The sequence below is a fragment of the Phascolarctos cinereus genome, unplaced genomic scaffold (genome assembly GCF_003287225.1).
Source record: "Phascolarctos cinereus isolate Bilbo 61053 unplaced genomic scaffold, phaCin_HiC Scaffold_5;HRSCAF=322, whole genome shotgun sequence".
In the NCBI taxonomy this organism is placed as follows: Eukaryota; Metazoa; Chordata; class Mammalia; order Diprotodontia; family Phascolarctidae; genus Phascolarctos; species Phascolarctos cinereus.
This window is the reverse complement of record NW_027555958.1, coordinates 124,709,067-124,823,785: the sequence shown is the minus strand read 5'-3', so window position 1 is coordinate 124,823,785 and position 114,719 is coordinate 124,709,067. Positions and strand designations below refer to the sequence as shown.

Here is a 114,719-nt window from a genome sequence, read left to right as displayed (position 1 = left end):
AACAGCAGCGGGCCGTCTGCCTCCCACCCGTTCCAGTTTGCCTACAAAGTCACACAGAAGAGTCCCAAGCTCGTTCTCCTGTTCCCTTATAAACAGCATCCATCCATCCTCCTCCTTCTCCTCCTCTCGCACTATTTTGGGGCCACATGATCTCATGCCCTCTGCAGACCACACGCTGCAAAATCCAGGCAATACTAAGGTACTGAGCAGGGCGATTCCTGCAAGTCTTCAGATGGTGCCCGGGGTGGGGTGAGGGGAAAGAAAGGCTTTGGGGGAAGTTAAAGAGACATACACGTAAAACACCCAAAATAACCCCAACAGCCAGAATGCCCGAAATCAGACAGGAAGCCAAATAATCCGGGGCGTTGGGCCGCTCTCCCCCTCACATTTTACATTACTGGCTAGGGGAAAAGAGCCAAGGGTCTGGAAGGAGGCTGGCTGAAGGAGGGGGCGGAGTCCTAGGGGCCAGGCCGCCCTCAGTGGCTCTTATTAAAGCAAGGCAGCCGGCAGAGGAGCCGGAGAAGCGGAAAGCCTGAGCCAACCATGGAGAGGGACGGCTGCAGCGGGAGTCACCGGGGCACCAAGGAGAGCCGCGCGGGAACCGGCAAGGAGCAGGGCTACGGGGACGCTGCCGGGGATCCGCAGGCGGCTGTGAACATGCTGGCTCCCCTGGACTTGGGGGATGAGCAGCAGCCAGAAAAAGGCGCGCGGGCGCACAAAGCCAAGGATCCCAACACGTACAAAGTGCTATCGCTGGTGAGTGAGGTCCTTCGGACCGTCCGGGACCGCCCCAGTGGCCCGCCCCAGGACTCTCGGGAGCAGGTGCCGCCTGTTCTCCGCCTCTGCCCGGAGCCAGTGCCGGGCCCGCAGTACTTGCTGGAAAGGGCGCTACTCTAGCCCTGCCCAGAGCGTGTGATCTGACCACCTGGCTCCGGGGCAGACTGTGGGCAGGCAGGGAGGCAGGCAGATAGATTGACAGACTGACTGACAGACTGACAAGACAGAAAGACTATTGGACTGACAGACTGACAAGAGAAGCAGACAGGCAAACTGACAAACTGACTTGAGATTGACAGACAGACTGACAAACTGACAAGACAGACATACTGGCTGACATACTGACAAGACAGGCAGACAGGCAAACTGATAGACAAACTGACCGACAGACAAACTGACTGAAGGACAGACTGACAGCCTGGAAAGGTACCAGCAACAAGAGTGGCTGTCTCACTACAATTGGAGTGCTGGAAATGTGGAGAGTTACTGTAATTATTATCATCACCACGTTAATAATTACACAGAATAATCACATCATGTGTCACCACTATTAAAATGTGATTCTAACAATTTTAATAATATCCTTTAAAAAACTGGACCTGTGATTTCTTTACTGTAGGGAGCTCTAGGTGAGGAAACTTCTAACCAGGTGGAGCAATTACTTTTCAGTTTAGTGTTAAGAGTTTCCCGGGTCACTGAGAAGTTGTGGGTCACACTGCCTGGATGGCAGGGTGGGAGAGGTGGGCAAGTGAGAGAGAGGTGAGACTTACACCTAGATCTTGGTTATACCAAAGCCAGTACTCTATCCCACTATGCTGACTTTCAGATAAGTGGAAATACATCATACTTTCATATAAGCATAATATATTGTGCAGTGTATCAATATATTGATGTCGATCTATTTTTTTTGAAAAGCTCAACTCTGTTTCAATAAGTGTAATGACTGTTCACCACTATTCTCTTAATGAATTTGAGGTATTCTTTGTGACTTGTATAGCTTTTTTTTTTTAAGAAGTTGAGTTATGAAGACTTTAAACAAAATGATTAAAAAGAACACCACCACCTTGGAGTTAAATCTTCAATAAGCCTAGAAAGGCTGAAGTTTTCTATAGAGTTAGCAAAACAGGGAAGGTATTTGATAGGTTTAGTACTGAGTAAGTTTATGGCCTTTCTTTTGTTTTTATATCCTTTGGGTAAAGAAAGGTGCAGAGATAAAAGGTCACTGGAGTTTTGGCCTGTTTGGACCAGGCCAAAACTTAAGATAAGTTGGCTTACTTTAAGCTTATCTTGGTTTAAGATAAGATTAAAGTAGGCTTTTGAAAAGGTAATCATGAATTTCAAAAAATTGTTTTGTCATCTTATTGGTTACTGTTTAGGAATTTCCATTTTCATTCAATATGCAAGTCAATATTCACGCATTATAGGATGTTATACTGATTATTTTTATAACTTCTGTAGTATGTTCCCTTATTAGTTGTTCAAGAGTTGTGTCTGACTTCTTTTTTTTCCGGTTAGGCAATGGGGCTAAGTGATTTGCCCAAAGTCACACAGGCCTGTGTCTGAGGCCGGATTTGAACTCAGGTCCTCCTGAATCCAGGGCCAATGCTCTATCCACTGCACCAGCTAGCTGCCCCTGTGTCTGACTTTTTGTGACCCCATTTGGGGTTTCCTTGGCAAAGATACTGGGGTGGTTTGCCATTTCCTTCTACAGCTCATTTAACAGATGAGGAAACTGGCAAACAAGGTTAAGTGACTTGCCCAGGGTCACAAAGCCAGTAAGTATCTGAGTCCAGATCTGAACTCAGGTCTTCCTGACTTTAGGACTGGAGCTCAATCCATTGCATCACTTAGCTTTTCTTGCGCTTACTTAATTCTAGGCTATGTTATTTTTCATTTTTCATTTTTTTTTAATCAAAGCTACTTTCCTTCTGCTCATGCTACATAATAAATGCAGTAGGGAAGAATCTTGGTATAGATAAAAGAACACTGTCTCTGGAGTCAGAGAACTTCAGTTTCAGTCTTGCCTCTGAAGCTTCCTACCTGTTTGGCTTTGGAAAAGTCACTCAACTTCAATGGGCTTCAGTTACCTCATCTGTAAAACTTGTGTTTATTGTCCTGTAAGGTTCCTTCTAGCTCTGAGCTATGGTCTTAGGAGAGTTACAGCCCAAAGCACTATGTCAGGTCTTGTTAAAAGAGAGGAATCAGAGAAAGCTTTAAGGAGGCAGTGACAACTCAGGCTTTAAAAGATGGATAAATACTGCATATCCCTGGAGAAGAAGGGAAGGGAAGGGAAGACAATGCAGATGCAAGGAACAATGTAAAGTAAGGCTTTGAAACATGAGAACCCAGTGAGTGGGGAAAGAAAAGTAGTACTCCAGTTTGGTTAGAGTACAGAGTGCGTGCAAGGGAGTGTTATGAAGACAGAGAGAGAGATGGTAAAATGTTGGGAAAGGATGTCATGTGAGGATGGATTGAAGAAATTATTAACATTTATCCTGTAAGTTACTAGAGGTCACGGACTGGTTTGTTTTGGGTTGTCTTTGTATTTCCAGTGCCTTATACAAAGTAGGCGCTTAATAACTGCTAGTTTTATTGGACTGGGAGTGGGGTGGGAAGGAACTTCAGGCTGAAAAGGAATTTGACTTAATTCACATGGCCTGAAAGGGCAGAAATAGTGCCAGTGGGTGAAAGAGGCAGATTTAGAGTTAATATAAGAGGGGAAAGTCCTACAAACACCTTCCAGACAAGAGTTATCCAAAAATTCTATGGTCTGCCTCTGACCATACTTCCTGAGCCCCTACCCTGCAACAGAGGCTGGACGACCACTTGTTGGTGATGTCATTGAGGGAATTATTGGTGGTGTACAAATTGGACTAGATAGTCTCCAATGCCCTTTCTAACTCTGAATTTGTGAGATAAGTTTGGGAAAATAAGGTGGCACCGTATTGTGGAGGATATTAAATGTCAGGCAGTGGAGTTTGAACTTTCTTTGGTGGACGACAGGGAGCTGCTGAAGATTTCTGAGCAAAGGAGTAAGACAATTCTTAGGTACAGGCATAAGGAAGATTATTCTAATAGGGATATGCAGTTATGAAGTGGGAGATGGGACTCTCCATTGTAGTATTTCAGGGGTGGTAGCAGGGAAGGTCTCTATTAGGTTGGAGTCAACGGGACTAGTGAGGAGGGAAGTGGGATGGATGTGAGCAATAATGAGGAGGTGGAATTGACAGGACCTGATAATAGAATAGATTTGAGGAGTGAGGAAAATGGAAGCATCAAAGATAATTCCAACCTTCTGAACATAGGAAATAAGGTGAATGGATTTGCTATAAACAGAAATAATGAAGTCAGAAGAAGTAAGTTTTATGTGGGGGAAGTTACTGAAACTAATTTTGAACATGTTGAAATTGAGGTATTGATATGACCTCAGGGTGGAGAGCTATTATAGGTTGTTAAAATAAGATATGATGCTCAGAAGTGAGGTCAGGATCAGAGATAAAGTTTTGGTAGTTATTTGCTTAAAGGGGAGTGGTTGAAGGCATGGGTGAAAGGGAGAGTATATAGAGAGAAGAAAAGAGGACCTAGGACAAACAAACCTTCCTGGGACAGTCATAATCAAGGTGTTTGGGAAGAGAATGAGGAGCCAGCAAAGGAGACAGAAGGGTTCTTAGAGAGTTAAAGAAACTGAAAGGAGAGAGAGAGAAAAAAAGGATTTACCTAAGGCCTTTATGTTTAGGAAATATTCATGTTGTTAAGCACATAATAAAAAGAAAGGTTTTTTTTTTGGCTAGGCAATGGGGTTAAGTGACTTGCCCAGGGTCACACAGCAAGTGTTATGTGTTTGAGGTCGGATTTGAACTCAGGTCCTCCTGAATCCAGGGCCGGTGCTCTATCCATTGCGCCACCTAGCTGCCCCTGAAAGTATTTTTTAAAAGCTTTGGAAAGGTCAGGAATGATGACAACTGAAAAATGACCATTGGATTTAATACTTAGGAAATCACTTTAGAGATGTAGGGTGGTACAGACCTGATTATAAGGGGTTGAAGTAGTGATGAAGAAAAGGCATCAGGTATAAGACAACTTGAAAAAAATAACATTGGAGAAGGAAGAGAATGGTAGCTTATTGGGGTAGAAAGTAAGTGGATGGTGGAGGTTTTTTTTTTCTCCCATAACTGGGGATACCTGAGCAAGGAGATGATGGCAAGGGAGAGATAGAGGATGAGTGTTGAGCAAGATTCTGGAGGAGGTGGAAGACAATAGGATTAGGGAGTTAGGGAAGGGTATTAGGCTATGCTTTAGTGAGTGGGAATATCCTCCTGTGAGAAAAAGCAGGGAAGAAAGAAGGTGATGATGTTGAGAAAGTTTGAGAGGTAGAGGAGGTAACACAAAGGAATTCACATGAGACAGCTTCAGATAGACCGCTTGCTATAAAAGTAGGTAGGGAGGGGGTTAGGGTAGCCAGTACAAAGAAAAAGAAATTGGAATAGTTGCTTAGGGGAATGACACAAGAACTGTCATAGTGGTGAGGGCCTGCTGAGGCTCTGTACCATGAGTTTAGTATCATGAAGGTATTAAATTTCTTATGCTTTACTCACCGTTTGATATATTCAGTTTTGTAAAACTTGCCTAAAATGCCCACTCACTTATAGATTAAGCAAGCAGGAGCCAACTTCAGCTTGTAGGGTGGTGAGTATTTTCAGAGACTTATATACTTTGAATCATGCTTGGAAAAATTACCATTCAGTGCTATTAGTGATGTGCTATAGTGATGCTACTGTGCCATAGCTATAAGAACCTCCAGAGCAGGGGTTCTTAACTTTTTTTCATGTCATGGACCCTTTTGGTAGTCTAGTGAAACCTATGGATCCCTTCTTAGAATAATGTCATTAGATACATCAAATAAAACACGTAGGATTACAGAAGAAACCAAAAGTTAGTGAAAACAAAGATGTAATTTTTCCCATTCAAGTTCTTGAATCACCCCGAAATTTGCCCATGAATCCAGGTTAAGGACCCTTGCTCTAAATATACCTTTAGAAATACTCACATGTTCAGCAGATGATCTTGACTGAGGGAGCCCATGTAGCGTGGTAGAAAAAGAATTGTACATGGAGTCAAAAAACCTGAGTTCAAATCCTACCTCTGCCACCTACTCTATGACATTGGTAAATCATGTTACCTCTTTTGGATCTCTCATTGGTAAAATGAGCAGATTCAGGTCAACTAAACCTCTATTAAGTGCCTACTAAAGTCACAGAGATGTCCCTGGTGGGCACGAACAGGCTACAGTACATTTTAAATGAGGAATTGGACAGAGGAAGTCTGTTGTCTAAAGATTGTCATCAGAGAAACATATGACTGAGGGAAAAGAAAAGATTGGCTTATTATATAATGAGATAGATGGATAGTTGAAGGACGGCTCCATTGGCATCCTGGAAATATCAAGAATTCAAAACCAGATTTATAGGAAGGTATGGATGAGTTTGAGAGGATGAGAATGACATAGACGGTTTATGATAAGCATTGTTGACAGGAATAACCATATTGATGAAATCACAGATCCACTAAGGTATAGAAGATATATAGTATAGGTATATAGGTCTATTCAAGGCCCTGAATTAAGTGATGGTGGGAATACAAAAACAAAACTCACGTGGTCCCTTCCTTCAAGGTGCTTATATAGTCTACTATTGGTAGAGTTGGATATGAAATGTACACAAGTAGGCATAATACAATACAGAAAGTTATAGGGCAAAAAAGAAATCTAGGCAAAGTTTTCTTGGGATGCTTAGAGAGGGAAAGAAAAGTTTCAGTTGGGAAGAGTGAGCACCTGACCCTTGAAAGAAGATGAAGATTCTAATAATTCTAGAAGGCAGAGATCTTAGGAACTGAGTTGGCAAGTACCTTCAAGGCCAATCAAGTCTAAGAATTCCTTCCATAACATCTCCAACAAGTGTTCATCCAGCTTTTGCTTATAAGCCTGTTGACACACGCATTGCCAGAGCTGGCTTTGTGTTTTTAGGAGGCTCTAAAGGGAAGTGTGAGAGAGAAGAGGTACTGCCTACCAAACCAAATTTTTTACAAAGCCATTGTGCTGACCTCATTGTTGTATGCCTGTGAAACCTGGACAGTATACCAGCAACATGTCATGAAACTGAAATGGTTCCATTTGAATTCTTAGGAAGATTCTGAAGATCATCTGGCAAGATAAGGTACTGAACACTGAGGTCCTTTCTTAAGTGTTGAAATTCTATTGCAGAAAGTACAACTCTGTTGGACTGGCCATGTTGTTCAAATGCCAAATGTATGTTTGCATCAAACATAAAACTATTTTACAAAGAACTCATACAAGACGAGCACTCACATGGAGGTCAGAAGAAATGATAAAAGGACACTCTTAAGGTCTTTCTGAAGAACTTTGGAATCAATTGTGAGACATGGGAAACATGGGCAAAGGGTGCACAGCATGACATGCCTACAACAAAGAAGGTGCTGTGCTCTATGAGCCAAGAGAATTATAGTAGCTCAAAAAAACCACGAGATGCACAAATTTATAGACATCTCTACTCCAAATGTTCATGTGGACTATTTGTGCCCAACCTGAGGTAGAGCCTTCCCAACTCATATTGGTCTGATCAGCCACAATCGGACACACTGTATCTTGACTCCAACATAATGATATAATTTTGGTCTTCTTTGAGAATGGAGGACAACAACTATAAACCTGTAGTGAAGAGGAATCTGCTACCATGGCAGCCTATTCTACTCTGGAATAGCCTGGGCAGTTAGACTGTTTTGGCTTCTATCAAGCCTAAATCTGCCTTTCTGCTGCTTCTTCACATTGCTTTTAGTTCTGTCTTCTGAGGCTAAGCATGAGTCCTCTTTCATGTCATAGTTTTCCAAAAAGACAACTATCAGTCCTCTTCTTCCTCCCTCCCACCTCAATGGAAAAAAAAAACAAAATCCTCATAAATAAATATGCATAATTAAAAAATAATTACCAAATTGTTTACATCTGAAAATGAATGTCTTTTTTTCACACCTTGAGATTATAACCTCTCTGTCAGGAGAGTAGCATGCTTTATTATTGCTTTTTTCAAAATATGATTGGTCATTGCATGAATCAAACTTTTTTAGTTTTTTAAATTTTTTTTCTTTAGAATGTTATTATTGTATATATTATTCTCCAGATTTTTCTCACTTCACTCTGCATCAGTCAATTAAGAAACTTACCCAATTTCACCAAAATGTCGCTTTTCTGTATTTCTTTTAGTGTAGTAATATTCATGTACAGTAGTTTGTTTAGTTATTCCCCCAAATCATTTGATTTAGCAATCAAGAGATAAGCCGTTCATCTGTGAAACTGAAGAGGAAAATAGGCTGATACATTGAGTAGAAGGCAAGACCAAGTGAAAATGTTGTATTTTATACTTAATGAAGACCTGATCATGTTTTTTAGGTAGAGAAGGATCCGATGGATAGAGAGATTGAAGATGATGCATGACTAACACGAAAGGTTCCCAAAAGACACAGGATGGGGGTCAGTTTGAGGGCAAAAATAAAGAGGTTACCACCATTTCTATTATGAGTAGCACAAAAGAGGATGAGTACAGGTTTGAGGTATAGGATAGGAAGATAGGCTCATGACAATGGCCTTAATACCCTTTCAGGTCTTCTTCAGTTCTAAAATCCTGTAATCTTAAAATGTTATACCTATAGATTTTAAACAAATTCTGTTAAATTGAGTTTTCTTGTGTAGTGGAGAAAATATTAGAATGAGAGGTGGAAGATTCATGTTCATCTCTATCACTTACTATCTGTGTCACCTTTGGCAATTTATTTTACCTTTCTAGACTTCAGTTTCTTCATCAAAAAAGTTCAGGGATTAGAACAGGTATCACGTGGGTCTTTTCTATCTCTGACATTTTGTGGTTTTGATTTGGAAAGTACATTTAATTATCTATTTTACAAAGAGGAGAACGAGGCCATCAGATTGTAACTTCAGGGCTGTAAGAACATTTTGAAGTCTTCCAGTCCCCTCTTTTCATTTTAAAGATGAAATTGAGGCCCAGCATTACATAGGTAGTAGATAGCAGGGCTGGGTTCAAACCCAGGTCCTCTGCCCCCAGATCTTGTGTACCTTGCCAAAGCCAGGCCCTCTGTAGGTGCACTTGACCCTATGCCCATTTCTCCCGCAGATGGCTTCCACGATCATCTCTACTGTCTTCAAACATCAGTAACTCAGTACCTGTTGATGCCTTCCTTGTCGCCTACAAACATACCCCAATCTTCCCCACACTTCAAAAATCTGCACTAGGTCCTTCCGTGTCCACCAGCTATCATGCTCTATCTCTCCCACCTGAAAAAGCCATCTTCAGTCAGTACCTGCATTTCTTCTCCTTTCATTCTTTTCTAAACCTTCTGTAAATTGACTTGGGACCTTATCATTCAACTGAAACTTTTCTTTTCAAACTTACCAATAATCTCTTGTCAAATCTAAGGGCTTTTTCTCAATTCTCATCCTTCTTAACCTCTCTGCAATGTTTAGCAATGTTCACCACTTTTTCCTCCTAGGTATTCTCTCTATGGGTTTTTATGACCCTGCTTTTTCTTGCTTCATCTCCTATCTGTCTGGCCATTCTTTCTCAGTCTCCTTTCTTGGATGTCATTCTCACTAATTGTAGTTGTACCACATAGTTCAGTCCTAAGTTATCTTTTCTTTATAATCTCTCACTTGGTGATCTTATCATCTTCCATGGATTCAATTTTCATCTCTTCCAGATGGTTACCTGATCTGTTCAGCCTTAGTCTTCTTAGCTCCATTCCACATCACCAGCTATCTATTGGGTGCTTTGCACTGGATGTCCCATAGGTGTCTCAAATTCAAAATGTCCAAAGCATAACTCATTATCATTCCTATTCAAACTTATCCCTCTTTTGAACTTGCTTGTTACCATTGAATACAGTGCTCTTTCTCCTAATTTCTGTCTGGTAGAATTTCTAGCTTCCTTTAAGACTCAGCTTAAGAATGACCTTTCTGGGATCCTTCCCCTTCCCCATCTGAATGTAACTTCCTTAACGACAGGGACTATTTTTGCTTGTGTATCTCCAGTGTTCATGCTTTGTTGACCAAATGAGTGAATAAAAAAGATAATATGTAAATTATTTGCTTCATTAAATTATTTAACTTGATATTATATTAAAATCACAACAATTAAATTTATTAGTTATTGCATGGTGGCCAGTATACAGATTCTATAAATTCATGATTTAAATGTATATCACTATGGTTAATATATTCTAGGTAAATTTTAAGCAAGAAAAGCATGTATAATGCCACACACACATTTCTTACTTTTTTTATTATTACGATTTCTTTGATTGACACACAGCATTCAGTAATCCAGAATAGAGTCAAAACATTTTGGTTATTCAGCAGAAGGAGTCTATAAAATAAGGAACAGTATCAAGGAAGGCTGAAGGGCAGTGCCAGAAAATGAAAAGTTGTATCTGCAAGGTTGGTTAAGGAAGGCCTATGAAGTGAATATGCTGAAAGCAGGCCAACAAATGGGTTGTCAAGGATGGGGCATGCAAAAAACTTGGCTTGCTGAGGGCTTCTGATCTTACAATGGTCTTTTGTCTGCATCTGCCCACACATCTCCATGTGGACTTCTGGGTCTAGTGCTTTTGGCCACACGTCAATATACCATGTATAGGCTGGCTCTAACATGTAAGTAAACCATTTGAATTTTCTGCCATACCACAAGGCCTCTAAGAATGAAAGATTGCTTCTACTGGCCAACCTTTTAGTTTCCCTGGAGACCTCAAGGTACTTAACTAATGCATCTATTTGGTAATCCACCTCTATTTAGATGAGACAATAAGTTTCATAGTGGATAGAGTGCTAGACTTGGAGTAAGAAAGATCTGAGTTGTCTTAGATCCTTATCAGCTGTATGCCATGGGCAAGTCACTTAACATCTCTCAGCCTCAGTTTCTTCATCTGTAAAATGGGGGTGATAATAGTGCTTTCTTCACAGGGGGACTGTGTGGGTTATTCTAGAAACAATTAGGTAGGGAAGAATTTGGAAACTGTGTACTCTTAAGTTAATAGAGTTGGATAAGGAGATTCAAGAGCAAGATAAGTCGGGGTGGCAAGGAAAAAAGAACAATAGAGAGGTCGGTCAAGCCTCACCCAGATGTTTCAAGGTGAAAGGAAGTGAGGATTGTGAGGATCAAGGGCCTAACCATGGCACTGTGTGTAGCTTTCCCAGATCAATTATCTTCTTTTTATCTCCCATGTCAAACCAAGTTAGCAAGCATTTGTTAAGGCCAGGGCTGTGATTCTTTTTTTTTTTAATTTATTGGTCAAGAACAAATACATAGTAATTCTTAATAAGTGAAGAATCCTTAGAGGGTGACTTTTTTATATTTGCTTTGAATTTATTTTCATTCTGAACAAGGACCAAATAAAATGAGCATTTCCTTATACATAATAGAAGAGAAAAGCGCATGAAATACATGAAGCTGCAAATTATTATCTATAGCTTGCTTTTCCTTTAAAATATAACAAATTCAACATGTTACTTTCAAAACTGCTATTTTTCTATGATTCTTTTTGTCCTTTTGTTCTCTTCTGTGCATTAAAAATGCTTCAATAACGCTTTTTTCTTTTTGTTTTATTTTTTGGGGGATACAATATCCCTAAATTTCTAATTCTTTGCCACCACTAAAATAGCCGCTATAAATATTTTTGTACATGTGAGTCTTTTATTTCTTTCTCTGATCTCTTTGGGGCATAGGCCTAAGAGTGGTATTTCTGGGTAAAAGAATATGCATAGTTTAGTAACTTTTTTGGGCATAGTTCAGATTACTTTACAGGGTGGCTTGACCATAATGTGAAACAATGCTCCCTTTATCCTGGAGCCCCTCAAACAACTGTTATTTTTCTTTTTTAAAATTTTGATCATCTTTGCCAATCTGATGGGTGTGATGTGGACCTCAGAGTTTCATCATGTGTACTTCTGTAATTCTTTGTAATTTGGAGCATTTTTTTTCATAAGATTGTAGATAACTTATATTTCTTCCTTTAAAAACTGCCTATTTATATCCTTTGATTATATCTTTTGGGCACTGGTCTTATTCTTACAAATTTAAATCAATTCCTTATATATCATGGATATAAGTCCTTTATCAGGGAAACTTGCTACAAATATCTCCTCCTCCCCCCTCCCCCAGTTAACTGTTTTTCCACTTCTAATCTTAACTGCATTGGTTTTGTTTTCACAAAATCTTCCAAAATTTTACATAATAAAAATTATCCCATTTTATATTCTGTAACTCTATCTTTTCCTTGTTTGATCATGACCTTTTCCCCTATCTTTTGCCTCTTTCCAGTGAAAGGGTATTTTTATTCCTTGTGGAGTCTGACACTAACAACAGGTTCAGTATCTATATTTTTGTATGAGGTTTACAAAAGCACTTTTCTCACATCAGGCCTATGAGAAAATACTCTGCAAATATTTTTTCTTAATCACCATTTTACAGATGAGAAAACTGAGGCCCCAGAGAGGTTTGTGACTTGTTTATGGTCAACATTAGATATTGGTAATGAGTGTCAGAGAATGGAATGGATTAAGGTCCTTTCACTTCAGACCCAGTGATCTTTACCTACCTTTATCATTCACCAGCCCTACTCTAGGTCCAAACCTCCTGTTCAGATTTTTGTAATCTCAAAGATTCTAAAATCTTTCCCTTGCTTAAAAACATCTTAGTGACTCTCAATTATCTACATAGTAAACTCCAAAGATCTTGGCATTTAAAGCGCTCTGGAGTCCAATCCCAGCCTCTTTTTCCAACTTTTGTTTCCCACCATTCTAATAGTCAATCATGTCAGGCCCTTCTCATTAGCCTAAATATACTTAATTCATGTTGTTTCTTTGACCTAGAATGCTTTGGCTTTTCTTTTCTACTGTTCTAATCTCTCTCTCTATTCCTTTCCTTCTTTCTCTCTCCCTCTTTATTTCTCTCCCTCTTTCCCCCCCCTCTCTCCCTCTCTCTCTATTCCTCTCCCTCTTTCCTTCCCTCTCTCTCCCTCTCTATTCCTCTCCCTCTTTCCCTCTCTCTCTCTCCCTCTCTCTCTCTATTCCTCCCTCTTTCCCTCTCTCTCTTTCTCCCTCTCTCTCTATTCCTCTCCCTCTTTCCCTCCCTTCCTCTATCTCTCTCTCCCTTTCTCCCCCACCTCTCTCTCTCTCTCTCTCTCTCTCTCTCTCTCTCTCTCTCTCTCTCTCTCTCTTTCTATTCCTCTCCCTTTTTTCTCTCTCTGCCTGGATCTTATTTTCTATTCTCTTTATATTTCTTTCTTTAACTCAGGAGTGTTCTGGAGTCAACTCTTACAGACTCATGAGAACCTCCTGTTAAATTTTCAGTGTGAGCCTTTATGCATCAGAAACGGGCAAATGCTACAATTTAGGGCTTGACATTATCATTATTATTGTCTAGACTTAAGAAAGCAATGAAGAAAAGTTAATGAATGATGCTGATCAAACTTAAAAATGGGTAGCCTTTTTTCCCCCCAGGGAGTTAGTTGTTAAACATTTACCAGCATACCCCTGCTATGACTTCTCTAACCATCAATGTTTAAAACTTTATATAGCCAGGCAAGCCTATTGCCTTTGCCACTTAATTAAATGGTAACATAACCATTTCACACCTGTTTGCCTCCTATTTCCTATTGAAATTGAAGCTCCCTGAGGGCAGGGACCTTGCCTTAGAAGGTATTTGTACTCCCTTTTGTGGCTGGCTAGCATTGTTGTTTTGCATATAACATAGAAGATGCTCCATAAATAATGAATCAAACTAACAATAAAATGTTTTGTTAAATTCAACAGCAAATTTTCAAAGACTTTTTCTATAGCAGATTTCTAGATTCCTTATCCAAATGTGTTTACTGATTTAGTCATGGGTTTAGGACTATACGTAGTCAAATATGTTTACATTTCTTTCTTTTCTCCCTGAACTTACTGCTGTATTTCATTAAGAAGTGAATGTCTAGAGAGGGCAGCTAGGTGGCGCAGTGGATAGAGCTTTGGCCTCGGAATCAGGAGGACCTGAGTTCAAATGCTGTCTCAGACATATGACACTTACCAGCTGTGTGACCCCGAGCAAGTCACTTAACCCCAATTGCCTTGAAAAAAAAAACCGAACAAACCAGAAAAGAAACGACAGTCTACATTTTCTGTACATGTCTATAGCTGTGAATGAATTTCCTTTGGGCTCTTACCAGAGTAAGAAAATATGTTTGTGAATACCTTCCCATTTAAGCCCTACTCATGCCCCACCACCTGTTGCATAAAAATTTCTTTCACTTGTGTTTTTATTGGCTGTTTCCACAGTGCATACTTCTTGATTAAATTCAAGGTGACATACTGACTGTGTTTTAAAAGGTGAATTTAGAAAAAAGTGAGTTGGAATCAATCACCCAAATTGACTGAACGCAATGTTCTTTCCACCTATTGCTTTTCTGTTTCGATTTAGAGTTGGACAGGAATGAGGAATTTTTTTTTTAAAGTAAAAAACAAAGCAGCAGTTGAAACAAGAACAGCCATGTAGAAGCAAACTTTTGGAGACCTGTAATTCTTTTTAATCCAGTTTCTGCTTTCCTTCCTTCTTCTGAGAGTGGAATGGGGATGGGCAGCCCTGAGTTAGAAGTAATATACTACCTTTTCCTCTTCTCTCACCTCTTTTATGGGTCTAAATAAGCCTTTAACTATTGCTTAGACAGTTACATTAACACTAGAAGGCCCAAGTGTGTCAGTTGACCCCCAAAATTACTATATATATATATATATGTATATGTATAAATAATATTCTTAAATTGTAGACCTTCTAAGACTTTTGGGCAATGGTAGAATCACATTCCATGAAAGAGTGATAATAATTTAACAGTTAGCAAGTCTCAATTTGAGAATTTTGAGAGAGGTGCTAATGGGTCAGGAAGGACACCAGTACAGTGGAGAGAGCATTGGCTTTGGAGTCAGAGGACCTAGGTTCAAGTCCTTTTTCTGTCCCTACTGTGATTTTGGACAAATCACTGAACATCTTTGCATCTCAGTTTCCTCATTTGGAAGACCAAAAGATCCTTCCCACTCAAAAAATCTATGATTATTCTTCAAATAAAGTGCAAAGAGACCTTATAGTTATCACTTGTCCTTAACCTGATCCTTTGTTTTATAAACTTTTAGCACATCAAACTGGTGTTTAAATTTCCAGCTATCTACCCGATATGTAAGAGGATAAACATATTACTGTTAACCTTTTAATATCATGTGACATGCTAAAATGGCAATAAATGATGATTGAAGACAATGAGAACAGAGGAATTTACTGCTATTTTGATGTTCATTTTCTATTTGAAGACTTGTAGTAAAGACACTAATGAAGTTGGTTAATCAGCAAGCATTTAAGTGCCTACTATGTGTTAGGTTCTGGGATTAGAAAGACAAAATGAAACAGCCTTTGAAGTTAAGGAACTAGTTTATGTCAGATAGATAATGTGTATATGTAAGAAAAAGGCTTAAGTCTGTGTTATGGTGGTAATTCTCTTAGAGCTAAATAAACTCTTTCTTGGTGACTCCTATGAACTCGATTTACTCAAACCTCTTTGATTTAGGTAATTGATTGTTTATTCTCTTCCCTGTTTGAGATTAGAGGATCTTCTTTGCAGTTATTAGGAAAGAGCCTTGGAAGCTGGAATTACTATTCAAAGTATACCTTTGTTCTATAGCATCTGACTGTAAAACAGAAGATTGCTAAGTATGACCATTGCCATGATTTGAGATAACCAGTTAAGACTTGAAGTGATTTGCTCAATCTGGCAGAAGTACTAAGATTATGTACAGTGTTTCCTGTTGGATTGCTTGATACCAATTGATGCATCAAAATAAGTTTGAGGATAAGTTGGTGGCTCTGTCTCCTGTCTTAGAGAAATCCCTTCCCTTAATGTCCCCTGGGGACCCAGGAAAAATATCAAATATAGGGGATTGAGGGGATTGTCAGATATGTCATAATTTAGGTATGGGTTTGACTAAATGACCCCTGAGATCCCTATGAGCTATCAAATTTGCTAATTTTCCCCTGGCTGCCTTGTGAAATTTGAGGCTCTAGAGCTCACAGATACGTTCATCAGATGTGCTAAATGCCACAAGTTTCATTTATATCCTTTTCTTTGTAATAACCATGTGCATTTGATTTGGGGGTAAGTTAGGTCATGGAGGCAATAGTGATGATGGTGGAAAAGCGGAGTCGGGGTGAGAATAATGGGGTGTGTAGGTCTTGTCTAATAAGTACTAGGCTAATGGTGGAGAAGAATAATCCCTTTGTGAATAAAGATCATGATTTAATTGTTCCTGGGTTTTTTGGACTAAAAAATTTAGAAGGAAAGAGCATAATACAGGGAGTTAGGAGACCTGGCTTTTCCTGGCTGTGTGGCCTTGGGCAAAGACTCAGCTTCCTTGACCTCATTTTCATCTGAATATTTGCACCAGATGAAAATATTGACTCTCTCTCTAAGGTATCATTTTAAAAGATTAAACATAATCACATACTAACAAATTATTTTAATTAAAAACTGCATTTCATTTCAAATTTTCTTAAGCTATACATTTAATTTTATGTTTATTTTTATTGTTTATTTTTCTTAAGTTCTTTCTTAATTTCCACTGTCAGCTCACCTGGGAGGGAAAAACAAACAATAAATATAGGATTTTCCCAAGCTAGTTCCTCAGATGGTTAGCATATCTGGAACATTCATTGGAAAGCAAAGGAGCCATTATAGTGCCAGTCAGTTGGATGTCAAATATGTCAGGAAATCTTCCCTAGCCTAATGAGTGAGGTTTGGAAAAGAACCTGATAGCATCATCTGAACAACAGATTCTTCCAACTAAAACTACAAAGTGCTTTATTCAAAAAGTTTTCAAAACTGTAATTTCAATTACCCAACCACTATTACCACAACTCATCCTCATCCAAGGGCATTGTGTTCCTTCTTCCCTGTATCCAAAACAAACAACAATGTGAATGATATTTTGGTCTGCTATTGCAAATGTAGATTACTATATTATTAGGACATTTTTGAAAGCTTGGCCTTTCCCATTTCCCATTTTTCCCAATTCCCACTTTCATTGGCAGGTCAAGTCCCCAGAGGGCCTAGCCTACTACTCCCTACCCCCCCCCCCCAAGTTCTAGGAGTAAGCCTTGATTACTGCAATATCCTGCTGGTGGGTCTGCCTGCCTCAAATCTCTTCCCACTCCAATCCATTCTTCATTCAGCTACTAAAATGATTTTCTTAAAACACTAAGTATGATTCTGTCAACTCGTGAGCCTGCCCCCCCCCCATAAACTCCAATCTCTTCCTATTGCTTCCAGGAGCAAATACAAAATGCGCTGTTATTCAAAGCCCTTCCTAACCAACCTGGTGTTCTCCTACCTTTCCAGCCTTTTTCTTTCTTCTTCGCCTTGTCCTCCTCCTCCTTCTCCTCCTTCTTCTCCTTCTTCTTCTTTGTACTCTTCCTTCCATCTAGTGACACTGGTCTCCTGGCTGTTTCATGAATAAGATGCTCCATTTCTTGGCTCCTGGAATTCTTTCTATTCCTGAAATGTTCTCCTTCCTCCATTCCAACTACTAACCTCCCTGGCTTCCTTCAGTCCCAAGTAAAATCCCACCTGCTACAAGAAGCCTTCCTCAACCCCTCTTAATTCCAGTTCTTAGTACACAGTAAGTAAATGTTTTTTGAATTAAATTGAAAAATTGAATCCAAAGAGGTTGGCGTGTGGTTTCCTTTTCATGGTGCATGAGTCCCTGTCAGTATGCTTTCCCCCCAGGATTATCAGTTGATATTAATTAGTCAGATGTACTTAATTAGCTTCTAGATAAAGGTATTAATAAGATAGCATATGGCAAGAACTTATGGTATAAAACAACCCCTCCCTCCAAAGTCTGTGATATATAGTATCTCAGGTACATACAAAGTCCAGGGGAAAGTGGGCTTAAGCTCTAAAAAACACAAGTGGCAAGTGGGTGTTTGCAACTCCTGAAAGTCCTTTTCTCATTTCTTGGAGTGTTCATGAAATTCTGGTAGAACTTTCTGCTGGGCTTTTGCAGAGTCTTGAAGTTGCTGATTCCCAATGTGTCTGGTTTGTTTTTGGCTCCCAATGCAAAAGATGCTGATGGAAAAAGTATCAGTCTTATGGGGCAGCTAGGTGGCACAGTGGATAGAGCACCAGCCGTGGATTCAAAAGGACCTTAGTTCAAATGCGGCCATAACACTTACTAGCTGTGTGACCCTGGGCATGTCACTTAACCCCCTTGCCTAGCCCCCCCAAAAAAAAAACATTCTCAATCTTTTTAGCCCTCCAAAATTTACAATGTCCTCCTCTGGGCAAGGGTTTGGGAGAAGAGACCAAGGCTCTGCTTGACCCCTTCTTCTTTCCTCCCCACTCTCCAAAGTGATTCTTCTTAAGAGCTTGGCTGAAATTCTTCTCTTGGAATTGATCACTGGAATTGATGCAGGGTTTTGAACTGGTCTGATATGTTATACAACACAATCCAAAAGTATTTCCTTTGTAGTATAATACCATTTAATCTGATGGCTTTCAAGGACCTCTCATAATTACTATTATGCTTTTGATTAGTGCTGTCTAAGCCTCATTCATACCTAATTTATAGTTTGACTCAGTTGAGGTGTTCTTGCCTGAAAAAGTAATTAATATTAAGTGGGGGTGGGATTGATCCATTCAATGGACATCTATCCTTATACTTAAGAAAATATTAATTCTTTTTGAACTGAACTCAATGGTATAGAAAGCAGCCAGTGAGGAACTTCCTCTTTCAAAGCAAATCAGTACCTTCTCTGCAACTCACTTTTTCTTTTTCTTTCTTTCTTTCTTTCTTTCTTTCTTTCTTTCTTTCTTTCTTTCTTTCTTTCTTTCTTTCTTTCTTTCTTTCTTTCTTTCTTTCTTTCTTTCTTTCTTTCTTTCTTTCTTTCTTTCTTTCTTTCTTTCTTTCTTTCTTTCTTTCTTTCTTTCTTTCTTTCTTTCTTTCTTTCTTTCTTCTCTTCTCTCTCTCTCTCTCTCTCTCTCTCTCTTCTTTCTCTCTCTCTCTCCTTCTTTCCTTCCCTCTTTCCTTCTCTTTCTTCTTTCCCTTCCCTCTGTCCACATAGGGTATCATACCCTTTCGTGGGGGTGGTCTGCTCAAAGGAATATAAATTTTGATTGCTTAAACCTCAAAAAATACCTGTGGTTTATGGGCTATGAGGCCATTCTCTGCCTTCTCATTCTCATCTAGCTTTAATCACTGAATGAATGTTACCTCAGTCAAACTGAGACCTCTTAAAGACCTACCTTAAAAAGGCCAAAGTCTCTGCTTCCAGGGCCATCTCCTGTCGTCCTGATCTCTAGCTCACTATTGGGCCCAGATGGCTCTAGAGAAGAAAGGGAGGCTGGCAACTTTGCAAAGACCTCCCTCAATTAAATCCAATTCACTTGCAAGTCATGGAATCACCTCCCTGATGGCTGGTCCTCTTGAAGAGGAAGGACAAGCAACAGCAAACAAATAACAAACAAACCTCTGCAACTTACATTACTATTAGAGAGTAGTTTAAGTCACTGAGAGTTTAAATCACTAGGATCACACAACCAGTTTGTGTCAGAAATGGGATTTAGATCTAGGCTTTCCTGGCTCAGAGGCCAGCTCTTTATCCAGTGTGCAACACTGCTTCTCTTTTTATCAGTTTTAATCTGAGTGATGGCAAAATGAAGACTTAGGGGTCCTAGTTGACATAACCAAACAAGCAAATAAACAAGAAATGTATTTGACCTTTATAAAGTGTTTAAACACTTTATATTCACTTTAAACACTTTATGTTTTAGCCTTATGATAACTCTATGGGGGTAGGTACTTTAGGTAATATTATGCCCATTTTAAACATGAATTAGCTGAGGCTCAGAAAAGTTGTGATGTGCCTAGGACCACATAGAAAGAGGCAGATTGAACTCAGGTCTTCGTGGATTCAAGTCCAGAATTCCATACATTACAGTTGTATTTGAACTTAGAATCTCATTCTATGTTCTGATCACAGAACTAGTTCACTTTCTTTCCTTCATTTTTTTTTTAATTGGTAAAGTACTTCCATGGAAGGAAGGTAGTTATATTAGAGATTTGAATTCTACCGAGTCTGCCCCCAAATTCCAAATTCTAATAACATAAATGCGGTTTTCGGAAAGTCACTCAACCTTTTTATGCCTGTTTCTACCCTCATTTCCAGAATATGGAAAATATTTGCCAGCTGCTTAAGCATAGCATTCCTGACAAAATCTGTAGTCATTTAGAGGAAACACACTCCCTGAAGTGATGACTTACTCTTAACAAATACATATTCTCATCCTTGCAAAAATGTGATTTATTGAGATTGGAAAGTCAAGGATAAATGTTAATCTTTTGTGTTGAGTTGTTTTCAATTGTATTTCTCTGTTATCTCTTAAAAGTCATCACTTTCATTTTAATGTTTTTGAATGATAGTATATCACTATTCATACACTTAATACCAAATCTTCTATATTTACTGAATTGCCATAGGGACATTAAGGGTAGAGTGGTGAGGATAATATTCATTGGAGCCAACAAGACCTAAGTTCTAGTCTTTCCTCTGACACATCCTGGCTGTGTGACCCTGGACATAACCCCTTAACCTCTTTAGTGCTCTCTAAATGTAGTTTCAAAGAAAGTGCTAACCTTTATAGGTAGAGGGAGTGTGGGAATTCTATGAGAATTCCTTCCATCAAAAAAATCACAGATCTAGTCCCTAACTTTTCTTTACTAATATCTTCATGTTTAGGTCCTTGGGAGTCACAAATAAGTGGGAATAGAATTTCAGTTATCTGGTTACTGTTTCTTATTTTTGCCCATTGTGGCATGAATGATATCTGTCTATCAAGGACAGGGGCAAAACCACTAGAACTTTTCTTAGAATTTACTTGTCTCTTTTATAATTCTGGCCCTATCAGGATAGACATTTCTTTTTCACTAAACAAAATACCTCAAAGTGATTTTAGTGTACTTTAGCATATCATCCACACATAATTAAAACTCATGAGCAAAAAATAAATTTAATTTATTGTATTATCTGGTTTCTTCCTCCAGCTAGTTCCTCTTGAAGGAAAAGTTTTTAAATTATAAGTATGATGAAATCTAATACCATGAATAACATTTGTTAATTTTTAGCTGTCAATATTTGTGTGACTAACAATATTTCTTTCCGAACACCTTATAACACAATTTAAAATCCTAATCGGAATAGTTTGAGCACATGTAGAGCCAGCACACTGAGCAAATGCTTATATATACTATTTTGTGTAGAACCTAAATGCCAGAGGAAAGAGTTTGAATTTTGGTTCTTTGGCAACAGGGAGTCATTGTAGAGTTATGAGGTCCAGGTCTGTGAAAGGAAGATAAGAGTGTGAAGGCTGGTTTGAAGAAAGAAGTGAATGAAGGTAGGAAGATCTATTAAACAATTTCAGTAGTTCAGACAGTAGTGATGCTTAGCACAGTGCCTAGCACAGAATAGACATTTAATAAATGTTTATTGACTGATTAAAGTAGTTTTAGTAGGATGGCCACATAGGAACTCTATTTAGAGAGTTGATATAGTTCCAAAGTGATCATCTGACACTTTGATGATTTCTCCCCCATCTTCTCCTTCCCCTACCAATAGTTGCAGCAGGTAATACAGTGGGTAGAGCACTGTATTTGGAGTAGAAACACTTGCGTTCAAATCCTGTCTCAGATACTAGCTAGATTTCTGACGCTGGGCAGATTAACTTCTCTTAGCATCAAATTCTTTGTCTATAAAATGGGGATAATAATAGAACCTACCTCACAGAGTTGTGAGGATCAAATAAGATAATATATGTAAAGAGCTTTGTAGACTATAAAGGGTTTTACAAATGATGACTATTTTTATTGTCCCTTATTTCATGTAATCTATAACATTATATTAGGTTTACCATTAATATTAGGTTTTCTTTAAATATTAGTTTTATATGGGTACTTTTCTTTAGATTAGGTGAAATACTAGAAATGAAAAAGAAAATAATATTATAAATTAGAGTACACAGTAACAGTAATATTGTACGATGATCAACTGTGAATGACTTAGTTATTCTCAGAAATACAAAGATACAAGATAATTCCAAAGGACTCATGATGAAAAATGTTATCCACCTCTAGAGAAAGAGCTGGTGGAATCTGAATGCAGATCAAAGCATACTATTTTTTACTTTCTTTTTTTTCCATGTTTTTTCTTTTCTTTTTGGTCTGTGTTTTCTTTCATAATATGACTTATTTGGAAATATGTTTTGCATGACTGCACATGTATAACCTATATAAAATTGCTTGCTTTCTTAAGGGGGGGGGATAGGAGGGAGAGAGAGAAATTTTGGAACTCAATTAAAAAAATGAATATTAAAATTGTTTCTACATGTAATTGGAAACATATTAATAAACGTATTAGAGTACAGACATTTATTTGTAATACCTATGGTGTGTATTTTGTAGATAGCCCTACTTAGTATTGAACTTTGTCCTTTGTAATGCTTGCAAATTTTTCAACATTAATTTACTTTTTCTGCAAATTTACTGAGATCTAACCTTTATGGTGATTGTTTATACTATAATTTTGTTAGTGTAAGTACTTGTTCCACCAATGCAGGTTTCAACCCCCTCTGTGACTTACAGGATAATCTCTTAGAGGTGCTGGTGAAGAAATATTGAGTCAACTCTGGTGAACTTAGTGTGGCTGGTTATTGGACAGCAGACAGACTGCTCCTCCCTAGGCTTGTACTTGAAATCTTTCCAGATTAGCAGGGCATGTCATCATTCCTTTCGTTCCACTGACCTAACGTTCTATAACCTAGGCCCAGGGTTACCTTTGTGGCAAAAGGAATTGTTATATATAGAAGGATTAGTGTGATTGTGACTACTTCCATGGATTCATGTGACCTTTAGGAAAAGAGGTCAAGTGATACACAACATGGGAATTTATCCAGGTAAAGGGGTAGGTTAACTTTTCTTAAGTCTTACCTTTTCCCATGGCCTCTTTCCCACTCTTATCATTTGGCACAGGACATTAGCACTAAACTCACTAGCATAATTTCTTAATTTATTTGCAGATGTCTGCTAGAGGTAATAATATCATGAACGAAATTTGAATTCTCAGGTTACAAATAGTGATTTTCATCATACCAACTATAAGGATAATTGGACTGAGATTGACTTTTCCCTGACCTTTGTCTCTTAGAATCCTGAGTTTGCTTCAAAGTTCAATTCCAGCACCATTTTCTATATGAACATTTTGATGACCTCCCTAGATGGTGGTACTCTTGCCCCCAAATAATTTCTTATCCATTTTCTATCTATCTAAGTATGTCACATCCTCTTTTGTATTTATTTCCAGAATCTAGCATAATGTCTGGCACATAATAAGTGCTTTTAAAATATTTGTTACTGGATTGATTCATACTCTCTATTTAATCATGTCACAGGAGATAACATGGTACAACGAAGACCTGTATTCTTGTCTCTGGTGTGTACACGCACATGTGTGTGCACATGTACATACATACACACATACATACAATCCTTAGGGTATTTAGAAAAAGAAAGAAATTAATTTGATCCAGATCTACAATAATTTTATTTAGTAGGTACTTAGGAGGGGGAGAGCATTCTAGGCTGAAATGAAAACAATTGCAAGCTGGTGAAGGTTGGAAACTACAGGGCATATTTGGGAAACAGCTAGTTGCTTTCTGTGTGTGAAGCTCAGGATAAATGTATTGATTGAAGCAAACTGGAAATTTGTTTCTGGCCAGAACATAGAAGGTCTAAAATGCCAAACTTAGAAGTATGTGACTTTCACAGTTTACAAGTCTATTTTAGCATCATTAACAAGAAATAAGTGATGAGGTAAGCTTTACTTGATATAGTATCGTAATATTTTGGGGACCAAGAACTTTGGATTTTCTACAAAGTAATTGCAGACAAATTCTAATTTTTTATTTTTGTTCTACTAATTCTTTAGAAATGAATGAACACTTAAGAGACCATTTAGACAAATAGACAGGAAGTTCCAAATAAATTTTTTTTAGTGCTTAGCACAGTGCCTCCTATAGAGTAGGTGATAATTAAATGTTTGCTTGATTAAAGTAGAGGAAAAAGGACAATGATGTTGATTTTGATGGTATCATTTGAGTTTGATGCAATCCAAGACAAAATATTATTCTTATTAGCTTAATTTCAATTAGAATGTCAAGTTATTTATATTATATATTACCTATGAGATTTATTTGATTGTTTTTAAATAGGTGAGTCTTTGACTTTGCTGAGCAGACTTTTCTGAAAGGAAACCAAAACACAATCAAATTCATAGCCTTGTGAAAATTAGACTTAAATTTTCAACTAAGACAATGTCAAACAACAATTGAAACAGTTTGAAACCTGGAGAGAGTTTTCAATCCCCAAATTTGTGAACATGTGTCTAAAAGTTCTTGGTTCTTTTTTGGGGTGGGGGTGGGGAGGAACTTGAGACCACCAATCCTTAACTAGCATAGTCCAAGGATGAAAGAAATAATATATAATTTTTGGCCTCTTCTCAAAGACTTTCCATATTGGTAGACAATGCTGGCCAAGGTTTTAACTCCCTAATGCCCCCAGTAACAAATGTTTTTGTTGTTGTTCAGTTATTTCAGTTATGTCCAACTCTCAATAACTCCACTTGGGATTTTCTTGGCAAAGATACTGGAGTAGTTTGCCATTTCCTTCTCCAGTAACAAATGTAGTAGTAATAATAATAGTTACAACAATAGCTAACATTTGTATAGTACTTTAGATCTGGAAAGCACTTTTTTTTTCTTTTACAAATATCTCATTTTACCCTCATGACAATTCTAGGAGGTAAGGGCTATTATTATCCCCACTTTACAAATATGGACACTGAGATATGGAGTGGCTTGCTCAAGGTAACCCAGCTACTAAGAGTCTAAAGCCAAACTCAGGTCTTCCTGACTCTATGACCTACACTCTCTCTACGGCAGTACCTTGCTGCCTCTTTTGATATTTAAAACCTGTCACAACCTGGCCCCTACCTTTCCAATGAAGTGACACCACATGTCACTTCATTTGCTCAATGGTTCAGTAAACTAGGCCACTTATTGTTTCTCATGTATGAGATTACATCTCCTGTCTTTGTGTCTCTGCACTGGGTGTTTCCTATGCTTGAAATATATTCCCTTGTCATTTCTACATTGAAATAATCAGATTGATTCTGTATCTTTTAAAATTGATCCTATTTATAATTCATTGATTTTGTGCTGTAACTGTTTAAGTCATGATTCTTTGACTCTGAACTTAATTCAGATGTTTAGTTGGCCTGTAATGTTAAGTTTAGAAATCCAATTCTCTTATTAACCACTGTTCTATTCTTGTCAGGGAAATCTGTTACACTTGAAGGGTGCAGGTGGACACCAGGGAGTCTGGTCTAATATCTTTATACCACTAAGCTGTTATTCAAGGATGTCTGGTTTGTTATCCAAAGAGTTTGTTTCCTATCTTGGTCCTTGCAGATGCAATTGGACTCAAACAATGAGTATTTCTTAGTCACAGGAGAGAAGGAAGGAGTTGTTAGCCCTCATTCCCAATTTCTATCCAAACATTTTTTTCTTCCATCTGTGATGCTAGTTTTCCTATTTTCTGTACTTCCCTAAACTATAAAAGAGAGCCATCCCCCTCATTTGGGATTTTAGCTTTGCTGGGGAAGCAGAAATTCTTTTTATTGGTAAATTTATACTTTACTAAATTGATCATGCTTGGTACTTTGTGCCTCAATCTATCTTAATTGTAACTGTTACAGCTTGGCAACCATGAAGGGACTGGGGTTGGTAGCTTGTCCTTGGAATAACCTCCTACTGCCCCCGCCCCCCCCCCCACCAAGCACTTAGGTGACATTTTCACCAGGGGGGATTTCTCCACAAAGGCTTACATCAGAGATCTGGCTCTCCACCTAGTCCAAGACTTTCCAAGCCAAGATAAGCTCTTATACTTTTAGGAAAGCTTCATCTGTGTTAGTCTTGGTGTCCTGTCTGTGTTTAAGTGTGACTGATTGGTAATGATTGGTAGCAGAAAATCCATGAAATTCTCTTAAGGTACAGGTCCCTTAAAAAAATTTTCTTTTCTTCAAAGAAAACTCCTAGCACAAGCTGAAGAATGATCAAAAGACGTGTATCAGTGGTGGCCCTTTAAGGAAGTCATGAAATAAGTCCCAGGCTACTTATTGCCATTAGCAGGAGAGAGAGGTTGTCCTGAGCCTCTCACTATAATTGGAAAGTAGGAAGAGTGACGCTTCCCATTGAAAAGGGGCTAGGGAAGCACCATGTTACAAATAATCATTATCCGTCAATGGCACAGTGGGCCATCACAAATCCATAGTTGGCAAGTGACTGATAAACTAACAGTGTATTCTTCCAAGCCAAAAAGGGGTAACTAAAAATAGAGCTGAAGGGCAGAGCCAAGATGGCTGCGTGAAAGCAGTGACTTGCTTGAGCTCTCCCCCAAACCCCTCCAAATACCCATAAAAAAATGTCTGTAAAGCAGCAGAACCCACAAAAAAACAGAGTAAAACAAATTTCCAGCCCAAGACACCCTGGATGGTTGATCAGAAAGGCATGTTGTGCGGGGCGGGTAGAAGAGCGCAGTTTGGCATGGGCACGCAGACCGCAGTGAACCTGGAGCAGGCCTCAGAGCAATGAATCACCGGCAGCTGTGGCGGTTTCCAGATTCCTCAGTCCAGGAACGCCAAAGACAACTTAGAAGGTCAGTGGGGACAAGTCTGTTTTTTTTTGGTGAGAGAAGAGCTAGGTCAGAGCCAGTTCCAGAACCCAGAGCGTAGGTGCTGGGGCCGTGGCTGTGTCCTGAGCGTCCAACCCACAGACTAAGGGGGAATCAAGTGGCTGATAGAGGGGGACTGCAGGGATCTGTTTGCTGGTGCTAAGGCAGGAATCTCTTGCTTTGCCTGTGCTTGGATCTGGGTGGCAGTCCTGGGGTGAGGAGGAGAGCTGGAACGGTGGAGCTTGTAGTGGCAGTGGAAAGGAAAGGCTCCTCACAGTTCCAAGAGAGAAAAGACTGCTTGTGGCCGGTCACTCAAAGACCAGAGCACAGGCCAGGAAAAGAGTAAACACCTTGACCCTTATCATACCACCTTGGAAGAACTGAAAATTTACAGGTCCCTACAAGTATCTCTGAAAACAGCTATACAAACCCCCGAAGCTTGGGACAGTACTTTCTCCACATTGGAAGCAGACTTTTATAAACTTAACAAAGAGTTTAAAACTCAAGTAGTAGGCTGGGATCATGAGCAAACCTCGCAAAAAGAGTCAGACTATACTATCTTACTTTGGTGACAAAGAAGATCAAAACGTACAACCAGAAGAAGACAACGAAGTCAAAGCCCCCACGTCCAAAGCCTCCAAGAAAAATATGAATCTGTCCCAGGCCCTGGAAGAGCTCAAAAGGGATTTTGAGAAGCAAGCAAGGAAAGTAGAGGAAAAACTGGGAAGAGAAATGAAAGTGATGCAAGAAAATCATGAAAAACAAGTCAACAGCTTGCTAAAGGAGACCCAAAAAAATACTGAAGAAAATAACACCTTACAAAATAGCCTAACCCAAATGGCAAAAGAGGTCCAAAAAGCCAATGAGGAGAAGAATGCCCTAAAAAGCAAAATTGGCCAAATGGAAAAGGAAGTCCAAAAGATTACTGAAGAAAATACTTCCTTAAAAATTAGAATAGAGCAATTGGAAGATAGCGACTTTATGAGAAATCACGACACAGTAGAACAAATCCAAAAGAATGAAAAATTAGAAAACAATGTGAAATATCTCATTGGAAAAACAACTGACCTGGAGAGAGAATTTAAAAATTATTGGACTATCTGAAAGCCATGATCAAAAAAAGAGCCTAGATATCATCTTTCAAGAAATTATCAAGGAAAACTGCCCTGATATTTTAGAACCAGAGGGCAAAATAGAAATTGAAAGAATCTGCTGATCTTCCCCTGAAAGAGATCCCCAAAGGAAAACTCCTAGGCATATTGTAGCCAAATTCCAGAGTTCCCAGGTCAAGGAGAAAATATTGCAAGCAGCCAGAAAGAAACAATTCAAGTATGGTGGAAACACAATCAGGATAACACAAGATTTAGCAGCTTCTACAGTAAGGGACTGCAGGGCATGGGATATAATATTCTGGAGGGCAAAGGAGATAGGATTACAACCAAGAATCACCTACCCAGCAAAACTGAGTATAATCTCTTCAGGGGAAAAAATTGTCATTTAGTGAAATAGAGGACTTTCAGGCATTCTTGATGAAAAGACCAGAGCTGAATATAAAATTTGACTTTCAAATACAAAACTCAAGTGGAACGTGAAGAGGTAAACAGGAAAGAGAAATAATAAGAGACTTATTAAGGCTGAACTGTTTACATTCCTGCATGGAAGGATGATATTTATAACTCCTGAGACCTTTGTCAGTATTTGGGTAGTTGAAGGAAAAAATTATATGTATGTATATATAGATAGATATTTAGATAGAGGGCACAGGGTGAGTTGAAGATGAAGGGGTGATATCTGGAGAATAAAATTAAGGGGTGAGAGAGGATTATACTAGGAGAAGGAGAAAGGGAGAGGTAGAATGGGGTACATTATCTTGCACAAAACAGCTATGAAAAGTGTCTTACAGTGGAGGGGAAATGGGAAGGTGAGAGAAAATGAGGGAATCTTGTTCTCATAGGATTTGGCTTAAGGAGGGAATAACATACACACTCAATTGGGTATGGAAATCTGTCTTACCCTACAAGAAAATAGGGGAGGAAGGGGACAAGAGAGCAGGGGGATGATAGAGAGAAGGGCAGATTGGGAAAGGGGTAATCAGAAGGAAGTACTTCTGAGCAGGGACAGGGTCAAAACAAAGAATAAATGGGGGGGCAGGATAGGATTAAGGGAAATAGAGTTAGTTTTTCACAACATATCTACTATGGAAGTGTTTTGCATAACTGCACATGTATGGCCTGTATTGACTTGCTTGCCTTTTCAATGAGGGTGTGTGGGGTGGGAGGAAGGGAGAAAATTTGGAACCCAAAGTTTTAAAAACACATGTTTAAAAAAATAGTTTCCACATGCAACTGGGAAATAAGAAATACAGGATATGAGGTACAGAAATCTATCCTGCCCTACAGGAAAATAGCAGGGGAAGGGGATAAGAGAAGGAGGGGGAGAGATAGAAGGGAGGGAAGACTTAGGGGAAGGGGTATTCAGAATGCATGCCAGCTTGGGGTGGGGGAGGGGCAAGATGGGGTAAAAATATGGAATTCAAAATCTTGTGGAAGTAAATGTTGAAAACTAAAAATAAATTAAACATATAAAAAAATAGAGCTGAAAAAAATTAGGTTGAATGGTAAAGGAAGTCTCTCTAGTCATCACCTGGGAACACCCTTACCCAAATTAGTCTAAGATATATCAGAACCTCTAAGGGTTTTGTATTTGACCTGAGAAGGTTCTTTTTACCTGTGCACACTTTTTTTTTCTTAAAGAATCTTTGTCACTGATGCCTATTGTCTTGTGGAGACAATCTCTCTTTTCACTGAGGTTGGTTTTAGCAAATTGTACAAAGGGCGTTTACTTGCAAATACTTCTCTGTGTCTTATAAACTAATTTTTTCCTGGCAAAAAGAATGTGAACTTTCTGAGGAGTTTGCTAAGTCTTCAGAAAGACAGTTATCCTTTCTCTCTATATTTCTAAGCTCTGGCCAAGTTTTGGGAGTAGAGAGAGAAAGACAGATAAGAGAAAATGGAATCTTTTACCTCAGACTGTATAATGTTATTCTCTTTTGTGTGTGTGTGTGTGTGTGTGTGTGTGTGAGTGAATTGGGGTTAAGTGACTTGCCCAGGGTCACACAGCTAGTGAATATCATGTGTCTGAAGCCAGGTTTGAACTCCTGACTCCAGGGCCTGTGCTCTATCCACTGTGCCACCTAGCTGCCCCCAGACTGTATAATGTTATGACGATGTAATTTAATCAGAAACTTAGTTTGTGACTAAAGCATAAGTTCTCTACTGTGAATTTCTAAATTGTGGCTCAGACATTTTTATAAATACTGAAATATTCTAGTGAGTTTAGGGTTAACATTCTTCAGAATTTGTATAAGGAAATAAAGAGATTAATTGTGAATGCTACAAAGACCTTTCATGATTCTTCCCCTGTAAAGTGACAGATTTGTTGTTTTAGTGTAGGGAAGGTAATTTCACTGATTAGAGAAAAGGGAATCAAAGCTAGTTTAAAAGTCAAAACAGTGAAATTCCAAAGCAAAGAGGAAAAAAATAGGTTGTAGGTGGCAGTTTGAATAGCTGTGGCACTTAACTTAATTGTTAAGTCTTTCCTGGTTCATGAAAAAGAGGAAGTTTGTGTTAATCAGGGAAAAAGTAAAAAGTAAAATAAATTTTATTATAATGGTGTATCTAACTAGACACATGGGAGTTTTATAAATTAAAGTTAAGTTCAAATCAATTTATAAAGAAATTTTCAAATTGGTGTATGTCTTGCCATTAGAAATTTTGCTATAAAATATATTATACACACTGATTTACTATAAAATATATTATATACTGGATATTACTTAGGGTAGATTTTGAATAGCTTGTCAAGAAGAAAATGAGACCTGACCCATTTTAATAAATTATATAGAAGTATTAGGTGGATTTAGGGGTAGATTCCCTCAAATCATGTGATGCAGAAATTATTAATTCTGCTTTTGCTAATCAAGCCCTGCTAAGAATTGTAGGGATATATCTATATTTTCTGCCCTAAATGGAGTGAGAAGGGTATAGATGTGTTTAGAAGCATTGCCATAGCTATATAGGAGAGAAAGGACAAAGGAAGGGAAAATGTGAATCAACATCTCCACCTTGTTTTCTAGAAGGGTTATGACCCTGAGAGCTACTCAACATCACATAACTATCTGTTAAAGAAGAGGAAGTCAGTTGGTGCTAAATTTCAAGGCAAGTTTACAATTTGAATTTTAAGAACTGTCTTGTTTCTTGCCCAAGAAAAGAGAACCTCATTTAAGGAAGCAACTTGAATATATGTGAAATTTAATTAGGAAAAATGCTTTGTGTTACTTCTGTAAATAATATAACAGAACTTAATTGTTTGAGTAAATTAGAAATCAGTCACCAAAAAGTACTTAATAAGAAGTATATGAGAAATACTATGTGGTTATTCTTTATGACATGGACATTACAGTAATATATTTGCAACATGGACTTATTGGAAAATACTATACTAAAATTCACCCTTGAAAGATCACTAGATGACTATATTTGAGTTATTATGTAAAGAATATAAAATCCTCATGGTCCCTAAAAAGGGGGATGAGAATACAAAAGTTCCACTTTAAACCTTTGGTAGTAGACTGCCTGGAAGTAGAGAGCCTTATAATGTGAAGTACTGTGAATACATGGTTCCTGGGAAATTTAAGATTTTGATTTTGTGATTGCAAATCTAGATTTGATGTAGCAAAGGTTTGTCCTGAAACTAAATCATAATGTGGTTTGGCATTAAGGCAAAATGCTGAAAGAGTATGGATTGAAGAAAATGTAAGTTAGAAATCTGGTCTCTGTAAATTTGTTGGCAATGTGATTTTAGGTAAGTAACCTCATCTTTGTTTAACTTAGTTTACTGCTCTTGTAAAGGGTAAAAAAATAGTAGTTACCTCCCAGCATTGTTGAGAGAATTACATGATTGAAGCTGTTAACATAAGATTTGGCTTTTGGTAGGCACTGTCTAGATACATGTTAATTTTTATTATTTTTTAATTGAATGCAATTGCTTCATACTGGATAACTCTGTACTGAGTTTTAGATGTGATTAGTGTACTATGCCAAAGGTGATAAAAAGAATGGTTTTCTATGTAAGATAACTTAGAAATGCATTCTACTGAGTTGATGTTGTCTGATAAGTAATAGGTTTAGTGTCATGTTTTAAATTCATGATATTGTAGGGAGCCAAGATAGTAAAGTAAAAGTAGTGACTTGCTTGAGCTCTCCCCCAAACTCCTCCAAATACCTATAAAAAATGGCTCCAAATAAATTCTAGAGCAGCAGATGCCACAAAAAGACAGAGTCAAACAAATTTCTAGCCCAAGACAGCCTGGATGGCTGATTAGAAAGGTCTATCATGCTGGGCTGGGAGAGAAACACAGGTCAGTGTGGGCGTGCAAGCAAAACAGTTCTCAGCAACCTGGAACAGGCCTCAGAGGATTGAATCACTGGCAGCTGTGGCAGTTTCCAGACTTCTCAACCTACAAATGCCAAAAACAACTTAAAAGGTAATAGGAAAAGTCTGTGACCACAGTGAGAGAGAGGCTCAGTCCCAGTCCCAGTCCCCCATGCAGCTGGGGCAACAGCTGCTTCTGGAGCTTCCATCCCACAGATTGAGAGGGAACTGAGTGGCTGATCAGAGGGGGATTGCATGGATCTCTTTACTGGTGCTGAGGCAGGAATCTCTTGCTTTACCTGTGCTTAGATATGGGTCACAGTTCTGGGTGGCGAGGAGGGTCCTGGGGCGAGGAGATGTGCTGGCACAGTGCAGAAGGAATTCTCCTTACAGTTCCAAGGCAGAAAAGAGTGCTTGTGATCACTCATAGATGAGAGCACAGGCCAGGAAAGGAGTAAACACCTCACCCTTGATCATAGTACCTTGGAAGAACTGGAAATTTACAGGTCCCTAGAAGTATCTCTGAAAACAGGTGCACAAAACCCCCAAAGCTTGGGGCAGTACATTCTCCACACTGGAAGCAGACCCTTACCTTAACAAAGAGTTTAAAACTCAAGTAATTGGCTGGGAACATGAGCAAACCATGAAAAAAAAAGAGTCAGACCATAGAATCTTTCTTTGGTGCCAAAGAAGATCAAAACAGAAAACCAGAAGAAGGCAACAAAGTCAAAGCTCCTATGTCCAAAGCCTCCATGAAAAATATGAATCAGTTCCAGGTTATGGAAGAGCTCAAAAAGGGTTTTGAGAAGCAAGTAAGAGAAGTAGAGGAAAAACTGGGAAGAGAAATGAGATTGATGCAAGAAAATTATGAAAAACAAGTCAACAGTTTGCTAAAGGAGACTCAAAAGTATTGAAGAAAATAACACCTTACAAAATGGCCTAACCCAAATGGCAAAAGAAGTCCAAAAAACCAATGAGGAAAAGAATGCTTTAAAAAGCAGAATTGGCCGAATGGAAAAGGAAGTCCAAAAGCTCACTGAAGAAAATACTTCCTTAAAGATTAGAATGGAGCAAATGAAAGCTGGTGAGTTTATGAGAAATTAAGACATTGTAAAACAAAACCAAAAGAATGAAAAAATAGAAGACAATGTGAAATATCGCATTGGAAAAATAACTAACCTGGAAAATAGATCCAGGACAGAGAATTTTAAAATTATTGGACCATCTGAAAGCTATGATCAAAAGAGTCTAGACATCATCTTTCAAGAAATTATCAAAGAAAACTGCCCTGATATTCTAGAACCAGAGGGTAAAAAAGAAATTGAAAGACTCCACCAATCACCTCCTGAAAGAGATTGCCAAAGGAAAACTCCTAGGAATATTGTAGCCAAATTCCAGAGTTTGAGGTGAAGGAGAAAATATTGAAGCAGCCAGAAAGAAATAATTCAAGTATTGTGGAAACACAATCAGGATAACACAAGATTTAGCAGTTTCTACACTAAAGGACCTGAGGGCTTGGAATATGATATTCCGGAGGTCAAAGGAGATAGGATTACAACCAAGAATCACCTATCCAGCAAAAGCTGAGTATAATCTTTCAAGGGAAAAATGGACATTGAGTGAAATAGAGGACTTTCAAGCATTCCTGTTGAAAAGACCAGAGTTGAATAGAAAATTTGATTTTCAGATATGCGACTCAAGGGAAGCATGAAGAGATAAACATGAAAGAGAAATCATAAGGGATTTGTTAAGGTTGAACTGTTTACATTCCTGCATGGAAAGATGATATTTGTAACTCTTGAGGTCTTTGTCAGTAGTAGGGTAGTCAAAGGGAAAAAAATTATATGTATCTTATTCTCATAGGATTTGGCTTAAGGAGGGAATAACATACACACTCAGCTGGGTATGAAAAGCTATTTTATCTTACTGGAAAATAGGGAGGAAGGGGATAAGAGAGTGGCGGGGATGATAGAAGGGAGAGCAGACTTGGGGAGGAGGTAATCAGAAGCAAACACTTCTGAGGAGGGACAGGGTCAAAAGAGAGAATAGAATAAATGGGGGTGGGGATAGGATGAAGGGAAATGTTAGTTTTCCACAGCATGACTACTATGGAAGTGTTTTGCATGACTACACAAGTATAACCTGTATCGAGTTGCTTGCCTTCTCAATGAGGGTGGGTGGGGAGGGAGGAAGGGAGAAAATTTGTAATCCAAAGTTTTAAAAACAAATGTCAAAAAATTGTTTTTAAATGCACCTGGGAAATAAGATATGCAGGCAATGGGGAATAGAACTCTATCCTGCCCCACAGGAAAATAAAAGAGGAAAGGGACAAGAGAAGTGGGGGAAGCAGAAGGAAGGGCAGATTAGGGGAAAGGGTATTCAGAATGCATGCTGTCTGGGTTGGGAAAGGGATGAGATGGGGAGAAAATTTGGAACTCAAAATCTTGTGGATGTAAATGTTGAAAACTAAAATAAAATTGTACTCTCAGAGCAAAAAAAACCTATGATATTGTGAATGTTAATGTATTTCTAAATTTTCTTGTATTATAAATTCCGGAAAACCATTGTATAAGAAATGCTATTAGAAGGATGATAAAATTGTGTAATTGGAGAATTTAACTCCTTTTAATTTGGATTGTCGTTGTTCAGTCATTTCAGTTGTGTCCAACTATTTGTGACCCCGTTTGGAGTTTTCTTGGTAAAGATACTGTAGTGGTTTGTCATTTCCTTCAGCTTATTTTACAGATGAGGACACTGAAACAAATAGGGTTAAGTAACTTGCCTAGGCTCATGCAGGTAGTAAGTATCTGAGGCCAGATTTGAACTCAGGTCTTCTCTGACTCCAGGCCTGGAGTGCCTCTTACCAGATATTATGAAATATTAATTAGAGGTTATTAGAAGCTATTGTGAAATATTTAATTGGGCATATTTTAAAAGAGGAAGAGAAATAATTACTTGTCTGGGAAAAGAAAGAAGAAAATAATATCGAGTAATTTTTTTGGGGGGGAAGTCTTAGTAACTTTTTTTTATTGTTAACTAACTTATTGCAACAACATGAGAGTAGTAATAACTACCTCTAGCACTAAGTTATGAGTAGTAAAACTTTGCTATTTGAGTTGAAATTTTGTGGGATTGTAATCTGATATCATTTTGAGTTTTGAACTCAGGTATAATTGTCTGAATTATCGTGGTCAGTAATCCACTTTTGAAGGGAAATGCCTCTAGGTGCTCAAAGGGATAGCGATCTGAGAATTACTGCATGTGAATGTCTGGGCTTGGGAAAAGTTGAGGGTATGACCTCATGAGGAGATTAAAGATCCTTTGGACTTGGTTTCCCCATTGTGTTATTTCCTTTCTGAACAGGAATGTTTCCCATGGGATTAATCCTGAGCCTGGCTATGATACCCTCTGGATAAGGTGGAACTTTGCTAAATGGTTGTCTGTGCCAAATAATAAAAACAACTCCTACCTGAAATCAAATGGAATTAAGAATACTTTATTCTATTCTACCTATGTTGTCAGTCTGTGCTCTTAGGCTTAAGCTTGGAGGACCAGTTTTGATGTTCTTACAGTCATATCCCTGCTTCTTCCTTTCATAGTAAATTTATCTAATCAGCAGGTAAAACTGTAATTTTTAAATATCATGATTTGTGTTGTTGCAATATACCAGCAACTCTCAGTTAATTATAATAGGATACAATTATGAAAGGTCTTACTATTTTTATTCTGCATTTGTAGTCGGTTCCATATCTATATAATTAAGTTAATGAGTTCTTGGGCTTGTAATCTACCTGTTAATAGTTTTATATTAATACATAAGATTAGATCCCTAAAATGTCTCATTCTTTTGGATGTTATTGGGGATGAAATCCTCTTAAGGAGGGAATTAAGCTTAGATAAAGGTTTTTTGTATTTTAAATTTGTTAAAATTAAATGGAGTAGTAAACTTTCAGAAAGCAATAAGATTAGAATGTTCTCTCAAAGAACTAGTATATGTAAATGTATGTAATTGGCTTACAAATGTTTCTTATGTGATAAGTTTAAAAATTGGATTAAGATTTTATATGATAATTGTGAAGAGGGTCAATTATTTTCCTATTTGAAGTATCTATGTGATAATTTTAAGAAAGAAGGACCTATTTTATAAATCAGATCTTCATAAATTTCTTTTTAAGATTCTTCCTTCAGCCTGTTGTTGGCAGTGTTTATATCAGGCACAGGATTTAGGCAAAGAAAGAAAGAGCAAGTGGCATGTAAAAACTTAAATTCTCTGGTTTCATATGAACTCATCCTAATTTGATGTTCTTCTTATAGCTCTATTGTTAATAAGATCAGAACCACAAGGCTTGAACTAGTTTTCAACTTATGAACTAGTTATTGGAAAACCAAATTTAGGAGGTTGAACTAAATTGTATTGAGTCTTATAACTGACAGATTTTTTAGCAGAATTAGAATCTCTGTAAGTAACTTGGAACCAGAGAAATAAATCTATTGAAGAGGAGCCCCTTTTAGGCCTTACCTGAAAATGAGGCCTATTCTCAAACATCCAAGAGGAAATGTATCCAGGGACCAGAATACTACGTGGAATGTCTGGGATCCAAGATGAAATATGATTAAATGGACATTGGGAATAAATTATTAGGTTATAAAGAGACTTGATGTTAATTAATATTGATGATCATTATTGTATCACTTTGGCTTTTTTGTTTCACAGTATCTATGTTTGCTGAGGTTTTTTTGTTGTTGTTGTTTACTTTGGTGACATGTAAATCTCCCCTCTAAAATTAGTCCATGGCTTTAGATATTTAGATATTACCATGACTTGTGCTATGATTAATCAAATTTTTTTTTGGTTAGGCAATTAGGGTTAAGTGACTTGCTCAGGGTCACATAGCTAGTAAGTGTCAAGTGTTTGGTCTGAGGCAGATTTGAACTCAGGTCCTCCTGACTTCAGGGCTGGTGCTCTATTCTGATTAATCAATTTTGTTGTTCTCATATTGACTGGTCAGTAGAAATTGTGACAAGCCTACATAAGAGCTAATAAGTTATAGCAGAAATGTAACTACCTCCTTCAGTATTCCTGGTGGAATCCCTTCTCTTGGTTCACTTCGCTGCAGGGAAATGACCAGTTACCTACCTTTGGTAATGGACACTTATTGCCCTCTACTTTACAATTCTTTTTAGACTTTGCATTAGTTTCTATGTTTAAGCATATTCTAAAGTTGCTTCAGAAAAACTGATGTTAGTATGTACTATTCATAATGACTGTTAAAAATTTTTCTAGAATTAGCCTATAGATAAGTAATCTATAAAAGGCGTGCAAAGGGGGAAATTGAAGTAATCAGATTGATTGTGTCTTTTTAATTGATCCTATTTACTGTTAATTGATTTTTGTATTGTAACTTAGTCTTTAATGAATTAAATTTAGAAATGCAGTTCTCTCGTTAATCACTGTTCTATTCTTGTGTCAAGGAAATCTGTTATTCCCAAAGGATGTAGATGAACACCAGGGAGTCTGATCTAGTATCTTTATATCACCAAGCTATCCTTCAAGGATGTCTGGTTTGCTATCCAAAGAAGTGTGGTTTGCTATCTCTGTCCTTGCAGATGGCAGTTGGACTCAAAGCAGTAAACATTTCTTAGTTAACAGGAAAGAAAGAAGGAATTGTTGCTAGCCCTCATTCTCAATTTCCATCCAATCATATTTTCTTCTGTCTATGATGCTAGCCTTCCTATTTTCTGTATTTCCCAAAACTATAAAAGAGAGCTGTTCCCTTCATTTGTGGTCTTACCTTTGCTGGGGGAAGCTTAGATCCTACTTATTGGTAAATTTATGCTTTACTAAATTGATCATGCTTGATACTTTGTGATTCAGTTTACCTTAATTTCAATTGTTACAGTATCTCAGATTTCCTATCTTCCTTCAAAACTCAATTCAAGCCCTATGTGAAGCCTTTCCTGATCTCCTCAAGCTACAGTTACCTTATATATATTTGGTATATATCCATATATGTGTATGTTGTACTCTTCTCCTCACAGAATGTCAGCTACTTGAGGTCAGGGACTGATTCACCTTTGTGTTTACATTCCCATTATTTGACATTTAGTAGATCCTTAATAAATGCTTATTGCCTAATTGATTGGTATAGCTTTGAAGATACTGTGCCATACTACATGCATGCATGCTTTGATATGGGTTATTGGAATAAGATTTTAGTGCAGAAAACTTCAGATAAGTTATCATATCTTTTTGATTGCTTTAAGGGGATAATAGATAAAATGAAATCAGTAATAGTAACAATAGCTATCACATATGTATTGCTTTACGTTTTCCAATACACTAAACAAATGCTATTTCATTTGATTTTCATAGCAACTCTGAGAAGGTAGGCCCTATTATTATCCCAATTTTACAGATGGTTATCATTTTAGAAGTCTTGTTATTTCAGTTATTCTTAAAGTTTTATTGATGTATTTAGTTTTTCGTTTTACAAATCATTTGTTTACTAACACACTGCTCTCCTCTTAAAACAAAAGCAAAATGGATCAGCAAAATAATTACATCTGACAGCATATTTTTCATTATACCACTATGTTTTGCTTTACCCTCTCAAATTAAAGGAGAGAAATATATTTCGTAATCTACTATTTGATACTAAGACTGGTCATTGTAGTCAATATGAATCAGACTGCCTTTTTAGTGTTATTTTTCTTCATATTATTGTAGGTATTGAGTATATTTTTCTCCTGATACTGCTTACTTTAGTTTGCATCAGTTTGTAAAAATCTTCCCATCTTTCTCTGAATCCTTCTCATTCCCTGATTTTTATAATGTAGTAACATTCTATTATATTAATATACCTTACCTTGCTCAGGATTCTCTAACTGATGAGTGCCCACTTTATCTGCTGCCACAAAAAGTGTTGCTAAGAACTTTTTGGTACATATTAGAGGTTTTTTTTGACCTTCCAGGGGAATATGCTCAGTCTTGGAAACACGGTCAGAGTGTATGAACAGTTGAAAGACTTTTCTTAAATCTTTCCAGATTGTTTCAAGAGTGGGTTGGACCATTTACAGACCTATCAACAGACTATTTACAGGTCCGTTAACAGTGTGAGAGTGATGTGTCTTCTTCCAGACTCTGTAACACAGACTACAAAATCTCAGAGTTTATCTGTAATCGTTTCGATTCCTTTGTTCATTAAAAAGAGGGTACAGAATCATAGAAATCTAGGACACGTCCATATTTGCATTTTAAAACATTGGTATTGAGGATAAATAGTTGTTGAGTCATAGAATATTAGAGCTGGAGAAACCTTAGCTATATCTAGTCCAACCCCCTTATTTTATGGATAAAAATTCAAGTACAGAAATGCTGTTTACTTTTTTTCTTACAACACATTGTCTCTGTAGCCATTTGACTTTTGTTTTTTTTTTCACCCCCTAAAATACTTAAGCTACACTAAATCTGAGAACATGAATAAGACTCTAATCCCTAGAGTAATGGTAAGATAAAGGCTAATTGTTGCAAAGTGACATTTCTGGGAGATAAAAATATAGCATTCTATTAGACATAAAGGATGTAAGTATTTATGTAAGTTTTTGGCCATAATCCCATTGTCATTCCTTTCCTCAAATTTCCTGTAATATCTTTATTCTGGGAAGTTTTGTGAATTTGAATAATACATTTATTTGAGTAATATAATATAGACAGGATAATTTGATCAAGTAATATTGAGGTATAGCGGTAGAAAAGAGGTCATACAACTTTAAAGTTGGAAGGAATCTTGGTGATTCTTTAGTTAAGTTGGGGCTGAAACTAGGGAGAGGTAACTAGGATTTTTGTCCAGAGCACCAAAATAAAAAGCAAAAATTTGTTTACATGCCAATGTTTAACAACTGGAAATCACTAGATTGATGAGTTCCCCCTTTCCCCTCAAAGGAATTTGTCTTAATTATTGTTGAATTTACATTATGAAATATGAAGTTGATTTGAGGTGCATTTTATTCATCCTATCCTGATACAAAATTTATAGTTAGAGCTCCAAATTTAATTTCCTTATTTTAGTGAGAAAATGGGGCCCTGAAAGGAATAGCAAGTTGTCCATGATAAATAACATAGATAGTAGCAGAGATTGAACTAGGATTCAGGTTTCATGGCTTTAAGTTTAGTACTCTATCACATTATTACAATGCATTGTTTTGTCTTACTTTGTTTTTTTTTAAGGATCTAAGAGAATCAAATGGATACATAATATCCATCAAGTAACATTTATTAAGTGACTACTACCGTTGTCAAATGCTAGGGATAGATAAAAAAAAAAGCAGTCTCTTCTCCGAAATCCATAAATCTATAATGCCTTCAAAAACCTTAATTTAATTGGGGTGCTAGTCATGCTATCTCCAATTTCCCTTCAATATAGTAAATTGATTTTGGTTGGTTGTTAATTACTTGCAAGCTTATTAGTGTAACCTACCTCATGTGGTGAGGGATGTTTAGGTCATATAAGAGAGACAACATGGCCACTTTTGGTGACAGGAAGACTTGAATCAAGTTCTACCTCTGACAGATTCTAGCTATAGAACCCTGGATAAGGCCAATTAATCTCTTAGACACATGGGCTACTCTTTGAGAATACAAATTGCAGAACAGCTACTGATAAGAGTTAATAGAGGAAATTTCCTTATTCCTCAATGAATGCAACCAATGAAAACCCAGGACTGGTTGAATAAATAAATGAAAATATTTTAAATTTAAATTTTAAATTTTAAATTTTAAAAAAATGAAAATATTGTTTTGGAAAAATATAATAGACTTTTCTTTTTAAACAGGTGCTGTCTGTCTGCATGCTAACAACAATTCTTGGGTGTATATTTGGATTGAAACCAAGCTGTTCCAGAGAAGGTAACCATAATAGTATATAAAAATATCATGTAGTTGTATGGTTATATTGATTGATATTTTTCCAATACAGATGTTTATAGAATCCTTGCAATTAATTTATCCTTATTTCTGGATCCTGTCTTATACTTTCTTCACCATATAATAATAGCCATATCTGTACTTTCATGATTTTATTTTTTTATGCCAACCTTTTTTTTCTGGTCAACATTTGATCCTAAAATGGGGAGCAGAAAAATTATTTATGTGAGAACTATGGCTGACAGAGGTGCCAACAGCAACGTTCTTTGAGATCCTAGCCTTCCATTAATCCAATGGTCTCCCAGAATTATTGTTTCAGAACAAAATTTCTCCTAGGAGTATCATGATGGCTAGTCTGTGTATCCTGTGGATGTACTTATTGGGGTTTGATGACTTCTGCTGTCATAGAACCTTCTTTGAGCCTGCATAATACATTGAAAAGTTCGATGGGCTTGAGATGGAACAATTTGGATTGTTTTCCTGGATCTACCACTTGTTAGCAATATGACTTTGGGCAGGTCACTTAATTGTTCTGTGCCTCAGTTTGTTTCCTACAAGATGAGAATGATATTTTCATTACCAACCTCTATGGCATTGTGAGGATCCTATTTGATGATGCATGTGCATCACTATGTAAAGAGTAAACATTATATAAATATAAACCATGATTATTTCTGGAGACTTCTAGCATCCTGGCATTGCAAACAGCTTCAGTCTTAAAGTATAGTTTTATGTTATTGTTTTTGTTAAAGCTTTTTACTATTGTGAAACCCTCTCTGAGGCTACTCTCCTCAGCTTCCACTCACATTGTCAGGTTGGATTCTGAGGGGTGACTGTTACCTCTCAGGTTCTGGAGATAATTCTGTGAGGCTACCCTTTTAATGCATGCCCAATCTGTTCTGCTTCCCATGAACAATTAGCAGCACACTCAGTAAGCTCTCATCAAAGTCCTTTAATCAAAGGGCTTAGCAAGCACAGTTGGTACAAAAGCTTCCCTTCAAAAGCCTGGGATGCAATGTCCCACAAATATACATAGCATCCTTGGGAAGAGAGTGCTCAAATTGCAATAGTAATAGGCTTATTACTATTCAATAATAATAAAATTATTACTATTAGAGTAGCAATAGAGATCACTGTGGCAAAAGAGTAACTCACAATTCCTCATACTAGAAATCCTTTTTACCTTCATAAAGTTCTTACATTGTTCACTATAGATATGTCATTTGTGCTGATGGACCAACAGCTAGTTTGATTTTTAGGCTCTACGCCTTTCTTGAGCTCCTATCCAGCACTTCTTTTTACCATGAGAGGTCACATTCTTTGAAGTGATGTCTTGGGCAACTGACTATCTCTTATACACATGCCTTCTATGTGCATCACTGCTCCTGGCTAAATGTGTTGTCTTCTACTAATCTAGTTTCTCCAGTGACATGGTCAGTGGGGTACAGGGAAGAGAATGACATCTTCTCTTCAGCATTCACTCTCCCACTCTCTGCTGCCCTCTGGTACAGTTACAGGGATCTGTCTCCCTAAAGAGCTCCTAAGCCTGGAATTTTCTACCACTGGACTGGCCAACTCTTGAACTGACTTGCTGTTTTTATACCTAGTCTGAGAGGTAGAACTGATTTTCTGAAAAGGTCATAATGGTCTCTGTCTATAATAGATATAATGGATAAAGATCCATAGCCAAAGCCCTATAATTCTCTCACATTAATTAAGGACTTTTTCATACATTGTTGTGAGGTTGTTGGAATATTCCTTAACACCTAGTTTGCAGTTTGTAATTATATCTTAGATTTTCTGTGATTATATTAGTTAAGGTGAGGAAAGTCGGCCCCTACCCCTCATCTCATGTTTCTTTAAAGTTAGGAGGGACAGAATTCACAGTGGGAAAGTTACATAAGTAATTATGTATACATAGAACTCCAATATTTGAGTAAATTATAATGTTCACCTTTCAGCTTAGACAAATAATTTAGATCATTTTTTCTCCGGAATAATAGATGGTTTTCGTAAGAGTCTTTAGAAATTTGAACAGTGGGACAACTGATTAGGCAACTATTTCTCTCTTGCTAAATTTTTCCATTATTGTAGGATTTAGAATAGTGTCTAGATGTTCTTTGAGAGTCTGTTAATCTCAAGAGGAATCTCTTTTTGTGTTTGCTTTAGGAATTTCTTCAGATTAGATGTTACATTAGCATTTACGATTTTATTTTTTAGCAAATGAGGAACAGGTATGCAGTTTTTGAATGGAAAATTCACATTGATTTCAGTATCAATTATAAAAAACAATGATATTTTTGAACATTACTTATAATACAAATCTCTTCTAAAGATACTTGATTAATGATAGACTCATTATTTGATAATTATAACTAACTTATCAAATTTATAACTAATCCTGAGTCAAGAAAGTTTCTGGTCTTAGAAAACAGAAGTCATTCACACTGTACTTTTTTTGTGTGTGTATGGTCTTCCTGCCTCCAGACCAGGCACTCTATGAATTGTATCACCTAGCTACCCTTAATTGCCCTATATCCCAAAGCTAATAGAGTGAAAATATACTGCCAATCACTTGGGAATTTAAGAGAGAAATGTGAGCACAAGTTATTTGATTATTCACCTTTATGGTGCTAACATTTTCTCTTTCACTTGAACTGGTATAGCACTTCAAATTATAGCACTGAGCAAAGTACCTAGCATATCAAGGAATTTAATAAATGCTAGTTGATTGACTTAAAATTTTTTCAAAACTTTTCTATGTTTAGGTTTTTTTTTTTTAAGCCTTATATTAACCATGTTAAAGAGGCAGGACCAGAATTATACCCACTTGGGCCTGCTTAAATCTATGAAACATGTGGCCCTAGGACAAATTCTTCCTTTCCTGGCCCTTGTCCAAATGTTGCAGTCTCCACAATCTCATGCAAGCTAGGACAGACCATACAGCTATCAGAACCTTTCCCCAGCACTGCTTTATTTAGAACTCTTGTTCTATTTTCTTCCTGATTTTGTAAGTCTGAATCTTAATAGGCATTTATGAAGACTTTGTTACTGTAAATTTTCCTTCCTTTTCGTTAGAAAGAAGTTCTAATATAACCTTGTAAAGATGATTGCATTATAGAATCAAATATAATTTTGTTTATGGTATGGCATATTAAGATACCATGGTTACTAATACTATGGATGTAATTTAAACTAAGATTTGAGCCTTCTCTTTCTCAGTGACTTCATGGTTTGGGTTGAAAAGTTGATGTCCAGTTTGTAGTTATATATTTCCTAGCAGCAACTAACTCTTTGTTTAATATTTCAGTCAAAAGTTGCAAAGGTCGCTGTTTTGAGAGGACATTTGGGAACTGTCGCTGTGATGTTGCCTGTGTTGAACTTGGAAACTGCTGTCTAGATTACCAGGAAACGTGTATAGAACCAGGTATAAAATATATCGGGAAATGGAAAGGGAGTAGAAACCAGGAGAAGGAATAAAAAAAATTGTGTATAAAAAGATACGTCACCATAGATCTTTATTAGAGAATTTGTTCCTGCAAAAGACAAATGATGAAATACCTCCCACAGCTTGACAGAGACTCAATAGACTTGAGACACAGGATGAGATATAGATTCTCAGACATGGCCAATGTGTTGATTTGTTTTCCTGGAATATACATACAATCTAGGTTCCAATTAATGTGAAGAATGAATCCCTTGAAGTACTCACATTATTTGAATTCATACCACATATTTCCACTGGTCTAGAACCAATTACTATACTTTACATAATTATAACTTTTGAATGGTGCAAATTTAAATATGTGTAACTCCTTCAGAGGATTTATTATTCAAGCTAATAGGAATTCTAACTATATTTATTATAAGGGAAGGCTTCAGCTTAGGGAGGAGCTGGTAGAAAGTAATGGGTTAGTAAGTACAGACAGATGTGCAAAAAAATCAGAATCAGTAGAAATTTGATTAAATAAGATTTAAATAAAAATTAAGAAATGCACAGAAGAAACAAGTATAAAAAAGAACATGAAGTAGCTTTGCTACTAGAATTAAATTATATATGTATCTACATTTGTATACACATATAAGATACTTCTTTTTTTTTTTGTTTTTGTTTTTGTTCTGTTGGGCAATGGGGTTAAGTGATTTTGCCCAGGATCACACAGCTAGTAAGTGTTATGTGTCTGAGGCCGGATTTGAACTCAGGTTCTCCTGAATCCAGGGCCAGTGCTCTATCTACTGCGCCACCTAGCTGCCCCCAACATACTTCTTTAAAAACAAACTACATAACAAAAGTTCATTTCCTTATATATTCCTCTTTTTTCTTATTTTTGTATATTGTAATTTTTTTTTGATGACTAGGTTTACAATAAAAAATAAGTTCAAATAAAAAGATGCAAGGCATGATCACATGCTGTATATGACCAAGGCAGGAGCTTAACTTTTTTTTTAAATCTAAGAAGCATGTGTAGACATAGCTTTAGGCTACATAGGTCACTTTTTCATAGGAAATATATTTTGTTTTTTAATTCCCAAGTTATTTAGATATAAAAAAATCACTTTTAAAACATTTATGCTCCAATACTATTTTTGCATTAGTGACATGATAGAAATATGAATGTGTTTATTTTTAGTGCATGTCAAATAAATTTCTTCCTCTGAACTTTTCATTTGAGCTTGGTTCTTAGGGGATATCTGATGCATTAATCCTTTAGTTATCCTCTTTCTAGTCATTATAGAGTTATTAAAGGCTTATTAAAGCATGAAGCCTTGGGTACCTGTCTAATCTTAATCTTTGATCAAAAGTGGTGTTAGTTACATACTTTGCAGATTCATACTTTAATCATTCAGTGGCTCCATAATTGCATTGACATGGGTATTCCCTCCAACTGAGCAGATCACAAGCTATGCACATTCTCACATTCAATATTTTATGGATACCAGTATAAGAGATTGTCTCTCTACCAGCTGTTATAACATTGTATGAGCAGTTTACCTCCTTTTCCAGTCATACATATTCCTGCAGATGTCTTTTATGCCAATTATTTTATGCATGTTATTAATAATGGGCTGGAGCCTGCTTAGACCCAGCATGTAGCTAGAATACTAGTGAATAGAATACTGGACCGGAAGTCAGGAAGACTTGAGTTCAAATGTAGCACAGATATTTCCTAGTTGTTTGATCCTGGGCAAGTCACTTAACCTTTGTTTCTTTCATTTTCCTCATCTGTAAAATGAGAAAAGTAGTAGCACCTACCTCTTAGAGTTGTTTTGAGGATTAAATGAGATAATATTTGCAAAAGGCTTTGCAAACTTCAAAACACTAGATAAGTGTGATGATGATGATGATGATGATGATGATTATGTGGCATCTCTCCACTCACAACTGGGTCACTGAGAATTGTGATTTTTCTGAGATTGTGATGTACCATGATTTGTACTTAGAGAGCATCACTAGGATAATGTGACTTAGATGAGCTATGAAATTTCACAGATCAATCTTTTAAAAAAAACCCAAAACAAGTAAATGGCCTTTTATGAGTATATTATTTCACAACACTCAATAAGATGCATATGAAAATTCAGGTGTTCTGGGGCTAGGCAAAGGGGGAGGCATAGTGCCTACATCTTTGTGTCATTAAGGCAAAGGAGAATTGGTGCTGTGATTTCTTTTTTCATTATAATAGGGGAAGATGTCTTAGTTTTTAAAATGTGAAATTGGGGAGTTATTGTTTTAAACTAGCTGTAGTTGCATATTTTCAGTTTGTTATCTTGATACTCATTTCCTTGAGAGCTATGTGGTTGTATGCAGGTAAGAACAGAGCTTATACTAAATCTTAACCTTAAAGTCTATACAGTCAGTGGAAGTCAGACCTGAGAAATCAGCATTTGACCTCCAGAGAGGTGTTTATGTTGGTGACAGCATGGTATCTAAATCAGAAAACATTTTATTTAACTTTTTTTTCTTTTGGTTCAGAGCATATATGGACTTGCAGCAAATTCAGGTGTGGTGAGAAAAGACTACCAAAAAGTCACTGCTCTTGTACAGATGACTGCAAGGACAAGGGTGACTGCTGCATTAACTATGACTCTGTTTGCCAAGGTAAGAGTTCTTGACTTGATTTTGCTTCTGTAATATGCTAAAATCTTTGCAGTTGTTTCCTGGACTTTGGCTCATGCTTCATATTTAGACCTTGGGAGGAAGGTGGAGAGAGCTCTTATGTCAATCATGGTTGAGGGGAGGAGGAGAGAATCGTGCCTACATCACAAGCATAGATAATGACAATGAGGAAAGGCCCTAGAACAGGATTTAAGAGACTTTGATTCTAAGTATGTGTCTGCCACTTATGATTGACTCTGTGGTCTTGAGCAAGTTATATAACTGTTCTCTGCCTTAATTGCCCAATTTGTAAAATAGAGATAAAGGGACAGAATATAGTTTGGTAAAAAGAATGCTCTCTGGATGTAGAGGCCCTGGGATACAATCCAACCTGTGTCACTTCCTCTGAGTGACGTTAGGTAGGTCAGGTAAATTTCTGGACCTCCGTTTCCTCATCTATAAAAGAATCTTAGTTTCTCCCTCTCAAAAATGAATTCTATATCTGCCAGTACTGATTGATCCATCATGGAGTTGCTAGGAGAATCAAATGAAACAGTGGATAGGAAAGCAGTAAACCAATATTAACAGGTTTTTAAAAGTATGTCTTCACTATGGTAGATGCAGAAGGAGGTAAAAATTGTATGCCATGAACCACAGTTCCTTGAAATCCTATGAAGCCTGACTGTATGAGTATGAGAGTGAATTGACTAAGACTTAAGATTTTTTTTTCCTAATGATGTGGGGATTTAGATGTTCTATAAGCTCTAGCTGGAAAGTCCAAAAACTGGAAAGTGGAAGAAATGCAATAGCTAAATTTTATCAAAACAAAACCAAACCAGAAAGCATTTATGAAGTGCCTACTATGTGCCAGGCCCTTTACTAAGTACTTTACAAATATTATCTCATTTGATCCTCACAATAACCTTGGGAGGTAGATGCTATCATTATCTCCATTTTACATGTGAGGAAGCTGAGGCAGATATATCCAGCAAGCATGTGTCATCATAGGTAAAAGAATCCTATGTTAGACTACTCTCTCAAACATTTTCCCATTTTTCTCGATGTTCAATTAAATGTTACTAGAGGTGTAGGTTTTAAAAAATTTTTCCTTTTGATGATGTGCCGGCATCATAATTCTTGATAATCTTATGTTTGTCCAAATAAATTTTTATTTCTTTAAAAATCTTCTTTTTAGGTGAGAAAAGTTGGGTAGAAGAAAAATGTGAAGACATTCTTGAGCCTCAGTGTCCAACAGGGTAAGATGATGAGTGACAATCCATTTCCACCCCCCGCTTTAAAAAAAATCCCTTCACCATATTTAAGAGAGATCTTCCATTCTCTCCTTCCCCATCCTCAATGGTGTACAGTGGGATGGTAAATAGCTATCCCAGAAATCTTGTGTAATATTTTATTTTACACCAGAGTGTACTGGCGTATTTCATATAGCATGGTTATATTGAATCAGCTACTTCTTAGATCTTTAGTTTTTTCATGTTTGGACTTTAAACTGTTTTTCCCTCCTAGTCTCACACTATCCCCTTCCTTTTACTCTGTTTTTGCCAAACTGAATTACTTTCAGAACTCACATTTTCCTATCATTTCCATGCCTCTGTTACATGCATCAGTCATCTAAATGCACTCTCTGATTCAGCCAAACTAACATTCCTAATTTTTCTCATGACTTTTTCACTCCCATCTCCATGTTTTTGCTCAGTCTTTTCCCCATTCTTGGAATGCTCTCCTTCCTTACCTACCCCTCTTAGAATTCATCGTCTCTAAAATTCAGCTCAAAACGAACTCCTAGATAACCCAAAATGTTAGTGCCTCACCCCATTCCCCAATTTAGCTTTTATTTATTTTGCACATACATATTTATGTGCGTACATATTCATTTCTCCAGTAAGATAAGCACCTTGATGTTAAGGATTTGGCTTTTTGTCTTTGTAGTCGCAAAGCCTAGCACAGGTGTTGGAGCATAATGAAGGCTTAATAAATACTTGTTGATTGAATGACCTCCCTCCCTCTCCACCTGTAGAAATCTGACTTTATTCATTAGGATTCTACTTATTCTGCCTTTTGCATGGAACTCCTTCACATTAGCTGGAAGCAATCTCTTTCTTTTCTGAATTCTTGTAGCACTTTGTTTCTCATATATACATTTATTTTTAAAAATAATACTTGTGTGTATATGTGTGCTATGATTGTAAGTTTCTTAAGGGAGAAATAATGCTATATTCACCTCTGTATCTCCTTTAGTATCTAGCACAGTGTATAATTAATAAATGTTTGAATTAAATTTAGATAAAAAACAATTACAATTTTATTTCATAATTTGAAGAAATACATTTGCTACTTTGGTATAAATTAAGAAGGGAGAGTGGATATTTGTGGATGTTGTACAAAATTAAGAAGTGAGAGTGGATATTGTACAAAAAAGACTGTTTCTTTTAAAAGCCCTGTATCATTTATAGGGTTATTCTTATGAAAATTGTCCGGACTATGAAATGTAGTTGGATACACACTGAGCTGGTACATTAGTACGTAGAGTCTGAGTGGATGTGGTACCTGGAGAATAAGCTAGTTCCATTAACTAGAAGACTGACAATAAGGTGGATTTCTTTGGGAAACTTTGCTGTGTTTCTAATGTTCCCCAACTTTTCACCAAAACAAAGACTAATCCTTTTTTAATATTCTAGTGATGGTATAACGGAAAAGTACACGGTGGGTATGAGTAGGCTACAACATATTAACAACCAAGGAAGGACTAATCACTAAAGAGATATTTGACTAGAAAAGAAGATGTGCTAGTCCATTGGTGAAGAGGGACATCTGATGGATAGTCTTCATGTTCCATTGATATCTGAATAATGTTAATTTACTAAGAAAGCTCCCAAAATGGGTTGGATGAGTCCCCAGTGGATATGTTTGGGAGTATTATGATGAGTCACCTAGAGATAAAGTATGAATAAATTGTGATGTGGGTATTTGGGAGTCCCCTCAATGATGAACTGATAGATCCATTAGTGTCTAAGTATGCTATTTATGAGAAGGTATACATTATTTTTGAAAGTGATAGAAATAAGAGGGTGTTAGTGAGATATGATTATCTCACAATTAAAGTTGTGAGAGATATTCTGAAATGTGTTTAGTAATAGCTGATTGAATTAATAATCTTAAACAATTTCTTTTCATCTCTAATAACTTTATTTTGTATGGGGACAAAGGAAAATGTATATATGTTTTAAAGGATATCTCCTTCTTGTGAAGTTCTGGGTATACTTCCTACTTGGATAAAACCTCAGAGTCATAAAAATCTATTAGATTTCCCAGCTAAATTTTTAGGCAAGGGAAATTTTGCTAAGTAATAAGGGAAATTTCAGGCAAGTCTTTTCTTATTGTTTCTCTTTCTTCTGAATACTGATGACATATTCAACTGACAATGGCAATGAAATAATTTTTAATTACTCTATAATTCTTTCCATGATGATCCTACTCTTGAATATAGCTGATCATCCTTAAAACTGTTTAAATGAACCTGATTATTGGTAATAATCCAATGATTCAGACAGAATAGAACAGAACAGAATAGAATATTATAGCTGGAAGGCACCCTAGAGATCATCTAGTCATACTATCTCATTCTGTAGAGGAACAAGCAAGTTGGGAATGGTGAAGTGATCTGTCAGAAATCTCATAGTCAAGAGTTGTGAAAACCCAGTTTTTCTGACTCTATCTTGTGTTTTTTCAAATGAACTGCTTTTGATGCATCTCATACTATGCTTTCTATTGAAGACTATTATATATATACTTATATGAATGCATATATATGTTATCCATAAATTTTATATATATGTGTAGTATTATACGTGGAGAGAGCTAGCTTGGGAATCAGGAAGACCTGGATTCAAGTCCCAACTTTGACATATACTGGCTATATGTACTTAACCTCTAATATCCCCTCACAGTTCTTTAAATTGCAGAAGAGGTGCCAGTTTGTATTGGTAGATGGCATTTCCTCCTCCCAGCAATGAAGCCTCAGATATCTTACAATCTGTCCTCCTCTCTTTACTTATATTACCATGATACTAGGTCATAACCTTATCACCTCTCATATGTACGATTGCAATAGCTCCTAATGGGCCTCCCTAATTCAAGTTTCTCTTCACCCAAGTGAGCTGCCAGACTTTCTTTCTTTCTTTCTTTTTTTTTAAGGCAATTGGGGTTAAGTGACTTGCCCAGGGTCACACAGCTAGTAAGTGTCAAGTGTTTGGTCTGAGGCCGGATTTGAACTCAGGTCCTCCTGACTTCAGGGCCGGTGCTCTATCCACTGCGTCACCTAGCTGCCCCCATGCCAGAGTCAGTTTCCTGAAGCACAGATCTTACCAAGACAGTTCCCTATTAAATAATGGCTATTGGTTCTATAACTTGTGGCATCAAAATACAGATTCAAGTCTTTAACATTAAAAGTCCTTCAGGGGCAGCAAGGTGGTGCAGGGGATAGAGCTCTGGGTCAGGAGAACCTGAGTTCAAATATGGCTTCAGACATTTGACACTTACTAGCTATGTGACCCTGGGCAAGTCACTTAACCCTGATTATCTCACCAAAAAAAAAAATAAGTCCTTCATAGTTTGTCTCCATCCTCCCTTTCCAGGATTAATATACATCACTCCTCTTTCTGGTAAAGCTAAACTTGTCTTCTTGGTGATCCTCATGCATGATACTTTATCTCTTGTCTTTGTGCCTTTGCTCAGGTTGACCTTCGTCTCCCCACCCCAAGCCTGGAATACACTTATTCCTCACCTTCTCTGAAAGTATTGGAAACACCTTATGAGAGTTGCAGTGATATATGACTTTCAAAATTAAAGCCATGAGAACCTTTCTAAAATGTGATTCATAATGTTGACAATCTTGTCTTCATCTATAAGTGAAGATTTTTTCACCTCTAAGTGTCTCTGCTTTATTTCAAAGCTTTGCTCAAGCGCTACATTTACATAAAGCCTTTCCTGATCCCCTTGAGTGGATATATTTTATGTACACTTATATATGTCTATGTCAGATATGACTGAACATATATTTTACATATATATATATGTACATATATATGTCATATATCTTTTATTTGTACTCGTATATGTTTTCTCTCCTCCTCTTCCATAATCTGCACCCTGATGGAATGCAAGTTCCTTGAAGACAGGGACTACTTCATTTTTGTCTCTATATCCTTAGTGTCTGACCCACAGTAGGTATTTGATAGATGATTTCTGATTGATAAAATAGTATGTGAATGCTCAATAAAAATATTATATAAAATCTGTATATCATGAAAACTATGTCTATATAGATGTGTATAGCATACATATACGGCATCTCTATATATGGATATATGTATATACATATGTATTATATATGTAATGTATTTATACATATGTATTATATATATAATTTGTTCTTAACAAAGAATTTCTTCTACCAAAACATGTAAGTAACTGTGCTATAACTTATAGTCTTAGAAAGTTGTCTAGGGGCACTGAGAGGTTTAGTGATTTGTCCAAAGTTGCACAGTAAGTAGGTATCAGAAGTGGGGCTTAAACCCAGATCTTCCTTGCTCTCAGGTGGGCAGTTTTCTGTCTACTATACCATGTTATTTAGATATTTATATGCAATACACACACACACACACACACACACACACACACATAGATTAGATATTTAAGTTCAATACATGTATATACACACATAAAATCAATAACTCCTAATTCTCTAAGATTCTTGTCCATATCTATCCCTTACTCCACCATAAGTGAGGCTTAACATACAGGAGACCTTTTTCTTGTCCTTCTGTTATCTCAGAAACCATAATGTTTATATACATGTGCATGTAAATTTGTTTTTTTACAGGGTTTATGTCTGGCTCTTTTTTCACTCCCATGTTAGTGGAAAATTCTTAAAGTCTTCATTATGGAAGAGTATCAAAAGGAAGGATAAAGTTCTTCAAAATGCCCTTTCCTAAAAACAGCTTTTTCTTATGATCTAGGTTTGAAATCCCACCTACCATTTTGTTTTCCTTGGATGGTTTCAGGGCAGAATATTTGCACACTTGGGGTGGACTTCTTCCTGTTATTAGGAAACTACGTAAGTAACTTTACTGTTAAACATGGTAATGTGATCTTTCAATGAAAGAGTTGATGATGGCAAACATGCTTGGAAAAGTACAGTAGAATTCTGGATTTTGTTTTTCTTTTTCTTAACCATCCATGACTACAAGAGGCTAGAGCAGCTGTATGATAGATAATTAAATGGTCCTTAACATTTGAGATTACTGTAATGCCTTGCTTTACATAAAGCTGTAATAATGATAATCATTTTAGAATCATTGGTCCTAGCCATTTTATTTGTGTCTGTTCTTTCCTAGAAGCTTGGCTTCCTATAATAAATAGAAATTCTTTTATATATGTATTTTTTGGATTTAAAGGTGGAATTTTAAACTTTTTTTAAAAATTAAAACAAAAATTTTAATTAATTTATTTTGATTTATCAATAATCACTTCCATAAGCTTTTGAGTTTTAAATTTTTCTCCCCCCATCTGTACCTCCTTCCCCAAGTGTGCAATCTGATATAGGCTATACATATACATTCCTATTAAACATATTTTCATGTTAGTGATGTTGTAAAGAAGAATTAGAACCAATGGGAGGAACCATAAGAAAGAGAAAACAAAACAAAACAGAAGAAAAAAATAGCAAATAGTATGCTTTGATCTGCATTGAAACTCTCTATTAAGTTCTTTCTTTGGATGTGGATAGCTAGAATTTTAAACTTTAAGTAAGACATTGAATTCCTGTTACAATATTGGTTTATCCCTAGAACCATGGTTCTTATGTAGAAGGCAAAAGCATGGAAACTTTGTATACTAATTGCTTCTAATAGATCCACCCAATTTATTCATTTCCATCAACAGCCTTTGCTAATTGATCATTGTGTACAAAACACTGCATGTATTACTGAGGCAATAATTCATGCCAAAGATTTAAATCATATTAACAAACAACTTTATGAGGATCCATTTTTCTCTTAAAGCCCCATTGTCTTTATTAGTGAGAGAAGATGGGGTATAGTTGAGTATTTAAAAGTAGGGCACTTTTCTCATGGTCATCACACTAGTCTATTATACTTACCATTCTACTGGGGCAAAATAGAAGAAAGTAAACATTCATTTTTCAAAACTGACTTATATCATAAGGGTCATATTCCTAGGGAAGTAGTTAGCACATAGCTATGATGCTAATGGAGCAGCTTGGTGGCACAGAGGACAGAGTGCCAGCTCCGGAGTTAAGAAGACTCATTTTCCTGAGTTCAAATTTGGCCCCAAACACTTATTAGCTGTGTGACCCTGGACAAGTCACTTAACATGGTTTACCTCAGTTTCCTTATCTGTAAAATGAGCTGGAAAAGGAAATGGTAAACTACTCCAGTATCTCTACCAAGAAAACACCAAATGAGATCACAAAGAGTCAGACATGACTGAAAATGACTGAACAACAGCAATATGATTCTAATGACTAATATGGATTTGGTTAATGCTCTGTTTTTCTCAGGCTTTGAAAGATTTGGCTTCATACCCATTTGTGGAACTTAAATTCTGGACTGTTAGTTGGTTTATAAACCGTTTTCATGGTTCTTCTTTTGGATTTCCAAAATAATAATTACTGTGTGGTATGTGTCAATGTGTGATCTTTATTTTGTTTAAAGTATCAAAATTCCTCTGAGTTGCATATTTATAGAGGAATTAGTTTTTCTTAGATTATTCTTTTGAGACTTCTAAGTGATAATATTTTCCATAGTAGGATAAAAATTTAATCCAATTAGTTGATTACATTATTTTAAGTAATTGATAGAAGAAGGCTATTTTGTGTGTGCCCTCTCTCAAATTAGTCTTACCATGGAAAAAAATCCCTGTATAAGTGAGCATTACCAAATAATAAGTATTCTCTATTAAGCATTTAATTTACATGGGTCCATGCTTATCATCTAAGCTCGCATGGTTTGAGATTGGATGTCAGAAATTTACTAGTAGTAAAGGAAAGGAATTTTATCTGAGGTAAGATAAAACCACAATCCTGAATTCATTATTGGGCTGCCAATATCGGATAACATAGAATAATTAATGGTGCGTAGGTGGTTTGTTATGTGTTACAAATTTTAGAAAAAATCAATCCACTGGTTAGCCAGGCACAAACTATGAGGCAAAAATGAAGTGAAATTGTACTTTCCAGGTATCTGCCTTTAATAATGACCAGAAGTGTGGACCCAAACTCCTACTTTTATTTATGCTCAGACTAGTCTGAGGCTAGTTCTCATCAGTGGCTGCCATGCTGTTGATATCTTATAGCAGATCACACCTTTATTGTCACACAATGGACTGATAGTTGCAGAAAATACAATAATTTACAGGCCGTAATTATTTGTTGACTATAAAAACAGTATTTGATTTCGTGGGAAAAAGTACTGCCTTCAACACTTTACCAATAAGGTATCTTTCAGGTATGAATTCAGATCATAAGGTTGCTTCCTAGATAGAACAAAGATAATTTTGCTTTATCTTTTGATTATTGGTAACAAGAAAGACATAAAACGGGAAGCTGCATGTTAAAGGTTTTTGCCACTGGTACTGAACGCATCCATGTGAGAATCAATATAGAAAGATTCCTGATGGATGGTGAGATTTTCCTGTTTACAAGTGCCATAGTTCTGATGACGTTGAGCTCCATAAAGCTGCTAGGCCTTTGTAATTAGATCTACAACTAGTGAAAAGAATTTAGCATAAGTAGACGCAGAAGAAGATCAAGGAAATTTAAAACACCCATTTTTGAGACTATGATAGAGAATCTTATATAGACATTGAAGATTGGTGAGCCCAAAATTAAACATATGAGAGAAGTCTGAATTGTTTTTTTAATTTTATTCTGAACTTAAGAACTAAAACAAGCATTATCATAGCATAGTAGAATAAAAAAGATGATTGCACATGAAATTGCAAATCTATTGTATACAATTTGCCATTCCTTTTAAATGTAGTTATCAAATAACTTTCTCCCCCCCCTTTATCTTTCCTGTCCCCTCACAACCTAGGAATGGCTACCATTAGACACAAATATGTGTATATGTATGTAAATATATATATATATATATGTATATGTATATGTATATGTATATGTATATGTATATGTATATATATGTATATGTATATGTATATGTATATGTATATATATACACACACACATGCACACCCATACATACATATTCATTTATATGTAAAACCATCTCTATATACTTCTATTTATCAGTTTTTTTAATCTGGAAATGTTCAATGCTTCTACTTCCCTCAATTTTTTCCCCAGGCAAAAACAAAAAATCCATCTTCTTACTATCAAAATTTTTCCAGCAATGCTATTTGGCTACAAATCATAGAATAATAAAATCTTTGAGGAATCAGAATTGTAAGTCCACCCAAAAGGCAATAATAACAAGTTGCATTTGGGCATAAATAAGATGTACTGCAATATCAATGATGAATTATATAGAAAAAACGACAGCTTATGTATTGTCTAGGGGCTTGAGTAATGTCAAGAGACCTAAAGGAAGGCTCTTGAAATATTGAATAGACTTCCTTGGAAGGATTTATTGGAAAATCTAGAGAAGAATTATGAATGACAAAGATGTGAATGGGTTGAAACTTGCATTTGAGGGAGTACTCATTTTGATGAGATTATAGATCCATTGAAACATTGCCTGATTAAAAAGTAATGGTTTATTCTACTCTTCATGACCCATTTTAAATTTTCTTGGCAAAGATATTGGAATGGTTTGCCATTTCCTTCTCTGGCTCATTTTACAGATGAGGAAATTGAGTCAAATAGGGTTAAGTGAGTTGCCCAGGGTCACACAGTTGGTGTCTGAATCTAGATTTGAACTCAGGTCTTCCTGACTCCAGGCCTGGCACTCTATCCACTGCATCAACTAGTTTGGGCAATATGGTTAAACCTTACTTTGAGAAAATACCAAAAATTAAAATCAAAACTTTAGAGAGTATATTGATGAATAGGTCACCCTCCCCCCATTAGTATGAAATGATTCTTTGCATTAAAGAAAGATTAGCATGTCCTACATTGAAGAAAGTTTTACTTGGGCATACAGTCATTGGCTTATAGAGGGAGGCTAGGTTATGGATTCAAGTATAGGTATAGGAACTCCAAGCTTGTTAGGAGTCGCTGTCAATGGCAGACCTATCAGAAATCAAGAAAAAGCATCTCTGAAATTACAGCGTTAGTCAGTAGAAAGATGACTGGATTTTTGCTAAAATTTTCATAGGCTCTTAGATTTAGATCTGAAAGGGATGATAAAGATAATCTTATCCAGCCTATTCATAACTTGCCCAAGTTCACACAGATGGTAGAATGACAGAACTGTGATTCAAACACAGATCCTCTGATTTCACATTGAGTCTTATCCCATAGCTTTACTCTAGCCTTCTCCTACACATTTATTAAATAAAATAAAACACATCAGCATCTATTTATTTTTAACTGTGTTTGGAGTATCTTTTCATCTAAAGATTTTTATTGCTTATACATTGATGGGACATTTTAAATTTAAAAATGAAATTTAGTATGCATTTTTGTACCATGTTTAATGTTTGTTGATTAATGTGGAATTAATTGCTCAGCTTTCTTTTCATTATTTGTACTTCAATTATCAAGGAGTTTGTCTACTTGAGTTCTACTTCAATTAATGGAATTTACGAGTTCTCTATGCATTGGTAGATTTTCATCAGGAGTTGCTGAGGAAAAAAAAAGAAATTATCATTTGTTGTTTAACCTCCTGGTATTAAGTCTTTGCAAATTTGGGCTGATCCTTGTATATAGTATGATGCATTTTGTCTTTGAGTATACTGGAAGCTTTTCTAATTTGTTAGGACTTGCCAGAACTCATGTTCCACTGTAGTATGTGGAAAAGCTGTAGTGGCTTCCAAGGTATGATGAAACATTGTAGAACTTTAGTGTTGGATTTCTACATATTAAAATTAGCTATTACATTAGAATGATTTATGCAATTTTATTTGGCATCTTTTTAAAACCCAAGACCAATTTCATTATTCCTATGATAGTTGCTGATATTAATATTGCATCTATTTCTAAAAGAAGCTAAGCTAGTTATAAAACTTATTTGGTAATTAATGGTAATCTTTTTTTGTCTTTAGAAAACTGTGGAACATACACTACAAATTTGAGACCAGTATATCCAACAAAAACCTTTCCCAATCACTACAGCCTTGTCACAGTAAGTGAGCTATATATTTTCTTTTCTGTTTTCACTGAGCAACAATGAAGATATAATGTTATTGGGAGTTTTTATTTGGGTTTTTTTTTTATGAAGTGACTGGTGAATTCTTATTATGTTTACTTTATCCTCTGTTTCTAAGGGAGCTGGGAAGATTTCTTTTATGGTTTCTTGAAATAGGATGTCTATGATCATTTTGTTTTTGGTCACAGCTTATAGGTAGTGCAATGATTCTTTTTTCTTTTTTTTTTTTTGGTGAAGCAACTGGGGTTAAGTGACTTGCCCAGAGTCACACAGCTAGTGTTATGTGTCTGAGACTGGTTTTGAATTCAGGTCCTCCTGACTCCAAGGCCAGAGCTCTATCCACTGTGCCACCTAGCTGCCCCTAGTGCAATGATTCTTAAATTATCTCTCTCTGATCTCTTTTCCAGGTCAGTTGTTTTGCATGTGAACTATTTTGAGCTTTTTAAAAATTTCTTCAGTCTTTCGACATTGTATTGATATTTCTTATTGTCTCACAGAATCATTAGCTTCTATTTGGTGCATTCTAATTTTCAAGAAATCTATTGCTTGTTTGAGGTTTTGACCTCTTGTGCCAGATTGTTAATTTACTTTCCAATTCTTTTTCCTATAGTTCTGATTTCTTTCCTCTGATGATAATTATGTCCTTTCTAATTCTTTCCTCTAGTACCTACATTTCATTTATGAAATCATTTTACCTCTAAAAGAAATCTTGCTCCAAGTCTTCTAAGAATTCTAGTTGAATCTGTGCTCAACCGTGTTTTTATCTTTGCGTCTTTGTCTGTAAATATTTTCATTATTTTCTTCTTCTGGGTTTGTGTTTTAAGTATCTCTTAGGCTAAAATATCTCTTTGTGATGGGATTACTTTTTCCTTATTCTTTCAGCTTTAATTCCTTACTTTGGACTTTGTGTTAGGGCCAGGCCTTCTGTATTTCTTGAAGGAAATTGTGGGATGTGCTTGGTCCTGTTTTGTGTCCTATTGGTTTGGGCTGCTGCTTTCTTGAGGGTACTGGGTATTGCTCTATTCCAGAATTTCAGAAACAGTTTGGTCTGGGGATCTGTGAGCTTTCAGTGTGCCCAAAGCAGCCTGATCCAAGTTGAAGTCAGAGCACTGCCCTCTTTATCTGAGCTTTGCAAGTTTCTGATTTGGCTTTGAGAATACTGCTGCTGGATTCAGCCACTGTGAGTCAGCTGGATAACCCTGCAGGTTCTCCTTCGGCCAGGGCTTCCTGCATTGTTATTCTATGGCAGGCTTCAGATTGGGCTGGGGATTGGATCTGAGACCTTCCTCTGTTCTTGGAGTTAGAGCCACATGGCTTCTGCATGCTTATGTACTTACTCCTTCCTCAGTACATAGCCCAGAGCTTTGGACAATAGCTCATTGTGCTGGACTGTTGGGCTAAGCACAGGTCCCCTCCTCAGTTTGCATTATATCTATGACTGGCACTAGTCATATGACCAGTAATTGATAGAGCTGCCATTTGTCTTCTGTTCCTACTCTATGCATCACGTCATGCCCGTCTCTCCTAGGTCTGGGATCTTTTCTTGCCCTGATACGTAACCACTGGCAGGTCTGAGTTCAGTTCCAGCACAACACTTCTTCGCTACTTTCCCTCCTCATTGTCCATGGACTTCTATATCTGTTTTCCTATTCTGACCTGGGCTGCAGAAATGATTCTTTGTAATTTTTCTAGTTTTTTTTTTAAGATTCATACTGGTGCATTTTCTACATCTTTGTGGAATAGTTGTTGGGGGAAAGCTTGGGTGTAATATTTGCTTTTACTATACCATCTTGGCTGAACTCACTGTAACGTAAGATTTAATTCAGAGTTTTTAGATTTTAAAAATTAAAGCTTTCCCCCAGAATTTAGTTAAATTATTGGTTTTAAAAAGTTTTATTGATGCCCTTTGTTTTCATACCAAAGGATTACTGAATAACTGAGGATCATTCTTCACCCATGAACATTCCTCTGTACTCAGTGCGGAAAAAAAATTAGTAAAACCAATGAACTCATCAGGTGCTTCTAAAAGTATCTATCATATCTCATACCCATAATACCCCATGTCCTCAACAAAAGGAGGCGGTCATTTTTTTTCTGTCTCTTCTATTAGGCTAAGGAAGGTCATTGTAACTACAAAGAATTTAAGTGTTTTTTTTCTTTTTTTTGTCATTGTTGTTGTTATCTTGAAGGTTGTTTTGGTCTTTACATTTACCCTGCTGAAATCATTGTGCACTTTGTCCTTCTGGTTTTACTTTACTCTGCCTCAGTCACTACAAATCTTCTCATTTTTATCTAAATTGTTGTTTCATATGCGGCAATTAATATTCCATGACATTCACATCATATTTTGTTTAGCCATACAGTCCAGTACTTTGCTGCCACACACACACACACCCACACACACACACACACACACACACACACACACACACACAGAGCTGGGAATGTATGAAACCTTTCATTTTTTTCCTTAATCTACCTTTTCTTTATTTACTTATTCTAGGCATGTTGCCTAGAAATGGCATCTGTGTTGTCTAGGAGTGTCCTGAATCTTGTAGTTATTTTTTGTAATAAACAAAATTATTTTCTAGAATGGTTGAATCAATTTACAATTTCACTGGCATGATACTAGTGTGTCTTCCCATAGACTCTCCACAATCTACTTTTTCTGTTTTTACCATTTATTGGCTCTTGGTCATATATTTTTGTTAATTGGCAATTTTTTGGATATCCAGCATTTACCAGAAATATTTCATATGAAGATTTTTTTCTCCAACTGGCATTTCCCCCTCTTTGCTATGTTGATTTGGTTTGTACAAAATCTTTTCAATTTTATGTAACTGAAATTCAAGAACCAGAAGGAAATGATAGAAAGATATTCCTTTTATAATGACTTCAAAATACATAAAATACACAGGCATTGACCTGCTAAGACTAACTCAAGGTTTATAGAAAGTCAACTATAAAACATTCTATAAATATAAAGGAGGACTTAAATGATTGACTATATAGCAATTGTTAATGGTTGAGCCATAGTAATATAAAAATAGTGATTATATTACCTAAATGAAATTATAGATTTAGCGCTATGCCAATAAAACTATGAATGGGTAACTTTATAGAGCTAGACTAAATGATAACTATTCATTTGAAGGAACAGAAAGTCTAGAATCTCAAGGAGAAAAACATCAGGAATGAATGAAATAGTTCTTATGAACAGATTGGTAATCATTAAAACTATATAGTTCTGGTTAAAAAGTAGAAAAGCAAATCAATGGAATAGCAAGTCTCAGGAAAAATAAAATATTTTCTCAATGTTTGATAATTTCAAGAACATAAACTACCTGGGGAGAAGAATTTTTTGTATGTTAAGAAATTATGTGGGCAGCTAGGGGCGCAGTAGACAGCTCTGGCCTTGGAGTCAGGAGGATTTGAGTTCAAATGCAGCCTCAGACACTTGAAACTTAGTAGCTGTGTGACCCTGGGGAAGTCATTTAATCCTGATTGCCTCACCAAAAAAAAAAAACTAAAAAGAAATTATGGGAAAATTTGGAAAGTAGTTTAAGAAAAAAAAGGGTTTAAACTAGTATCTTGCACAACATAAAAGAATTTCCAAATGGATATTTAAATATAAAATGTTACATCATAAAAAGAATTGGAAGAAAATGAAGGGAGATACCTTTTACAGCTATTGCAAGGCAGGGTGGGTGGCATTCTTAACCAAAAAATGGATAAATATCACAAAGGATTAGTTTCATTCTTCATCAAGCCCACTTCATTTGATCAACTTTATTTTCCCAAACTCATGTGTGCTCCTCTGGTCTTTGTAACTGACTTGCTTGGTGAATCTGAGCAAATGATTTTACCTGATACCAGGTTTATAATCCTATTATGATTTGGGACAAAATTTTCTATCTTAATGTGATGCAAGGAGGAGCTGAATTTCATTACAAAGTGCGAAGCCTGGGAATTTCTTTTGGCCCAGTTTTGTGCAAACTTTTTTTGAACATTAGTCAAATTAGCTTATTCTAATAACTATACAGATTAGATTTTGTTGGGAATGCATTCCATTGCAATGTGAAATAACTTAGGATCTTTTTCTCATAGCAGTTTAGGTGTTCTGCTTCTCTAAACTTCATACCTTTCAATCTGACATCTGTCCTTTATTTCTGACTTCTTTTATTTCTATTTATAGTCACAAATAGCTAATAATCCATCGAAGTAAGTTTTATTTTGGCAAAACTTGTCCTTCTGTTGTTATGGTTAATAGAATTATATATCTAGATGTGAAAGGTACCTCAGAGACGGTGTAGTCTAATCCTCTCCCTTTACAGATTAGAAAACTGAGGCTCAGATCAGTATTAGAGACAGAATTTGAATCCAGGTCCTCTGAGTGCAGAACCAGGGGTCTTTCTACTGTACCAAAAATGCCTACCTTCAATCATGTGTTCTTTAACAGATATAGTTACTGGCTGGCTACCGAAACCATGTTGATAATTTTGGTTTAGTTTTTTTTTTCCCTTTGCTGTGGTGGTGGTGGTGGAGGAGGAAATATATTCAATACTCATAATGTTTGTATTACATTGGTTTAAATATTCTTTTTAGGGTCTGTATCCTGAATCCCATGGAATCATTGACAACAAAATGTATGACCCTGAAATGAATGCTTCCTTTGCACTTAGAAGTAAAGAGAAACTCAATCCAGAGTGGTATAAAGGAGAACCTGTGAGTCTTTTGTGTAATCTTCTGAAAACATTTCTTTTGAAAACCTTACTTTCTTCATTCAGAGTCAAAATGTCAAGATTCCCTGGAGTTTAAACAACCTCCTTCCTGGTGAAAATGAAGATGATGCTTCAGTAGGTTTTTCTGGAATGGTTGGATGCCTCTTGGTGGTGGCTGGTTATACTGGCCTGCTTCCTCCTCCAACCAGCAGCACATATCTGTGAGACTGGGCTGGGGAATAGTTTTCCTGTATGCAAAGTTAATTGGCCTATCACAGGATGGATGCTCTAAAAATTTAGGGGTACCCTTTAATTGCAATTCAAATACACTATTCTTTTCATGGATGAAAATTTAAAAAAAAATCTTGTCACAGCAATTATGAAGTTTCCATTTAGGCAGCTTTTATTCCAAAAGGAACTCTGTACTATGATATTACTTGAGCCAAGGAATAAATTAACCAATAGGATCAGGGAATATGTAAGCTTCTGAAGGAAATAAGTTTCTTTCTAGAGGAAAAAAATAGTAATTGAGTGTACAACTCTAGACTTGGCAGAACTCATGTATGAGATTTTTGAAGTTAATTTTTTTATCTCCAATTATTTTAATAGCTGTGTGCTGTTATTCAAAGAACTACATAATCCCTTTAATAAGTAATGTTTTCTAGTAGATAGAACTTGTTACACTTAAAAATAAAACATTTTACAATACTAGGCTAATGTATTGATGCTGATGAAATCTCTTAACTGTTGAATGCTTGTATAATTTCCTGATTCTTCTTGATTATCTCCTCAGATTTGGCTTACAGCTAAGTATCAAGGTCTTAAGTCTGGCACATTTTTTTGGCCTGGATCAGATGTGAAAATTAATGGAATTCTTCCAGATATCTATCAAATGTATAATGGGTATGTTTGCATGGATTTTTTTTTTTTGCTAAGGTCATAGGATCATATATTTGGAGCTAGAAGACAGCTTAGAGCCCATCCAGTCCAGCTTCCATACTGCACAGGTGAGGAAAATGAATCACAGGTTCATTGACCTACCCAGGGTCACCCAGTCAGAAAGTGTCCAAGATAGGAGTTGAAACCAAATTTTCCTGACTCCAGGTCTAGTGTCTTATCTACTACTCAATGCTACCTCTCAGCACAGTGTGATGAAGAGTACTGGACTTAGGGTCCGGAGATCTGGGTTCAAATCCTACCTTTGGCAGTCATTAGCTATGTGATCATGAGCACAATCTCCTTAAGCTCTCTGAGGTTCAGTTGTCACATAAGTGAAAGAGATATAATAATACCAGTATTACCTACTGTATGAAATTATTTCAAGGAAAGAACTTTGTAAACTTTAAAGAGCTATATAATTGTGAGTTATTATTAGGAGAATGTGGAAGACCACCTTACAAATGGTGTCTCATATCCTTTGTAGAGCCTTAAATTCTAACATTTCAGTTTGAAAGGGTGGAAGAGAGTTAGGAAAATAGGGAATCTATCTTAAAGAAAATATAAATGGCAGCAGGACATGAACTCAGAATTTTTTTTTACCTTCTAATTATAGTGTCTGAGAAGCATTGGTGGGTATGATATCCTATTGACATCCTACCAAGCTGAAGTCTTTGGGCAGGGATAAAGGAGTATAGGACACCAGAGAATAAGAAATAAAGTATGACTGTCCTCTTCTGGAGATGTGGAGATCATTTGTTAGGAAAAGAAAGGTGGAATGTTTGGAGAAATATGAGAGGAAATGTCAGTGTTTACCCTGGCCTCTCAGTACTTAACCTTCAACTTCCATGACCTTTATTTCCATTATATCCGTGACCAAGGGGAGTAGTCATAGTTCAATCTTATAATCACTTGGAATCAACCTCCAACTTCCTGAATTCTGAAGTTCCTTTCTCTGATCAAAATCTTCTCTTCTTCCAATTCTTTGTCCTAATGCCTTTCTATCAATTGATCCTTCCTGGTTTTCTGAGTTTGTCACTCATTCTGCTTTTACTTCTCCACTCTTAAAACCAACCATTTCAATAACTCACTGTTTTCCATTCTTAAATCCTCAAGGCCTTCCTCTTCCATCCTCAAAATCTTTAACCTTGGGTCACCTCCAACATCTGCCTTATCCATGAGCTACTAAATGCTCCTGGAGGAAGTCATGAATTCAAGCTAACTGGATCCTTTATAAATTCATGCTAAGAGGAACCCTTGTCACTGTGCTGCAGATTTTTATTCAATTCTTATTGCCTATCATAATATTTACGGCAAGTGTTGTTGACCTACCCCTTTGTGCTCAAGTCTTTATTCCATCCACATCTCTCTCTTCATTCACACTACCACTACTCTTATTATTTCTCACCTGGGATATTATGACAATTTCCTAGCTAGTCTTCTTGCTTCAGGTTTCTCTTTTTTTCTAAACGATTGTTTACCTGACTGCCCAAATAATCCTCCTAATGAAAAGGTGTAACAATGCATCTGTTCTGATTCCCCACTGCCTGTGGAATAAAATAGAAATGTTTTAGCTAGAAACATTTAAGGTGATCCATAATCTTGTTCCAGCCTACATTTCCAGCCCCATTCCCCACTATTCTACTTTTTTGCACTCTGTTACAGCAAAACTGCTCTGACACCGTCCTTCTCTCTCTTGATTTCTGTCTTTATTCAGGTGTTCCCTGGTGCTTGGTTTGTAGTACAACACTCACTGTGGAGTCAGAGGTCTTAGATTAAAATCCTGTTCCCGACACTATCTGTGACTTTGGGCAAGTCATTTAATCTCTTTGGGCCTCAGTTTACTTGATTGTAAAGTGAGGGAATTGGACTAGATGGCCTCTGACAAACCTTCTAGCTCTATCATTCTCTACATGAACATACTCTCTCTATATCTCCACCTATTGAAATCCTCTACTTCATGACCAGCTTAGGTTCTTGCTGTTCAGTCATTTTTTGGTCATGTCCTATTCTTTCTGATCCCATTTGGGGTTTTCTTGGTAAAGATTCTGGAGTGGTGTATCATTTCCTTCTCCATTTCATCATTTTATGAGTTCACAAGCAAGCAGGGTTAAGTGACTTGTCTAGGGTCACACAGCTAGTAAGTGTCTGAGGCCAGACAGGTAAGTCTTCCTGACTCCAAACCTGGCACTGTAACCACCACACAACCACACTGCCCCAGCTTAGGTGGTACCTCTGCCTTAAAGTCTTTTCTGATCCACTGACCTGAAAGTCATCCCTTGCTCCTAAAATTATTGCAGCATTTATATGGTCTTCTCTTTTGCCCTCATAACATTCTATTTTTTATCATATTGATCCTCTTCTCAACCCTGTTGCCTTAGACTATTGCTGTTGTAACAAAGATAGATTAACCAATAGGATCAAGTTGTCCGTTGCTGGAGGGCAAGCCTCTCTGTGTTTTCCACCTTTGTATGTTCCAAATGTAAGCCAAAGTAGGCACTCAATAAATGTTTTATGAATTAAAATAGAAAAAGATATTTGAAAGTTAGCCAAGTTTGCTGGCAGGAAGTTAGACAAGGGCTCTTAGTTTGGAATTGGTCGCCGTTTGAATGAAATGGTTACAGTAATTAAGAGAATTGCATGAAAATCATGGATTTTTAAACCATTGCTGTTAAGTGTGAGAAACTTAGTAGAGAAGCTTGCCTTCGATAGTTAGATTTCATGATATGGAGCAAGAGTTCTTAATTAGTGTGTGTTAATTTGTTTTAAAAATATTTTGATAATTTAATTTTAACATATAGTTTCTTTTATAATTCCACATATTTTTATTTTATGCATTTGAAAGCATTATTCTGAAAAGGGGTCTATAAGTTTTGCCAGACTGCTAAAGGGTTCCATGATACAAAAAAAGAGAGAGAGAGAAAGAGATCACACTTATAAGTTATAACTGGAACATTAGAGTTTATCTTAGCATTTCACAAATAAGGCTTTTAGAAAGGAGGATTGTAGAGGTTAAACAACTTGTCTTTGTTCCCACAGCTAGCAGGTAAAGTAATTAGGGCAAGAGTCCAGGTCTCTAGACTTTAGACCATTAAGTCTTTCTTAAGGTTTTTTTCAGAAAGTTTATTCAATTCTGATGAGAACTTTAAAATAAATTTATTCATTGTTCTCTAAAAAGTGCACAAGATAAAATGAGTTATTGTCTCATGACTAAATAAATTGTTTGGGAAGAAAGAAAGACATATAATAAAGCCCTAATCCTGAAAAAAATGCTGTTAAAATGCTTCTCTGTTACTCTACTAGTAGTCTTCTGGGTGTATATGAGAGTTTTCCCTTGGCTCCTCTGACTGCTCAGGAATTATCCATTCCCTTAATCCGGTGCATATAGTCAATTAAGAGAACCTATTTATGGTAAAACAATAATGATGCACATTTTATGGAATTCCTGGGATTTTACCATGAATAATATTTTTTCCAGAGTATTATTGGAAGCAGTTTGACATAGTGTCTACGGATCCAGTCTTGGAGAAGGGGAGACCTGGATTCAAATCTTGACTCTTACAAATACAATCTGTGGGATGGTAGACGAATCATCTACCCTGTCAATATCATTTGAATCTCTCTGAGCCTTTTTACAAATGAGTTACTGATCTACATTAGATGAAATCGGAGGGCCAGACAGAAAAAAAGTTGTTTCTACACCTTTTACAAATAGGAATATTTAGTCTCAGAGGTAGTGCCTAGTACAGAGAAAAACCACCTACCTACTTCTATGGCAACAAAATAATTGGCTTCTTTGAAGTATAATAATCCCTACCTCTGAGAGTTGTTGTGAAGCTCCAATGAGATAATATTTGTAAAGTGTTTAACAAAGTGCCTGGCACATAGTAGGTATTATATGATTGCTAATTTTAAAAATTATTATTTACCAAAGAAAATTGTGGTTTTTAGGTTAAGCACTTAGTGCTTCCTTTCTCTGCTTCTTTTCAGCAAGGACATGCAGCATTTAGTCCAGTGCTTGGTACACAATAGCTGCTTCATAAATATTTGTTAATTGGCTGACTGACTTACATCAACCCTTGTCACAGATATTTTCTTTTGATTCCTCTTTTGTCTTACCTTTTCTTCTTCTTCTTTTTTTCCTTTGTGTAGTTCTGTCCCATTTGAAGAAAGAGTTTTGGCTGCTCTTCAGTGGCTAAAACTTCCGGAAGATGAAAGGTATGTAGGTGCAGAATTGATAGTCTATGTTCTCTCTTATCTTATTGTCTTAGGGAAGTTAGTTATGTAACTTAATTAAAAAGAACAACTTTTCATAATCTGAATTGGTTTGCTATACTTGTTAATGTGGCTTTGACTAATCTATTGGATTAATCATTTCAAATGCCTTTTCAAGGCATCCAACATAAAATTTCTTTCTCAACACTTTAAATAATACCTCTATGGTATGAAATGGATTTTATTTGATATCTATTATTGAATTAATCTTTTCTATTCTATGTTTCAATGTGTTCATAAAATATTACATTTTGATACTGTTTGATTTAGACCACACTTTTACACTCTGTATTTAGAAGAACCAGATTCTTCAGGTCATGCATTTGGACCCATCAGCAGTGAAGTAAGTAACTTTTCATTGGTTACTTTGTAGAATAAGCTAACCTAACTAAAGCTGAATTTTAGACAGGTTCCTGGCAGTCTGTAGGACTTCAGGGACAAGGTGAATGAAGGATGAGAGAAACTGTACTGAACCAAGGCTTTGAACTTCTTAGAGGAACAATATCCATGGTGATTACAATAGTTAGGACAGTGGTTTGCTTGAGTATAGTTTCCTTATTTCCTAGGCTGCTTCTAAAAATTGGTGGCAATCCAAAACTTAATCAACAGTGTGCAGGATCCTGGGGTCGGTATCAGTCTTAAAACTAAAATCTTACCAGTCAAGTAATGATGATGATGCATTTATATGGCACTTTAAGGTTTGCAAAGCACTGTACATATGTTACATCATTATATCCTCACTATAACCCTGGGTTTTGAATAAGGATAAGGAAGATAAGGAAACAGAGACATAGAGAGGTTATTTAACTCACGCAGTGTCACAGAGCTAGTGAGTGTCTAAGGCAAGGTTTAAACTTATGCCTTCCTTAACTTTAGGTCCAGCATCATATCTTCTGTACCACCCAGCAGACTGGCAAGATGCCAGATCTCTGTGATTTCATAGGAGGAGGTGGGCACAGTGACAAAGGAAACTCTTTCTTACCTTCTTTGGATAGTTTCCTGTTTTTTTTTTTCCGTTTGTTTTCATTTCACTTTTACTTTCATTCTAATGTCATATTTACTCCCATACCATAAGCTTTTGTTTCTTCAGTTTCTTCTGGGATATCTTTTTCTTTTGAGCAACCTTCTCTTCTGGTTTAGGAACAATTTGTTCCTTTTCAGTAAGCATTGTCTCAATATGGCAAGGAGAACTCATGAATGGGTTGATTTGACCATCAGTCCTTTAAGTATGCCGTCACATTTTGGGAGGCTGGTTAACCTGGATATGCTCAATGACAAGAGAATCCACATCCAAACCCTTCAGTTCTGTGTTTCTCTCTGCATTTTTAAGCATATGCAGCAAGAATTCAGAATTCTTTTTGGGCCAACGATCCTGTGTCCAACCCCACTGCTTAGCCTAGGCACACCTGCCAACTCCACCATTATATTGCCAGAAGGGAACACATTGTTTCTTCAATGTGACATCTTTCAAATACTCGGTAGCTTTTCGGATATGCATGCCCTTGATAACTTAGGCTGTTTCACAGGGGTTCTGGAAGTGGACCCGGAGATTTGAATCCCTTGACTTACATGATTTTGTGGGGTCCTCTGAATCAAGAGAGTACCTCACCATTTTAAATGATTACCTAAGAAGGGTCAAGGGAAGAGCAGTTTCCTGTTTTTTTTTTTTAAGACTACCTTAATTATTAGAATGTTATGAAGAATTGGAGGGTTGGGAGTTAGGTCAAAAGTTGCTCCTAAATCTTGACAGAATTTACTTTGACAACTAGATGTGTAGAAGTTGAATATAGCCTTGAAATAGCAGCTGAGGAAAACACTGCTTCTATACCATATATTAGCAAAAATCTGTGTGTACTGTCATTTTTACAAATGCTAGAGGCTCTTGAACACTCTTGTATCAGTTATCACTCTTTACGTGGAAGCCCAGCAGGCGATACAAGGAAAGGATATTTGAGTGTCATTTCTTTTTTGTTTAAATATACTTATTCATTTCTTAACTTGCTTGCTTCTGGCTCTCATATGTCCCTTCTCTTCCCATGTAGGCAGGTAGGTTTGAGTTGGACAGCAAGCAAATTTTAATTAAAGTTGTGTGCATATGATAGCACAACAAACATGTTTCAGGGAAAACTATAGTCAGAGTTTCATCAAATAGCCAATCAGCTTGCTTATGCTAGCAGAGCCAAATAAATTAACTCTGTCTTTAAAAAAAAGTTATTGGTTGTTTTGATGACAGATATAGAAGCTCTTGAAGCATAGTGCAAAGAGCATTGGATTTTGAGTCCGAGGATCTGGGTTCTAATCCTAGCCCTACTGCTTATTAGTTGTTTGATGTTGAGAGGCCACCTTTCTTCACTTCATTGTCTTCATATGAAAGCAAGGATTAGCTGATTCCCCGACCAAGTCTAAATCCTGTTATCCTATTTTGTTCAGTCAAATATTTAGCCTGAGCTTGAGTGGTGATATTCTTCACTCTTCAGAAGGGACTTTGAGACTCTATGCGGGAGGGATGGCTTCATTGTCTTTGGTGTTTTCAGTACTTGCAACACTTTCGATAAGTTCATCTTTCAAATAACTAAAATCTAAAAGCATTTCATAGCCCAGTATAAATGATCTATGGATTATTATTGTTTTTTTATTTCAAAGTTCTTTCTCTGAGTGATTGAAAGTCTAGGATCAAAGTTGGAAGTCTAGAACTGGTAGATCATCTAGTCCACCACTTACTACCCCCCATTTCATAAAAGGGGATACTGAGATTCATGTAAGTTAGTGACTTAACTTGCCAAGTTTGCCTACGTTAGGTAGTAAGTGACTGAACCAGTATCTGAACTCATGTCTGCTGACTGTCAAGCACATTGACCTTGCCACTGGACCAGACAACATCACCTCCCACTGATTATATAGACTTTAAAATAGGCTTCTTTCTATCTTTTCAGAGAATCTACTTTCCTGATTCATCTTTAGAGTTCTTGGTTCATACATTTTTGAACTTATCTCTCAAATTTAATTTATTTGCAAATAATAAGATAATTTAAATTTGCAGAAAAATTTAAACTTGATTCGTGTTGGTTTAACAAAATGTTAATTTATGTTGCCTGTGTATCTCTGAATGAATGAGAGAAGTCATAATGATAAAGACTGTTAGCTCACTTCTAGAATAGTAAAATATAGATAAAATAAAAGTAAGAAAGATAGATAATAGTAAAAAAATAAAGATTAAGCTGATTTGACATATTACCGAAGTATAAAGCTGAAGATAAATACTGATGGGGTGTTTTCTGTGTTGGAGTTCACCAGACACAGAATACAAATTCAGTTGCAATGCGTCATTTAGCTGTTAGATTAATACCATGGTCAGTTTTTGTTAAGCTCATCAATCTGAGTTGAGTCATAGTTTGAATCAGAGGTATTCCATAAGTATTTGCCAAGCAGAGGTCTTGGGGAGGGGCTTGTCAGATTGGTCATGGTTGTTCCAAAATCTTAAGATGACTAAGTTATTATTTCCTGCTTTCAATGACCCCCCTGATTCCTGAGCCTGAAATGAATGTTTTATATAGTATAGAAATGCACTTCAATGTGCTTTTCCTTAAAAATATAAATAGATTTATAGGAAAGAAAATATTTGGAGCCAAAATTTAACCGCAAGTTTGTTCCACTTGAAATTTCTTCTCTTTTCTAGGTCATCAAGGCATTACAGAGAGTTGACAACATTGTTGGCATGTTAATGGATGGTCTTAAAACAATGAACTTACACAGATGCATAAACCTTATTCTTGTGTCAGATCATGGTAATTTAAATTCATGTCAGTTTCAATTAATATCAGGGGTGCCAAGAGATTAGTTAAATTGACTCTGATTTCCCTTACATTTTCCAATTCATTTCATGTAATTTCCTTCTTATACTGGAATCTCATGCTGATACTCAGGGGAAATTAAGGGGAAAAATAATATGAAGTGACATGTGCCAGAAGAAAATTTAAAACCCAACTACTGAAGTGAGGTAAAGGATAGAGTAATTGTTTATTAATTTGGGGTGGAGGCAGCTACCAATCTCAGTCATTAAAAGAAAATTTAAAGTTTATTTCTCCCCTAAATTATGCAACCTGGTGTTTTAGACCATTCTATTTTCATGAAACTTTTCCATCTCTCTTTTGTTGAAGTAGATATGAGGTAGACTATTATTAGAGCTGGCCTTACTGTATTTTAACTTCTAAAATATTGTTCTGTTTTTGATCATGAGCTGCTGTTTACTATGTTAATGACGTCGTGTTGGGAAAATGGGAGAAGTGTGCAGGTGGGGAATTGAAAAGCATTTCTAGAGGCAGCTAGGTGACGCAGTGGATAGAGCACTGGCCCTGGAATCTGCAGTACCTGAGTTCAAATCTGACCTCAGACACTTGACACTTACTAGTTGTGTGGTCACTTAACCCCATTGCCCAGGGGGGAAAAAAGCATTTCTGAGAAGTAGGAATGATTATGTTGGATAATAAAATAATAATGGCAAAATATATTGAACAGTAAAAGAACCAAAGAGAGATCAGTTTTGTTACTAGTTCTCTAGGTGAACGTGGCCAAGTTACTCTGGTTTTGTTTTCTTTCTAAAAAACTGGAATAATGATACTAGCCTCAACACACATCTCTAAGATGTTACAATGCTTGAATAAGGATAAGTTTTTTTTAAACAAATTAACAATCAAAAGTTATTTTTAAAAAGAATGAATATTAAGGAGTTTTAAGGAGAGGGGCAGATAGCAGAACAAGATCAGGTAACAGCAATTGCTAAAAACTAAGGTTCTTAAAGGGAGAAGGAGAACCTGTCACATGCTTCTTTTCTATTCTCTGTAGCACCAATTATACACATGGTAGGAATGCTAAACTTGCCAAATGAAATTCTTTTCAATTTTTTAATTTTTAATTTTTAACTTCAGTTCCAAATTCTCTCCCTCCCTGCATCCCCTCTCACACCCATTGAGAAAACAAGAACTATGACAGTCATTACACGTATGAAGTCATGCAAAATGTATTTCCACATTAGTCATGTTGTAAAAAAAAAAGAGCAAGACAAATGAAGAGAAAAAAATATGCTTAAATCTGCACTCAGAGTCTATTAGTTCTCTATATGGAGTTTAGTTTCATTTTTCATCATGAATCCTTTGGAATTGTCATAGATCATTGTCCAAATGAAATTCTTAAGATAAAGCTTATTCTGTCTGATAAAGTTCTTCTTTCCTTTCTTTCAAGAATTCCAGCTGTTTTTTTTTAATGCTTTTTTCTTTTTCTCCTTAGGAATGGAACAAGGTAGCTGTAAAAAATATGTCTACCTGAATAAATATTTGGGGGATATTAAAAATGTCAAAGTATTTTATGGTCCTGCAGCTCGATTGAGAATTATTGATGTTCAAGATGATTATCAGACTTGTAAGTATTTAAACTTACCAGAAAATGAGTGATTATATTCAGAACTTGTTATTACAAGTTGAATGTAGTCAATATTGACCAGGAAGGAGAAAAGGGATCAGATAGATAAGAATGTTACTTTCCTTTTGATCTTTGGATTAGTAGCCAAAATCTTCTGCAACTCAAGGATTTTAAGGAACTTCACTGGCAGGGGAAGTGTAACCATGCTTTCTCAAGCCTTCTAACCTGATCTGCTAAGTTTCAGCACTTCTGTGATAGCGTATGAATTATACTGCTAAAGTACAGGACTCATCATCTTAGGTGACCTACAGACAGAACATTTTATAAAATATTAAAACTTATTTTATGCAAGTCAATTTCATTGTCATTAATAACAGTAACAGAACTGATCGCTAATATAAAACCGTTTGTTTTCTGGGCTAATACTTGTATAGAGTGATTAGTACTGTTGAAAAAAAATTTTTTTAAAAGGAGGCTTTTTAAGAAGTCAGTGAGTCTTACCCCTAAGAAAGACAATCTGAAACCATTCTAAATGATATTAAAAATTTATTTTTAAAAATGCCAAAGGAAAATCTAAATTACACGTTGTCTCTTAAATATAATACATTATTTCAAGCCAATCGTGTCAGGAAGTCTGTTTTAAAATGTTATTTCAGTTGTAGTTGAAACCATTTTCTTTTGTACCCCCCTGCCTCTCTGCCTTTGCAGTTCTTGAGAGAGAACAGTTAATTGCTTGTATACTTCTGAGAAACGAGCAAAAGAAAAATGGTTGGGGGTGGGGAACAGCTCAGAAGAACTAACACATCAATTATTTCTAATAGTATGTGCTACATTCCACACTCAAGAGTCCCCTACCTCTGCAAAGAGGGAGGTACATTTTCTTAAACTCTTCCTTTGGTCTGAGACTAGTAATTATGATTATATAGCATTTAGTTTCTTTGTACTATTTTGTCCATTTCCATTGTTACCTTTTTTTTTTTAGCATTGTTTATTTCTTTCCTGCACCAGTTTATCATGTTTCTGTGGATTTTTTATTACTGCAAAAAGTACACTTATCAATCTTTTGGTATATACAAATGATTTTTCTATCTGTTACTTCTTTGGGTTATGTATGTATATAGTCACAGGATATGCATAGGCACTTTGGATTTATTTTTACACAGTTCTAAATTGCTTTCTAGAATGATCAAACCAATTCATGGTTCCTCTATCTTTCTCCATTCCCTCCAACCTTGACTATTGCTATTTTTTGTTATCTTTACCAATTTTTGGAATCTCAGAGGTTTTTTTTGTTTGTATTTTTCTTATTAGTTGTTTGGGGCAGTTTTTCCATAGGTTGTCAATTATTTACAATTCTTTCTTAAGAACTATTCATTTCATATCTATAATCACTTGTCATTTAGGGAGGGACTATTTATCTTTTATATGTGTGGTAATTTCCCAATGTATTTTGGATATAAAACTCTTGCCAGAAACATTTGATACAGTTCTTTTCCCCAGCTGGTGTTTTCCTAGCTTCATTGATTTTTTTTTTTTTACAAAAAAGCCTTTTAATTTCATGTAATCAAATCTATATTTTTAATGATAGCTTCTAATCTTTGCTACATTAATAATCTTCCACTTGTTTTCATTGTGAGAAATCTCATTCTCTTTTAATTAGCCTTTGGGGTGTGATCTTTTATATTCAGGTCACATTTATTTTGAACTTATTGTGGAAGTGTTTCAGGGAGTATATATTTAATGCATGGCAACTTCACAAATAGACATTTGAAACTTATGTGTTTAACCAATGCTTTTGCTTGAATTCCTTTGATGTTCTTACCGTGTTTTTTTTCTAGTTATATAATAAACTCTTGCTTACTAATTATCCGGTGTTCTTTCAGTTAATTATGAAGACATTGCCACAAATCTTTCCGTAAGTATCACTTATTTTGTAATATCCAATTGTTCTTAATTTCACTGAGTACATACTGTGTAAATTTAAATAATAAAAATCATTGATGGGGGAATAATGTTAAACATACTTTATCCTACCATGGCTTAAATAAAGATTGTAAAAACTTGTATTGTGGGATTGCAAGTTTGAAATTTTTGCCTGTGTGGGTTTGTTTTGCCTAATCAGTAACTTTTAAGGAGGCTTAAGGGTTTAATCCTGTTAAGGTAGATTATTGTATTCTAATCATGAATATTGAGGAAAGTCTTTATCATTCTGGATGAGAGAATATTTGTAAACTGATTAGATAGTCAATAGCCAGAACCAACACAATATTTAATGACATTAAATTTGTCCCACCTAGAACATTTTAGCCAGCTCTGATATTGGACTTAGATAAATCCTGAGAACTAGGTTCTGGTTTTCTTTTATAGTTCTATTTCATTACACAAGTTGGTAAAACAAAACAAAACAAAACAATATTTGCGAGCAGGAAACATTTTCATTATGATTTTTGAAGTCATTTCATGCTGACCCTACTCATCTGAAGGTTTTAAATACTTCACTGTCCCAAGGATTTGTAATTTCATTAGTATGAGTATTACTTTTACCAATGTGATTCCCTTTGTGCTTTTGTGGGTAGTAATTCTGAGTTAGTGTGCCAGCCTTCTTGATTTTGAGCCTCTCCAAATTTAACTAGGCTGGTCCTCAGACAGAACATTTGCATTACATCTTCAAGCTTATATTCATGTGCTAAAGTTTTATGATGAGCGCCAGAGCATTTTAATCTGCTGGTAAAACCTTCAAGAGCCCAAGATAACTTGTGTGCCATAATGCGGGAATAGAGTTGTACTTTAATGGAACACTTCTTGGAAAACATGAAAATAATGATTCAACTTATTTTAAATTAAAATTGTGATTTCAGTGCAGGGAACCAGATCAACATTTCAAACCTTATTTGAAACAATTTTTACCCAAGCGGTTACATTTTGCGAAGAGTGATAGAATTGAGCCCTTGACATTCTACTTAGATCCTCAGTGGCAGCTTGCAATGTAAGTCCTGCTTTTGTCCTTTCTTTAATACTTTCTATGAAGTAAGGGAACAAAATTATAAATAGTGTTTGTGGCAGATTATGTGAGAATAGATTGTATTAGAATAATAATGAAAGTGCATTAAGGTATATAAAGAGCTTTATGTGTGTTATCTTGTTTAATCACAGGACAATAGTCCGGAGAAGTAGGTGTTATTAGTCCCATTTTACAAATTAGGAAACTGAGACTGAGAGAGGTTAAATGACTTTCTCAGGGTCACACAGCTAGTCGTAGCTAGTAATAATAACAATAATTTAATTATATTAATAATAGCTACCATTTATATAGTGCTTTGAAGTTTGCAAAGTTCTTTACATTTTATCTCATTTTATACTCACAATATTGTTATGAGATAGGTTCTATTCCTGATTTTACAGAAGAGGTCACTGAACCTGAGAAAGTTAAGTGGCTTGGTCAGAATTATAGAACTTGTAAGTGTTTTGAGGCAAAATTTGGACCCAAGGGAAGAGAAAATAAAAACGGGGAGTCCAGAAGGAGGCTGGTCAGGTAACAAGATCTAGATTAAGATTGTGGCTATATAAATAAAAATGAAGAGGTAGATGAGAGAGTCACTGCAAAGTAAAAATCAGCAGGACTGATGGAAGCAGGTATAGTGAAAACAGTTATGAGGGTTCTGGTTATTAAATGAAAATTGTGAAAAGATTGTGTTTGCAGAGCAAGAAGAGAACATGGAGAAGAGATGGAGGAGGGACAGGGAAGCCAGTTAATCGTGTGTTAGCAGGATATTCAAAATACAGATGTTTATAATAATGTTCTGTCACCTTAAGATGCAATGAATTCTTGGAAGCTTAATATGAAAGCAGATTGTCATCTGCTTAACTTCACCAATATCTTTTCGCCCTGTTATTTGGAATTTTCTTAGCATTTAAATTCCACTTTTGTATTTTGTTAATTCCTATTCCATAAAACATTGCTTTGCAAGTAGTTTCAAGCACGTGCTACTGGGCTGTAAACTTCACGAGGGGCAGGATTGTACCGATTGTTTTGCACCTCACATCAGAGCACTTTAATAGGACTCTGTGCACCTGGGTCATTCAATGAAAATTATGAACCAGTTAAGTAACATTATTGATAAACCAAGACCTAAATGATCAAATTGTGTAATGGTCACCAAGTAAAGAGTGGATGCTGTGTGTGTCCATCTTCTTGACCCAGAGTGAATTCAAATGATGAGCTAAGAGTCAAGTAATGGTATTTTACTGAGTATCTTGTCTATTAATACAATACTAAATTTTTGGGAAAGAGGGCAAAGAGGAAGACAGGAAGATAGAAGGAAACAGGAAGATGGTGTAGAAAGGGTAAATGAAACTTGTACAGTAGGTTTTTTTTTTAAGCTAGCTAATTCATCAGTCTTGTGTCTTCATAGTAGGTTCTTACTTTTAGATCACTCAGCCAATAAAGCATTTATTAAGCAGCCACTGTATGCCAGGCACAATAAATGTAAAAATCTCATTCTATTTATAAAATATCAATACATTATGTTAACTAGTGTGTCTATGTCAAAATTAGGAATCCAGCAGAAAGAAAATCTTGTGGATCTGGATTCCATGGCTCAGATAATATATTCTCAAATATGCAAGTAAGTGGAATATTATACCTTATTGTCTTTTCAAAAAGAAAAGATTGTTTGATGAATAACTGCAAACATATATCCCAATTTTAAAAAATGATATGTAAAAATCCAAATTCACAAAACAAAATATAGAATGATTCTGTGTTCTGCAAAAGGATTTCTTAAAATCCTTAAAATAAACTCCTCTTATGCACTTAAAATGATTTGATTTACTATAAATTGATTTACATGTGACTTTTCAGAGGTGTCTAAAGTAAAGTGAAGTAAAATCCTGCTTGCTACACTTATTAATTGTACAGGACCATGGGCAAATCACTCAACATTTTAAAACTTCTATCTTGTTTTTATTGGAAAAATAGGGAAAATACTACTACTACACTCATGAAGTTGTTGTAAAGATAAAATGAATGATGTTTATAAGGTGCTTATTAAAAGTACTTGTGTTCTCATTCTGGCTGTGCCACTCACTTAACTTTGCTATTTCTGGAAAAGGCATCTCCAGTCTTCCAGCCACCTAAGTTTGCATCTAAGGATTCCCTATTCCCATTTTCCCTCAACACTTCTAACTGTTCCTCTCCCCCAGTTCAATAATTTGCCAAATATTGTCAATTCAACCTCCATAATCTCCTTTTCAGATCTGTTCCTTCCTTTTTACTCATATTATCACCACCAAAGGTGTGCTGGTAAATGTTTAACAACCAGCTCTCTAGGCAAAAAAAAGTATGCTTGATATACTTTCTAGTTTAATCTACTTTCTATCAGTAATAATAACAATAACATAACTATATAGAATATATATTATATGATGCAATGTTAACACATTAATAAAACACACAATAAATCATAATATTTAACAATTAAATAATTTAAGAAATCATTAACTTACCACGCAAGTCATTAACAACATATATGCTTGCATATTATATTATTAAAATACTTAATATTAATATTTACTTGGTAATATAATTTTATTATAAATACGATGTAATTATTTCTTATTAATATAAATAGTGATAATGTGATATGAGTATTATGATAGTGATATTAATATTAAGTAGATATTAATAAGCAGTATTATTTAACATATTAGTTAATTAGTTTATTAATATAAAATATGATTAGTAATAATTAGTTAATATATAATTATATTCTATAATATGTTATGATGTTATATAATTATATAATCAGATAAAATCAGTTAATAATATTAGCATTTTTTTGATCACTTTCTTAAATTTGAACAATCAACCATGCAAAAAATGTCCTGGTTTGTAGCTTTTGTTGACCTCCAAGATGTAAATGCTTGTACTGAACATTTTTATATCTCCATTGTGCCTCCCTAGCTTAAACATTTATCACTTCTTGCTTGGACCATTGTGATAGCTTTTTAATTGGTCTTCTTGACTGAAGTTTCTCCCCACTCCATTACATAACAGCTAAAGGGATTTAAGTAAAGGCTGGCCATTTCATTCCCGTACTCCGTAAAGACCAGTGACTCCCTACTACTTCTAGAGTCAAATGCAAACTTTTCTCTCGAACATTTATAACCCTTTACAATCTGACTCCATCCTTACTATACATTGTTCCCCTTCACTTACTCTTCCGTTGAATCAAACTGACATTATTGCTGTTCCTTATAGGTGATATTCTATTTCCCATTTTCGTGCCTCTGTATTGCTCTCCATACTTGTAATATACTCCCTCATTTCCATTTATTTGAATTCCTATCTTCCTTGGAAGCTCTCAGGTTCTAGTGCTAATTTCTACATGAAGCTTGTCCTGATGCTTCAGCTGTTAGTGCCTCCTATCCCTCAAATCACTTTGTATTTATTTTGTATAAATTTTTCACGTTCTTATATAGGTATACCTCTTGTTCTCCCTTAAAGAATATACATTCCTTAAGGGCAGAGATTGTTTCATTTTTGTCTTTGTATCTTTATTACCTACATAGTACTTGGCATATGGTGGGTACTTAATAATGCTTGATTAATTAACATTTAGCAGGTCATTTAAGCTTTGTGAACCTTAGTTTCCCTATCTATTAAATGTCAATAATAATAATAATGTTTCCCCTGCCTACCTCAGAGGATAGTTTATACTAAACATCAATATAAGGTATCATTATTATTAATAATAAACAATATTTACCAATTGGCATTTTCCTTCTCATCTTCCCCTAAGACTATACAAATAAATTATTAAATTAAAATCCTATAGATGAAAGCTCTTTAGGCATATCTCAGTGTATTTTGACACTAAACGCTTATCTTTTTGGTCAAATCATAGGCCCTCTTCATTGGCTATGGACCTGCATTCAAACATAACACTAAAGTCGAACCCTTTGAAAACATTGAACTTTATAACTTAATGTGTGGTAAGTACAAACTGATTCATGATTTCTGAGAATTTATGTGGAATGAGAGATAGCTAGTAAGCTATCCTATGGATACATATAGAATGGTGTAGTATATATGTTTTTGGAATAATCTTTAATATTTTTGTCTTTGTTCTCTATTCACTCTATTGACAAATATTTGTTTAGTCCCAGATATAGGGGTCTACTTGTACAAAATTAAAGAGGTGGGATATGGAATGCCATGTTTGGGGAAAAAATGAGTCTTTGTGAAAATCAGAGTAATGTGAAATAACATTGGAAAGGTTGGCAGGAGCCAGTATGCTGGCCTAGACAAAAGACACCCATCAAAGATTTTTGAGAAGGGAGGGGTTTAACATGTTCACATCTGAGCTTTAGGCATATTGATTTAGTAGCTAGTTGGAAGATGAATTAGTTAGGCAAGAGATTTGAGGCTAGGAAAACCAGTTAGCATATTGTCATAATCCAGGTGACAAATGATGAGGCATCATAAATTTTAGACCTTGAAAGGACCTTAAGGATTATTTAGTTCAAGTGCCTCATTTTACATATGAGAAAACTGAGATACAGAGAGATCATAGAGACATAGAAGCATAATTTTATACCTGAAAAGGATTGGTCACCAAATCCAACTCCTTCATTTTATAGATGAGGAACCTGAGGTCTAGAAAAGTTAAGAGGATTGCCCAATGTCACACAGCTAGTGAGTATCTGAAGTGAGATTTGAACCCATGTCTTCCAAGTTTAATGCTTGATCTACTATACTGTGTTGTTGTCTTTTGCCCAATATGCTCAAGTTCATAGAGGTAGTAAATGGCAGAAGTGGGCTTTGAACCTAAGTCCTCTGATTCTACATCAAGAAACTGCCCCCCTGGGGGGCAGCTAGGTGGTGCAGTGCGTAGAGCTCTGGCCTTGGAGTCAGAAGGACCTGAGTTCAAATCCAGCCTCAGACACTTAACACTTACTAGCTGTGTGACCTTGGGCAAGTCACTTAACCCCGATTGCCTCACCAAAAAGCAAAAAAAAAGAAACTACCCCCCTGGATCATGGCTTGAATTAATGTAGAGGCTTTGTAAGGAAAGAAGAGGATGGATATAAGAGATATCATTGAGATAGGATTAACAAGACTTGGGAATCTGATTACATATGTGCATTGAGGGGAAGGGAAGGTTGGCTCAAAAGTTTCAAACCTGAATTGGAGGAAAGATGGTTATCATTAACAGAAATGGGAAATTTTGGAGAAGGAATAAAGTCTGGGTGAACTATGAGTTTGAGTTTGAGATGTCTGTAGGATTTCCAGGTAGAGATGTTTAGCAGACAGTTGTTGATATAGTACTAGAGCTCAGGAGACAGGTGAAGGCTGGTTATGTAGAGCTGGAAATCATCTGCATGGAGATGATAATAAGCATTGGGAATAGCACTGATGAGAACACCAAGGGAGAGAGTGAAGAGAGAGAAGACAAAAATGGACTAGAAAAGGCTCTTGTGTGATAAGCATACTTAATGTGATAGATGAAGATGATAATTCAGTAAGAGTCTTAGAAGGAGCAGTTTTATAGGCACAAGGAGAAGCAATAGAAAGAAGCATCAATGATACCAATGAAAGAGAAATTGTAAGAAAGTGAAGAGGATGTAGTAATAGAGACCTAAGAAGGGAGACCGTTGGCCCTGACAGGAGGACGAAATGGGTAGGAATAGACAGTGTCCATTATTATCCCAGGAGAATGAGTTCGCAATAATGGCAGGAATGTATGAATGAACAAGTTCCCTTTTAGAATATATCAGGCTCAGCCTGGCACTATATATGAACTGAATCTTTTATGATATACTGAGTTGTATTTGTAAATGTTTCTTAATGTTTCTATAATCTGGCATTTGGAAAATCTGAAATGTTCCTAATGTATAATCACTTTAGTGGTCCAAATTGTTTTCCACAGAAAATTTTATAAATTATATAGTGTGTCAAGTCTCTTCAAATTTCCAATAAAAACAGTATAGTCAAAACCCAGTCTGAAATAAATCAGAGCAGTATAAATTCCTTAATTTTTCTTCCTGTACAGGTCTTATAAATGCCTATGTGTATTTAGTTTTAAGAATATAATAGAATCACTGTGCATAGTGGCACAAGCTTGTAATCCCTGATATTTAGGATGCTGAGGTTAGTGGATGGTTGGAGCTCAGAAGTTCTAAGCTGGTAGGCTTAGCCATGCCACCAAAATTGTGAGCACCCAGGAGCAGGGGACTATCACATTGTCTACAGAGAAACAAACCAGCCTGGATCAGAAATGGAGTAGGTCTTGTGCCATTCAGTAGTGGGATCAGACCCGTGAGTGGTCACCACATTTCCAGGCTGGGTGAGATAGGGCAGCCCAGTTTCAAAAAAATATATAATAATGCCATTTAAGAAATATCTATCATTTTCTATCTTTTTTATATTGAATTTAAGTTCTTTCAAATAATTATCCACCATTCTTTGAATCATCGTAGATTTATTGAATTTGAAACCAGCTTCAAATAATGGGACTCATGGAAGTCTTAACCATCTTCTAAAGGAACCTGTTCACATACCAGAGCATCCCAAAGAAGTAAGCCATCCAACAAAATGCCCTTTTACAAAGAAAACAAGAGAGAACCTTGGCTGCTCATGTGACTCGGTAAGGAGACTGATTTGATAAATGATACTCATTTAAGTGTTGTAATTTTGCAGTGCCCAGTACAGTATAGAAGACATTTGATGAATATTTGAAGATAAAACAAAAATTTGCTGCTGTAGAGGATAATTTTTTTAGTCTTGGAATATTTGGATATTTTTGTTTGGGTTTTTGGGGTTAACTTCTCAGTTTTGCCCTTTGATTTTGTGTTTTGTCAGTGGTTTGCTCTGATGTGATTAAGGTGAGACAGAGAAGTTGAGTCATTGTTGAACAGCAGAGTATGTTTTATTATCTGCTATTATTGAGGGGGAGAGAGACAGACAGAAAGAGACAGACAGAGACAGAAAGACAGAGATAAACAGAAAAGGAGAACATGGGACATTGAATTTAAATTGAGCATGATTTTTATTTTCTGTAATGTCATTTATGTCCTCTAAGTAGAGAGAGAACAAAGTGGGATACTTCTTTGGTGAAAAATTACCTTGCCTCCCACTACACATTTAAAAGAGCCTGCACAGGTGATAAATTTGTGGTGGGATATTGCTAAACATATGGAATAATTATCCATAAAGATATTTTAGAGGCTAGTTTCTTTTTTTCTCTTTCTTTCTTTCTTTCTTTCTTTCTTTCTTTCTTTCTTTCTTTCTGTCTCTGGTCTGTTTAAGATTGTAAGAAGGTGGTGGAAATAGAGGTGGCATGAAATGACTAGTTTTCAATTTATGTATTTCCAATGTTTAATTTGTCCTAAAAAGAAATTTTTATGGAATTATGATCATTAACAATAGCATTCTCCCACATAAGATTTTCAACATTTCAAATTTATGCAGGATCAATATTTGTTAATTATGGTATCCAGTTCCTATATTAAAGACACAAACAATAATAATCTTACAAATTCACATGAATTCTTTTTTTAATTTTTCAAACATTTTAGGTTTCATCCACAATGGATTTTCAATCAGAGTTAAATATGTCCACAGAAGAAGGTAAGGCAGTCTTATTTTTACATAAGAAATGCAGAAGTGAATATTTCATTAGTGGCATAAGAAACATAGAAGATTCTTGTAGAAAACTCCTAGAAAGCAACTTCTACTATTAATGTACCTACCTGGTGAAACACAGAGATCTCTTTGTTTTAGACAGTCTAGACTGTTAGTCATAAGGGGGGCAGTAGTATTTACACTGGAAATAGTGAGCGATATCATATTTTGTGGGAGCTGAATCTCTCTTTATGACCACGAGGAAGATATTTTGAAGGTTTGAGTGATATTTAATAATAGAGCCTCAGATGATGATTTAACATTGCCATCAGTAGCTTCTACTGAAGCTCTCGTGTCCATGGGATGCTGTACTAGGCACCAGGGGCCATATTAAAGTGATTCATTGTACCTAAAGTTGGGCTGATTAAACATCTGAATAAAAATTAGGAATATTAAAATGATTTTTCCCATTTTCATCTGTGCATTTGGTGTCTTTTAGATGCAGCTTAAAATTATCAAGGCAGCAGCCTTTGCAAAGTTCTGTAGAAAATTAGGGCTACTGAATTCTCAACCCTAAACCTGACATTGTCTGATTTTCTTGTACAGAGATTTGTTGCTTCAGTTTTTTTTCACATAGCTATGTTTTTCAGAAGATAATATTTTGATCAGAATAGTTATTTGGCCTATAAGATTTGACTTGTATTCCTAATGTGCTAGATGGTATAATCAAGATCTAAAAAGATCTCTGAAATCTGACTAGAAATCTGGGCTGAATTGAATTAGGTGAAAATTAATAGGGATAGATATATGTGAAGTCCTATATTGGTTCAGAAGTCAATTGCATGAGTGCTGGATCAGTAAGACGTAGCTACACAATGATGTGAAAAAGACACAGAATTTTAATAATAACAATAGATTGTGTTTATGTAGCTCTTTAAAGTTTGGAAAGTTCATTTTACAAATATTGTCTTATTTAATCTTTGCAAGTATTGTTATATTTTACAGGTGAGGAAAGTGAGAAAGACAAGGGAAAGGGAGGGGGAAGAGAATAAACATTTCTTAAAAAATTTATTTATTTTTAGTTTTCAACATTCACTTCCACAAGATTTTGAGTTCCAAATTTTCTCCCCATCTCACCTCTCCCCCATCCCAAGATGGCATGCATTCTGAATATCCCTTCCCCTAATCTGCCCTCCTTTCTATCTCTCCCTGCCTTCTCTTACCCCATTTCCCTTCTATTTTCCTGTAGGGCAGGATAGATTTCTATAACCCATTTCCTGTATTTCTTATTTCTCGGTTGCATGTGAAAACAATTTTTTAAACGCGTGTTTTTAAAACTTTGGGTTCCAAATTTTCTTCCTTCCTCCCTTCCCACCCATCCTCATTGAAAAGCCAAGCAATTCAATACAGGTTATTACGTGTGTAGTTATGCAAAATACTTCCATAGTAGTCATGTTGTGAAAAACTAACTGTATTTCCCTTAATCCCATCCTGCCCCCCCTCATTAAATAAATATTCTCTCTTTTGACCCTGTCCCTCCTCAGAAGTATTTGCTTCTGCTTACTCCCTTCCCCAATCTGCCCTCCCCTCTATCATCCCCCTGTTTTCTTGTTCCCTCCCCCCTCCATTTTCCTGTCAGGAAAGATAGATTTCTATACCCAATTTAGTGTGTATGTTATTCCCTCCTTAAGCCAAATCCTATGAGAATAAGATTCACTCATTCCCTCTCACCTTCCCTCCACTGTAAAAGCCTTGTCTTGTCTGTTTTGTGTGAGATAATTTACCCCAGAGAATAAGCATTTTTTTTAATTTTAGGCAGTTGGGGTTAAGTGACTTGCCCAAGATCACACAGCTAGTAAGTGTCAAGTGTTTGTTCTGAGGCTGAATTTGAACTCAGGTCCTCCTGACTCCAGGGCGGGTGCTCTATCCACTGTGCCACCTAGCTGCCCCAAGAGAATAAGCATTTTTATAGTCCTTCCTACTCGTGAGGCACTGTGCTAAATGCTTTTTGCAAACATTGTCTCATTTGATCCTCACAACAATCCTGAGAGATAGATACTATTGTTATCCACATTTTACAGTTGAGAAGACTGAGTACAACAGACGTTAAGTAACTTGTCCAGAGTCCCACAGATAGTAAATGTCTGAGGCCAGATTTAAACTTGTTTCCCTGACTTCAGGTTCAACACTGTACTACCTAGCTGCATTATATCATTTTAGTGAACAACAGTTTCAATGATTCAGCAGTGTAACTTGGCACAACAAAATCAATAATATGAATTGGAAGTTGAGAAAGAAGATGTAAGTTTAGCCTATATTAGGTATAAGGACTGAGACTGAATCTTTTATTTCATTGGCATAGGGAACTCTAAGACAGAGAAACTATATGCTTGTACTACTGTAGGTTGGTATGTTTTCTGTAAGTTACAGTTAGAAAGTTGCCTAGGACATATATAGTTTAAATAACTTCCTCAGGGTCTCATAGCTACCATGTATCAGAATAGCTTTAATTAATAGAGAAAAGTATTTTTCTAATACCTCATTGTGATGAGGGGGTGAGAGTCATCTCAAAACCTATGTCAGTGGAATGCAAAAACTAATAAGGTCTACCAAGCTAAAAAACCAAAACAAAACTGTAAGTTCTAGTCCCAATGATGTAAATTTTGGTCAGTTGTCCAAAGACCAGTCTGTCTAAATTAAGAAAGGCTAGTCACAGGGTGATATATATTTTTGTTTGTTTTGCTCACAGACATCCTCAAAGGTCATCTATTAAGCCAGAAAGGGATCACAAGATGCATTGTTAGTGTCTGCATCCCCATTCAGACAAAATCAGGGATCCTTGAAGTGTTGAAGAAATGCAGTGTCCAGAGAGAGGGAAGTTATTATTCCCATGTGCTTCACCTTGATTAGGCTATGTCCAGAGTATTGTGTCTGGGTCTGAGGGTTGTATTTTAGGAACGACATTAATAAGCTAGCATATGTCTGAAGGAGAATACCCAGGATGGTGAGGACTAGAAATCACTCCATATAAGGATTAGTTGAAGGAAGTAGGAATGTTTAATCTAAAGAAGAGAGGTATCAGGATGATAGTATAACTGTTCAAGTTTTTGAAAAGCTGCTATATATTTGAAAGATTAAACTTGTTTTGCTTGGCCTCAGAGAGCCAGAGTTTCCATCTAAGGAAAAAAAAAGTCTTGTAAGAGAGATGCCTGAAAGTAAAATTGACTTTGTCAGTGGGGAGAGTAACTCACTACTGATGAGTCTTTCAGGTGAATCTGAATGACCACTACAGTAACTGGGGAAGTCATAAAGGAGGTTTCTTCTCATTTAAGCAATCTTTAAGATCTCTGCCAAATCTAAGATACTATGATTCTTTAATTTTAGTTTCCCAATTGCTAACCTATATGCTGTCCAACTTGATTGTTCTAAAAACAAACAAACCTCGTTCGCTTTCAGATGTTCAGGAACTTTCATTCTAGAATAAATCAGAAAGCTAGAAAGAATCACTAATAAAGACAATTGACACTTAATAAAGACCAAAGGGCTTTAGAAAATTTCATAAACCCAATGTGAAGTGGCCTTAATTGATGAAGCATATATGCTAGAGAACTTGGGATTTCCCAAGTGGTTTTTACAGTAGTTTTCTGTTCTTATTTTTCTTTTGTCTGCTCATAGGAACAAGCTACAATGATATCTCTCTTTTTTTTCTTTAAATCTTATGACTTTTCTATTTGCAAATTGATTTAGAGCATTAAAGCTGACTTCTAATTTGCGATAAACAGAGGCAAATACTAGATGAATGTATGTGGGGAAAATATGTTTTTTTCATTTTTGCGGACATGCTGAATGGATTAAAATAGTAACTTTGTCCTTTAGATCGTGTTTTATTTTCCTTCCCTTAAAATTTTAGAAAAGATGATCAAACGTAACATCCTACCCTATGGAAGGCCCAGGGTGCTCCAGAAGAATAGTACTTATTGTCTTCTTTACCAACACCAGTTTGTAAATGCATACAGCCGTGACATCACAATGCCGCTCTGGAGTTCCTACACTGTTGGCAAAAATGCAAGTATATGTAACTGTGATGAAACCCTTGACATTTTAAATGCTCATTATTAGGCAAAATAGTAAGGAAGCATTTGTTCACGGTCAATCTTGGTTTATAACCAAAGACTTGTAATAGAGAGATTGGACTGAGACCCAAGAGACTTGGATTACAATCTCAGCACCTCTCTCCACAGCCTGTGTGATTTTGGGCCAATTGCATAACTTCTCAGGGACTTGGCTTCCATGTCTAGAAAATGAAGAAGGTAGGTTAGATTTCTAAATGTCTCTCTGAATTCTACCATTCTTTGAGAATAGACTTGGCTTTGCCTTTAACTGGTTCTATGACCTTGTGAAAGCAGTTTAACCTCAGTTTTCTCATCTCTCAAACTAGGCAGTTGGTTTAGATAACTTCCAAGGTTCTTTTTAGTTCTCACATTCTATAATTGCCTTTTTACTGATTGCTACCTATAGAATAAGTTCAGGGAAATGTGTTCATCTGCAAATGATCATCAAGAATTTGCCTGGATTATATAACCCTTTCACTCATTTATTCATTCAGCAATTAGTTATTAGTCTAATATTTGGCTGTCACTTCACCATGTATTCTACTCAGTTGTTAAATAAATCTGTTTCTACATCCTTAATATCTCTTGCATCTAGACCCTTCCCTTCACTTATTTTGCAGCCATCCTAGATAAAGCCCTCATCTTTTCTTGCCTAAATTATTAACCTACTAATATGTCTCCCTTTGTCCAGTCCCCTCTCCAGTTTGTCTTCCATGTTACTATCCAATTAATACTTTTAATTCATATATACTTCTGTGACTGTGACTGCCACTCCTCTGCAAATAAATCTTCAGAGAGCTGTTAATAAATTGACTAATAAAATATATCTCTGGACTTGACATTCAAGGCCCTTCACAATCTGTAACAACTTTCCATGTGCAACACTATGTCCTTTTTCACATATTCTATGTTACAGTTTAGATTGATGTTTTCCATTCTTACGCTCTCCTTTTCTGTGTTATACTTTTCCCTTCCATCATTAAATTAATTTTTAAACATTTATTAGTACCTACTGTATACCAGGTACTGTGCTAAATGCTGGGGATACAAAAAGAGGAAAAAAGTCTCTGTCCTCAAGGAGCTTAGAGTCTAATGGGGGAAACAACATGCAAACATGTTTGTGTGTGTGTGTATATATATATAATATATATATATATATACATATATATATATATATACATATATATATATGTAAAGATATATGTATGTATACACACACACACATACATACAAGATAAATAGGAAATAATTAACAGAGGGAATTAAGAGGGGTTGGGGAAGGCTTCTTGTAGAAGGTGGGATTTTAGTTGGGACTGAAAGGAAGCCAGGGAGTCAACAGTTAGAGGAAAGGAGGAAGAGCATTCCAGACATTGAGGATGGCCAGAGAGAATGCTCAGAGACAAGAGATGGAGTGTCTTGTTCATGGTATAGTCAGAAAGCCAGTGTCACTGTATTGAAGAATATGTTTTGGAGAATAAGGTATAAGAAGACTGGAATGGCAAGAGGGAACTAGGTTATGAAGGGCTTTGAATGTCAAACAGAGTAGAACATTTTTGTGTTTGTTCCTGGAGGCAATAGAAAGTTACTGGAGTATATTGTGTGTGTGTGTGTGTGTGTGTGTATGTGTGTGTTTCATGAATGGATCTACATTTTAGTGGCTGAAGGAAGTATTGAAGCGAGGGTGACATTTGAGGCACGCAGAGTCACCAAAAGCTGTTTCAATAATTCAGGTGTAAAGTGATGAGGGTCTGTACCAGGAGAGTAGCAGTATCAGAGGAGAGAAGGGGACATATTTGAGAGATGGAAATCAGGAGACCTTGGTATCAGCTTGGATATGCAGGTGAGAGATAGTAAACTAGGATAACTCTTAGGTTAGGGTTTAGGGGAAAGGTAGTGAGTTCTGTTTTGGACACATTGAATTTCACATGTCTACTAGACATCCACTTTGTGATGTCTGAAAGGCAATTGGAGATGTGAGACTGGAAGTCAAGAGTGATTGGGGCACAAAAAGTAGACTTGAGAAGCAACAGGACAGTAATTAAATTCATGGGGACTGATGAGATCACCAAGTGAAATAGTATACAAGAAGAAGAGAAGAGAGCCCAGGACAGAACCCTGAAGGACATATGGTTAGAGGATGTGATCTGGAGGAGTATCTAGCAAAGAAGATAGAAGGAAAAGTCTGAGAGGTAGGAAGAAAAAGAGCAGAGAGCAGTATCCTGAAGACGTAGAGAGAAGAGAAGAACATCAAGGCAGAAAGGTATCTGTTTCTCAAAATCTCTCTCCTCCAGTTGCCAACTCAGACCTATCATTTTGTCCATAAAGCCTTTCTGGACCCCTCCCTGGTAAAAATGCCTTTTCTCTCCTCAAATTCTCATAGTATTTTGTTTATATCTCTTCTTCAACCTTATCATATACTCCCCCAGCTCTAATTAGAATGTAAGCTCCTTGAGAATGGAGTCCTAATCACATTAATCATTGTGTGTTTAATAACTACCCAAATACCTGGCATGTAGTTCGTACTTCACATGTCTTCAATTGAAGGGGAAGCCAATGAGCAAAATTATCATAAAAATTTATTTCAGAAGCTTGAATAAAGATGTTAGCCAACATCATACTGTAGAAACTGTGAGTATTGCATGTCCAAACATAGAAATAAGGATATGTGGTAATGTGTACTCTGTAGAAAAATTCCTGTTAGAAATGAATGCATGATTCTTACTTATCTCTGTCATTGGGTGTGTAGACTACAGATTTCCTTTTAGTTCTTAGACTAAACCTGAAATACTTCGCAATTTTGGAGAATCTTGAATCTCCTTGCAGGATACATTTTGTGCTTCAATATGCTGTGAACATTTTCTCATCCCATCTTTTAGTGGGATAGGATAGATAAATATCTTACCTTTGCTAGTTTTTGTTTCTACTTGATTAGGCTCCTATACTGTAACCAAAGGAGTACAGCTTCATGGTAATCTATGTCCCTAAATTTTCCTAAACTTTCATTTGATGCATTTTGTTCCTGAAACTGGGGACATGTTTAATTTCTCCTTGTTTACTCCAAGGGAGTCAAACCATAAAGAAAAAAATGTGGATAAGTAGAGAATATAGTTTAATCTCTTAAAAAAACCAACATTTCTTCTTGTACTTTTACCCTTTCACCTCATAAACAATTATACCAATTTATGTCTTATGGAGGACCAGACCAAGAAGTCTTACTGTCTTGATTTTATATTTCTTTCATACAGTTTATTTAAAATGTATTTAGCATCTTCTATATGCAGGGCATTAAGCTACAAACTGCAGGAAATTCAGAGATTAAATAATATCACCCCTACTCTTCCTTGTTCCTGGGTTTGTTCATAGGATTTAGAACTGGAAAGGACTTTAACACTTATCTAGTCCAGGGTTCTTAACTTTTTTTTGTCATGGACCCCTTTGGTAGACTTGTGAAACCTATGGACCCCTTCTCAGAATGATATTTTTAAATGCAGAAAAAGGAATATGTAGGCTTATAAAGGAAATCAATTACATTGAAATACAGTTATCAGTTTTTAAAGGTTATGAACCTTTGATCTAGTCCAATCCTCCACTTTATAAATAAGGAAGCTGAGACTCAAGTACACAGAAATTGTGAACAGCAGAGTCAAAATTTGAACCCAGTATCTTCTGACTCCAAATAAATCCTCCCCTTTTTTTTCACTACCACACTGCTCCTTCTTATGGCTTGCTATTTTAATAACATTCACTTTTGTTACTTTCTCCTGACCAATATGGACCTAAATGAATATTTTATTTTGTTCATTAGGACAGCTTCTCTGCAGAAGACTTTTTAAACTGTTTCTACCAGGATCATCGAATACCTCCAAGTCCCATCCAGAAGTGTTCATTTTATAAAAATAACCCAAAGCTAAGTTATGGATTCCTCTCCCCTCCACGTAAGTGTAACTTAAATTTTTTTTAACTTCTTTTAGACCCACACTATGCTATGATGGTTGTTTGAGTCTGTTTGCTCAATGGTTGTTTGAATTGTGATTTTTGAAAATTTAATAAAGACTTGAACTCTGTAAAAATATTTTGATGTATAATAGCTACGACGATGCTAGTAGCGTAGATATGATTGTTTCCTCTGTTTTCTTGTATAAAGATTAGAAAAAAGCTCAGGTTAGATCCTATATCTACAGTGGAAAGGACCTGAGAGGTCATTTCATTCAACACCCTCATTCTACTGATGAGGAAATGGTGGCCTGTGGAACTTAAATTATTTTGCCATGGTCAATAGCATTCTAGTTGGGATTTAAACCCAAGTTCTCTGACTGTAGAGCCATTACTTTTTGTGTTGTACCATGATGGCTCCATAGATGGTGGAAAAAAAGCATAAGAGCTTTGAAATGTTTAAATTTTTTTTTGTGTGTGTGTGCTTAAAAGGTGATTATAAATGTCAGTAGCAGAAAGGTAAACTAGTATTCTTAAAGGGAAAGAGTCTTAGCATACTCTTTCCTTTACTTAATTTATTTTAACTTTTTTTGTCTGTGTTTTCTTTCACAATACAACTAACATGGAAATATGTTTTGCATGACTGCACATGCATAACCTATATCAAATTGCCTGCCTTCTCAATGAGGGAGGGAGGAAAAGAATGTGGAACTCAAAAATTTTTAAAAATAAATGTTAAAAATTGTTTTTACATGTAATTTGGGAAAAATAAAATATTAAATTATTAAAAAAGAAGGGGTCTTCAGTATATTGGTTTTCCATTGATAATATTATATCCTTCTGGCAGAGCATCTTTTAAGGAGTGCCAAATATAAAAATTGCTAGTCCTACTGGCTCTCATAGTTTGAGGCAACTCCCCACTACAGTCACTTGAGTAACTTGTCTTAGGTCATCACTTGGCAATTGCATTATAAAGTTTATTGTATTATATGTTACATATTATTATAAGATTTAAGGTTTAATATTGGAATTATATAGGACAACTTCATGTAAGCATCTCAAGGCCAACTTGCTGTTCTCGTTACTTTTTTTTTCTGGATAATCAGTGTTATTCCAAATCCAAGGTGTGAATATGTTTTCTCACTCAGGAATGGAGCTTAGTTTAGGGAAGGATGATTGTCAATATGATGAATTTATTTGGATGATACAACAAAGGAATAACTTTTACTAATAAATATTGATGAAACTTCCTAATTGGCACTTACTTTTAAAAGTTTCTGCTTTTTCTGCCAAAACAGCAATGAGTTAATAGGGAGACCTTAACAAATTCTCAAGTATGTAATTTTATTTTATCTTTTTGAAGGAATGTGACTAAACAAATCCTTAAACATTGAATTTTCCCAAGATTTCATACTATTCTGAGGAGACATTGTAGGTCTAGAATGATATTCAACTTAACCTCCCACCCCCAACCTCTAAGAAAGTGAACTTTCTAACATAATTAAAAAGAACTTTTTTAATAAAATGTTTGTATAATTTTTTCTTATTTTCAGAACTTACTAAAGGCACCAATAACAGACATCATGAAGCCTTGCTTACCAGTAACATAATACCAATGTACCAGAGTTTTCAAGGTAAAAATAACCTAGCATAAATTTTATTATTTGAATTCTTTTGCCATAGTGACAAGTATAAGTTATTTTATGTGCTCGATATGTTCCTGAAAAACTTTGTTTTGCACAACAATAGAACAAATTACAGAGGAAGTATTTGCTTCACAGATGTTTCACCATGGAGATAATAATGTTACCTTTAGGTCATGTTTTATGGTTCCAAATAACTACATGAATTCCCAGTCGACCCATCATCCTTATTTTACTGATGAGGAAATAGTCTAATTGAGGTTTTGACCAAGATACCTTGTAACTCTAATTTCTATGCTCAGTAGAGCACATATGCGAAGAAATACACAGTGACAATCACATACATGTGTATGTATGTATAGACATACACGCATGCAATATACTTAGATATAATACACACAGAGCAACATGTACATATGCTTTTTTATAGTTGTTTTCAGTCATGTCTGAATCTTTGACCCTTTTTTGAGGAGAGATTTCTTGGCAGAGATACTTGAATGGTTTGTCATTTCCTACTCTAGCTCATTTTACAGATGAGGAAAATGAGGCCAACAGGGTTAAGTGACTTGCCCAGAGTTGCTCAGCTAGTAGGTGTCTGAGGCCAGATATGAGCTCATGTCCCTGACTCCAGGCCCAGCTCTTTATCTACTGTGTCACCTAGATGCCCATTTGTATGATATATGTGTTATTTTAAAGATGTCACATTTGCTGTTTTAAATTTACTATTTAAATTTCTGCCACATGACATTATTTTAACTTGTTCTTCCCAAATAACTTTTTTTTTCCCTTCTTGGTTTAGTCATATGGAATTACTTCCACAATATCCTACTCCCAAGGTATGCCGGAGAAAGGAATGGAGTCAATGTAGTCAGTGGTCCTGTGTTTGACTCGGATTACAATGGACTGTATGATTCTCCAGAGATACGGAAACAGTAAGAACATCTTTCTTCTTCCATATCTACTTCATGCTTTCTTAAATCAGTAACAATAATAACTAACAAGTGATATTGCCAATATCTTTAATTACTTTCCAGAATGGTTGTACTCTTTCTTAGGTCTGCCAACCCTCTTTGTACCTGTTTTCCCATAGAACTTCCAACATTTATCATTTTACTTTTTTTGTCATCTTTGCCACTCTGATAGTTGTGTCATGGAATCTTAGAATTGCTTTAATTTATATTTCTCTAATGAGTAATGATTTGTAAACTTTTTAAAAATATGGCTACAGATAGTCTTTTTTTCTCCCCTTCAGAACTGTCTGTTCATATCCTTATACCTTTTATCTATTAGGAAATGACTGTTTTTCTTATAAATATTTTTCCTCCTTCAATTAATTGGGAATTGTGTTTTATGGTATAGATAACTAGCTATTGGATTCTGTCTTTTTTTTTTAATATCACAGTTCCATAGATTCAAGAAGGTATAATTTCAACTTTTATGCTCTTTCGATATTGACTGAACTTTATTGTTGCTCCAATTAAAAAAATAGAAAATTTAAAGGCAAACATCTTAGCGTGAACAAGTGGTTGAAAATAGAAAGTGCTCTAGAGGTTGAAGGCTTTCTAGCTGAGTCCTATAAGACTTAGGAGTAATACTTTTTTTTTGTTTTATTGATGGACTTTGTTTTTACATCACAAACATTTACAGATTATTCTCACTTAAATCTGGTCTCTTATAACAAAGTAAAACAGTTGAATAAAACTAAAAGTAATAGTGACTTAATCTGAAAGGGGGTGTGCAATATTCCACATATATAGCATTCTTCTGCCACCTATTTAAAAAATAATAGAAATTTATTTTCTCTCCTTTCTATTCCCTACCCATTGGGAAAAAAGGAAAATGAAAACAAATTTCTTGTAACAAATATGTATAGTCAAGCAAAACATATTCCCTCAATAGCTTTATACAGAAATAGCTATGCCTCATTTTGCATTCTAAATCCATTGACTTTCTTGTGGTGAGTGCATGTTTCATCACCAGTCCACTCGAATCATGAATGCTTTTTCTATCCATCATAATTTTTACAGCTTTTAAAGTTGTTTGTTTTTCCAATGCTGTTGTTATTTTATACATTGGTCTCCTGGTTCTGCTCCTTTTCTAAAAGTCATCAAAATTGTTGATTGTAATATTGATGTAATGGTATAAATTATTCTGCTTTTGCTGACTTCATTCTGCATTATATCAGTTTAAGTCTTTTCTATCTCTTTGAAATAATTTATTTCCTTATTTCTTAACATATACTACATATACTACAACTTATTCAACTATTGTTAAATTGTTATACATCCTCTTAGTTACCTTTTTTTTCTTTTGGTCAGCACAAAAAGAGGTAATAGAATATTTTTGTAGATATAGGACTTTTCCCTCTTTTTAAAAATCTCTTTTGGACATAGGCATGACTGTGTCTAGCTGGGTCAAAGGATGCCCATTATTTAGTAACTTTTTGTGTACAGTTTCACATTACTTTCCAGAATGGTTGTACCCTTTCACAGGTCTACTAACCTTTTTTCTACCTATTTTCCTACAGTTCCTACCAATATTTTTCATTTTACTTTATTTATCATCTTTGCTACTCTGATGGTTGTGAGATAGAATCTTAGAACTGCTTTACTTTAAGTTTCTCTTGTTATTAATGTTTAGGCTTGTTTTTTTTAAATGGCTAGAAAATGTCTTTTTTCCCACCCTTTAGAACTATTTGTTCATATCCTTATACTATTTATCAATTGGGGAATGGATATTTTTCTTTTTTAAAAAATTTAATTAAATTTTAATTTTTCCATTCAATAGTACTTTATTTTTTCTAATTACATGTAAAGATAGTTTTCAACATTCACTTTTATAAACTTTAATCATATTAAATGTATTTCCACATTAGTCACATTGTGAAAGAAGAATCAGAACAAAAGGAAAAAATCACAAGAAAGGAAAAAAAAGAGAGAAATAGTATGCTTCCATATACATTCAGACTCCATAGTTCTTTCCCTGGATGAGGATAGCATGTTCCATCTCTTGAGTCTTTTGGAATTGCCTTAGATCATTGCTTTGCTGAGAAGAGCTAAGTTTATGAAAGTTGGTCATACCACAATGTTGCTGTTACTGTGTACAATGTTCTCCTGGTTCTGCTCACTTCACTCAGCATCAGTTCATGTAAGCCCTTCCAGGCTTTTCTGAAATCTGTCTGCTCAACATTTCTCATAACACAATAATATTAATGGATATTTTTCTTATAAATTTGAATCAGTTACCTATATATCTTGGAAATGAGACCTTTTTCAGAGAAACTTGTTGCAGAGATTTTTTTTCCCTTTAATTTTCCCTTTAGTTTTGTTTATGCAAAACTTTTTAAAATTTAATTTAATTTTAATTTTTCAGTGGGATATGAGAAAAAAACTGAATGAAAGGATATTAATATATTTTTAAAGGAGAATAAAAATATTAAACTGGTAACTATTGATGTTGCTAAATACAGATGATAATATTGGATATTGATTTTTGTTACAGGGATCTCATTGCAAAGTCTGACTAAAATAGCAGACTTTTACTATGTATACAAAATGTTAAGGTTTTCCATAAAGGGGTAAGAAATAGCCAATTATTTGAATGTAAATCACAGGATATCCCAAAGGAAGGAGATGAGATATTTCTATAGATGAGATCAAGAAAAAGAAGACCCAAGCATAGTTTTCTTTTTAAGACCTTCCAATGGTATCAAAGGCTCTACAAGCACTAGAGTGGTGATAGTGTAAGTAGAGACAAAGTGATGGATGTAAAAAATGTTGCAGAGGTAGAAGCCATTTTGACTATAATATATACCCAAATTAACTACAAAGGACATATGAAGGAAGATACTGTCTGCATCCAGAGAAAGAACTGATAGAATGATTTTACATACATACATACATACATACATACATAAATATATACATACATACATACATATTTGTCAAGTAGCCATCTCTGGGGCTGAGGGAGGGAGGGAAAAGAAAAGTAAGGTTACATGATAATTCTATTATATTTAAGAAGAATAGCAACTTTTACAGAATTGATTTGCAGTTTCATGTGCACTCACCTTTTTTTCTATTCTATGTTATAGAAATGTTTGTTTTATTTCTTAAGTTCAGAATGAAAAAAGAATTAATAAGACATAGCAATTGACTGCATATAGAAAGTGATGCAGAAGTAAAGGTCAGAGATGCATCTGCAGTTTTGAGTGTGGGTGATAAATATGGTGGTGATGCCATTAATGGATAATTTTAGAAAACTTGAATCCAGGGAGTATATTGAACCAATGGATGAAAGCAACTCCTACAATTGCCGTGCCTCCTCCAGGAAAAAACAAACAAAACCCAAAAATACAAAACCAACCAACAACAAACAGCACATTGAGCAATGATATATCAAGAAGTTGGCTGTGGCTATATATATTAAGAAGCACAATTGCTACTCAGAAGTCAAAACTAAATGGGAAGAACATACTTGAAGCCATTAACAGGTATGCCATACCAGTGTTAATGAACACTTTTAGAATTTTTAAATGGCTTATAACAGATTGAAAAGTACCCTAAGAAATCTTATATAATATCAATCAAACATAGGGCCCATCATCCTAAAGCCATATGGGAAACTGAATATATTCATTCCAGAAAGGAAGACTTTCTTAAATCACATGACAAACCAGTCAGAAATTTAAAGAAATGCTTTTGGAATAAGCACAAATCACTTTACTGAACAATAGTGAAAGGCGCTTACAAGTATGCATCATTGAATTTGTTCAATTTAATTGAAAGTGGCTTTACTCTTTATGGAGACTATTAAAATTTGAAATCCAAGATTGTCATCAAAAAGCCCTTTGGCATTAATGCAGTCAACATCAATATGTAAACAGAGGAGTATTGAACAAATTCTGAGTCATGTGGATTTGTTTGTGGAAGTAAATGTAGCAATGTTATTGTGGCAATTCAAAACTGGCTTATTGCTACCAGAAACTACACAAGGAACTACCTTCATGAATCCGGATTTAGTGATTGATGTACCTTATTCAAGGAAACAGTGGAAACAGCCCAACACATCATTATAGCCCAACAATCACCAAACATTTAATCCCTATTCAATACTTAGCAATACATAATCTGATGGGTAGAATTACACATCAGAAGTCTTTCATGGACTGACAAACAACAAATCCATACAAAAAATAAAGACTTTAAAATATCTTTGAAGAACTCAGCTGATAAACTATTGGAACTGGATCAATTACCCCATACGGACCTATTGCCCACTACAGTCAAGGGTATAAACATTGATTCATAGAAATTTAAAAACAATATTCTTAATAGCTGTCACCATCACAAATACTCGTAATCTCTAAGCTACATGGAATAAAAAGCTTACAAAATACCAATACTTGACTAACTTGACTAAAGAGATCAAAATCATGTGGGAACAGGATGAGGAGTACTATTGGGCTTGTACCAAGAATGCTTTCAGTGAGGCACAGATTAACTTATATCCCAATGTTAATCAAGAGAAATTAATTTATCTGTGCAACAGTCTGTAGAACATCAAATATAAAAGAGTGATAGCAGAATAACATTTTGTCACAGCACTGTTTTTCTATCTGTACCCCATCAAAAAAAAATGAGGTTGAGATAATTATAGTATACACACACACACACACACACACACACACACACACACACGTGTATATATAATAAACATGTGTGTATAATATATGTATGTATGTATGTATGTATGTATGTATGTATGTAGGTATGTCCAATTTCCTAACAACGAGAGCTATCTAAAAGTAGAATGGGCTGTCTTGGAAGATAATGTGTTCTTCCTCATGTGGTTCAATCTGTTTGTTATTAATTCCAGAGATGGCAAGTATATGGGTGTTCATTAGGGAAAAAACTGAAGGAGGAATTCTTTCTGGCCCTCTCTCCTCCTGGAGCCCTACCTTTGTTGTTTTTGTTTTAAAAGCAGGGAATTATAACTCTGCTATAATAATAGAGCCCCAAATGCCACCACAATCTGATACTGGTACCTCAGCTGAAGATTATTTGGCAGGAGCATAGGTGTTCACCAAATTGAACCTCTAGGGTGTGTGTGTGTGTGTGTATGTGTGTGTGTGTGTGTGTGTGTGTGAGAGAGAGAGAGAGAGAGAGAGAGAGAGAGAGAGAGAGGCAGTGTGTCTGTATTGTATGACCTAGCCTTGATATAAAAGGCAATAAATAGGAAAATGGCCCTCTAAACCTTCCCATGTTTCTTTATTTCTTACAGCACAACAGCATTATATTACATTTACATACCACAAATTGTTCAGCCATTAACTAATTGATGGATACCTCTCCAGTTTCTAGTTTTTGTTACTACAAAAAGAGCTGACATATATCTATATCATCTATATCTTTTCCTCTTTCCTACAATTTGGGGTCTAGGGTTATTCATGGTAGTATTGTTGGGTTAAAGATTATACACGGTTTAGTAATTTTTTAGGTATTGTTCCAAATTGTTTTACATTACTGGACTAATTCACAGCTTTAACAGTGCATCAATGTGCTTGTTTTCCTATAGTCCTTCTGGCATTTGTCATTTTATGTTTTTGTCATATTTGCCAGTCTGATGGGTGTGAGGTGGTACCTCAGAGATGTTTTAATCTGCACTTCTCTAATTGTTAATGATTGGGAGCATTTTTTAATATGGCCATAGATAGCTTGGATTTCTTCCATTGAAAACTGCCTGTTCACATCCTTTGACTACTTATCAGTTGAGGAATGAGTCTTGTACATCTGTTCCTATATTTTGGAAATAAGACCTTTAGCAAAGAAATTCACTGCAAAGACTTTTTGTTCCCCACTTTCTATCTACTTACACTATCACCACTCTAGTGCTTGTAGAGCCTTTGATATCTTTGCAAGGTCTTAAAAAGAAAACTACACTTCAGGTCTTCTTTTTCTTGATCACATCTATAGAAATGTGCTCTCATAGCCTTCCTGTGATTTACATTCAAATATTTGGCTATTTCTTACCATACTGATTTATTTGTGCAAAAACTTTTAAATTTGTGTATTTTATACATCCTATTTCCTTATTCCCCCCTTTCTTTGCTCCCTCCTTCCTTTCTATATAGAAACATAGGGGCATAGAATGAAAATGTGCTTAGCACCAATGCTCTATGTTTGTTACAAACACCTTCCACCTCCTCTACCCTCTTCTTTCCCCTTCACCTAGATCTCAATCACTGGTCATTAGCCTTTGTCTCTTTTAAACCTCTCTTCACAATTCCTCTTCTGAATTTAGAGTTTGTTTTGCTTATGACTCATTCTTCCTTGAATCTGCTCTCGGTCTTATTCCCTTGTCTCCTTTTGTTTCCCTGTTGAGGTGTGTGTGTGTGTGTGTGTGTGTGTGTGTGTGTGTGTGTGTGTGTGTGTTTGTGTGTATGTATAGTTCGACCATTGTTTCACAGTTCAGATGAAAACAAAGTTCAAGTGATGCCTGTTCCCCTAACCTCTTCATTTATATGGTGAGAGAAATTATTATTTTTTTTATTATATTAGTAACCAGATTAGGATTGAGTTGATTAATTACCCAGAAACTCTGTCTTAAGCTTTTGTCCATCTCAATAAACTTACTACTTGTGCCCCTTCCCCTCTCATTATGTGAGAGAAGTATTCCCATTTTCCTTTGCTTTTATTTCTTAATATACTATTTCCTGCCTCTCCCCTCCCCCTTTGCTTTTTTTTTTTTAAGATAACCAAAACAACAAAAATCACTTCCAGGCTCTCTACCTTATTTTACTCCTACGAATCTTTATGACTGTTCACATTTAAGGAATTCTTGTATAATCTATTTCTCCATATACAAATGCAAACATTCCATCCTCATAAATCCCCCCCCCAAATTATTTGTATTTGACTTTTTTCTGTTTTTGAAATATAATATCCATGCTCCCTGTTCTTTTTTATTCTTTTCTCTATTCTTTCATTTATACTATCATTAAAAAAAATTCTTTCATTTCTTTGAGGAATTCTAATCAATCTCAGCAAGATGTATTTTTGTTGAAGCTTTGCATGTAAGTTTTTTAGAATTCTTGTCCTCTTTGGGGTTGTTCCAGCAATCCACCTGGGCAACCTGACTTTGCTGGTCAATATAACAGAAAGAGGGGCCAAGTCTGCAATCTTGGCCAAGTCTTGCAATTCTCTGGAATATACTCTCTGTGCTTATAACATGGGCAAGAACTGAGTACTTAATTTAGTTACCCTAGCTTGTGGGTCCAGTCACTTTGTCTCTGGAGTCTGGATACTAAGTCAGTGATCCTGGTCTGCTGTTGTTCCCGAGTTCCTACCCTGGTCACTCTGCTTAATCTGAAAGTACACCCATAAATTCTTGCTTATTCCTACAAATTGCAGGCAGACAAGAAGTATATATAGTCTGTGAAATCTTTTACTTAAAGAAGCAGCTTCAATATCCTAGTAGACAGGCCTGGATATAGGTCTAAGCAAAGAACATGGGAGACTGTTTACTTCATACATATCTCACAAATTAAAGAGGCTTTCCATCAACACTGCCCTGCCAAATAATATCTTTGAAAACTGGAGAGGATTTTTTGGGGAATAGGAATCCTATAGAATCATCCCTGTTATATCAGAGCTAGGAGGCAGTGAGGAAGACTGACCTAGAAAAGAATAGGAATGCAAACAGGAATATCGTGTAAGACAAACTCCTTTTATTTACACTTTTGTTGGTTCATGTGTCTTAGTTCATGTGTCTATCCCCAGCTTGAAACCTCTGCTTTGGTACTAGTTGCCACCTTGTTCTTTGGACTTTGGTCTTCTGGCTCCTGACTTGACGTGGCTTCTGGTTTATCTTCTGTGGTGCTTCCTTTCATTTTTTCATGAGAGGACATCACCCTCAGGCCCGGTTCTAATCACTAGCACATATAGTCCCCTCCCTATAATCCAACAGTATCAGAAGTCATGATGACAGTAAAAGAAGGTTCAGAAAGAGAGATTTTGAAAGGCAAAATTTTATAATTAGGGAAATTTAAGAGTCCAGTACACTTTTCTTTATGTTAGACTAACTTTTCAAAGTAAAGAGGTGATTGATTTTCCAGACATTCACTCCTACCTTTTATTGTTTTCTTTAAAGACAAGCCCATACTTCATCAGTTATACTAGAAAGTAAATGGTATTATATAAATTTGGAAGCACTGAAGTTTTAGATTAGGAAAGTCATGAGAATTACTTTTGACTGAAAAACAGTTTGTAATCCTGAGGGTAGTTAAAAATTAATTTCAAAAAATCATAATAGATATATGTAACTGACATATGGAAATCTGTGTTTGAGCTAATGATTGATTATGATAGAAGTCTGAAAATAAAGCCCTTTCTCTTAACAGCAAAAAAAAACAAAATAAAGAGGAGAATCAGTGAGAATTTTCAGCATGCACTTTTGATGGGAAAAAAAGGAAAGAAGGAATAAATAAATAAAAATAAAGGAAATTGGCTAACATAAGAATTTATTTTGCATGGCTATACACAGGTGTAATGGGCTTTGTTCTTGCCTTCTCAATAGGTAGGGGAGGGGAAAAGAGAAGAAAAAAAATTGGAACTGGAAATAAAATAAAATTGAATTAAATAAAAGAACCATGATCTTGAGCATAAAGATTTTTATGAGGTATAAACATAGTAGGGATAAGAAGAGGGAATAAATATTTGAATGCTTTGTTTCTTTTGCTTTATGTGGAAGTATGGAAGTAAGTATATAAATCTATGTAAGATAAATACTTTTTGTAACAATCTATGAGTATCAAATAAAATTATAGATATGGAAGTGTTCTGAAAAATATAAAATCCAATGTAAATATAAAGCTTTTGTTTAGTATTATTTATCTTGACTGAGTAGGACACTATAAGGAAATTAGATGTTTTAAATTAAAACCTAAAGGAATGAGAGCCAGGAAGATTTGGATTAAAGTCTCACCTCTGACACATACTGGCTCTCTGACTTGAGGTAAGTGACCCAACTGCTCAATAGTCTAGACAATTCTCTATGACTAAGCGGCAGAGAAGGTGTTACTTACATTGGTACAGTTGCTTGTAGTATATTAATTTTCTTTCCTTTTCCACCAAGGAGGAAAAATTTCCCTTATTTTCTATTTTTGTTTTCTGTTAAGCAGGCTTTATCACTTTGGATTGAATCCCAGTGTTTCTGTTCTACCAGAGAGTACATTTCATGTGTCTCTGATTCTGGCCTTAATTTTTCTTTTTAAAAAATTAGTTCCTCATTAAAAACTTAAACCATCAACAAGTATGAACATTTAGGTACATAAAGAAGAAAAAAAGATCATTGCTTATAAAACCACATCTTTTCTTTCATTTTTTTATTAATTTATTTTGATTAATCAACAATCACTTCCATATGCTTTTGAGTTGAAAATTTTTCTCCCCCTTCCTCCCACCCACCCTCCCCAAGATGGCACACAATCTGATATAGGTTTTACATTTAAATACCCATTAAACATATTTTCACATTAGTGAAGTTGTAAGTAAAAATTAAAACCAATAGGAGGAACCACCAGAAAGATGAAACAAAACTCAACAGAAGGTAAAAATAAGTGATAGCGATTCGACTTCCATATCTCTTTCTTTGGATGTGTACGGCATTTTCCATCCCGAGGCCTCTGGAGATGTCTTAGATCCTCGTAATGCTGAGAAGGGTTCAGTTTAACAATCTTAGTCATTGTCTAACGTGGCTGCTATTGTGTACAAAGTCCTCTTGGTTCTGCTCACTTCGCTCAGCATCAGACAATATAAGTCTTTCCAGGTTTTTCTGAAGTCAGCCTGTTCATCCTTTCTTATAGCACAATAGTATTCCATTACATTCATATACCACAACTTCCTCAGCCATTCCCCAATTGATGGTCATCCTCTCAATTTCCAACTCTTTGCCACCACAAAAGAGCTGCTATGAATATTTTTGACATGTGGTCCTTTTCCCATTTGTTTGATCTCTTTGGGATATAGCCCTAGAAGTGCTATTGCTGGATCAAAGGGTATGCCCATTTTTGTATCCCTTTGGGCATAGTTCCAAATTGTGCTCCAAAATGGTTGGATCATTTCACAACTCCACCAACAATGTATTAGTGTTCCAACTTTCCCTCATATTCTCCAACATTTATCATTTTCCTGTTTTGTCATGTTGGCCAATCTGATAGGTGTGATGTGGTACCTCAGAGTTGTTTTGATTTGCATTTCTCTAAATCAATAACATTTTAGAGCATTTTTTCATATGACTATAGATGGCTTTAATTTCTTCATCTGAGAACTGTCTGTTCATATCCTTTGACCATTTATCAATTGGGGAATGGCTTGTGTTCTTATAAATTTGTCTTAATTCTCTATATATTTTAGAAATGAGGCCTTTATCAGAGAGACTGGTTGTAAAAATTCTTTCCCAATTTTCTACCTTCCTTCTAATCTTAGTTGCATTGGCTTTGTTTGTGCAAAAACTTTTCAATTTAATGTAATCAAAATTATCCATTTTGCTTTTCATAATGTTCTCTATCTCCTGTTTGGTCATGAATTCTTCTGTTCTCCATAGATCTGATAGGTAAACTATTCCTTGTTCTCCCAGTTTACTTATGGTATCAGCCTTTATATCTAAGTCATGAACCCATTTTGACTTTATTTTGGTATATGGTGTGAGATTTGGGTCTATGCCTAGTTTCTGCCATACTCTTTTCCAGTTTTCCCAGCAGTTTTTTTCAAAGAGTGGGTTCTTATCCCAGAAGCTGGGGTCTTTGGGTTTATCAAATAATAGATTACTATAGTCATTGACTACTGTGTCTTGCATATTTAACCTATTCCACTGATCCACCTCCCTATTTCTTAGCCAGTACCAAGCAGTTTTGATGATTGCTGCTTTATAATACAATTTAAGATCTGGAATTGCTAGGCCACCTTCCCCTGCATTTCTTTTCATTAGTTCCTTTGATATTCTGGACCTTTTGTTTTTCCAAATGAATCTTGTTATTATTTTTTCTAACTCTATAAAATAATTTTTTGGTAGTTTGATTGGTATGGCACTGAATAAGTAAATTAGCTTAGGTAGGATTGTCATTTTTATTATATTAGCTTGGCCTACCCATGAGCAACTGATGTTTTTCCAATTATTTAGATCTGATTTTATTTGTGTGAAAAGTGTTTTGTAATTGTGTTCATAGAGTTCCTGGGTTTGTTTCAGGAGGTAGACTCCTAAATATTTTATAATGTCTACAGTAAGTTTAAATGGGATTTCTCTTTCTATCTCTTGCTGTTGGGCTTTGTTGGTAATATATAGAAATGCTGATGATTTATGTGGGTTTATTTTATAGCCTGCAACTTTGCTAAAGTTGTTTATTATTTCAAGTAGTTTTTTACTTGATTCTCTGAGCATATCATCATGTCATCTGCAAACAGTGATAGCTTTGTTTCTTCTTTGCCTATTCTAATGCCTTCAATTTCTTTTTCTTCTCTTATTGCTAAAGCTAAGGTTTCTAGTACAATATTGAATAACAGTGGTGATAGTGGACATCCTTGTTTCACCCCCAATCTTATTAGAAATGCTTCTAGCCTGTCCCCATTACATATAATGCTTGCTGAAGGTTTTAGATATATGCTATTTATTATTTTAAGGAAGACTCCATTTATACCTATGCTTTCTAGTGTTTTTAATAGGAATGGGTGTTGTATTTTATCAAAAGCCTTTTCTGCATCTATTGAGATGATCATGTGGTTTGTGTTGGTTTTGTTGTTGATATTCTCAATGATGCTGATAGTTTTCCTAATATTGAACCAACCCTGCATTCCTGGTATAAATCCTACCTGGTCATAGTGTATTATTTTTATGATAAGTTGCTGCAATCTACTTGCTAGTATTTTGTTTCAAATTTTTGCTTCTATGTTTATTAGAGAAATTGGTCTATAATTTTCTTTCTATATTTTGACCAACCATGTGTTTTCTATAGAGGCCAGGTGGCACTTCATGTGAGTGTTCTGAACACACTTATAGCTGGATTTTAGTGTTTTTGGAATTTTATGATTAGAAAATGAAATTCACTTGCATTTCTCAAACAACCTTTGGCTAGAGTATATAGGGTGTATGACATTTCCTCATGAAGTTTTCCTTCCTAGTCTAGAAATGTCTTCTCTAATACCCTACCAAATGTTTAGCTGGCCTGTGCTTAAATATTTGCAGCAAAGAGAGCAGGGAACTCCCTACTTAGTAGTATGCTTTTGGTGACTTAGAATATTTTTATTAGATTTTTAGCTTGTATTTTATTTTGGTGCATGATAGCTCTAGAATATCTACCTGGGGAAGTGGAAGGGGATTTTTTCCTAGGTTCCACAGATATATTATATGTCTATAGTTCTGACATATTTGTGGTCTAATACATGTGGATACTCCCTCCCATGAGACAGATCACAGATCACCCATTCCCACCCATTACTTGTCTATTATTTCCTACAAATCTGCCCCAAAGGGTCAGCCCAACATACTGAGGGCCTTCTTCCATATCTCTTGATGTCACCTGGATGCTGCTGCCAATACAATCTAAAGATGTTTTTATTTTCTACAAACATGATAGTCAATTCAGCATACTTATATAGAGAATAAAATCCTTCAGATTATGTCGATTTAGACCATCTGCTAATCAGAAGTTTTTTTGTTGTTATGGCAAAGCACTCTCAGTCAGTCACCAGGTATATAATAAGCAACTATTATGTGTCAGGCTCTGTGCTAAGCTCTAGGGATACAAATCTGACTAGAAACACAGCTCCTGCCCTCACAAAGCTTATATTTTGATGGGAGACTATACCATATAAGAGAAAGTTGAAAAGGCAGGTATGGTGGTGGAGGTGCAGATGAGGGTACCCAACTTGGGAGCATAATACAGGAAATCTTGAGTGCAGCCAGAAGAGTAATGAGGCTTTGGTTTTCCCGTATACCTTACTTGCATGGAAGTTCTGGGGGGAGCTATCCAATTAGAAGAAGGCCATTAGAGTGAGTGGAGATCTTCCAATGTCTGAACTCTGGGGCTAGAGTGAGCTTCAGGATGAAGAGCTGGAACCTAGTAGAGGAAGTCCAGAGTACAGCTTGGAGAGGAATGAGAAGACCTAATATATTAGAAAATTGTTACTTTTTGTTTTTTTTTTGCAAAGGTTGTCAAAGTGGCTCATATGCTTCAGGATATGAGTTTAGGTAGACTTCACAAGCACATTCCACTGAACTTAGGCATACCAATAAAGAAGAATGTATTATTTCTCTCCTAAGGGAATACAGCTTTTTCTATTTATTTTTATGCAGAAACAGCAAACTCATCAATAATCAAGAAGTCCTGATACCCACTCACTACTTCATTGTGCTAACAAGTTGCAAAAATAAATCCCAGACTCCCTGGCGGTGTGAGAATTCTTTAGAGACCTTCGCTTTTATTGTCCCTCACAGGGCAGACAACAGTGAAAGTTGTACTGTAAGTATACTTGGTTGCTTAAATATTACATATGAATAATTATGCACAGCTCTGGTTCTAGGTGATCACTGCAGAAGGAGGTAATAGGTAGGTTTTGATTGTTATTTAAAGATGGTATCCTTATAGCGAGCTAGGAAATCATCCACATATCCCAAGTTCAAGGTACAAAAAAGAGATTTCAATGTGCAAAATTCAGTAAGCAGGGTGACTTAAATATTGAATCCCAGAAACACTTGAAGTATTTGTTTATCCTTTTAAAAATATGTATTTTTCATTTCAACATTGTCATAATGTCAACTAATCATAATTTTAAAATTACAATGTAAATGAACTTTCTGTCTGATTCTCATAAAATATAGATAATTGTTCTTCTACTTCCTTGTTCTCTTGATTGAGAATTTGAAACTTTTTGTGTGTGTCATCTGACTTTTTAAACACTAAATCTGAATAATTTAAATCTCATCTATTCTTAGACTTGAAATGGTACTGAAGAATCTCTCCGTTCTGATCTCCCTTCCAGTGCAGAAATGTCTTCTATAATATTCTGCCGCAAATTCATCTGACCTATGCTTTAATATTTGCTTTTGAGTGAGGCAGGGAGAAGTCCCTATTTTAGACAGTTCTAATTTATGATGAGGTGGATAGTGTCATGAAAGCAATGAATGTGAACTTGGACAGACTTTGGGAGAGAGCAGAGGATAGAAGGGCCTAGAGTGCTATGGTCCATGGGCTCACAGAGTCAGACACAACTGAATGACTGAACACCACCCCCACAATTTATGAAATTCTTTCTTATATTAAGCTAGATCTGCTTCCCTATACTTTTGAACCACTAATTCTAGTTCTGAGGTCTGGAACCATAAAGAGATTCCTCTCTTATGGGTCTTCGTATGATGTCTGCGTCCAACAACAGCTGCATAGTGTATAGAGAGTCTGTGAATCTATAATAGGTGTCTTTTACATAACTTTATGGGATTACTTGATCCACTCTCCTGATGACCACTAAGTAGGTACCTTCCTTTTCTAGCATTCTTCAGGGAGCTATATTCAAACTGCTGTATTGCTCCAGTCCCTGTCATCTCTTCCCATTTCTATCACTACTGCTTCTTCTCACCAAGTTGTCTATCGTTGTTTTGATGATGATGATGATGATAGCTAACTTTATATAGCATCTATTATATGCTAGGCACTGTGCTTTATAAATATTACCTCATTTGATCCTCACAACAACCTTGGGAGGTAGATATTATTATTACCTTCATTTATAGTAGAGGAAATTGAGGCAATCAGAAGTTCTGTCCTGTCCAGTGTCACACATCTAGAAAGTTATCTGAGCCCAGATTTTGAACTCACATCTTCCTGCATCTATGTTTATACATATATGAGGGATGAGATAGAAAACCAGACTGTAAAGAGTTAAGGAGAGGAAGTGTAAACAGTGAATGTAGACAACATTTCCAAGGAGTTTGGCTGAGAAATAGAGAAGAGATTTAGAATGAAAGCTTGAGGGAATGATAGATTCCAGTGAAGTCTTTTTAAGTAGAGAGATTTCTAATTCCTTCTTTTCTCCCTCCAGTTAAGCCCCATATTGCTCTTAAGACTTCTTTTTCTTATGCAAAGTCTGGTTATGCTTCTCCTTTGCTCAAAACCCTTCGATGGGTGCATTCCTGTTGCTTAATGAGTAGTTGGTCTTGAAATCTGGATCCTTTATAGTCCTATATTTTCCCACTTTTATCTCATACATTTTCCCTTCATATATTCTCCACCTTGGCCAAATTGCCTACTGACTATCCTTCAAGCATGTGCCAATGTTTACACTGATCTCTAATCCTAGAAAGCCCCATCCTGCCACCTCCACTTTTGGAATTTTTAATCATCTTTTAAATGTAGAGGATTCCTGATTTTGGAACTCTTGGCATGGGAACCTGCCCCACCAATGAAAGGAAGCCATCTGTGACTTGGTAAATAAGTTTTAGGGATTTGTCTGATACACACAGCTGAAATGACTTGTATCAAGTCACATGGTTAGTTAGTCAGAGATGGTATTTGAACCTAGATTTTATTAACTCCAGTCTCAGAACTCTAGTCACTATACTACACTGTCATTCTTTAAAGCCCAAATCAAACGTTACTTCCTAATTAACTTTTCTTTGATCCTTCCCTTTTGTCCCCTGAGTCAACAATGATTTTTCTTCCCTTAGACCTCACATAGCATTTTTGAAACCTCCCTTTTAATCTTTCATTTTGTGCTATAATTATTTGTGTATGGGGGCATCTAGGTGGCGCAATAGAGAGAGCACTGGCCCTGAAGTCAGGAGTACCTGAGTTCAAATCCGGCCTCAGACACATAACACTCACTAGCTGTGTGACTCTGGGCAAGTCATTTAACCCCAACTGCCTCACTAAAAAAAAAATTATTTGTGTATGTCTTTATGTGTCTTATACTATAAGTACCTTGAGTTCAGGAACCATGTCATATATAAATGTTGTATTTCTCCCATTGATAAGCAGAGAGCTAATGCCACAATAGGCATTTTAGAGGTTAGAATCATAGGATCTCAAAGTTAGGAGGGACTTCAGAAGTCATAGGATTTAGAAATAAGGGATAACGATTCCTCTACTCTTACCCTCTCATTTTACAGATAAAGAAACTGAGACCCAGCAAGGTTAAGTTACTTGTCCAAGGTAACATAGATCATCCAATCCAACCCCTCAATCAGGACAGATAACCATTTATTTATTAGCAGTAATTTCCTAACAAATATTTTTTGCATTTGAGTTGAATTGATTCTGTGTGTCACATTTATTATCCTTTTTATACATCAATCAATCAACATTTTATCAAGCTGTGCCTATGTGAAATATGTATGCTATATATTAGATTGCTACCTTCTTAAAGGCAAAGGACAATGTTAAACTGATTTTAGGACCACTGGAACATAGATTTAGAGTTAAAAGGAATCTTCTAAGTCATTTAGTACAAACCCTTCATTTTACAGTTGGAAAAACTGAGGTCCAGAGAGGTTTGTCTAAGGTCACATGAGTAATAAGCGGTAGAACCAGGATTTACACCCATTCCTCTAACTCCAAACCTAAGAGTCTCTCCACTGCTCCACACTGCCTCTTATAAACTTCTCTTTTAATGCCATGTAAGCATAAGTGCTTGGGAGTTGGTCACACCAAATAATAAGTCAGAGTGTTCTGCAAATGTGTTTTATTTGCACCATTCTTCTGGTTCTCCTTTGATTCTTTATTTGCTTCAACAGCATGGAAAGCAGGAATCCTTGTGGGTGGAAGAGCTGCTGAGGCTTCATAGAGCCCGGGTCACTGATGTCGAACTTATCACAGGACTAAGCTTCTATCAAGACAGAAAGGAGCCAGTCTCAGATATTTTGAAGCTGAAAACATATTTGCCGATATTTAATCAAGAAGATTGATTTCTTTTTCCTGCCATGTTTCTTTGTGAGAGAACTTTAAATTTCATGGAAAAAAAAGTGTTATATAGAGTTCTATTCCCAGTGCCATCATATATTAGCATGTCGATTGAAAACATTCAGCCAAAAGCAGAATTGGGAATTGTCCATGTGACACTAGTATCTCAGGGAAACTCGCTGGACTCAGCACAGCATTAGGAGGGAGCTCCTAATGTCTTACACATCTATGAATATGTAAGAAGAGCATGCATTGTTCCAGTCCTGGGGATAAAGCCAAAGGAGATGTAGAAGTGCTTTTCCTCTTCTCTTTGTCTTGGGAGAAGAGCAAGTAAACTAAAAAAAATCTTCTGGAAGTCAGATTTTTATTTTTTTGATGATTAATGTGCTCACATGAAGTCTGTGGAAATGAGACTAAAGAGTGGTTCTTCAACATTCCACAATGCATCAGCATGTTAACAAAAGTTAAAAGGTTATATTATTTCACTTCTAACTTGGAGGCTTCTTTGTTTTTTAATTGTATAAAGTAAATAGAAGGGGAAAAAAAGTTACGTACTGCCTACAAAAACAAATACAAATCTTGGGAGTCAAGTTACTAGAGTGGAGAGAGGACTGATCTTGGAGTCAGAAATCAATTCAGCAGAAAGACTGAGGTTCAGGTCCTTCCTTTGACACATCTCAACTGTGTGACCTCGGCTAAGTCATTTGCAGTGCCCTGGGCAGCTTTCTAAGACTGAATTCCAGACAAAATGCTGATGTACTCTGGTGGAGGAAGTTTCCTCAACAGGATTCCCCCACACTTGTGGAATCGCAAGGACCCCTCCAGACTCACTAAATAAATCCCATGCGGTTCTTCCTCAGTTTGAATGACTTTAATAAGTTATTGTTTGTGGGAAGACCTACAAGTCGATCATGCCTATTTATTGTAAAAGTTTATTGTGGGGCCAATTAACTTCATATCTTTGATTTGTTCAAAGAGGAACCCCATTTATCATCTAGTTCAGTACTACTGAACTGAGACATTGGAAATTAAAAATTCCTTTTGGGTTCTAAGTGATCATTTTAAACAGTAATGTGAGCTAGCATCATTAGAATACATCAAATTCACTGAAGCATACATAGAATTCCCCAGTAAAGACAATAAGGTTTGTATAGTTAACTTATTCTAGCCATATCAGGTAAGGAAAAACAGGCAGAAACGTTAGTGGTTGGAAATGTACTTGTGTAGCTTCTAAGAGTTCAGTTGGCTTATTATAGCCACTGAATATTTTTTTTTGTACACAACATTGGCACTACTATCTCCACCATTTGTAGCTGTGAGTGGTTGTGTCAATAATGGTGATGGGTCTCAAGATACTATCCCCATCTCTCTCAAGCTCCCTATGGAACAAGAGAGAATACAATGAGCATGATTTTCTCAGGACTTAGAAAACTTTGGAGGCTGTACTACCTTTTGGAACACCTACCACACTATTTTGTCATTCCTTCAGTCCACTATATATTTTTATTTTCTCATTCTGTGCTGTGTCCTGTTGACAGATGGCCACAAAGAATCCATGTGGCTCTCAAAGGTACTCAGTTTGTGACTTGACAATAGCTTAGTTACTTGGAGAATCTGGCTCATTTACTTACATTTATTCTTCAAAAGAACACACACATGCATGACTTCACTCAGCTCTTGTGGAGTCTATTAGAAAAGCTTAGCTAAGTGTATAGATCTCTTTATCATCATGCTATTGTGTCACTGGGATGCCATGATGACTTGTCCCTTATACACATAGCTTCTCCTCACACTACCATTTTCTGCCACTGGCGTTATTCAATAGTGTCAAACAGACCAATTTGTTATAATGTGTCACTACTTTGTTCTTCCTACGTTGTAATATCAAATTCATTTTTTAAAAAAAATAAATTTACATGTAATACAAACATTTTGTTGACTCTTCCCCCACCCCTTTTATTTATTTTATTTATTTTTATTTATTATTTTATGAAAGAAGGATTTTCTTCAACTTACCCCTGCTGGAAATGCAAGGGCTACTCACTAGCTCTGTCCCAGTACTGATTGGCAAAGGGGCTTTGACTTGCTCCATGTCCAATCTATATTGGTTCACCTGTCTAGGTAGTCTGGTGATTTCTCATTTTTAGAGGCTCACCATGTTGGGGCCAGACTTAGTACTGGCACTCTATTAGCATAGTCCCCAGTAGCTCAGAACTGCCTAGCTCAAAATATCCACCAACATCCACCTACCTGGTAGCTGTGATTATAGGCATGTGCCACCATGGTGGGCTGTCATTTCATTTCTTTCTTTTTTAAAAATAGCTTTTATTTTAATCTTTTGTTTTTGCATCCCTAGATTTTCCCTGTATCCTTTCTCTTCCCACTCCAATGAAATCGTGCCTCATGACACAAAAGTTTTTTGAAAAAAAGACAAAAGACTAAGAGGAGGGAAAAAAAATTCAGCAAAACCGATCAATATAATTGTTATATGCAATGTTAAACTTTAGACTCCTCCTCCTACCTCTACAAAGGAGTAGGGGTAGGTGTCTTTTTATGTTGCTTTTTTTAGAGTAAGTTTATAATTTAT

The 114,719-nt window shown here is 36.0% G+C and overlaps 1 protein-coding gene across 1 annotated transcript; it reads left to right on the top strand.

The window, feature by feature from the left end:
• Nucleotides 1-327: 327 nt before the first annotated feature.
• Nucleotides 328-114,060, top strand: ENPP1 (ectonucleotide pyrophosphatase/phosphodiesterase 1). The gene is made up of 25 exons (XM_020987073.2): nt 328-756; nt 40,976-41,048; nt 44,377-44,493; nt 47,041-47,166; nt 48,359-48,419; nt 53,199-53,296; nt 58,423-58,502; nt 63,132-63,251; nt 64,041-64,150; nt 68,336-68,401; nt 68,729-68,801; nt 72,135-72,243; nt 73,742-73,873; nt 75,757-75,788; nt 76,732-76,859; nt 78,429-78,498; nt 80,779-80,866; nt 83,354-83,520; nt 84,452-84,503; nt 88,408-88,562; nt 92,415-92,544; nt 94,096-94,176; nt 94,985-95,117; nt 108,535-108,700; nt 111,967-114,060. The coding sequence occupies exons 1-25, from the start codon at nt 544-546 to the stop codon at nt 112,135-112,137; spliced, it is 2,751 nt and encodes a 916-aa protein (XP_020842732.1). The 5' UTR covers nt 328-543; the 3' UTR covers nt 112,138-114,060.
• Nucleotides 114,061-114,719: the final 659 nt, after the last annotated feature.

What these genes read in the sequence shown, in the direction of transcription:
- ENPP1 (XM_020987073.2), top strand. Translation starts at nt 544, where the DNA reads ATGGAGAGGGACGGCTGCAGCGGGAGTCACCGGGGCACCAAGGAGAGC. An exon ending in GGAAACGTGTATAGAACCAG is followed by an intron (nt 44,494 to 47,040) that starts GTATAAAATATA and finishes CTTTTGGTTCAG; the next exon opens with AGCATATATGGACTTGCAGC. An exon ending in AATGTACCAGAGTTTTCAAG is followed by an intron (nt 94,177 to 94,984) that starts GTAAAAATAACC and finishes TTCTTGGTTTAG; the next exon opens with TCATATGGAATTACTTCCAC.